This window comes from Hermetia illucens, chromosome 4, assembly GCF_905115235.1.
Source record: "Hermetia illucens chromosome 4, iHerIll2.2.curated.20191125, whole genome shotgun sequence".
Lineage (NCBI taxonomy): Eukaryota > Metazoa > Arthropoda > Insecta > Diptera > Stratiomyidae > Hermetia > Hermetia illucens.
This window is the reverse complement of record NC_051852.1, coordinates 75,330,922-75,475,100: the sequence shown is the minus strand read 5'-3', so window position 1 is coordinate 75,475,100 and position 144,179 is coordinate 75,330,922. Positions and strand designations below refer to the sequence as shown.

Sequence of the window (144,179 nt, the reverse complement as noted above, 5' to 3'; positions counted from 1 at the left end):
TCGTTGTATAATCCGTCCAGTCCGAGGCTCCTCTTGTGGCTTCGTAACAAGTTGTTTTCCGTGTAGGGTTGTCAGCCATACCCAACCCCCAACCTGTAGGAGCAGTGGGTACAATTTGTCCTGGTTTTAGACGCAGGAGACTCGCCTTCATCCTTCTCCGTCTGCAGCTTTTCGTTAAAAAAGAGTTCCCAGCGGTCACCACGTGGAGGTGGAGATAGGGTTTAGTAGTAGAGCTGTTGGTGTTGGTTCAGCAGGCATTTCCCAGGTTTTATGCTCCATCGTGGGTACCAATCCACGTTTCGCCCTGGGACTTATACTACCCTTTGACCACCTTAGTTGATTAGAAAGGAATACTCCGGAAAATATCTATTTCTAAATAGTCTGTAGGGTTTTCTTACTCTTGGAGTGTGTCGCTTGGAACAGAGATAATGTTTAGGAATTTGGAGCGTAGCTTGGCACAAGCTCAACGAATACTTCCTGAATTACTTCAGTGTATTTAAGAACCACGCTCTCAGTTACATCATTCGATACCTGGTGATTTTGAGGAATTTAGATTTGGAATAGCTCGGATCTAAGAGATTAGTTAATGCGCAGCAAGTTATCATTCATTCAGGTGCAATTAGAGACGGTGGTCGCATGGATATCAAGGATATTGACATTGTGGAAGACTCGAGAAATAAAAACGTGCTTTTGAGTTCGGATCTATATTGGTATTGCTACTAATAAGGAAGTGGTCAAGGTAACAATGACAGTTTCTTACATTGTAAGTAAGGAGCGCCGAACTGAAATTGAAGTTATTTCATGCAGTAGGACTTGAAGTCAGCCAGCAGAGAATGGTCGGATTGAAAATTTTATTAAAACAATAGAGACAACAATGACGTAGATGAAGCCACATGTGGTTTCGATAGAAGTGATTGTTTCATCGATAGTTTGAAGGGCATTTGGGTAGTGAGGAATTTGTCGGGAACGGATATTGGAGTCCCTCAGCGAGAAATGATGGCGCATGGTTAGGATGATGTCCGTCGGTTAGGAACAGATTAAAATAGGTGAAGCAGGACCGGCTAGATAGTTGATGTTTAATTCAAGGATCCTAACATCTATGATTAGGTGCCAAGGGGTCCATTGTTATGTAGGATTGTATCATATACTGTCGAGATTGTTGGAGATTCGGGATAGCTAGCTTCACGTGCGTCGTCGTAGGAAACGAGTGCCATGAAGGCGGGCGTTGACATTACGCGTGGTTTGTTGTGTTAGTCCGGGATGGAAGGGTTCGTTCATGGGCATTCCCCCTCGTCATAACATTTGCGATAGTTGGTGGGGTGTTCAGTTGCCATATAGTTCATGCACATGGGACTTTAAGATTTGACGCAACGATTATCAAAGTAGCAATTTGGTATAGCATGTCCGACCCACTGCTCTCTTTCGCGCTGCAGAATTTGTTTCACGTATTTATGAACCGGTCGAAGTGCCCATAGCGGTTTATTGCTTTTGTTATTTTCAGGTGGTCGACCTCAGAAGAGACGCTAAATTTAACAGGACACATGCTTCGTTGAAAAAAACCTTACTAAGGTAGCTTCTTCTGGGGTCGGAGGAGGCTGGGCAGCTGAATACGAAGGGCAGGGTTGTCTTTTTTTCCTTCTCACATTTGCTATATATAGGCGAAAATACGACTCTAATTTTTCCCATGTGATACTTTAAAGAACAGTGTCCTGTTAGAGGCGCTGTAAGGGTTTTCATGCCCAACTTCATAAGGACTACAAATGCTTATGCGAAGACCATTGTGTCCTGCAGAAACCATAGTACCGTGTCCATTACTACCCCCTTCAACCCCTCTTTGGAAAGCCTTTAAGACATCCTGCCTCAATAGAGTTTTGACCGACCTGTATGTGGATTTTTTTCCATTCCATCAGGCTAAAGATCCAAATGATTAACAGCGGATCGATTCTATGCTGTCTTGCCGGGTTACAAATCGCCGCGGATGAGGCATAATTGAGGGCACCTTTGATGTCCATGAATATGATCAACGGATATTTTTTATCGGACATCGCTTTCTCAATTTTTGCTGTTCGCTCATGGAGTGCCGTCTCCGTGGATTTACCTTTCTGGTAGGTTTAATACATACAATGAAGTCGCCACCTAGTCTACTAGTCTTTCCAGTCCTTTTAGCAGAAAGGACGTTAAACTAATCGGTCGGAAGTTTTTCACGTCTGTGTAGGTTTATTTCCCTGGCTTGGGAATAAATATTACCTTCACATCACGCCAATTAAATGAAATATTATATAATAGTGTATTAGGCAAGCATGCATATATTCCGAATATGTAGACAAAGGGCCTCCATTCTTTCTATTATTAGACCAGGAATAATGCCATCCGGACCCGCAGGACTTGTATCTATGGAACGAGTTAAACGCCCATTTCACTCGTTCCGGTGATCTCTTTGTACCGATTCCACCAAGCGGCTGAATCAGATTTTAGAGCTCGGTTGGGAAGCACCTTTGTCGCTCTCCTCTGTTTTGCCAAATCCGAGCCCCACCATGGTCGTTTATTTTCCTTTGGTCCGGCTCTGTCTTGACTGGCCAGTTCTCTTCGAAAGCTCATGCTGGTTTTGATCATTTGTGCGGTTTTCTCAATTCCCGCAATGGATTTGAGGCGTCTCCCAGGGATCGAAACTCAGTTCTGTTTTGTATGTCAACCAATCTGTCTTACAAGGATTCCGAAATGGAGTGGTTCCTACTAGATACTCCAATAGTCTCGATCCTCTCGCGTTGATGTCGCAACTTCCCCAGCACTTTTGGCATATTGGTAAACTCTGATGTCTACGTCAAGGGCATAGAATCTCCTTATTTAACTGTTGACTTTTTATGTTCAGTTTGATCGTTTTGGGGTTACCATAGGTCGTTAAACAAAATAGCTTGGAGGTCTTTTGAAACCACCATGCAATAGCGAGATCTACTTCCATAGGCACACAACAAGCATGTAGGAAGTTTATGCCTCTAATTTCCCCACGAAGAGTCCATGGTTCTTATATGAAGTATATGCATGTCTTGCAACTATTGAGGCACCCTTTGTTTTCAACAGAACGTACTGTTCTCAAAACCGGTTATACCTATTGACACTAAATTCGATGAAAAGGGTGGCATTGTGAACCCCCAGGCCGGTATATTTAACTTATATGTATATTTGTATGTATACAGTACGAGCTACCTATAAATGGAACCATCTTGTACCCAACTATTCTTACATAAAAAATCAACAAAACTCTTCATACCTGAAGCACCGGACTTCCGTCTTTCGACTTATTTTTTTCCGTACATGTGTATTCAGTTATGTCTCCATGGTATATGTCCAATATGTACTCTACGCGTCTTTGCCCCTTCTTTTAGCCTCCCCTTCATTTTTTTTGAGGGCAATATTTTAACTATTTTAAGTGGCACTTTAATTAGCAGATTTATAATTGAAGAAAATCTAGATTTCTTTGAATAAAGTTTGGAAAATATGAAATTTTAAATTTTTACAGCAAACGGTCAAAAGAAGTCAAATTCAACTTTGCGGAAAACTACAGGAAAGACTGAATGTTTGAATGAACTTTCCATTCCAGTCCACCAAGACAAATGCGAAGATGATTCTTAGGCAGTGAAAACAACGAACACTGCATACCTTTATTATCTGCAAGGATTTGGCGATATGCAAATAAATCGGAATGTATGTAAATTAAATAGCGCTGTAGAACTATCCCATTTGTAGTTAGTCCGTTATGTATATGTATTTAGCATGTCTGACTACCCACTTTAGTGTAATACTGATATTCGTTGCCGTAACTTTACACAGTAAAGTCAACTTTGAGCGACTTTGTAAATAATAGTATGATTTTGAGGAAATTTGGGGATAATATGCTTCATACCATATTTTATACTACTACCAACTTTTATAACTCTGGGATAAGTTTTACTCATTTTCCCCAAAAATATGGTAATATACTATTATTAACTTAATTTGAATATACATCGATATAGAGAGTATTTTGAGGCTTGGGCGCCATATAAAGGCAGCTTCGTAATTTTTTTCAGATTTTTCGGTTGTGTAGTTTCTGAGAATGGGTCCGTTAAAGAAATCATCACTTTCCACCCCTCCCACTCCCCGCCTTTTTAACAAATCTCAAAATTAAAACCGTACTAATCGAGGCCTTTCATTTGATACAGATTTTTCAGTTGGATAAGTTCTGAAAACGAGACCTGTTCACTTTTCGGGGCACATATCCTCAGTCCTCGTTCTCCTATATTTCGCCCAATAAAAAAATAAAATCAGTATCGAAAAGTACTAATTGAGCTCTTCCATTTGATATCCCACAGGACTATATTTTGTGAAAAAAAAAATAAACAAGAACTTTCGCATATATAGGGAGCCCCCGCTTAATTTCAACGCTGCAAGTAAAAAGACACCTAGACCACATGTTCTCACCAAATTTCATGGCAATTAATTCAGCTGCTTCGATCGATTTTAATAAGTTTTTTTTTTCACGCAAAACGTTAAAAAGAACAAATCGTAGTGTTCATTGTCTTTTTTAAGAAACAAGCGTTAACTTCAGGCACTATTATTTGAAAATATTATATGGGCTCTTAGATCTACTCTTTCAAATTCCGAAAATTTATTTCTGCGTGAAAAGTTACAGAAATTTACTAGTAATTGAATCTCTCCTCTTAACTCTATTCACTTTTAGATAGATATCGCTCCTTTGCCGAGTGAGAGGCAGCAGATAGGCAAACAGAAAGATCCATATTGAGTAGCGATTTGAACCCGAGGCCCCGAAACCAATTAAAATCGAGAGGTTGACCTTCACCCAACTTAACGATCGGGCCATCTAATCAGGATGTCAAGGTTGCTTTTAAGATGAACATTGAGCCTTGTCAAATGCAGATTCTATTCCTGCTCGAAATATGGAGTCAATTTTCAAAGCTAAGACGGGAAAGCAGGTTAGTCTGCCAAAAAATTTTTATTTCGCAAACAACTTATGATATATTAGACGTCATTTATCTCCTTCTTCAGTGCGAGATCTTGCACCCATAATGCTACCACAAAACGTAAAATATAGTCCGTTGCCTTCAACTTCTACCATTTTAAGCTTCAAATGCCTTCGAATACGTCATACGCGACAAATTGCTCCAGCTGAACTTATGGACAGAAATTGCAACCCCTCAGAGGGCATTCCAAACTCACTTGTTAATATGATAATTCGCAAGTTTCCCTAAAACCACCAAAGAGGTTTTCTTCAAATTTACAGCAAGCAATGATTCAGTTATTATCTACTACTCTACCTTACTCATTGCAAACACATTTCAGAAGTTACTTTGACATTAGAATTCTAAATACCTCCATGTGTAGAACAATCTATTGAACGATAACGAGGTATTGCTTTGATGCTTTTATTTGTATCTAGCACCCTGCCAAAGTAACAATATCGTGTGACTATTATCTTCTGCGATAAACTTCATTACTGCTTCAAATCATCATTTACCTTGTCAGTTAATTTTGAAAAATTCTAGATCATTTCAGGGTAATTGGAGTTTTAAGTACAAAGAATGTTCTCCATTTGTAAAGGTAACTATGGAACATGTAGCCCGCGAAAATTTCAACTTGTAACTCCGAAGGTTGATTAAAACTAACGACCCAAGTCGAAATAAGTTCGAAAGTAGTGACCACCGATGGCTAAGTTGAACGTACTTTTCAAGTCGGACTGTAACTCGACAAAATTTTAACTTGCGTAAGCAAGGATTTTAGAATGAGGACTGCCTGGTCCATTTCGGTTGGTTGAGTTTACTCTGCGATAGGAGTGTAGTTTGAATTCTAGAAAAGTTGCAAAGTCATTAATCAGAATTTAACATACCGGGCATCTAATAAGTAAATAACGTTTACGTTAATTCATTTTTAAGGTTTTGTGCAAAACAAAACCTTATTAAAATCGGTTCACTGTCTGTCTGTCTGTCGGTCGCACATATTTTTCTCGGAAACAGTTATAGCGATTGACACCAAATTTCGTGGAAACTATGAACGCTTACGCATATAGTGAGTTACATCGTTTTAGGTTGAATTTAAGGGAGGCTCCCCATACATGCAAAAGGGGGGTGCACATTTTTTTACCAAATATCATGTGGGGTATCGAATGAAAGGTCCTGGTGAGTACTTTGCGACTGGCTTAGTTTTGACATTTGTTGGAAAGGTGGGGAGTGCGGGGGGTCGAAAATGATCATTTCTTTCACGGATCTATTCTCAGAAACTACCCATCTGAAGAATCTAAAAAATCAGGAGGCTGCCACTTTATGGGACTTAGGCTTCGAAATATCCTCCATACCGATATCTGTTCTAGTAATTGACGGTAAAACCCCTTAAGTTCATCCTAGAACCACAACATTTTGTAGAATTGTAAGCTATAACATGCAGCATGGTCCTACCAAGTTTGATGCAATCGCGCTATTATTAAAATGTTATAATAGGTCAAATTTGTCACTTCTGTGCAAATTCAAGACTTTGACGTGCTAGATACTAATGGGACAAATTTCCACTCAAAGGTTTTTATTAAAAAATACATAAAACCTTACATACCTGAAGCGTCCAGCTTCCGGTTTCCCAACTTGTTAAGGTATTGTTGAAAAGAATTTGGAGATTTCTGCGTCAAGTTTAAGGGAAAAAAAAAATAAAAAATTATTCAGCCTTCAAGATTATCATCGCGAAAACTTTTATAGTTTTTAAAGTATTTTAAAAAATAAAACCTTACGAAAATTGATTCAATGTCTGTGTCCGCACTTGCAGGACTCTTATCGTCTCAGACCTCCAATGTTTCGATCACGTTCTCCCTCCTGACTGTTGCTTGGGGCGGTGTTATTTTCGTCTTCGTTCAGCTTCTGTGCCTTTAGTGTTAATACTTTCGTTTCAAAGTTTCAGTAATCACAGTCGACTATGAATCCCATCTTACTATGTGGCTTAGCCACATTTTCTACTGTTATGCTTATGATTAAGATCTGAGCTTAGTTTCGAGATGGTTTACTTTTGTTTCTTCAAGTGAAGGAAATGTGTTCCGTATTTTCCACTGCCCCTTCGCACAATCAAGACAATCTAGTAATACACCCAAACCAAATTTTCAGAGGTACTTCATGTACCCATCGTGACCATTACGAAATGCGTCAAATCATAGCTCGTCTCCCCGTGATTTCATATACTAATAGTCAAAATACTAGTCTTTGAGGTAAGCTAATGTCTCCGCTGACCATTCTTCGGGTGGTTCCATACTGTTCGCTATGTAGCCTTTATGTTTGTTTGAGAATTGTAGTACTTCGAATTGGCTAGATTAATGCCAAAATCAGCTGCACTTATATATATTGGTTCAGACGATATTGTCCGGTGGACGCAGTATGTTCGTATTCCGCCAAGTCGAAGTGCACTTTGAACCTAGCTGCGGTTTCCTAGGATCTTTAATACTAATCTTTAGACTGGTGCCAGATATATAAAGAACTGAGATGACGAATCCTGAAAGATATAGTCGTCTATATTTAGGAGCCTATGTTTGGTACCATTTTGCCCTGAACTAATAGCTGCTTTCTGCCTAATAAACTTTAAATTTCATTTAAAGTTGTGTTTCGAGTTGAACGCTTATGCTGCTTAATTCTTCCTGAATGTATGGCATGCCAACCATGGCGACGTTCCATCGTTGACAGTTTGTTGAAACGATTCCAGGACTTTCATTAAGCTTACTCCTTCACTGTTGTAGACAAATGTGGAGTGGAGCTTTCGAGTAACAGTGGAGGTCACTGTCAGTATGCTGCATCTCACTCTAGAAACTGAAAGAGCATTTGCACAGGACAGTCTCATATTGATGTCGGTGTTAAGATAACTACGTATCCAAATTAAGTACAAAACAATGAAGCGCTGTTAATGCGTAGAGCGACATTAAGGTGGGTGCCACAGTCGGGAGCAGTGGCACTTTCTAGATATACAATGATTAGAGCCTTCGACACTCTCCGCATTGGTGCAGGTTGGAAAAGCGTGATGTCAGGTCAGAGTTTTGTAAGTATTTATCATTTAGCCCCACTCTAAATGTTTCTTTCATCAAATCCAAAGCCATTTTGCCAAAATCCACGACTCGTCAGATGTCACTTTGATAATAGCTTTTAGTTTTTCCAGAGTGACCCCCCCCCCCCCCCCCCACCAATCTCTCCCCGATATAAGTTGTGGACTCCACACACAATCGCTGTATTCCTTGTACACGTTCTCCAGAGCCTTATCGAAACCGACGAAGAACAGCTGAAGCAAGCAATCCAAACTCCGTAGACTGTTTCCAATGATCCGCAAGGTGTTGATGTGGTCAATGCAGGTGGTCTCAAAATGGAAACCAATCTTCTCTTCGTCGATCAAGCTTTCGAGATATTCCGTGATACGTTCCAGAATTCTTTTAGCGATTCTATTTGCAACAAAAAGGAGCGTTATGGTGGCTTTCCATTTCATCCACGTAAGGTTTATCCTTGCCAAATGTTATTCCTGAGATCTACGCGGTATATGGGATTAAGCACACCACGTTCGCCACCACTTACTCCAGCAATAAAGACCTTCAGTTATAACGCTCGTCAATTTGCATCCATGTTTTAGGAGTCTGCCAGATACCATAATGTGGCGCTCCTTCGGGACGTATACAACATGCTGACCATGACGTTATCAATCTAATTAGATGTACATTAACATCGAACCCAACTGACTTTATAGCAGGCCTATACTTGAACATTGAGGCGGTGGAAGTTGCCGAAAGCCACAGATGTTTTACCATTGTCATTACATGTCTCCAATAGAACGTGTCCTGAGCTACATTGAATTTCTCATAAAAAATTCTTTCTCTGGATCAAAAATAACAGTGTATTGTTGAGGTATTCTCCATTCCAGTCCGGAATTTCGCACTCAATATCCTCTCTAAACCGATTCTCAATACATGGGAGTGCACCTGCGGAAGCTTCAGCATCAATCTGATACCAGATTCACGATTAGTGCTGGCGACCTTACCAAGGTACAACAATATGGAAACATAAAAAAATTCGAGAATTCCAGGTTGATATCCTACAAACCTCTTTCTCTTTGACCGAATTCTCAATTTCCAACTCAGGGAGTAACTACTAGTATAGCACTTCCTAGCTTAACAGTAAATGGGTAGCCTGTGTCAAGTTGCCAGTCTGCCATCAGGGGGTGTCCCCTGGATAAGAGAACACTCGGCAAATCTGTTATAGGAGTGCACAGACACCCGAACATTTGTGTGTATGGGCATATTTATGCAAAAACTGTGGCGGCTGCCTGCCTTTCCAGCGTCCAATCGGGAATTTCTTTATCGTATTGATATAAAAAATTATGGAGCCCTTTGAGTTTATTAAAGAAAGCCGGAATATTCACCAGAATATAAGAGCCATGATAAGAGGTATCAGATTGGTGTACGTCAAGGCCCCGGATGAAAGTGAGATGAAGGCGTTAGGCGAAAAAGTGAACCATAAGTGGCGCTCATTCAAAACACGGGAGAGGTGAAACCGGGGAAAAGGCCGGGTATACGGTTGAACGAATCAACAGGACAGCGAACTCCCAAGAGAAGAAAGGCTCATCTATCAAGAAAATGAAGCAGCCTCAGAAGTAGGATGCGGAAGCTTGGAAAGATTTGACACTTCAAAAAAGGAAAGACCGGAGTGCGTTACCATCATCTCCAAATGATGTGAAGAATTTTACACTGACATTTTCAGGAAAATGGAGGGAAACTTGGAACTCACCAGTGTGGAAGATGATGTTAGGCTGGAGCTCAAGAAATTCAAAAATGTAACAGCGGATAAATTCTTGAGCCAAATTGAGAAGTCCTTAGGACAGGAAGCCGACATAAAAATTAGCAAGCCGGAGATATCTATAATCTGGAAGGATATAAGTGAGATCAATACGAAGGAGGAAATTCGTCGGACCTTGGAAAAGGAGAATTCATAGAACATCAGTAAAGACGCTGCGAAAGCAACTGTTGGCAAAAGGGAACAGGTGGCACTGACACGGTGCTTTAGATGGCTTGGCCCCGGACGCATCAGAATACATGTACCAGACAGCAGGCTGTGCAAAGTGAAGGAGGGTGTGAACCATCGGCACAGGATAGCCCTTAGTGCATACGATATAAATCAACTTCAACCACTGCTAAGTGGAGTAGGACTTACTCTCACGATATCACAGTGGAGGCATGGAGGAGGTCACAGATCGAACGGAACAACGGTGAAAGGAGTTTGCATATACATAAAATTATTATGGCCTACCCAGCGCTATACTTGCTGAGGGTTTTGGAAGCGAGAGGACGTGAGCCGATAACCAGCGAACAGCGAATGGAAAAATACCTGTTCTGCTCGAAGTCTTCGCGGAGCTGTACTTGGTAGTCGCGAATGTTGAAACCTGATGAACTTTCAGAAGAAGCGGCCTTTGCTTGGCAAGTTAGTGAAGACTATACTCATAGTGATCATCAGGCAATCTGCATGGAGATTAAGGGCGAATTGAGGTTGGACTGTGAAAGCTTTTGAGGACACGTTCCACACGGCCCTTAATTCGGATGATGGAAATATACGACATTACTATGTCCAAAAGACAGCTCCTCGCCAGTAGACAACAATCCATATTAGATCAGGGCCTTGTGTGTGTTAGAGCATTTCATTTAAGACCGAAATGGTACACTATAGTATACTGTAGGAGGCAATGTGGTCAGCATTGCGCTCGCCCGAGATTATTACCCTGATTTAACTCAGGTACTCATTCACAGCTGAGTCGACTGGTATCCGAGGTGAAATCACGATACGAATCCCACTGCCGCCAGTGAGATTTGAACCGCGGCCTTCCGTACGATAGCCTTGTGCTCCAACCACTCAGCTATCCGGACACGAAACGAAATATATGGTGACATCAAATTGCACTGATCAAATAAAAACAATAAGGATATGAGTCTACAACTTTAAGACCTTTGATTATTTCTCCTATCTAGGGTCGAAAATCACAGCCGATAACAGCTACGATGATAAAATTTGCGCACGGTTGTTGTCAGCCAACAGAACCTATTTCAGCCTACAAACTCCACTCGAAATGTCTCACCATCGGGTAAAAGCTCTTACTGTACGAGACATGCTTTTACCAGTCTATGTATTTCTCGGAGACCTGGGCTCTTAGCAAGAAAAATTGCGAACTCTTGGCCGCGTTCCAGAGAAGAATCCTCCCAAGAATTTGTGGCCACCTACATGAGGATGGACGATTCCGTAGCCTATGTAATGACGAAATCTATGACCGTCTGGTTGTGGAAAAATTCCGGCTAAAAAGGTTGCGGGACCCTTAATCCGTATCGATGAGGATGATCCATGTAAAAGAGTTTTCAAAATATCCTTCTGTTTTCGATGAGAATAAGACGTTGGATTTACATATCGGTTTATATGGGTTGATTTCCGTCATACGTTTTACGTCAAGCATTGCGTCACACTCCTTAATAGCATGAGAATGATTCAAAATCACACCGTATTATTCCGGATTGTTTATTTGGCTAAAAATTTTCCTAAATAAACATTTATGCAATAACTGGGAGAGGAAGCAGTGACCCCTATAATTTGCGTCAAAAGGCAACTACGGCGCATGTTGCGTTCTTCATCAGATAATCCTAATTCCGAATTCTCTAAGCAGTGGACAGTGTGAGACTATCTACAATCTGTAATCCAACATATCTAACTCATATCTACAAAACTCAATATTACGAGTACAATACAGAAAGCCATAGAATGCTTTCAGTTGCCATTTATGTCCGCAGAAGAACCTGAGTGCTTGCAACGGAAAAGAGCGCTTAAAATGAAGACGGAGGGGTTGTGCTCCATGTAAACAACCTGACTAGCGACAGGCAGCCACGTTTGCAGTTCATCTGTGTAACGAAATGGCAAGAGCCGAAAATCGATCCGACATCGACTCACGTACTACGAAATTCAAATTTAAGATGTCCCGCCTCGAATAATAATTACCAGAATAGATGCAAAGAATTAATTCTATTATCGATTTTATATCTTGGCATGTATGCAAGCGGCGGTAGGTTTACCCGCGCGCTGTTCTTCGCTCGCTTAATGCACGTTAACATAACATACACCGGAAAGATGCTAATCGACGGACAGGTGTAAGGCAGGAATAACCGAACTCACACTGGATAATTTAAAAGTTAGAACAACTGACCATGTTAATCCTGAAATTTCACACCTTAGAAAGTTATGAATACGGTAATCTTCCTGGTTAAACAAGGAAGAATTAGTTCAGCCTATTTGTTCTCCCATCATCAAGTCAGAATGAAAACTTTACTTCATGGCGGGTTTTTTGTGATTATGGAAATCCCGTGTCTGAATATACTTAAAACTTCCATGGTACTAGGCTCATATCTTTTGCTAACTTTCGCAACCAGGGAGTCAGGAAGATATTTTATATGAGAAATTACATTACCTTTGCGGGATGCTGGAAGCTCTGGAGATAGCTGAATATGATGCTTATAAAGTCACAGTAAAACGTCGTCGTCGGCGAAGTGAACTGAGGACGGAATCTCCATCTCCATTCAGTTTCAGAGGGACCTTCATGCATTTCCTCCATTGCCAAGTAGCTTCATTGCGAAAACTGAAAATAATCTTCTTTAACTGACATTAAGAGAGACTCAGTGGAGTCTACTAACGGATGTGGGTACCTTGAATTCAAGGCAACAAGTGTCTTCTTTGTTGGCTGGTAGGAGAAACTTTAATTGACACGCCATTTCAAATTAAAAACATTGAAAGTTTCATTAATATATAGCTCGCATTGTATATACGTTGGACGTGTCCGATATTCAATTCGATGTGGTACTGACATTTTATCCCTTGGGGAGTAAAAACTTGACGCAAAAAAGGCAATTTTGACCCACTGTAACTTTGTTAATAATAGTAGGATTCCCACCAAACTTTTCACTAGGCTGCAACATTTTTTTTGGCGTAGGGTAGGTGAATTCGTTTACGCACAAAGTTTTTGACTCCCGCAACAGTACGCTGTCGGACTACCAACTAAACAGCTCCCCCGCCGATCGAGATCAATCTTCTTCGCAATAAGAAGAGCCCGAACATAATGCGCAATACGATTCCAGCTACCAGCACTCTTCAGCATCTCTCTGACAATGTTATCTGGAGAGATCTCCCTTGTGTCTGCATGAAGCTGCTGATAAAAGGCGTCCCACCTCTCGCAAGAGAAAAAAGTGTGTTCAGCGTCGTCCGCCACTCCATTGCAGAACACACAGTCAGGAGATCGCGCCTTCCCAATCCTGTGCAGGTAAGACTGAAAACCTCCATGCCCGCTTAGAAATTGGGTAAGGAAGTAACCAATCTCACCATGCGTTTGATTCAACCACAGGTCTAAATTGTCGATGAGCCGCACAGTCCATCTGCCCCTTGGCTCATTTTGCCAAGAAAGTTGCCACTCGGCAAGGGTGCGTTGACGTTCTTCACGGGCAACCACCTCTCTTAAGTTCTCGTCCTTACCGCGGTAGATAGCTTTGCGCTCCTTGGCTAGGAGGGCAATGGGGCCGAACCGGGTGATCCCCGTGAGATAAGCAGACGCCACTCCTCCTCTGCATTTGAGCAAGGCGCTTACGATGCACCTCCTTGTCAAAGGCATCAGTCCATAACTCCGCGCCATAAAGCAGAACCGACTGCGTTGCTCCCATGAGAAGACGTCTCCTAGTAGATATAGGGCCCCCGACATTCGCCATTAGCCGGCTCATGGCCGCGACTCCAGCTGCAGCCCTGTCTGCTGCTGCTTTGATTTGCTTGAAGAAGTTCATCTTCAAGTCGAGCATTAAATCAAGGTATTTAACAGCTGGTTTTGACTCTGTAGTCAACTCGCCGATCGATATGGGATGCAGGGTTGGGATTCTCCTTCTGATCAAGACGACTTCTTCGTTTTTTTCCAGCTCAAGGCTGAAACCATGAGCAGTCATTCATCCGCTCACCCGTCGCATTGATATGCCAAGTCTGCTTTGCGCCTGTTCAACTTTGTGTCCGGCAACAAGTGCCGCAACGTCGTCTGCATAATCGACCAGGCGCGACTCTCCGGGTATATCGAGTGTCAGCAGACTATTGTAGGAAGCGTTCCCGAGGTCCAGCCCTAGGATGCATCCCTGTGCTACTTCCGACGTGATTTCCGTCCTTCTTTTCTCGAGCACTTTCCCGGCCGGGTCAAGCATATACAGCAGTCCGTATGCAGACAGGAACTCTGGGTCTCCTTTACCCTTGCTAATCAGCGCAAGTCTGGCCACTTTCCAGCGACAAGGAAAAATGCCCTCCTTCAAACAAGCGTTGAACGCCTCAAGCAGCAATTCTGACAGTTGTTGGAACACCAGTTTGGAAACTTCCGTGAGGATGCCATCAGGACCTGGACCTTCTTGTTTTTCATAGTGAGAACCGCTTTTTTGAGCACTTTCATTTTGAAAAGGGGCAATCCTCGACGCTTTCCGCGCTATTGACATCAACCCGTACAGGATATCTGGGAAACAATACCCGCACAATGCGGCCGATCTGGTCGGTACTTAGTGTGCAGGGCCTCCGCAGAGAAACAATTTTCCGGGTGACAAGCTTATAGCCAAATCCCCACGGGTGCTCAGTCACCTCGTTGACAAGGTTCTGCCGCCTGCGAGCTTTGCTTTTATTTATAGCGCTGCGGAGTCTGCTTTTAGCTGATCTACACTGTACCTTTATGGGGCATGCCTCCTCGTTCTCGTGCAAACGTTGTGCCAAACGGCGGGACTTATGACACTCCTTCTGTAGGTCGCCAATTTCTGCCGTTCACGAATACATAGAAGGCTTGTCGCGCCTGGGGTCCCTCCGGGGCATGGAAGTCTCAAACGCCGTCATTAGCAGGTTCATCACTGAATTTACGACGGTGTCAGCTGTGGCACTACCATCCCCCGGAACGCCCTCTAGCGCGGCCCTGTCTCCCCGATGTTCACTCTCGCGACATTCCACATGCAGTGGGAGCGGAAAGTAGGGTCAACCACTTCGAATGCGATGTATTGCTGATCACTTGCCGAGGCGTCTTCTAGGACTCGCCTCCCATCTACTGATGATCCCAGAAATTTCGACGCAAAAGTGATTTTAGGCATGCTTGTTTCAGAGCCTGGGCATCGAAACGTTGGCGTGGATCCGGTGTAACTGAGGCATCTCCCATTCAAGGGCCCCTGCATTAAAATTCACCGCCTACCAGGACTCGTCCCTCTGTGCTCGAAATGGCGTCCTCCAAAGCATCAAGCCGGCGTTAAAAGTCCGGCATCGTCTCATTCGACGTTAGGTAAACGTATCACTAAACACCGGATCCAGACAAACCCGTTCCTTGGGCTTTCGGCAAGAACACGAAGTCGAACGTCGTCCCGAACCCAGATGGCAGCAGTGCCCGATAAGATGCCATGAGGCCGAGTCTTAGTTTCGGTATTGCACGCTAATTAGCACTAGATCAGCACTTACTTCCGCAGCGAACTGTGCTAGCAACTGGTGAGCGGTTACACTCCGGTGCTTGCTAATTTGTAAAATCTGGATCATGCCGTTCGCACCCTAGCCCTTTCCAATTTCGCCTTAAAGATTGGACAACGTCCCAAACACGCAGTGTGCGCGACACTTTCATCAAATGCGCCACGATCCCTGCAGAGAACGCAACTCTTGATGACCCACTTAGCCGCATCGCCGGCATGCTGTCTTCCTGTCCGTCCTTTGTAAGCTACTGACGTGTGTCCATAATCCAGACACCTGAAGCACTTGGTGGGGACTATCCGCATTCGCACCCTACATACTACTCATCCAATTTTGATTCTCTCGTTGCAAAGGAGTTTCCTCGCATATTGCTCGGGGATTTCCACCACGACGGATTTTTGGCCCCGAGCATTTACAGAGGTGATACCTACCCGGGCATTGGTTACCTCTGGACATTCACGCATTATCGCCTCCTCCACTTCGACTTTTTCTGTGAGGCAGTCAAAGTCCCGGATTTCTAGAGAGCTCATGGGCTCTAGGCTGGAAAAGCCGTGCATAAGACCATCAGTAGCAGCGCACATAGTCGAGGAAGCCCACACCATTCAACGCGAAAATCTTGAACTCTTGCGGCATACAAACCGAACGACAACCTTGGACCCTTTGGAAAGTCTAGAAATTTTAAGAAAAGACGCGACGCGGTTATTAAACACAGATTCCGGTAATTGCCCTCCAAAATTAATAAAACTTGTCGCGGTAATTAATAGATAATTAGGTTAAAGATTTAATGTTTTTTTTTTTTTGTTAAAAAATAATCTAGGTAATTAGTGTTTTTAGTATAAATAGAACCGTAGAATCGCAATTGTTTTCAGTAGCTTTATACTGATGAAGGCAGTAAGTTGCTCCCGCAATATATATATACATAATAAAATAAAATTGTAGTTTGGAGTAAGCTGTTGGTCTATCAATTTTAGACTTAACTACAAATAGAAGACAATATCTAACCTCTAAGAGCCTTCTCCCCCAATAACCCGTCAACGACTTCCTTTTTCCGCCTTCTCTTTTGGGTATGTCAGCTGCCTTTTTCGCTGATCGCTGCGGTGAACGACGCATTTGTGTGCTGCGCCCAAACACACTCAGCTCTTCTTCCTTCCCCGCTGTTTCGTCGATTTTTGCTCTTATTTGCTCTTCACCGAGAGCTTTCTCGAAGCTGGGTGAAACACAGGGGAGTGAAGACTCAAAATGCGTGCTCCGAAAAGTAAAACAAGTTTCATGCGCAGAATGTATCCAAACACAAAATTGACACTCAATGGTGCATCTATATGAAATCTGAGCGTCAAAATCCATCCACTACCGATATTTGCATAAATAAAGTTAATAATAGCATATTATGATCATTTAGGAATTGACACGAAAAAAAAGTTTGAACCCAACCCAGCTATTACTAACAAAGTTATAGAAGATCAAAATTTTTTATTGCACGTGAAATCGTTGCACCCAAGACATGTGTGACGTCTATATCATATAAAGTGGACTCACATGAACGGGGGATGTATTTTGATTTTCCTTTCTTGGTCCCTTTTAGTTATTTATATATCAGTATCAATTACTGGAGGCAAATGTTAATAAACTTTATGGATCGTCTCCTATTCAGATGGGCATATATTTACATTAGTACAAGCGGTATTCAACTTCTGCACTTATATTATAAAACCCCTATATATGCTTTGGCCATGGATTAAAGCGGATATATTCAGACGCGAGCTATCAATTTAGATAGGTATGTGCGTATATACTTTTTTACACACACAATTTTTAGTTATATACGGAAAGAAAAACGTACATAGAGAGTCCCCCACCTAAGACGAATACAAAACGTTTATACCTGAAGCTCCCAGATTCCGGTATTCCTACTTGTTTTTGTATCATCATAGTCAAGTCTGAATTCGATGGGGAAGATATATAGAAGAAGTCACCACACCTTTAAACGTAATGGCTCTACAAGGGGAGGCTATATTCATGTTGAAACACTAGAGTTTAGTTTTAAGCCTCAGTCCTTCCGGGGATGCGATTGAAAATTCAACTTGACAGTGTATAGGTCCTATAACCGTAATGCCTGTACTTTTCAACACGAAAAATGAAAATATTTGCTTTCGAAATATGTGAAAACAAAAAATTCGTTAAAGCAATTTGGGCCAAAGGCGTTATAAACATATTCAGTTGCTAAACATATAAACGTTAACTGTCCAATTTCTCGCGCTATCTGCTGTATAAAGCAGCAACAGCAAATTTATATCCACTGAGGAAGAACTTGTCTAATTGTTAAGCGGATAATTCAATGGCATTAGAGCGACACGTTCTGTATAACAATTAATACTGGGCTACCATGGAGCATTGCGCCCTAAACAGTTAGAATGCACTACGCGGATGCAATAGCTGAACACGATTTTCTAATCGTGTAGATACATTATGTTTGTATTGTAAGAATGTCTGCTTGCATTTGGTAGGTATGCCCAATTCGGAAAACTTGTGGGGTTTATGGCGTTTAGGATATGGTAATTATCCGCTCTTGCAGTAAATTCATTTTGAGCAACGGAAGTTCCGCGTCTGAGGTGATCCAATCATAAAGACAAATAACAGGTTTTTGGCGCTGTGTATTTCAAAGTAACAAAATTTGTTGCAAGAGTGGCATCCATTCTAAATATCTCGCGTAATTCATAAAATGTAAACGATGTATTGGGGTTTGTTCTTAGCATTTCTAGTATGAATGTGAGGCGTGTGCCCGTTGTAACTATCTACAGTGACTCAAAGTCAAAATGATCCACCCGGTATAAAGCAGTTAAAATGTGTTGTACTGATTGAAAATAAGTAAATCATGAACTACTATAAATAAAAAAATGTTGCTTAAGATGAACTCGTTTACTTTTAAGTTTGTAAAAAATAAAAAATTTATTTCATTTATAAATATAATAACATAAACATAAAAATGCATAATTTCTAGTCAAAGTGAAAATGATCCATTAAAATAAAAAAGGCCAAAAAACAAAGTAAATTCAAAATTTTTTTTAGCTAATTAATGTTTAGTATGAAGCCCTTTAGCCACCCTAACAGCTAACAGTCTTCTTGGCATTGACTCAACAAGTTTTTTTGTGAATTCTGATGGAATTTTTGCCCATTCCTCCAAAATAACCTGCTTTAAGTGATTTCGGCTAGATATTCTATGTTGCCTGATTCGATCGTCTAGAAAGTCCCACAAATGCTCGATAACATTCAGATCTGGTGATTGTGGTGGAGTTTCGATAACCTTAGGACAATTGTAGAGCATCCATTCGCGAATGAGAAACGATTTGTGTTTGGGGTCGTTATCTTGGTAAAGCTGGAAATTCCCTTCAAGACCCAAATTTCTGGCACTGGCATGTAAATTGTCCTTTAGAATTTGAAGGTACATAAATTTGTCCATATTGCCGTCTATGACATAAATATTCCCGACCCCATTGGCTGCCATGCAACCCCAAACCATTACTGAACCGCCCCCATGTTTTACGCTCGCTTGTAAATTTTTCAAATTTAACTCTTCATTCTTCTTTCTCCATACTCGAACTTTTCCGTCGGATCCAAAAACATTAAATTTGCTCTCATCTGCAAAGATAACGTTGTTCCAGAATTCTGGACCGTGTGAATAGTAACGATTTGCAAATTCTAGCCGGCGTTGCTTATTTTTTGGACTAATTAACGGCTTTATTCGAGGGGCTCTGTTGTTAAATCCATGATTTCTCAAAACGATTCGGATTGTTTCGTCGCAGACCTTGATACCTAAATGCTTTTCAACTTCTACACGTATTTTTAATGCACTTATTTTAGGATTGTCTCGAACCAAATTTAAAATCCATCGTTCGTCACGCTCGGAAAAAGCCTTTTTAGGACTTATACGAACTTTATTACCGATGCGAATTTCTCTAAATCGCTCAATTATATGTTGTACAGTTGAAGGACTTTTATTAACAATATTCGCTATCGCTCTTTTACTTTTTCCAAGCATAAAATGATGGATCACTACCTCCCGCTCTTCGTACGTCGTGTGTCGACCCATTTCACTAGAAAAACTTGCCGAAATAGAAATGTAACTGATGACTGCACTCAGCGAAGGGCTATAGTCAACTGCACAGTTGCACAGCTACGCATTTTAACAGTACATCACAAAAGTTTAGTACCAAATTCATTGGAATAAGTTGCCTGGATCATTTTCACTTTGACCCCATATTCGGACCAATGACAAATATTAACAAGTAACTGCAAAGAAAATACACTAATTTCAAATATATCTTGAGTATTTATTACTAACATATCAAGAATTATTATTACGTTGAAATAAATTCATTTGTATTAACTATACTTTAATCTAGCTCGACTAAAGTCATTTTCAATGGGTGGATCATTTTCACTTTGAGTGACTGTATGTCGTCGCTGGGAAGGCTAGACATTTAATATACGAACTTCTTTTTTCTAATATAAACTTCAGGGTAATTTTTTATTGATGCGAGTCAGGATTTGAGCCCAGTCCCAGTCCCAGTCCTTTAAGGTTTTGTATGAAACAAGGCTGGGTTTTCCTCACCCAAGCAGAGTAAAAGACCCGACCACCGCGAACTATTCAACAGCATTTTATCCACAACCAAAAGGTCTTGATACCGCTCGTACATTCCGTCGTTATATAGGGTACGGAACCGTTCATCGTTCTATAGGGGCGACCAGTCAATTGCGCCTGAATAGTCCACAGTACATGCAGTACCGGCAAGCCGGATGGCACGTGCGTATGGAATTCTCACTCACTGTCCAAATGGTCTGTGCGGTAACCGCCTTCAGCCAATTGCTCCAATATACCCATACGGTGGAAAATCAAATTCACTCTTTGTCTGGACATCTGTTTTCCTGCTAACTCGGTGTTAAAACGTAGGCTCCTGCTTCCTGTATTTCTCGAGTTCAAAGAACTTTTGGTTCTTCCACGCTTCCCTTTTCTATCTGGGGAGTCACTTGTCCCCCGAAGGAGGTCGTGCTCACTTCCGCTACCAGCTGTCTAGCTGCATTGCCGGCCATGCAGGCATTCAGGTGGTTGTGAAGATTATTTGTCGATGGTTTCTCCCCAAGGCGTGTGGTAGTTACGGCTTTGCCTCTGTAGGTAGTACGGAGGACTTTGTTATGGATGGTATGGATGGTATTACACTCCCCTCATTGTCGGAAGGAATCCGAGGAGGTAGCTTTTCAAGCTGGAAGCATCGTGCCAAAGGTATAGTTATGGTCACTTTGGTTAAAAGTGGTCCCGTCTAGAAAGACCCACTTTCATTTGTGGATCTCTTTACTTTCAACAATAATTTCGTGTGATACTGATTCAAATCCGCAGTCCGTTGTCGTTAATGATTTTATGCAAGCTATGGAAACCATCTTATCGCCTTATTACTTGCCTCTTAAAATCTCCAAATATGATTTTAATATCATACACCTCTTAAAAAGAGTGCTTCTCGGCAAAGCTATGCTCTGATAATGTACCCACTAATTCAATAAACGTATCCTTTTGGACAATATATCACCTTCCCCATAGTCTCTGAAAGTAGATAGGGTGATATGAAGAGAGCACAACGGGGTGGTTTTTGGGGCTTTGGTAGCAAAACAAATCTCAGCGTCTTCACAATCAACTAAATTCAAAATTCCGTCCAATACCGAATTTTTGTTATCTACATTACTCCCGTAGATTTCCCACTGTTCTTCGTCGGTTATCTCAGGGAGGGAGAAAACAGTCAACAGATCTGACGAGGAGACCTTCAAAAAGGTTCTACTGCAAAACACAATGCTAGAAGGAAATGTAAATGATAAGACTTTGGATATGAGCAGCCTCATGAGACCAGGATAAAATTGAATGTGCCGTAGTACAAAGTAAAAAGAAACATTTTAAGCGACTGTATAAGGAAGCTAACTTGAACCGCTGGGGGTGGCGCCTACAGAATAGTAATATCGAAAATCGAAGGCAAATACTATCCACCGATTACTTGCCCTAACTTGCTACGCGGAATAGCGATGTACTTTTTTCTACAAAAGCTGAGTACCGCTAATCTTCCCGTTGTGCAGGTAGATCCATATAAATAAAACAAGATTGTTTGAAAGTTCTCCACGGTGAGCAGTAAAACCTCCTTGGATCACCACCACCACAATCTAGAGGCATAATCTTTTTTTTTTAACTACACAAGTGCAGTAAGTGAAGTACACATATTTATAATTTTTTTTGCAGAACATCAGAGCTTATAATCTACAAGACATAACTTCCAATTACCGAAATGGAAAGCGGCCTCTCTGAGAATCAGTTTCATCATCATCAACGGCGTAACAACGGTATCAGGTCTAGGCCTGCCTTAATAAGGAACTCCAGACATCCCGGTTTGCGCCGAGGTCCACCAATTCGATGTCCCTAAAAGTTGTCTGGCGTCCTGGCCTACGCCATCGCTCCATCTTAGGCAGGGTCTGCCTCGTCTTCTTTTTCTACCATAGATATTGCCCTTACAGACTTTCCGGATGGGAGCAACCTCATCCATACCGATTAAGTGACCCGAGAATCAGTTTGGATTTCGGAAAACGAGGTCTGCGGTCAATACAATTAATCTGGGGGCTTACACAGCTAAAGCCACATTCGAACGGTATGAATACTGTGCAATGATAAAACTCGTTATGAAGAATACCTTGAATCGCGCGAGACTTGGACAGAGGCACTTGGTGCGTACCATTGACAATTTTTTAATTGATAGACTTCTGTGCTGCGATTCAGATGTAGAGCAAAAATCATATTGAACACCAAGCGGGGGGATCCTAGGGCCACTCTTGTGGATAATTCTACACAATGAAGTATTGCCGTATAACCTCCCTGCTGGTCTGATCATCATTGGTTTCGTGGACAACATAGGGCTGACAATTGTTGCACACCTTCTGAGGTCGAGATTTACGTGAAATAATTTAAGACATGAAGTACTGGTTGGAGACGTAGGACATAATACGAAAGTATTATCTATTACTAAACGGAGGAGGTGAACGAAGTTGGAACACAAACAATACATTCCCAGACTGCGGTCCAGTATTTAGGTGTATGGAATGATCGATCAGAGACTAAATTTCAAATTACATATGGAGGGTGTAGCAACCAAGGCATAAAACACCGGAACACTGATTTTGGTACCTAATATATGTCGCCTAAGACCGAATCGCCCACTCCTTATTTCAAAGGTGGTCAGCTTGATTCTTCTATATGCAGCCTCAGTGTGGACAGATGCAATGGAAAAGAAAGTTAATAGAATAAGAATGGGAGCAGCATATCACCTAACTGTTTGCGTGATAGTGGGGAGGATTCTAATCGGTATTTTGACGATTCTGGGGATAATTCTAATTGTTATTTGTGCATATGTCACAGGAGCATCTTTTGCCCACCGGTGGCAGTTCACATGCAGTGAAGAGGGCCCAGAGGATTATATTGTATATTCGGGAGTGGACCGAGCAACCTCACTGTGAAGTACATATGCTCCGACCTAACACAGTTTTTCAGCAAATACGGAGTTTGACGAGCATACGAATAGGGGACACAGACCTTGGGGCTCGCAGTATAAAAGGCCGCATTGGAAGCTACAACTTGGCTTCGAGTTAACGAAAAAATATCACAAAACATATGTTTAAATCGAAGAAGAAAGGAGAAGAAGGTGGTAGTCTTCCATAAAAAGCTTAGGCAAACTAAGACAGTGGAAAGAAGAAACGAGTTAGGAAGGCTAACTTACTAACGACGGTAACTGCGTTTACAATTGTATTTACTTTATCCGTTAAAAGAACTATAAATTGACATTAGTTGTTTAAAAATAGAAATCAGATTAAACGGCAGGCAAAAAATACGTAAAGAAACACCCTCTTACAAGCTTAATGCAAGAATTTGTTTTACTAAATGTTGGTGCAGAAATTTCAAACGATCGCCTCGTTTGACACATCCCAAATTGTTTTCACTTTTTTTTAAATATTTTACTATGATTTGGTAATGACAATCACATGAAATGGAACTGGCAAAAACCGATTGGGAGCCTGCAGTACCGTTGTTATTTCGTCAATCTGCACGCCAAAGATTGGGATTATAATAAAAACCAGTGATTCTCGCATGCGATACATAACTAGATTTGTTCACAACGGATCCACCGTGACTGCTTTACAATCCTGCAAATAGTTTTATACGATTCTGCAGCACATTAGTAACTTTGGAACCCGATAGCTGGTTCCTATTCTCTCTGGGCAGGTCACGGCCGCTTCTTCACATTTAATCTGAGACAGTATTGCATGAGCCGATCATTCCATTTTTGGACAAGTTGCTCGACATCATTTTTGCTATTAGATGTTAGGAAAACATCATCTGCATAAAACAGTGTGTAGGGCGCTGGACGGTGGATGTCCCGTGTGACGGGGTCCATAACAAATACAAAGAAGAGTGGTGAGATGGCGCTTCCTTGATGAACACCAACAGAGACACGAAGCGGTTTCAATATACCCGCCATACTTCGAAATTTACTTCTCGGATCATTGTAGAACAATTGAACCCAGTGCACGAGTTCTTCTGGCACTAAGTGTGGCCGTAAAGCATACCAGATGAGTTCTTGTGGCACACGGTCGAACGCTTTCACTAGATCCAGAAATACAATATAAAGAGGGCCTGATTCCTAAACCTACTTAACATCAATTTTAGAAACCCAACTAAATAGAAAATCTACTAATATTAGCTGTAGTTGCCAGCCTACTGCATTACATACTACAGCATCTAGAAAGCCATATTGAGATTATTCTGCATACTAGGTCTTTACAGAAATACCTTATCTAAACGTTAAAGAAATTCTTCTTGAATGCAGAATGGGGGACGTATTAGGGGAGGAGCCTCTCTGAAGTTTTCGTGCGTATTTTCGTCGGTAAAATTAGAAAGATGAGTGATCTGCACCAAGTGCCCTTGGGGCGATCCACTCATCGACCACTTTGGGAGAGTACATTCCACTACATGGCATAGCCCGCAATGCAATTGTCGACCCATCTTGAAGTGTGACCTATCCACTCCCGTCTTCCGATCACTGTGCGTACGACTGGCATGCCTGTGCGCTGACCAAATCCTTCGTTTAAAATAATGTCAGGCTAACGCACTCCGATGATACGACGTAGACAGGTATTGACGAAAACTTCTGTCCAAGGTCCATAACCCGGTAAAAGAGCAAACATCTGCGTAGTGAAGGTGTTTGATGAAAGGTGTCCATTGATGTCCATTGAAGTCCTCCACGTCCTCCTGACAAGGTAGCATGATGAACGCCATCGATAACAGGAAGGAATAATATCGGTGGCAGGATGCAGTCCTAGCGAACTCGGCTTTGGTCCTCAAAGTCCACCGAGATTTTACCTCGGTGCAGCACGTGACATTTTGCACTATCATATGTCGCCCTGAAAATAGCTATTTGTTTCTCCAGAATACCCCTCCTGGATAGAGCACTCCAGATACACTTCCTGTTCACGCTATGAAAAGCTTTCTCAAAATGCAGATGCAGCGAATATCTAAACTCTACGCACTGCTCCAAAATGATTTACAGGGTATTGTTTTAGTCAATTCAGAAGGATCCCGAGCAGAAACCAGCCTGCTCTTTGCCCATCAATCTTTCGAGATGTTCTTTGATGCGTTCCAGAATTATTTTAGCTATTATCTTTGCGTAGTGTCCGGATAACTGAGTGGTTAGAGCACAAGGCTGTCCTATGGAAGGTCGCGGTTCAAATCTCGCTGGCGGCAGTAGGATTTGACGTCGGATACCAGTCGACTCAGCTGTGAAAAAGTACCTGAGTCAAATCAGGGTAATAATCTCGGGCGAGCGTAATGCTGACCACATTGCCTCCTACAGTGTTCTGTAGTGTACCGTTACGGTCTTGAATGAAGTGCTCTAACACACTTCAAGGCCGTGATCCAATATGGATTGTTGTGCCAACGATTATTATTTTCCGAGTTATCACAATCTCGGCAGATGCCGGATTTTACCTAATACGAGCACTAAGTGCCAAGCATTTAGGCTCGGACGATCCTACCTACTTAAAAACTAAAAGGGGCACTGGTGGTGGTGGCCGGTGGTAGGTCAGTGGGAGAATCCGTCGAGTACTCCCCGCAACATCGAGCACGTATGCAGAATGGTGTACTTCTGCATGGTTTGAACCAGACTGTGCGAAAGTCCCAGGACATCAAGGGAAGCCGTCAGGGATTTAGGTACAATACCTGTAGCTGACAATATTATGGGAACTACAACCACCCGCTCGAGACGCCAAATTTCTTTGATTTCCCGAGCCAATGGCTCATAGTTCACCTTCTTCTCCACGTATTTCCGTTCAATGTTGCTATTATGGGGGATAGCAACATCAATAATATACGCGGAGCGACCCGTCTTGTCAACTAACAGTACGTCAGGCTTATTGTGTGCGGTATGGCGATCAGTCAGAACTTGGCGGTCCCAATACATGCTGTAAGCAGAACTATCAAGTACTGCTTGCGGCTCATATCGGTAAACCGGACATGTTCCCGTGATCAGCCCATGCTTATATGCAAGGTTTTGATGGATAACCTTACATACAGCATTATGCCTGGTGATGTATTGCACCGGTGTCATAACAGTACAGTCAGAAATGAGATGGTCCAACGACTCTAACGCCGAACCACACATTCGGCATGCTGGGCAGGTAACCCCCAAAGTCCACCCCAATACTCCTACGGTTCCGTCACCGAGAACTGTATTGTCTGGGCGCTCTGTTGGGATTCGTTGAGAGATCTGAAAAAACTCCACTGGTTCCTCGCGTATGTTGCATTCTGGACACGTCTGGAATAACTTTCGCCATACGGTCGTAACCGACTGCATATGACAGAAAGTTTCTGTTTTAGTGTGTCCAGAATTTCAACAACGGGTGTCACACAGGGGACGGCATAGTTCCAGTAAACCCTCTGCACTTTATTTCTCACCCATCGGCTGGCATTGCCAGTGCTGATCTGAATCAGTCTAGCAATGTCCTGCCTTAGTGAGTCCCGCCGACGTTCCAGACGAATTTTCCATGGTGGATCTCTTTTGTCACTCAAACCAATAACGCGAAAGCGAATCTTCTGACCGTGCAATCTAATAGCCGCAACTGCACCACAATACACAAGTGATTGTAGTTGCAGCAGCAACATGTCAGCACACAGTCGAGATGCAATCTCATCATTGATTTGAGATAGTATTCCCGGAGTTGCTGGAGATGCATAGAGCCTGGGAATGCCTGGTCTATGCAAAGGAACCATATCCGAGAATTCTATACACGCTCTTTGGAATTCGTCCCGAACCTCAGCGGAAACCTCAGCTGGACGGTGGAGAAGAGTGCTTCGGCGAGTACTGAACCTGTTGCCTGCAGTGCGGCGTGGTGTTGTTGATGCCGCCGCCTCTGCCCCCATCGACTCTCGGTCACCAGTTTCCCCGATGACTTCAAGTCACGCTCCCTGATGGTGGCCGGGATTGTATCGCTGCGAGTAATAAAGCGGTACTGGTCTGCGACTCGCTGAACAGTCACGTGCGCGAATTGCGGGAAACGCTCGACGAATCTCTGGTGCAACAAGGGGCGGTAAGATGTTGTACCCGCCCCCGCCGTTATTTCGTAATAGGAGCGGATGATGAAGAGGTTCATTTCTTCACTCCATTTCATCCGCAGCAGGCGGAGCTGTGCTTCTGGTCGTCGTGGCGCCTAGACGTCGAACCGCCCCACGACTAGCGGTTTCGACGCCGTGCTGTCCATTACGAGAGCCCGACCCAGTCACCAAGTCAGACGACTCCCGCCGGTTATCCGTACCGGACCGCAAATTTCTCCTTCTTCTCATTGTTGGTGGTGCATTTTATCCCTAGCTGCCAGGTATTGAGATAGCTTCCTTAGTAAGTAATCTGCAAGACTGCAAAGTTCCTGCACTTTCCTCACCTACCCCCTGAGACGCTGCGGTGGCGTACAGCCATTCAGACTGAAGCAATCTATCCCTCCTCCTTTCACAACCGGGCTTGGGACCGGCTTCGGCGGAGTTTTATTATCTTTGCGACGGCAGGGAGCACGCAGAAATCCTTTAAATTGTCAAGCTCAAAACGGGTCCCCTTCTTTGGGATCTTAACGATCATCTCCTTCTTCAATTCTCTGGTTTCTTGCAAAGGTTTCGGGTTCACAAGATTTCTGTATGCGTGGAAGCAGCAGATCATTAGTAACTGCAGGTGCAACAATAAATAAATCTGCAGGGAGACCGTCAAGCCCAGCAGCTTTACTTCGTTTGAGTGCATTGATGGCCGAAATGATTTCTCTTCTGCTTGACGAACAGTCCGTATCCTAATGTTACAGTGTCAAGTCATTTCATGCACAAGAGGGGGAATGTTACCGGATGTGATACGTGTGGTGAAGTGTTCTTTTCATCCCTTCATTTGTTCATCATTCGTCGTACAAGGTGTCGATATTGAGCTGAAGGGGTCGCTATTCTACAACCTTGCGAGAAGTCGTGGACGTAACACGCAAGCGAACTTAAGCGGCCATTAGATGGTGATCTCTTTTGAGGCCAATGACCGTCTCTTGTTACGCACATCGAACAGATAACTCCTAAACCTAATGCCAATAGCGAAGTGGTGGACATCATTGCTTGTATGGCGTCGGTCAGTTGAAACCCAGCTGACCTTATGGCCGGCTCTGTGCTCGAACAATGTACCATCCATGACGAGGCAGTGGAAGTTACCCTAATCCACGAACCTCCCACCATTATTGTTGCGGTCGCCAAGAACATGCTTCCCCATCATATGTCCGAGTAAGGTGTTTTTCGATCTCACCTTGGCATTTAGATCAGCGATCACGCTCACAATGTCAGCTCTAGAAATCCTGCAGTTTTCATAATTTATCATTCGTTTTCATCATTTCGCCGAATTTGGCTTTATAAGGTATCAAATGAAAGGTTTCGATTAGTATTTTTCGAAGCAAATGTTACTTTTGATATTGGATGTAAACGGAAGGAAAGCGGGGATCCCAAAAGGGTCAATTAGTTTAAGGACCTTCTCTCAGAAACTACTCAACCGAGAAATTTTGAAAAAATCATGGTGTTCCACATGGCGTCTGGTCCTCAAAATGCTCTCGATTGCGATTGCTCAAATCAAGTTAATAACAATTTGTTATTGTATTTTGAAAATTCCTAGATTCGTAAAATTCAATAATATAGGTTTCAATATGAAGCATCCTACTGGAATATTTTGCGGAAACCCTACTATTATTAACAAAATTGTAGAAGGTCAAAGTTGCTTTTTTCATGTTCTAAGAGATGAAATGTCAGTACCACATTAATGTGGCGGCACATCGGAGGAGCGAACCCCGAATGGCATAGAGAATTGGCCTCCGCCGACGCATTGAATGGCTGCCGAAACAACCTGACAGGAGATTGATGGGGTGTGTACCCATTCCGCATGTCAGACTACTCACTTCAATGTGATATTGACGTTCACTGTTTTGGGTTACAGTACAAAAAGGAGACAATTTCGAGCTACTATAATTTGTCAGTAATAGTAAGATTGTCACCAAACCTGGCAGAATCATAGCCTATACTACTATGAAATTTTATAACTCTAAGATGAACCTCCTTCCACTAAATTTACGAAAAATATACGAATATACTTATTATTAACGTTATTTAGGTAAATATCGGCGGTAAGGTCAGTTCGTAAATTTTTTTTCCGGGTTTTTGGGTAAGTTCTGAGAATGTTTTGTTTTTGATTGCAGGTCATTTTATGCAGAATTTCATGTCGTTTGAAACCTCGTCTTTATTTTCTTTTGTGAGATGTCCCAGTGACCAAATATCACGCAAAAAATTATAGCAAATAGAGAACAGGGTCCAAAAATTATTTTTTCAAATACTTGATTACAATAACATACTAGGTTATTCAATAAGTTTTGCAGTTCAATAAAAAACCCCAATTTTATGGTTTGAAACACACTTTATTCTTCAGTATAGTCTCCGTGAACACTTGTTCCAACGAGATTCCAAATTATGAATTCCATCCCTGAAGTGAGAATCTGAAAGAGCTGCAAAAAACGCTTCCACCACTGTTATGACGTCTTTTTTTATGAAAAACGCTTTCAACGCATGTATTTTTTAGGTTTGGAAACAGATGGAAGTCGCTATTCGAACTTGAATTCATGGATTTTAGCCATTATCAAAATGCTTTTGTGACAGGGTGCATTGTCCTGATGAGAAATAATTTTTTTCTTCTGCTGGCCTGAAAGTTTGTAGTAAAAGTCAGAATTTATTGTTTTATCAGTTTGCAAGTAATCCATCACAAAATTCCTTTCGCATCCTAAAAAAAAATTATGCTGACACCGTCTTGGCCGATTTCTTGAAGTAAACTCGCTTCGGAGCCGAAAAACCAAGTTCACACCACTCTCTAGCCTCTTGTTTTGATTCGAGATCATAGGGATAGACCCAAGTCTCGTCCATAGTGACGAATCGAAATACAAAATCCACTTCATCCTTTCGAAAACACTCTAAATATTGCTGGGAAAGTCGCATTCGAATGTGTTTTTGTTTCATTGTTAACAAATGCGGCACCCATTGTGCACACAGATTTTTGAAACACAATACTTGTTTGCACTGATGAAGGGAACAAGTGGTTCCCGAAATATCGGTATTTGCAAGAATAAATACCCACACCAACGAAAAAGAAACAACAAGTTTTTATTATTTCAATTAATTAATCGTTGGAAACACCGCATAATTTCACTCTGACAATACTTCTGTCAAAACATTGCTTACACTACCCACTGTTTTTCTCGATTTTCCAACACGATATCCTGAATTTTTTCTACGATTTCTGGTGTTATTGCTGTTCGGACGGACTTGACGTGGACACTTTGGGCATGGATCGTCTTCAAGGCTTGTACGACCACGTTAAAATTCAGCAACCCATCTTGCTGTACTAATTGAAGGCGAAGAGTCTTCACACACTTTCAGCATTCGTTCATAAATTTCCTTTGCTCTTCCTTTCAAAAATAAAAATTCAATCACTGAACGATACTTCATTTTTTCCATTGTAAAAAAATACTGTGAATCGTCGATACTAAATGGCTTGTAAACAAAGAATGAATTGACAGATTGCAATGAAATTTCACGTACGTTCATATGAAGAGTATACCAACATAACAAAAACAATTGGCCTACTACCCGCCCACCCTCTCTTATCGAACCGCAAAACTTATTAAACAACCTGGTACATATATGCAAAGTTTCATTAAGGTATAAGCTTCTCAACCACAAACCTCATCATCATGATAAGTGGTTGATAAACGAAGGTTAAATCATAAATATGAATATGTACATCTATATAAATCGTTTGTGCAAAAATGATGGAACGCTTCACGAGCAACATACGCCAATTAGCAAAACGTTATGCGCTTTACACTATTACCCAGTACATATTTATTATGTCTTACGTTATTTAGACCTGGAGCGCGCTTTCCTGCAGTCAAATATTGTCCTAAGTCAGAGTATTCCTGTATTTTACGTCCTTTTTGCGAAATTGAACTGCTCTGCCATTTTCTTATATTTAAATACTAACTGGCAACGATAACGTTTTCAATGAAATTCGGTAAGTCTAATAGCGAGTAGCACCGAACCGAACAAATTGTTAACGAATATTCAACAAGAGAATGAGAACAATACTTATCTGTACGTAAAGATTTACCTTAATAAATCCGTCTGGAAGTGCAATTGCTACGCAGATAAACAAATTTAGTTCATTATCCTTACCGATGGGTTTGCACGGAGCTTTTTATCTCATTATCTTAAAGTAACTTTGCTGCAACGTGGCACACCTTTAGGTGGATTTTCACAGAAAATTGCTGGAGCCAAGGACTTACGAAAGGAATACGTTCACGGAATAGCTCCCGCGTACAGGATGTACATAACTCTTGTCGTGTGAGGAAAACTTTACGTCTCAACCTTAGGTTACACAAAGGAAAGATATTTTCACATTAGTATGCTCCGCACTCCCGTTACAGACGGCGCTGGGAACGGAAGTCATGAAAAGCTTTGTTTCTGTTGCTCACTTTACGAGTCTGTCGGGAGATAAAAGGTTTGCACGATGTCAACAAGCTTGCACTTTTACGTATCTGTGATTGCTTCGAGGATTGCGAGAAATCCTCTTCCCGAATTGTTCTGGATTCTCGGATTCCTGTCTAGCTAAGCAAATCAAATACTTGAAAAGCAGAAATCCGATCCCCTGAAGAACATAGGAAAATGTCGTCTCAGCGAAAACAACTTTATCCTAGTATATACATACATTAGGGGAAATAATGCCACAATTGCCTGCAAGCAACATTTGTTCTTAAATGCATATCTATACCATGGCACATATGAAGGTACATTGGAAAGTGGCTCATTGACTGCAGCTACAATCCCACCACTACCGTTTCGTTTCCTTGCATTTTTCCTAAACCTTGGCATTCAACTTGCCGCTTTTTGCTGCATTTTTTGGTAAATTCAGAAATGATAAATTCACTCTCAACAACAAATCTAAATAAGGTGATTTGTGAACTAAAACAGTCAGATAGCCGGAACAGTAAAGAATATTCACACAGAGTTGGGCAAAATCATCCTCATGATTATAATTACGATTATAATAAAGAAGTTGGTATGATTAAGTAATTACGCGATAATCACAAGCCACGATTACGATTGAAATCATGTAATCGTGCAATCGTAAACACCGTAATCATACTCGTAATCATGCGATCATTATATGATATCATCATAAACTCATGAGCAGTGCCGTCTGTGCTTTACGAATCAACTTTCTTATTGGGTAGTTAATCTTTTAACTAAACAATTTAAGGATTGCTTGCAATGAGCAGAGGAACTAACAGCTGGTATGGTTGTTAGCTGAAGTTATGTTTTGATGCAAATTGACAACTGAAAACAAATGTCTATAGTCATTTCAAACAAACTGTTGTGTCAGACAAAAAACTGTGCTTGTGGTAAACAAATGTCTGTGTCTGTCATAGACATCAGACAGGCAAATTTCTGTCTCTTCCTCGGAAAACAGACAGACAGATGTATATGCCTGAATCGGACAAATCTTCGTATCTAGATTGTACTTCGCGTTTCACATAATACGAACATATACAGTGCTGGCCAGATAAATGTTACAATAGACCCCTGTGGCAAACTCGATTCGAAAAGCCTCGAACATTCCAGCTTTGATTTTTTTACAATTTTTTTAATATCAAGCTGGGTGTGTTTAGAAGTCCCGTCATTGAAATTGAACAAGATTTGGAAGGAAATGCCCGCGAAGTGATTTTTAATAGTGACTGGAGTGTTAAACAGTGAAAATGCGGAAATTAAGAGGGACGAGAATCTGTCATTGATCGCGATTGAGAAGGAGGTAGGATGTATTAATATGGCTGCTTTGAGGTTTTTGCGCAGATATGAAGACAGTAAGCTCCTGGAAGTAAAAAACGAAACCGAATAACGACTGCGCGGCCGGATCGTGTTTTAAAGGAAGTTCGCTTAGGAAAACTATTCCTTACATTCAACCAAATAAGCAGCGAACTTTCGCAGTGTCGCAAAATAGATATCAGGTCGAGAAGTATACGTAGACGTTTACAATAAAAAGGTCTTTAAACAAGGCGACCACGATTGCAAAAACAAAATCCGACTTAATCTTAGCAATAAAAGGAACCTGGAATAACGATATCGCACTCAATTACTACAGAAAATTGATTGATTTATTGGCAGTAAGAATTAAGACAGTATTGACGGAAGCGGATGGGTCCAGCATTCCGTTAATATTTAATATTTTTAATATATTTTCAGCATTTTACCTTAATGAAAGATTAAAGAAAAAAACCATAAAGTTTAGATAACCTTAATGCAAATACATTTTTGGAAAGAAATAATTATTCAGTTAGCTCATTGACAGAAACCCCAAAAAACTGACAATTACATGGTATAAGCTGCTCTGTAACATTTATCTGGCCACGAGTGTATAGAAACAATTGTCTCTTACAAAATACGCATATGTATGTATCTATGTTTCGGAATTTGGAATTGCAGCGTACTGTACACATGTATACATATATCTGCACGCATCTTAATTCATCATTTTTCTTTGCTTCGAACGCATTCGTAGATATGTATGTGCCTACAGATTGTAAACAATCCCTCAGGGTACGCCCAGTTGCCCGTGTCGAAATGGTGAATTGAGATCGACCCAAATACATGTACATATGTGTAATGTGCAATTCCGTTGCATGCTTGTTAGTTGCTTTTCCAACCTTCCTCTCACGTGGCATGGTTTCTGAGAAAAGGACCTGTGATAGATAAGCAGATAGATAGACGTACAGATAGACAGACATTATTGTATTGATGTTAATCCAGTTGCGTTAACAAGCGGCTTCACAGTCAGACTTGAGCATTGTTAGACGCGTATGCGAAAGTCAATTTAAAAATTGTTGTAACTTTTGTTCTCTGTAGGCATGCAAAAATACAGATCTTAATTAAACACGGCTTCTTTCTTTCTACGCACATTGTATGTACGAGTATGTTATATTGGCGCTTTACTATGTAGGGAAAAGCCGATATAAGTACATAGGTCTACACATTTGAACTGAATTTTATATAGCCGCGTAGAGTAAATTTACATATGTACAACAGTAGTACTGAGACTGATCTAAAAGCAATGTTGTCGGAAGCGGAAAAATTAAGGTTTTTAAATAGATAACAAGTCGGGAAACCGGAAGCTAGGCGCTTCAAGTATGAAAGGTTTTGTTTGCTTCTTGTGTGAGTATATTTAAGTGTAGAACTATCCGATTTGTACGTAGCCCGTTAAGAATATGCATTTAGCATATCAGATTTCGTACTTCGGGTTGCAAATTTACACGGTAAAGACAACTTTGAGTTACTGTAACTTTACTACTAATGGTATGATTTTGATCAAACTTGGAGATAATATGCTTCATATTATATTTTATACTACTACCAACTTTTATAACTCTGAGATAAACCTAAGGGGGATTTTACTCAATTTTCCCAAAAATATAGTAATATACTATTATTAACTTAATTTGAATAGATATCGATATGGAGAGTATTTCGAGACCTGTACACTGGACAGAGGCAGCTTCATGATTTTTTTCAGATTTTTCAGTTGGGTAGATTCTGAGAATGGCTCCGTTAAAGAAATCATCACTTTGCACCCCTCCCCCCGCCTTTTTAACAAATCTCAAAACTAAGACCGGCTTCGAAAAGTACTAACCAAGACCTTTCATTTGATACTCCACGTGACTATATTTGGTGAAAGAAATTTTGACACCCCCCTTTTACATGTATGGGGACCCTCCTTAAATCTCAACGTAGGAGGATATCACTCACTGTATGTCTGGGGGTACACAGGTCACAACTTCTCACCAAATTCCGTGTTAATTGGTATAGCCGTTTCTGAGAAAAAGTTCCTGTGACAGACAGACAAACATACAGACAGACAGACAGACACTGAATCGATTTTAATAAGGTTTTGTTTTCCAAACAAAACCTTAACAAGTCGGGAAACCGGAAGCTGGACGCTTCAGGTATGAAAGGTTTTGTGTATTTCTTTTATAAAGAGATTTGGGTGTGCATTTGTCCCATTAGCATGTAGCACGTAAAATATGCATATATTATGTGAAAATAGCCACTTTCAAGTGATATTGACATTCATAGTCTTGAATTTGCAGAGAAGCGACAGCTTTGACCTAGTATTACTTTGTTAGTAATAGTGCGATTTTCATCAAATTTGGCAGGATCATGCTCTATGCTGTAGCCTATATTGTTGCAAAATTTTGTGATTCTAGGGTGAACTTAAGGGGGGTTTTCCTGTCAATTACTAAAAATTATAGTAATGTACTATTATTAACTTTATTTGAACAGGTATCGGTATGAGGGGTATTTCGGAGCCTAGGCACCATATAGTGACAGCCCCCAGATTTTTTTCAGATTTTTCGGTTGGGTAGTTTCCGAGAATGGGTTCGTTAAAAAAATGACCACTTTCAACCCTCCGCACCCCCCACCTTTTCAACAAATGTCAAAAGTAAGACTGGCTTCGAAAAGTACTAATCGAGACCTTTAATTTGATACCCCACATGACTATATTTGATGAAAAAAAAATTTACACCCTCCCTTTGCATGTATGGGGACCCCCTCTTAAATTCGTCGTAAAAGGATGTAACTCACTATATGCGTGAGTGTTCACAGTTCCCACCTTTCTACTAAATTTGGTACCAATCGCTACAACCGTCTACGAGAAAAATGCGTGTGACGGACAGACAGACAGACAGACAGACAGACAGACAGACAGACAGACAGACGGACAGACAGACAGACAGTAAACCGATTTTACTACTAGGAGAAAGAAAATTGAAGAGCACGTATATGCACACGAGACAATACAATAAAAGGAACAAAAATGCACTCCCACATAATACGTATAACAAAAGGAATTCCTCCTCCTGTTATTAAGGTTTTGTGTAAACACAAAACCTTATTAAAATCGGTTTACCGTCTGTCTGTCTGTCTGTCCGTCTGTCTGTCTGTCTGTCTGTCTGTCTGTCTGTCTGTCTGTCCGTCACACGCATTTTTCTCGGAGACGGTTACAGCGATTGACACCAAATTTGGTAGAAAGGTGGGAACTGTGAACGCTCACACATGCAGTGAGTTACATCCTTTTAAGTTGAATTTGAGGTGCGGTCCCCATACATGCAAAAGGGGGATGTAAAATTTTTTTTCATCAAATATAGTCATGTGGGGTATCAAATTAAAGGTCTCGATTAGTACTTTTCGAAGCTGGTCTTAGTTTTGACATTTCTTGGAAACGTGGAGAGTGCGGGGGGTTTAAAGTGATCATTTCTTTAAGGGGGCCATTCTCAGAAACTACCAAACCGAACAATCTGAAAAAAATCAGGAAGCTGCCACTATATGGTGCCTTGGCTCCGAAATACCTTTCATACCGGTATCTGTTCAAAGAAAGTTAATAATAGTATATTATTATAATTTTTTGTAATTGGCTGGAAGCCCCCCTTAAATTAATCATAGCGGCACGAAATTCTGCAGTGATGTAGGCTATAATGTAGAGCATGCTCATACCAAGTTTGATGGAAATCGCACTATTACTAACAAATTTATAATACGTCGAAGTTGTTGCTTCTTTGAAAATTGAAGACTATCAATGTCAATATCACCCGAAAGTGGACATATGCATATTACGTGCTACGTACTAAGAATTACACAAAACCTTTCGTACCTGAAGCGTCCAGCTTCCGGTTTCCCGACTTGTTTACATAGGATACGGTTCTCAAGCCTAAGTAAAGGAAGAGGGTTTGAGCCAACGTACTTTGCACTATCCTCAGTAAAATAAAAATAAAATGCTGAGATCAGGGGAAGGGATAAATAAAGTATAGTTGAAGTTAATTCGTTATGCTCAATCCTAACTTTCTAGGTGACAGGTCCCGCGACAGGGCGACCAAGAAAATGTATTCAGTGTCATTAAAACCAAAATGATCGTGTTGAGTCATAAGCATCGGAAAAATTCTGCAGCCTTCACGTCAGTTGACGGGGCAGAATGGTTCCGCTCCTGTTGAGAAATGGGCAAGGGTTCTTAGCGCATAGACGGCGTCAGAACATAAATATATTCAATCAGTCCGAGCAAATCAAATACGTGTCTGCATGCTAAAAATTGGCACCCTAACTGGAAAGACCTACTAACTCGCAAGAGTCTTTCGGAAAAGGCGCAATGATAACTGCGCTCTACAAGAAACCCGATGTTATAATGCCAAAAGCTGCAACATAGAATGCGAACGCAGCAAACATGGATATAAACTTCTTTATTTTGGTAGACTATTTGGTAGAACTAAATAGGGTGTTGGCATTGCCATCTCAGAGGGTTTCCGTGATGCCATTAAAGAAGTTGAACGATTTGATGACCGGATGATGTATTTCACCATTATATCAACTGATCGCACTATTCACTTCTTTACCGCGTACGCACCACAGACAGGTCACCATTGCAGTCGACCAGATGGTAACATGTGCCATGGGAGAAAACGATTAGGAGCGAGCAATGATTTTGCAAACACCCATGACTTTGCAATTATGAATACATGGTTCATCAAACGATTGCCTCTTGCCACATTTTATAGTGGGAAGAGTAAAACGCAAATAGGATATATTCTCATAAAACGCCGATATTCCACCGCCGTCACTGACTGAAAAGCCGTTCAACATCGCTGTTGATTGCCTTCTTGCGAATCAAGACACCGATAAAAAAACCTGACGAACGCACTGGCCTGCCGTGCATTAGATGGTACTAAATGCCAATCGAGAAACAAAGAAAGCAATCGCTGTTACTCGGGCGTAGCATTACAAAGATATTTATTACAAACGGAATGTTCGAGATAGCAAGAGAGATTTGATTTGATGTGTCAAAACGCACACAGGATATCGACCACTCCTGTTGCGTTAATGACAGGAACGGTACTTTGCTTACCGACCCATGAGCAGCGATGAATAGATGGGGATAATATTTCGAGTAGATTTCAACGGAGGAATTTGTTCATCCTCCTCTTTCTTGGAACAATTCCACTTGTCACTGGCCACTAGTGCTCAAAGGTGGCGGAGAAGAAGATGGGGCGGCAACCCTGTCGGCCGAAACAAAACCAAGTGGCCGAGGAGAAACTCCATAGTGGTGCAATCGGGATACGCTGCATCACATTGGTTTGCCGGCCGTGATGCCGTCGAGCGGAGAAGCGACTTCACAGACAGAAAAAGGAAACCTGGGAGAAGCAACAAGTCTGCGAACTAAAAACGTACAGGGAGCAACCGCACCAGGCGCGAAAGTTTTACCAACAAGTCAGCAAGCCTTATACACCTTGATGGTCATCCTGCCGAAACAAAGAGGGAAATCCGATTCCGAATAAATTGGGCATATTAGAGCGATGGGTTGAGAACTTTGATGAGCTACTGAACCACCAGAACATCGGCGAGTTGGAGGTCCCGCCAACTGAAGACGACGGGCAAATACTGCCACCATCAAGTATAAGAGAAACAGTCTGTGCAATTCATCGACTTCAAAACCATAAGTCGCCAGGAGCCGATGGAATTACAGCCGAATTGGTTAAATATGGAGGCGACCATTTACACCAAGTGCTCAAGGTGTGGGACAGCGAATCAATGCCTGACGATTGGCAACGAGGCATTATCTGTCTCGTACATAAAAAGGGAGATATCACACAGTGCAGCAATTATAGAGGTATCACGTTGCTGAGTACCATCTATAATATATTCTCCGCTATCTTGCTAGGCCGGATTGCCCCTTACGCCCAGAACAGCATTGACCCATACCAAAGAGGCTTCACTCCAGGCAAATCAGCAACAGATCAGATTTTCTCTCTGCGGCAACATCGGCACCGAAAACCAACCAACCAACAACATCAAACGGCACTGGTCAAACGGGAAGAATAAAGATAGAAGACTACAACTTCAAGACCATTGATAATTTCTCCTATCTAGGATCAAAAATCACAACCGATAACAGCTACGATGTTGAAATCCGCGCACGGTTGGCAGACAACAGGGCCTATTTCAGCTTACAGAAACTTTTCCGCTTGAAACGTCTCACCATAGGTTCAAAGCTTTTACAGTACAGTCTTCATGTATTCCTCGGAAACTTGGGTTCTTAGCAAGAAAACTTGCGAACTCTTGGGCGCGTTCGAGAGAAGAATCCTCCCAAGAATTTTTGGCCGCTTACCTGAGGATGGACGATTCCGTAGTCTACATAACGACGGAATTTATGAGCGATACCATGACCGTCCGGTTGTGGATAAAATCCGGCTCAATAGGTTACGGTGGGCGGTCACTTAATCCGTATGGATGAGGATGATCCCACCCGGAAAGTCTACAAGGGCAATATCTATGATAGAAAAAGAAGACGAGGCAGACCCTGCCTAAGATGGAGCGATGGCGTAGGTCAGGACGCCAGACAGCTTTTAGAGATATCGAATTGGTGGACCTCGGCGCAAAACCTGGGTGTCTTGAGTTCCTTATTAAGGCAGGCCTATACCGGATACCGGTTGTTGCGCCGTTGATGATGATGATGATAATGTAGTAGGCGAATGCTCTAAAGACCTAAGAAGGGCGATCAGACCCGAGTCTGCACGGGGAGTCATCTGAAGTGACAATAGGTCACGAAATCATACCAGGGATATACCCCTGAATTCACATAGTTGAGGAGAACTCCTGTTAAGGTCACAAAATCAATCCGTGTCTTGAGAAGACCGTGGGATTAAGTCCCCGAGACGTAACTGTTACTTACCACTGAAGTTGAGGAAGAAATAAAAGGAGTGAAATTGGGGACAGCAACAGGACCTGACGACATGGCATCCATCTGAGCTCTGGAAATTCAGTCGGGTTATTCAGGAAGGTAGAACACCATATGTATGGCAAGAAAGCAGCACCATTCCAAAACGGAAAAAAGGTGGTCCTGATGAACCCTGCAACGACAACGGAATAACAATTTGCGCATTTTCTCATGGAACGTGCGCTCCCTGTACAGAGATGGAAATGCCAAGCAGCTATCCGATATCCGGCCCCAACATAGGGCTGATGTAGTAGCGTTGTAGGAAATGCGTTGGACAGGGACCGGTTTTCTGGAGAAGAGCCACTGCACAATATATTACAGCGGCCATCCAGTAAACCATGTGCTCGAAGTTGGTTTCTTAGTTAGGCAAAAAATGAAACCTGCTGTTATCGGCTTTGAAAATATAAGCAAAAGGCAACGCACTCTGTGTTTGCGAGGCAAATTTAAAAATATAAGCGTGATAAACGTTCACGCTCCTACAGAGGAGGCTGCAGAGCCGGAGAAGGATACCTTCTACGAGGCAGTTGAGCGGACCCTCGAAGCCTGTCCCAAGTATGATATCAAAATCATACCTGGCCGGACGGCGGATTATTCAGTTAGCAATATCGCACGAAATGGTTATTTTAAGTACCTGGTTTGCGCGGAAAGCGGTCCACAAACAATCAAATTGACCACGTGTTGAACGCCGCCATCTCTCAGTTTTGATGAACGTCAGAACATATAAGAGGGCCAATATATACTAGGACCACTATCTCGAATTACAACACCACCTACAATCCCCTCTAACAATCAGGTGAGAGTTAACACTGAAGCCATCCACAAAACAGCAATCCGCAACACCTATAAGAAGGAAATGGATGTCGCAATAACCGCAGCGTACTGATGTCCTGGAGATGAAGCATCCAGAAATGATCTTCAAAATCACTTGAAGGACGTTATCATTGACGCGGCCGTAAAGATACTTTGCCCCAACTGCAAGAAAAGCGGAACGGCTGGTATGTCGATGAATGTAAGCTAGCAAGGGAGCGAGTGAATGCTGCATACCAAATAATGTTACATTCTCAATGAACGGGGGCACGCGAAGAGACCTAGCATCAACTCCGTCGAACGGAGAAGCGGCTTCACAGACGGAAAAAGGAAGCTTGGGAGAACCAACAAGTTTGTGAACTCAAGATGTACAGAGAGCAACCGCACCGGGCGCGGAAGTTTTACCAACAAGCCAGCAGAATGATGTCTTATACACTTCAGTGCTCATGCTGCCGAGACAAAGAGGGAAAACTAACTTCTGACAGAATGGACATATTCGAGCGATAGGGTGAGTATTTTGATGGAATGCTGCTGCTCTATGGTCAAAATCACAGCCGATAACAGCTATGATGATGAAATCCGCGCACGGTTGTTGGCTGCCAACAAAGCCTATGATCTCTGTGAAACAGACACTATCACTGTCAGTGGCAGTAACCTGCTCAGAACTGAGCTATTTAAATATCTTGTGCAGACCGAAACAACTGTGGCTTGATTATTATTATTCTGTTAAGGGAAAGTCGCACCGCGTCCTTGAAGAACTATTGTGCCCCTTTTACTGGTTATAGTGTACCTATTGATCATAGATCTCAATCAGGCATTTGATAGGCCAATGGCGAATCCTATCACGACGAGCCGACCCTGCTTGTGAACTATACAAAGGCTGAAAAAAAAGAAGAATGCTACCAGACAATGAAGAATTGCGTTAGCCACATAGGAAAAAATCTCGTTACTATCTTCCTACAATGCATTATTTTTTGAAAAGATATTCAATGAGATTAAGGTTTAGCAACTGAGGAGGCATATAGAGTCGGCATTGCAGATTACACAGTGACCGTTTTCGAAAACAAAGGTTTGTTCTATGCTTAAGGTGGAGTTTTAAAACAAATAATAGCACAGCACATTAGCGCACACTACTGTTTCACATTCTAGTCAACGAATTCATTGAAATTCTTGAGAATAAAGTACAGCTACTTAGGTGATAAAGGCTTATTTGGAAACAGAAAATCAACCACTTTGAAAATAACTTTGAAGAAGTTTGTTTGATAAAATGAGGCACACTTGGTAAAATATTCCCTGGTTGATCAGAGAACTGCAAAAACTCAGGCAATCAACCAGACCACTACTGAATCATGCTTGTAAAGGCAATAATAATGAAGATTTTTTATACTTCCGGAACTCAGAGCTTGAATATAAGAGGCTCGTAAAAGTTTGGGAGCGAAACGACTTTAGAGCATGCTGTAGGGAACTGGGAAGCGAAAGGGAGGCGAATGGAAGAGCAAGAGGTGTTATACTGTCCTTCAAAGTATTTGACAAGGATGATATCTATCCAGTGATGTTAAAGAAGGGCATAGAACGCCTAAACCACTACCTCTAAGAAATATTTTCTTAGCATGTCTTGCTCTGAGCTATGTGCCTACCTCTCGATAGAAAGATGTCGATTCAGGCCCAAAGAACATCAAACATATCAGCTTCATATCATTCTCGCTGAAATATACGGAGGGAGTTCGTGCGGAACAAACATGCTGGGTCTTCTCACAAAATAGCGGTCCTAAGCACACGTCCAAGTTTGTTCAGTTGCAAGTTGCAAAATTAACCTAAAGTAACCATAAAGTAAAGACCCACTATAAAAAAAAAAAACGAAAAATAAAAATTTTGCAAGTGTTTGATTCATTTTAAACGAAAGTTTTCAAAGTGTTGACCATTACTGTATATTGGGTTATAAAGAAACCTATTCCCACTACAGTTATTTTCATTTTAGTTGTCGCATTTCAAAATATTTTTTTTTTTAATTTGACCTTGCATTTGATTTGTGTATGCAGTTGAAAAAATTTTAATCTAAACCCACACCTTTGCAAAGTTACTTAACGTCTTTTTAAGGGAAACCCTCAGTAGAAACAGTAAGAATAATAACCAGGAAACATATCCCTGAAACATTATTTTGCTTAAGAAATTGTGGGACATAGTTAATAAATACAAAAAGATTTCTGGAAGGACATACAAAAACCCCCGGCGCAAGACGGAATTCTGCCTCTACCATTTTCACACACATGAAGGTAAGATAAGAAAGTTCTCTCCCTTTCATGAATAATATTTATTTTTTTTTTGCCAAATCAAAACAGGCAATGGGGACATCATTCTCATTGATTTTCGTCCTCGGCCTCGGGCTAGTCAAGTAGTACAATCTGAGTGAGCAACCCAGTGGAGTTTAATAAAAAGGCATAGTACAAACACCTGCCCGTCGAACAATATATTTTTTTGTGCTGTCATAGAAAACATATCCATTTCGTCCGAAGATGCTTTTCACGGTCAAGTCTTTTCAAAAACTAAAAAGATTTATTGAGTGATTCACAGGCATGCACTCAAAATTCATATCTCGGTCAATTTCCACTGCAAACTTACTTTCACGAATCGAAAGAAAGCTCCTCTAGGCTAGCCCTACGGGAGAGCACAGTAAATCGAATGTCTTCCCATTCAAAACGCAATCCATTTGGAATTTAAATTTGTTCTCAACTTGTCTGAGTTGAATCCGAAGGAAAAGCTCTGGCTAATAAAGATACTCCGTGGTTCACGACGAATTCCATCCTAGCGCGCTGTCTGGTCTGCCTCAAGCGGGAACTGCTTACGGATGATGACGACCTGTGCCTGGGCTTTTCTAATTCTTATGAAGAGTTTCCTTGAGACTTTCCCGAGGCAGACAATTTTCCCGCCTGCTCGTCAGTCTTGTTTGGGACTCACATTCAGATTCTACGTGCAACTCGTGCGGTGATGACAACTTGTCCAAATAATTTACGTCCGGCCATCAGAATATTATTTTAGTTTACGAAATTCTCGTGGGTGCCAAGTGCATTTCACCTACATATTTTTGTTTATGGAAAAAATATCAAAACAAACGTAATGATTAAAAATATCTTGGTGAAAAACGTCTGAAAAGTTGAATTCTCATAACTAGATGGAAGATACGTTATGGGGCCAAGTGTTTGATTTCGTTCTAATTTTTGCTCCAATTCTCAGTGGATGTGAATTTTCATAATTGAAAAAATATTTATTCCGTGAGAAGTATCAAGTGACGACTGATAAATATAAATATATAAAACAAACACAAATAAATTTTATGTGAGTTGGTTCACTAAAAGTTCGCTTCGTTGGAACTCCTTTGATAAAACAATAAAGAACAACAGCAAAATGATGAAGGCGGTTTTCTATTTTGGATTAATATTCACTGCTGCCAGCATAACATGTAAGTAAATGAAATTGAAAATTCCTCGCTTTAAAAATAGCATGAGGTAATTAGTGAAAATCACCATGCGCGGCATATGGTACAACGGCCGTTCGTAGGTAAACACGGAAGCAACAGGTGCTAGAATACCCCGGAAAATAGTTCTAACGTGGACAAATCGCAAGTTTATAATTTCTTTCTTCTTGATTTCTCGATAACCAAATTTGTATAAAATTTGGAAATGGATTTTCTGCAATTCACGTTTGTGAAAGTTTCTTTCTCTGACACAAAAGTTGACCTCGCACGCAGAAATTATTCGGTGGACATAGAGTAAGGATGAGTAACGAGTAGGGAAGCCGACTGAGTCAGAAAGCCAAAAACCGGAAAAGTTCACTTTTCCCAACTATGAGGGTACAACTTTACCATAACCGGAGAATTGACGAAAAGTAACCATGCAGATCCACGAAGAAATAAGTGCAGTTTGACCAAAGTGGCCGTTTAAGTCCTTTACATGCCGTCATATGTAAAATCATAGCTTTCACCCCATCCTGTGATTACCCTTAAATACTGAAACTGCCGAAACGCAGATTCCTCCTCTTTTTAAGGTTTTGTTTGCAAAACAAATCCTTATTAAAATCGGTTCGGTCCGCCTGTCTGTCTGTCACAGGCACTTTTCTCAGAAACGGCCGTATCGATTGACACGTGGTGAGAAGGTGGGACCTGTGGGCATGCAGTGAGTGATATCCTTCTACGTTGAGATTTAGAGGGGTCCCCATACATGTCAAAAGGGGGTGTAAAATTTTTTTTCACTAAATATAGTCATGTGGGATATCAAATATAAGGTCTTAATTAGTACTTTTCGAGGCCGGTGTTAGTTTTGAGATTTGTTAAAAAGGCGGGGAGTGGGAGGGGGGGAAAGTGATGATTTCTTTAACGGACCCATTCTCAGAAACTACACAACCGAAAAATCTGAAAAAAATCACGAAGCTGCCTCTATATGGTGCCCAGGCCTCAAAATACTCTTCATATCGATATCTGTTCAAATTGAGTTAATAATAGTACATTACCATGTTTTTGGAAAAATTGAGTAAAACCTCCCTTAAGTTTATTTCTGAGCTATAAAGGTTAGGTAGTAGTAGTAGTAGTATAAAATATAATGTGAAGCATATTATCCCCAAGTTTGATCAAAATCATACTATTACTAACAAAGTTACAGTAGCTCAAAGTTGTCTTTACCGTGTAAATTTACAACTCGAAGTACTAAATCTGACGTGCTGAATGCATATTGTTAACGGGCTACGTACAAATGGGATAGATCTGCACTCACATATACTCACACAAGAAGCAAACAAAACCTTTCATACCTGAAGCGCCTAGCTTCCGGTTTCCCGACTTGTTATCAATTTAAAAACCGATTTCCCGACTTGTTTCCTTAATGTTTACCCACCAGGCAGAACCTTTCCGTAGGGCCAAGCGCACATGTAGGTACACTTTTTGAAACAGAGGTTGTTTAAAGAAAGATATGAATACCCCAATGTACTAAATTACAAGATATCGGGACGTAAGAAAAGCTCAATTCTTCACAATCGATGGCTTGTTGTGGATTTTATCGAATTGCCCTTCGGCAAGACGTCTTGCCAGATAGTTAAACAGTATAAGTTGTTTACATTCAAAAGGCAAAACACCCAAAACCCAACCCAAAAACTGGAACCAGACTCTTCAGATTCTTTCTTATATAAAATCATTTGAGTGTCCCATTAGTAACACGTACTGTATGTGCAAATATTATGGCACAATATTCACTTCTCTCGCTTCAAGGTCTAATAATTTGCACTGACAAATTTGACCTAAGATAACTTTGTTAGTAACAGTGTCATTTGTACCAAACTTGAGAGGGTCATGCTTCATATTATAGTTTATGTCTGCAGAGGGTTTTCAATCAATTTCCATAAATTATAGCAGTATATTAATTTTATTTGAACAAATATGGGCATGGAGGATATTTCGTAGCCTAGGCACCATATAGTGTGTGTTTTTTTCAGTTTTTTCGGTTGGGTAGGTTCTGAGAACGGGTCCGTGATATAAATGACAAGTTTTTAACGATGGAAGGTTACTATCGAAACCTTTCATTTGATACCCCGCATGACCATATTTGGTGAAAAAAATGTTAAACCTCGCTTTTGTATGTAACTCACTGTATGCGTGGGAACACACACACAGCTCTCACCTTCGGACCAAATTTGATGTCGATCGGTGCAACCGTTCTTAAGAAAAATGCGTGCAACAGACAGATAGATAGTAAATCGATTTTAATGAGCTTTTGTTTTACACAAAACCTTAAAGAGCCATTTGTTATATCTTTTCTGGTTGAGATTTGTTAATTTTTTTACAGTACTCAGATCTCTAGCTTATGACTTTTATTTTTCAATAATACGTTTTACTACCATCACAATACAAACATATTCACATATACATAACTAGAGAAAAGGATTTTAGCCTTGGGATACCAATACTGGTATTTACTTCATGTAGCACTACTCTGAAAACAGTGTAAAGGGAACAAAAAAGTAATTACTTTTCCAAAGATAATAAATATGTACATGAGGATGCGACTCGAAACCCTTCGATGATATAAATTGTAAATGACGACTTTTCGGTATCAGACCTTCTCTTAAAGTGATAGTGCCTGCTCCATTACGGTTAGCTGCTAAAAACTCTAATTTACTCAAATTATTCAATTCATATTCAGGCGCATACTGTGCTGTGTGTGGCAGTGATTCCAATTCTCGTTGTCCAGATCAGCGTCAGCTTTGTAATGAGACATTAGGGAAACATTATCGGCACTCTTGATGAACATCCCCAGAGCCCCGAAGAATTTTCAATAGCTTGGCCGCACTTGCAACTTTACTTTCAGATCACTCATGACTCGAAAACAGATGAACCCTCTTCAGGAGCAGCAGGAAACTACCTCTCGAATAAAAACGAGAAATCGACTTTTCCCTTGGGACAATATGCAAGGGCCTTTCAGGCTGAAATGTATGCGATCCTAAGGGCGGGAACCTGGACGATAGACGGGCAGTTAAAGGGCAGGCGCATTGCAATCTGTAGCGATAGCCAAGCTGCATTCAGGGCCTGAGCATTCCTTTGATCACTTCAAAACTCGTTTAGAGGTACCCGGTCACTATGATGTAGAAGAAAATGGAATCTCAGATGCCTTAGCAAAAGAGGATTCAATTTACCCATACCTAGACCGCGATTGGGGTGTCAGTAGCATTGGGTAAAAATACCATCCAAAACTAGAAAGAAGCTTCCCATATTGACAGGTGGCATTAATGCTGCTAAACACATCAAATTTGTCTGTCGCATGCATTTTTCTCGGGTTGGTTTATATTCTTCTATGTCAAATTTAAGGGAGGGGGTGTCCTCACACATGCAAAAGGGGGCTGTAAACCAAATGTAGTCATGTGGGACATCAAATGAAAGGTCTCGGTTAGTACTTTCCGGAGCCGGTTTTCGTTTTGACATTTGATTGAAAGGTGAGTAGTGAGGGGGACGAAAGTGATCATTTCGTTAACGGTCCCATTCTCAGAAACTACCTAACCGAATAATCACGAGGCTGCCACTATATGGTGTCTAGGCTCCGAAATACCCTATATACCGATTACTGTTCAAATATTTTAACAACAATTTTTAACAATCGGCAGCAAAACCTCCTAGTTCATCCTAGAACCACGAAAATGTAGGCTATAATATAGAGCATGATCCCACCAAGTTTGATTGAAACTGCGCTATTACTAGCAAAGTTATAATAGGTCAAATTTGTCGATTCTCCGTAAATTCAAGACTTTGAATGCCAATATCACGCGAAAGTGAATATTCTCACATAATATGTGCATATATTACGTGCTAGGTACAAATGGGACAAATGCATACTCAAGTATCTTCACAAAACCTTTCATACTTGAAGCGTCCAGCTTCCAGTTTCCCGACTTTTTTAAATTATATTGTTAATAAAAAGTTGAATATTGATGAGGCTGTAACTATAAATCTAGACACGAAGACACGAACGAGTGGCTCATGCAGTACTGCTCTTCCCTTAACGATGTGTGGGAGGGCGCGCGACTAACCTTGAAAAGGGTCTCTGAGCTTCCATCGTTCAAAAAGCGCTTTCTCTGGCTTCCAGAAGAAAAGCGAAATGGTGGCGGGGTTCTGGAACAACTTGGTGTACAGAACAACCTTAACACTTCCACCTGGTTGCTGCTAGGCAGCAAAACAGGAGAGAGAACCGATAGGCCGGGAACTTTCCTCACTATCGGCGTTCCCGAACCTGATGTTAAGAAGGTTCGGGAAAAATCGGGTTGCCGGCTCTACTATGGGCTGGGGACCGTCACGTTACAAGTGTCGGCTCCTAAAACCATTGAAGGGGACATGCAGCTGAAACGTAAATGAGGTGCCACATTCCCCAAGTAAATTTGCAGCATTGTAAAGCGGCGACTGCACTTATCAGTCGTCGGATCAATAGCTGCAAGACATTTATATACTTCATACAAGAACCGTGGATTGTTGGTGGGGCAGTCAGGGGCCTAAACTTCCAACATACTGACCTATTATATGCCAATGGAAGCGAGCGACCCCGCACCTGCATGGTAGTCTCCAAAGACTTCCAGGCTAACCTGGTTAACGACCTATGTCATGGCGACACCACATCGGGTAAGCTAACCATAAAAAGTCAACAGGGAGATAAAGAGATACTACGGTGCTCTGCATATTTCCCCTACGACGCAGAAGACGTTCCCAGTGGAACATTCATCAGAGCTATCCAATATGCCAAAAGTAGAGGCATGGGGGTAATAGCAGGATGTGAGGTCAACGCTCACCACATATGCTGGGGAAGTTCGAACATCAATGCAAGAGGATCGAGACTACTGGAGTATCTAGTAGGAACCGATTTGCGGATCCTAAATGTGGGTAATGAACCCACTTTCTTCAACGTGGTCAGGCGAGAGGTCATCGACATCACGGTGGCATCTCCTGACATCGCGGCTCTGATCGGAGAGTGGAGAGTATCAAACGATATCACACTCTCGGATCACAGACGCATTGATTTCGTTATGGGCATGGATCTACCTCCACCCACTCCATTTCGGAATCCGAGGAAGACAGATTGGGTAATGTATCAAACAGAATTGAGCGCCCGAGTCACGATCCCTGGGAAGCGCATCAAATACATTGTTGGAATTGAGAAGACAACCCAGATGATCACAACTAGCATGAGAGAAGATGAAAGCTGTCCACTCAAGATGCCAAAGAAGGGTAAAACACCATGGTGGAACTCGGATTTGGCAAAACAGAGGAGAACGACAAGGATGCTCCTTAATCGTGCTCTGAACGGTGAATCAAGCACTAGCTGGAATCGCTATAAAGAGGCGCAGAAGGCTCTAAAGAAGAGCATAAGATCGGCTAAACGATCATCTTGGAGATGCTTTTGCGAAGAGACTAACTCTCTTGAGGCAACCTCCAAGCTGAAGCGGATTCTGGTCAAAGAACGTAGCCAGAAACTGAGTTATTTACGTTTACAGAATGGGAAGTACACAGAAAGCGATGAAGAAACGGCAAATCATTTGCTTGAAGTACACTTCCCAGGCAGCATCCAAAATCTAATCTCGGGGCCAACAGGTGCATACAGCCCTCAACCGAGAGACTGGAATCTGGCATGCAAAGTAGTACCACTGGAGCGAGTTAAATGGGCATTTAACTCGTTCCATAGATACAAGTCAGCAGGTCCGGATGGCATCATCCCTGCGCTAGTAATAGAAGGAATGGATGCCCTGGGTCTACACATTCGGAATATATATCGTGCATGCCTAGCACACGCTTATATTCCAATTAAATGGCGGGATGTGAAGGTGTTGTTCATTCCCAAACCAGGAAAACCCACCTCCACAGACGCAAAAAGCTTTCGACCGATCAGCCTAACGTCCTTTCTGCTAAAAGGACTAGAAAGATTAGTAGATCGGTTTATAAGGGATACACACATTCCTAAATGGCCACTTCACCATAGGCAACACGTCTACCAGAAAGGCAAATCCACGGAGACAGCACTCCATGAACTTACGGCAAAAATTGAAAAGGCGATGTCCGATAAAGAATACGCCTTAGGCGCATTCATGGACATCGAAGGTGCCTTCAATTATGCCTCATTTGCGGTAATTTGTGATGCGGCGGGACAGCATGGAATCGAACCGCTGCTAATCAGTTGGATCCTTCACATGCTGGAGTGGAGAAAAATCCACATATCGGTCAGCCAGAAGTCTATTCAAGCAGGATGTCTCAGGGGCTGCCCACGGGGGGGGGTTCTCTCTCCACTGTTATGGCTCTTGGTGATGGATACTCTGCTGTGGCTCCTGGAGGACAAAAAAGTCTTCGCGCAAGCATTTGCGGACGACCTAGCCGTAATAATTACCGGCAAGTTTGCGGACACAGTATGTGACCGCTTGAATGCAACTCTGCATGTAATCCACAGCTAGTGTCTCCGCAAAAGACTCACGGTGAACGCTAGGAAGACTGGACTAGTTATGTTCACTAAGAACGTCAGGTGGGGCAGCTATACGCTACCCACCTTAGCAGGGGCGGAGATCCAGCTGCCACAAACAGTCAAGTACTTAGGAGTACATTTCGACTCCAAGTTAACGTGGAAGCATCATATCCAGGAACAATACCAGAAATCCTGCTGATTGCTCTGGTGCTGTAGGAATGCGATAGGTAAGACCTGGGGACTTTCACCTAAACGGATATATTGGATGTATACATCCATAATAAAACCCATTTTGATGTATGCATGCATCGTCTGGTAGCCAAGACTGAACTTTGCTAACAGCAGGAAGCTGCTAACGCAAATTCAGAGACTTGGTTGCCTAAGTATTACTACGCCGACTGCGACACTTAAAGCTATCCTAAATTTACCCCCCATTCACTTGGAAGTGAAACGGAAAGCAGCCAACAACGCATATAGGCTTGATACCATTGGGGCGTGGAAAGGCGGCCAATCCAACGGGCATGCGTCTATCTGGAAATTCCTTGAAAAACATCCGGTAGCCCTGATGCCGACCGCTCATATGGTTTCCAGATTCGTCTTTGAAAAGACATACACTGTCGTAATCACCGAAAGAGAAGAATGGTCGACAAGTGGTTATGAATCTTTTCAGATTACAGACCTAATAATCTTCACCGACGGGTCAGTCACGGAGGATGGATCGGGTGCAGGTGTGTTCTCGGAGAATCCGATTATAGAACTGGCCCGACCCCTTGGAAAAATTACGACCATATTCCAGGCGGAGATATATGCCATTTCATTGGCGGCAGAAGAATGTCTGCGACAAAAATGGAGGGGTCGCATCATTCGAATCTGTTCCGACAGTCGGGCGGCATTATCAGCACTAAATGGCAATAACATATCAAGCCAGTCGGTGTGGAGTTGTCATCAGGTGCTGCTGAAACTTGGCCGACTGAACGAAACATTCCTGATGTGGGTGCCGGGGCACTCTAACATCGCCGGTAATGAGGGGGCTGATAGACTGGCTCGCCAAGGGTCTGGATCCACAATGATGGGGCCAGAACCAGCTCTTGGAATCCGACCATCTACTGTCAAGTCTACTCTGAAGGGTGAAATTGCAAGGATTCACGCAACCGAGTGGAGAAATTTGGACTCTTGCCGGCAAGCGAAAATCCTTGTGAAGGAGCCTAGGGCCACTAGAGCGGCATTTTTGTTGTCCCTTAAGAAGAGGGACATGAAAACCCTAGTAGGGCTTTTGACGGGACACTGCCCCTTAAACTACCATATGGAAAAGATTGGGGTAGTGGTTTCGACTGTGTGCGGCCAATGTGAGGAGGAGGAGGAGGAGACAGCCCTGCACTTTTTATGCAGCTGCCCGGCATCCTCAGATCTCAGACGAAGACACCTTGGCAAGGTTTTCTTCAATGAAAAATCTGCCCACTCTCTGCCTCTTGAGAATGTTCTCAGATTCGCTAAAGCCTGCGAACACCGTAGGCGGGAAGCCATTGAATAGTCAACTTACGGGGATAGTACAATGGGCCTAATAATGGCCTGAGTGCTCGGAGCGGCGGCTCCTCCCAGTTAACTAAACTAAACTAAAAACTATAAATCTAAACAACAATCCCTACAAAACTGTTTTCAGAATAGAGTGTGGCCTATCCACTATCACTTCCCCCCTCTAATCAATACATCTACCGATAACTAGCCCATACTGCGACTCAGGTCATCGGCCAAGATGTTCTCAGGCCTTAATATACGGATGACATGGCGGATACAGTTGTTAGTGAAGGCTTGAAGCTGTTGAGTAACAGTAGTGGCCACTTTTCATGTATAGCTCCCATATAAAAGCACAGAGAGAACATTGGAGCGTAACAACCTTGATGGTGATGTTGAGGTATCTGCATTTTCAAATAATTGAAGTCAAACAAAACTTTGTTAATGTGTCGGATGACTTTAAGCTCGATGCCACCATTAGCAGGACCGACACTACCAAGATAGACCAATTGATGCAGATGTATGTACGAAAACCCTTCAGACTTAGAACCGTGGTTTTGTAAGCGTTTACCTTCAATCAGACCCTGCGTGCTAATTCGGTGAGAGAGTAGACAGACGTCATCATCACCGTCGTAATGTTTGAGGAAAGTCGTCTTTGTCCAATGAAGCCTTCCACATCTTCGACCAGGCAACATACTAAAGTAAAAGTAGTAGTCCGCATCCGCATTTACGGTGACTAACCAAGAGGTGGAATTTCCCCATATGTTACAGTTAAGAACTGTGGTGAAATGTTTTCTCTCTTTGTAAAGGCTTTTGATAAAAATGAAGTACGAAAACGGCAATATATAGAAATGTGAATACTTTGGTTCAGCGCGAAAAAACTTTAAGCGGAAATGTTAAGTAATTCACAGATTAGACAACTCAATAAGGATACTGCTATTGTAAATTTGACGAATAAGGACTACCAAGAAACCCGGACTTCATTTGTTACACGTCAAACATTTTCTAAGAAAACACGAATCTAAAAACTATGCTCAACTGGAAAGCAAGACATTTAACAGATTTCCTCCCTTATGGGTGTAATATGAGCATTATTTTTTCAATAAACCTCTTTGTTGGACAAAGCGCGCCAACCATACTTTCACTTCTCTTTTAACTCTCTAACAGTCTATGAAAAATCTCGAATGTCCATAACTCTTGAATAAGTCGAAGTAGCAGCTCTGCAGAAACTTCAGGAGAAGTGAAACTTCACCGCATGTTGTACAATTAATAATCGGCATGAAGTGCTCCTTCCACCTTTTCAACTGCTCATCAATGACCCTGACGGGAGGATAAAGAGCCCTAAGACCTATAGTAGGCATTTTAGTAATACGATATAAGTTAGTAGTTTATAGTTAGTAGTTTTCAAGGAGTTCTTTGATGTGCTCTAGTATTATTGCAGTCTACTACCTTTTTGAATGCAGACAGCATAAGAACTCCTTTCCAATTGTCACCTTCGGAATCTTAAGTATCATTCTCTTTTTCCGCACACTGGGAAACATCAAATTCTGAAGATCTACCAAAAATCGACGCACCAAGGAAGCCAAGCCTGTGATTTTACTCATTTTAAACTCATTGATGAAGTCCGCATATGTGTGGTACGATGTTGCCATATCATTCATAAGAGGAAGAATTGCAATGTTATGAAATTGAGAATGATGATGAAATGCTCCTTCTACCTTTTCAACTGCTCATCGTCGCGACTGAGAAGCCTACTATTAACGTGCCTGGCAGGAACATCGAAAGACTCATGATCCCCTTCAAAGTCTTTCGTAATATCCCACATGGTAGCGCACTTTATAGCGACAATGGAATTCCAATGCGTCACGCTGACCCTCCGTGCGCAGCTATCAATAGAGCTCTCAGCTTTTCTCTTTTCCGTAGTCAACCAGGGCTTGTCACGTCCTCTCGAGGCGTGCTGGACCACTCACTCAGAGATAATATTCTCGGGTGGGTTGCGGAAATTTTGGTGTCGTTCATGTAGCCACAAGTTTTCCACAACTAGGTGACAGACAAAACGGGCCACATTTCATTTGGGCAGTGACGCTTTGCTTCTTCATCAGCTACCATTAGATGGTGGCCTTTTCGACACAAATGTGAGCATCCTTTTTATTACGCACGTTCGAAAAACAACCCTTTTATCTACTGCTGAACGAGATATGGTCGATTTGATCAGATATTCGTAGGCGATCAGTTGAAACCCAAGCAGGCCTTCTACTCGGACAGTGTGGAGCTGATGAGGAGACAGTGAACTTTACACAAATGTGTCAACCTTCCATCGTTGTTGTTACGATGACTAGGATAATGCATCCTCATCATATGCCTGAGCAAAGGGAGAAAGAGAGAGAAAGCCTTGGCGTTCAGACCAATCATCATGATCACAATGTCACATGTAGGGAGACTCGCTTGAATAGCGTATGGGGGCTGATACAAAGTCCTCTTTGTTCTCTATATCACAAACAATTGGACGGTATTTCTGAGACCTTAGAAGATGTCAAAAAAGTACCAGATGAAAGATTTACCTACGGTAGTCAAACTATGGACAACCACTATCAAGGAAGAAAGGAAGCTTATGGTGTAATAGATAGACAGATAGGCACACCACGAATAGACAGACAGTTAACCGATTTTAATAAGATTTTGCTTTACACAAAACCTTAAAAATCAGAAAACCAGTCCCAGAGACTTCTTCTAAATATTTTTCCGTTACATTTTTTTTGCTGAAGAAAAATGTTGATATGTCTAGAAATAACAATCGTTTAATTTCGAGAGAAAGCGCCCACTTTGCGAATGAAAACATTAATTTAGTAATTTTTAGTTTTTATTCGCGGTTTTCTTTGCTTTCCCTATCAACATCTTAGACATACGAGCATGTGTGTATGCAGTGAATGAGTTCATACAAGCTATCTTTTTCGCTATTTTCTTTTTACGCAATGAAACTTGCGAAAAGTTTTGACAAACCATACAAATTGCCCACCTAGACACACAGAAATAGTGCGAAACTTTTTCATTTCTCCTGCGAACTATGAGTATTAAAGAGGATGTATGTACAGCACGCAGGCCAGACAAGAATCAATAAACAAATTTGGGTAGCAGATGGTTAAATTTGTGCTTGATTGCTTTTGTGGAATAGAACCTGATCCATTTTCCATGTAAACACATACATTTAACATTCACATATTGATCGAGGCCAGTGTCCACGTAAAGTTTAAACCGAAACGCAATGTGAAATTTAAAAATGAGTGACGCATGAGGTGCACAATTCTGAAAAGAAGATGTAAAGTAGCGGTGGCGCTACTGGTTTAAAATTTATTGGAAAAGTTGAGAAGTTAAAAGAAAATACTCCCATTTAGGCCCCATTAGAGAACTGTACATCCTAAACGACACTAACCTCGATGATCGGAAAAAAACAGAAAAAAGAGAAACTATTTGAAATAATTAAAATTATTTTTATATCGGTATACCAATGACTTAGTAGTTAGTCGCACCGACGCGTCGGTGATAACTATTATCTTTATAGCTGCAAATTGTTTGTTTTTCTTCAACCTTTGTCTGTTCACAAGCGAGGTCGGCTTGTCGTGATCGCTTTCGCCTTTTGGCTCTATCAAATGCCTGATCTGGATGCAATCTCGAGGCTTTTAAATCCTCATCCAGCGTAGTAAGCCATCGTTTTTTCGGTCAGCCTTTTGGTCGTTACCATCAACGTCGATGTTCAAACAAATCTTGGCAAGTGAATTCTCGTTAGCGCGCAATTTTTCCACGATCGGGGCAACCCATATAGATCGCGGATATCCTCATTTCGAATGTGATCAAAACATGTCACGTCACCAGTCCAACGCAACATCTTCGTCTCTATTACCGCAAGACGGCGTTCATTGTCTTTAATGGTTGGCCAACACTTAGTACCATAGAGAGCGACAGGACGGATAACATTGCGGTAAATTTTCGATTTAAGGCGTTCGTTGATACGTCGATCATCCAGGTTGCGATAATGCGTGAAGCAATCTCATAGCACAATTCTCGACTGGCTGATAGCATTGACCCGAGGTATTTAAATCGCTCAATTCTGGGCAGGTCACGGCCGCTTATTCAGATCCAATCTAAGACAGTGTTGCATGAGCCGATCATTCCATTTTTGGACAAGCTGCTCGAGATCATTTTTGCTATTAGATGCTAGGAAAACATATCTGCATAAAACAGTGTATATGTTGTTGGATGTCACAGCGGGCGACGGTGTTCACAACAAGAACAAGGGGAGTGGTGAGAGACCGCTTCCTTGATGAACTCCGTTGTTTTGATACACCCGCCACACTTCGAACTTCACTTTTCGGATCGTGGTAGAGCAAAAGAACCCAGCGCACGAGTTCTTCTGGCACTAAGTGTTGTCGTAACGCATACCAGATGAGTTCGGGTGGTGCACGGTCAAACGCTTTCTCTAGATCCAAAAAGGCAATGTAAAGAGTGCGATGCTTCTCACGGTGTTTCTCCATGAGTAACCGCGCATCGTGTATTGCGTCAGTAGTTCCGCACTTCTTGAGAAACCTGGCTTGGTTCACGGCTATTTCAACGATTTCGCGAATACGGTTGTCAGGAATGCGTTCAAAAATAAAGTAACCGGATCGGACATTAATTTGAACATTCTCCTGGACTACCTTTCTTTTTCCATATTGGAACTGTAGTTTCGTGCATAAAATATTATATTTACAATAGAACTAATACGAATTGTAAACAAAACAAAATTCAAACTTATCTTATCTATCTTATTAATTAAAATATAATAATCAAGCATTAACTAAACTATAATTGTCTTAACCTAATGTAAACGGTTGGTTAAAGTTGGTTAAAAATCAAAATATATGCACCACAAGTGGAAGAAGACTCGTTTATGATAATGATGCACCTTTGCGAAATATACACCTCCAGATACTTCCTATTCTGATATCTGTCTAGAAGTACGAACATTGACATCAGCAAAAAGAATCTAACAGGGCATAACACAATGATATTAGGATAAAGTTATCTATTTAGTGTGAATTCACTTCCCCCTGCAACATCGTGCATAGAATATACCCTATTTTTCTCCTCCTTTTTCTTTGTCCTGTGCATAAGCGGGGTCCGCTAGAATATATCCTATTTGTATAGTGGTATATATCAGTACCACAATAAATTGAACAGTTTTTGAGATATCACGGACATATACAGGGAACCGCATGGAAACATCTTAGTTTTAATTTATAACCTTTTTAGTTATTTCTATATCAGTCCCCGTTACTCGAGACATGCATATGTATATATGCATACGGAGTTTACGGATAGTGTCTAATTCAGATGCAGATACATATTATACATATATTTCTTCTTTTTTTTTTGTGCGTACACGGAGGTGGAAAACCTTAGAAAGACACGTCGCCGCAGCTCCGCCGCCCGAACGCCGGAACTACAGCGGAAGCGTGTGGGATTCACACCCACTAAAAACCACCCCCGGTCTGTCCAGCCCCAGCCCTGCGGGGCCACCATTGAGGTATTACTTCGCGGGGTAGGTTTGCTCTTAGGCACTCATCCTTCTCCTATTTGCAGCTTCCCTCCTTCTTTGCTCCTTCAGCAACTCCTCCTGCATTTGGATGATTGCGGAGCCAACCGCAAGCCACTTCTCCTCGGACTCCAGCATCTCAGTAACCAAGCTCTCCGGGCTCCCGCTCCTGCCCAGCACCTGGTTTAAGCTCCTTCTCTCCATCGCAAATCGTGGGCAGTGAAACATCACATTCTCTGGATCCTCCGGTATGCCATCGCATCTGGGACAGTTCGGAGAATCATCCAACCCAAAGCGGTGCAGATACTGCCTGTAGCAACTACCGTGTCCGGAACTGGGTAATGTGGTAGTTGGTCTCCCCATGTTTTCGCTCAAGCCACACCCCAATGTTGGGAATCAGCCTGTGCGTCCACCGACCTTTCGCAGACTCGTCCCATCTGCGTTGCCAGAGATCAAGCGACTCTGACCTTGCCGCATTTCTACGTTGTGCATGCCCCTCCATATGTCTTGCATTGTACAGGACACTCATTTCTTTCGCCAAAGTGTCAACCGGGATCATGCCTGCCACCACCAATATTACCTCATCTGATGTGGTTCTAAAAGCACTGCAAACCCTCAAAGCCATCCGCCGGTAAACCGAGTTCACCTGCTTCCGTCTCTGAGAGTTTGCAAGCGCCTCTGCCCACACAGGCGACGAGTAGAGCAGGATGGAGCGCACCACTCCGGCTAGCACCAACCTCCGGCTATACATATATGATCTCAGTACGGATGCCATTGGCTTCTGCGTTCGAAATAAAGCGGAAGTATTTAAATGCTTACTATTACCGCAATGCTAGACTCATAGTACCTAATCCTTGTTTCTCTAGTATGAGCGTAATATTTATGTCTTATATTTATTTGTAAGTAAATACGTATATCTGAGAATATATGAAGGAATATTTTGGAGCTATGTAGGAATGGAAAAACGTTCATGGGAAATTCCTCGCATGAGAAATACGCTGCATGATCAAAAGCGGAAGATCTTCATTCAATGTAAGAATCCAGTCGACGTTAATTCTAGCGCATAAATTTCCACTACTTTAACAGAGCGGTTTAAACTGTAACACTTACAGAGACATCTAATATCAGCCTCAGAAAAGCGTGTGGTGGCGTTGGACCTGAGGGATATCCCTATCGGGTGAGTAGTCTGTCACCCTAGAGAGCAGATGTATTGTCGCGGAACGATACTAAGCACCCGCTTCGCAACCCTGGTACGATCTGACCAACGCAAAAGGTGCAAGAAAAGGGGTCACGTTGCTATGGAAGGTCACATGGACCCTAACTGCCAGGTTTGACGAGGTCGCCGAAGACTTACTCTTATGCTACGCAGATCAAATTGATTTTTAGTTTGGGAAGATTTGGCGTCCGGAGGACTTCCGCAAGTCTCTGGCCTGTGACCATCATTATGATACATCATTAACAATGATGTCCTTAACATTCCAATTGCTAGGAAAGCAAGATTGGGTTATGCGGATGACATACTGATGATTGCAAAACATCTCGAAGATGTTCAATCGTGTTCATCCAAATCAATCACTGCTATAAAGCATGCGCAAAATGAGTGCCGTTTACAGGATGACCGTTTTTAAGACCATTTCGCAATAGTTGAACTGATGCTAAACGACATTCTACATTGACTGTTCCACAATTGATGTGTGAAAATCCCGAAATGAAAGAGCCATTGAACAGGTGACAACAACAATGCGAGTGGAGGAAACATGAAGACTATACACAGGAGGAGCAACTCCAGCAGCAAAGAAGTGCCATTGTGCACCTTTCGGGTAGCGACGAGTTAGGTAAATGGTATTGATGTTTTGATGTCGCCTAGATGGTTTCTAGTGTGTGTTTGTTCATCTTATTCCAGCAAGAAACGGATGCATCCGAAAGATTGATCTTGGATGCATCTACTTATTTCCTCCTCGCTTTCTAGGAGAGCAAATGTAGACCTATTGCCGAGAATGTTGCGCGTGTTTGCTTCCACCAAGCTTCCTATAGAGGATTTTGAGGCATCATTCGCTCAGTGATTTCATTAAGATCCGTTACCATTTATCCAAAATGCATCTTTAAAGAAGCTCTGCCTTTGGTTCCCGTTAGAATGTTTGACTTTTCCGCCTCCATAAAATGTTAAAGACTGTGCTGCGCGTTGAATCTCCTGCGTATAGTCTTTGAGGTTAAAAGGAATCGTAAAACCCCATATATGGAGTCAGCAATGCTACGGAGGATTCTTCTCTCGAACGCGGTTAAGAGTATGAGTTTTTTTTAGTTTCCAAGGGATACAGGGGGACTGGTGAGATCATTATCTAACACAGTAATAGTTTTGAATCTACGGTGAGACATTCCTGGAAGAAACATTTTTGAAGCTGAAATAGGCTTTATTGGCTGGAATCAACCGCATGCGAATTTCGCCGTCACAGCTGTTATTTGTTGTGATTTTTCAGACTAGATAGGAGAAATTATCAAATCTTATACTTATCGTTCCTACTTGACCAGCGCCATTTGGTGTTGCTGCTTCAATGGTTTTTGGTGCTGACGTTGCGACCATGTATTTTATCTTGTTTTCATTAATCAACGAATTTTTTTTTTTTACCATATCAAAGAGGATACATGATAGGACATCTTAGTCTTAGAATCTAGTTTTGAGATCTTCCTCGATGAGTGTCTAGAGAGTGATCCGGCTTATCAAGATTGCGGAGAATATTCTTTGAGATGATACTCAGCAGCGCGATACCTCTATTATCGTTGCATTGCGTGATATCGTCACTTTTGCAAATAGGACAGATAATGTCTGGGCTGTAATTCCACTGACTTAAGGAAAATCTGATTTCCAATCGTATGAAGCACGCCTATCGTCTTCAGTTGGCCAGATCTTCAACGACCTGATTTAAAATCAGAGATCCCATTTTGTCCCGATAGGATAAGCATCGACTGACTTGTTGTGCCTGGTGAATTTGCTAACTGTACGTTTCGAATTCATAGAACTATTGGTTCTCCCGGGCTTGCTTTTGCCATCTGTGAACCTGCTTCTCCACTTGTACATGAGTACATGGAAAGTTTCTGGACGGATCGTACTGGCAGTGGGATTTGTATCATGATTTGACTTCGGATACCAGTCCGATGGCTTAGTTTAGATTTCCGCTTCACCTGTCCTTCATCGACTTCAGGAAAGCTTTCGACAGCGTGAACAGGGAGTGTATCTGATGTTCCTTCTACTTTTGCAGATAATCACCGTCGTGGAAATTTACTTGTGTATGGTTCTTTCATTTTCGTTTCTTTTCTTGAAAAAAGGATAAAATTTCAAAATAAACTCCATTTAATAATAATAATCATCCTGATGAATTTGCGCCAAGACACTGGAGGGTAATGTATATAATCGGCATTTTGTTCCCCCCATATTCACAGCTGGACTGGTATTCGATTTCCCGTCACGATACAAATTTCGCTACCATAAGTGAGATAGCTGAGTGGTTAGAACACAAGGCTGTCATACGGATGGTCGCGGTTTAAATCTCATTGGTGGCAGTGGGATTTATATCATGATTTGACGTCGGATACCAGTCGACTCAGCTGTGAAAGAGTACCCGAGTCAAATCAGGGTAATAATCTCGGGCGAGCCCAATGCTGACCACATTGCCTCCTACAGTGTACTGTAGTGTACCGTTATGGTCTTCAATGAAGTGCTCTAACACACTTCAAAGCCCTGATCCAATATGGATTGTTGCGGCAACAATTATTATTATTATCGTGTATCCAAATATTTTCAACAATTCATATCACCCTTGGTGCAAGTTTAACGCAATATGCAATTACATAGACATACGATTATATTGTTCGTTAAGCAATAGTTGTTGAAATATTCAAGAACCATGGATGACCACCTCGAGTTTAGAACCGTGCTACTGTAGAGGCCCGTAAGCGGATGTCCTTGGAATACTTCATTGAAGGTAAATTTCATTTCCTGCGGCTATAACCATCTTTTCCATCCTCTCCTAGAACGTTCATAACACCACCCCAAATGTTTATAATTTCTACATAAACCCTTATTAAATTTTCGAATCTTTACTTTTCTACATAGTAGCTGTCGTATCTTTTCAATGGACAGTTCATCTTTGCATAAGTTCTCCTTTAAGTACAAAAAAATTAATCCTGAAATTCTTGAAACACCGCCCTTCCTCCAACTCTGAATATTACATATTTCTATTAAAAACATTGTTTGATGAATAAGCTATTAAATTCATCTGAAAACATTCTGCATCACCAAAAACTGAAGCTGTAAACAAACATAATTTTTCTTTTACGCCACCACATCACTGACGAGCAGGAAGCTGTGATTTCTTGCGTAACCAACGAAAAGTCAGAACACCGACTTCACCGGAAGCATTGTTTTTGCTGGGATGAATCCAAAATCATGCAGGTCAAGATCTCCAAGCCAAACAACTGCCCTTATATGTATGTCTGCACGCACTTACAGAGCAAGGATACTAATGTGCAAACATATATGTATATATGTATAATGTCTTTACTCTATGGAGGCGTATAGCATCATCAACCTAATTTTTCGCTCTATTTTCTGTCTATTTCCAGACATATGACTTTCGGTATACATAATACCATACCACACAGCTTTTATCGGCTTACGTCGCGACTTCCATCCAGAACTTGAAAGTTGAAGTTTATTTTTAGAAAACCGTTTTCTGATGATTTACCTAAAAATTTATAAAACATTTCAAAATGTTAATGTTTTATTACCGCAACTGTGTGCTTTCAACTTCAATTAATCAGCGGATAATTCCATAAAATCACTCCATATTACCTAACATTTCAATAATAAGTGCAATTTCTGATTTCTTTCGTTAAGATTCGAATATGGTGCTGATATATATATGTAACTCCCAACCACTATATGACACTGAAATATGTAAATCTATAACTTCAGTCAATATATTGTACCTACAATGACTTCCTTACATTTCAGTCGGCCAAATGTTGCAACTGCTCGATAAGCAACCTAGGTCAATAAATCCCTTATAACACCTGATTTTCGAAGGATGTTCCTAATTGCGGAGGAAACATTGGATATAACTTCATATAAATTCGCTTGCCAATTGAATTTTGTGGAATTAATTTAATTTAATTTATTTATTTTTAATTTAATTAAACCTATTATTAATCATCTTATTAATCATTTCATACGTGCGAATACATGTTTGCTAGGTTGTCAGTTTCGTCTTTGATCTAGTTCTTTGTAGTAAAACGGCGTTGGAGGAACCCGCTGATCCTCAGAGCTGGGCGGGCCTCGTATGACGATAACAGTTTTGCACCATTAAAGTTCACATTCTAATTGCAGTTTAGATCTTTTGCGGGGAAGCCAGTTCACACTCCTCGCTTTCAAATTTAGTTGTGATATTTTCGATACAGTATATTTCTTCCATATCAGCCGTCGCTCCAGATACGTTCCGAAATCTTTCAGCTGGGGAAACAAATCTATCTGACGGATGGGCATTTTGCTGACTTGAGTTCGTCATTATTTGGAAGCTTTTAATTTCACTGGATTATACTCTCCACCTAATCTCAAGTCTTCCAAGATAAACGTGCAGCATTTCTGCTGCCGTTCGTGGGCTGAGATGTAAACTAAGTATGCCGAAGCTATTAAAGCATTAATTGTAGGCAGACACAGCCTGTATTCAGTACGCCCCAACATTCTTTTTTTGAAGCAAGCTCGACACATATGAGGTATAAAGGCTTTGTACTTCTCTCGGAACATGCCCTGAACGGAGGAAAATTCCAGCGGATTTGGTGACTTGAATGCCAATATTTTCCGGAACCGGATGAACCCATTATCACGTAATTTTGCGGAAACGTGTGGCCTGTGAATACCTTTACATGCATTTTCTGTTGTGCTTAAGGGGGGAAATAACATTAGGAAGTTCTCAGAATCGACTTATTTTATTACATAGATCGTTAAAAACGTCAAAGCGAAATGCGTGTTCCTTTAGATTTTATGAACATGAAACCGAGCGTTTATCAGGTACAAGCTCGGGTTCAAGCGCCCAAGATGTAATCGCTTTGTCTTTACATAATCTCAAAGCGCAAGGTAAATTGCGTATTTATAAACCACACTACTACACTACGAGTGCATTTGGATTTGTTGTAACTGTAATTTGTTAGTAATTAAAGGTGAGAAATATCTCCATATTGGCGCGACCTTTCTCGTTTTTCTCAAAATGACTTTTTTCACATTTTCGGGAATTCTAGCTCAAAAAGTGGCAAATCTGAAGTTAGGCACTTCCGGTATAAGGTTTTGTGTTCATCTTATGTGAGGAACAAATTCAAAATATTCCATCATATATACATTTCCAAATTGTTATATATATGTTATATATGTACATATTCCAGCCATAAGTATTATGCTCATTCTAAACAAATATTGTCTATTACCATATGCTGGTGTGTACATATATGTTATATATACGCACTTACATTAAATATTTCTACTTTACTGCATGTACCGAAGCATACATATGTATGAACATATTTAAGTACAAAAGTTGAATAATGGTACTGGTATTAACGTAACTAAATCAATCTGGATGGAAAACTACCCATAAAAATGTTTGCGGCTGGTGGGGTTCGATCGCAAGGTGGAGACGATCTCTTCAGGCGCTGCCTCGCACCTCCAGGCTGAGAAGCACCGTGACCGAAGTCGACTACAAGCGGAATTTTATTCTACTATGTTTAATTCTAAACTAGACAAGGGTATGAATTGTTGTTCGAAAGCGCCAGGTTTGCACTGGTGCAGACTGATTTCAACTAATGAGTGGCCGCGAGCCCACCTTCTGCCAAAGAGCGGAGCGGAGCGAATTGCTTCTCAAATTAGTGCGGCCGTTATTCAATAGATGGCGTGTGTTGTGAGTTCAATTTATATGATGACGACGTTCACACATATCGATGTGCAATGAATTCACGTGGAGTACACAACCTTGCTAGTAAAGTAGTGGTTGGATTGCATTCAACCTTTCCAGAATTGTGTGATTGAATATTATCACTTATACTGTGCTTCTAGAATAAACTTGAAGGGGGTTTCAGGTAAATTTCTAAAAAATGGTAACATGCTATTATTAACTTTTTTTTGAGCAAATATCGGAATGGAATGTTTTTTGAGATTTAGTTTTTGTATAGGTTCATCATTGTGACTTTTCTCAGGTTGTTCGATCCAAGGTTCTGAGAACGAGACTTGTTTCACTTTTTGAGGCACACATTTTGACTCTTCGCTCCCCTGCGTTTCACCCAATGTCATTTTTGAAAAGTACTAATGAGCCTTTCGTTTAATAATGGCAGACAACTCCCCCCTCCCCCGCCCTTCCTTAACCCCACGCAAAATGATACCATTCGTTGCATATAAAGGGATACACAGACCACACGTTCTCACCAAATTTCGTGACAATCGGTTCAGCCGTTTCCGAGTAAATCGGGTGTGATAAATAGGCAGACAGACTGACGGACAGACTGACATTGAATCGATTTTAATAAGTTTTCGGTTCACATAAAACTTTAAAAAGGGTATGGAAATCCTGAAAGCGATTGAAGAGAGGAGGAAACTTCGATATGAAAATAAACTTTAACGGGATGTAAATACTATTCATACTGCATATGCATGCAGGAGAAAAGTAGAGTCATATGATGTTGATTTATAATTTACTAATTTCTTCTAAATATTACTCAAACGCTTGTACTCTACAGCCTGTAACATAATCCATGCGGAAATCAACAAGAAACCGTCGCCAGTCGTTTCATAAAACTAATCTAATTAACGCAACCGTTGATAGACCTCTTGAGTACTTAATCCATCGCCTCAAAACAACTTTTCTTAAAGAAAAAGCGGCTCTAGAATATTCCTCAGACTATAAAGAATGGAAGAGAAGTCTTAAGAAATAAATAGAAAGGATTAATGTCTAACGTTCTGAATAAGATATTTCGATGGGATACTCAAGTGTGAATCTAACTCGTACTCCCGCTGTTGTATGAGAGCGTTGTGCATTTTTTCCTTTTTTCAACGTTAAACTTCCAATAACTACAATTTCCATAAACATGAATGTCAGTATTTGATCTAAATTCCAAAGTTGTTACTTTAGGCAAATGCGATTTCAATTGCTTCCCAAAATATGGTATTAATATTGCTTCTAAGATAACTCCGTCCCAATCTTTTTATAAATTTCTGGTTAGTTTAAGTCAATAGTTGGAATTTTGACTATAAATAAAAGTTTAGAGACTCTTTCGGCAATATATGTAGGTGATAGAAATTCCTGAAACTGCTGAACGTCTCTTAGCTCAGGAGAAAGAAATCTAAATCATCTAACTCAACGAAAAGTTGCTTTCATTCGCAAACCACTCGATACTTTTTAGCAAATTTATCTTGCACATTTTAAATGTGTAATTGCTCCAAATTGCTGTATAAGCGCTTTTCCACTACTGCTCATCCGGCCCTAGAATTATTAGTCTGATCACATAACTGAGTTTAAAACAAGTCGGGAAACCGGAAAATGGACACTTCAGGTATGAAAGGTTCTGTGTAGTCCTTTTATAAAAACATTTGAGTGGCCATTTGTTCCATTTGTACCTAATATAATAATATATACATCCATCGCTGCCAATTACTAAAAATTATAGCAGTATACTATTATTGACTTTATTTGAGGAGATATCGGTATGGAAGGTATTTATTTTTATATAGTGGCAGCCTCTTGATTTTTTTCATATTTTTCGGTTTGGTAGTTTCTGCTAACCGAGATCTTTCATTTGACACATGACATGACCATATTTGGTAGGAAAAAAAATTCAACCCCTTTTTGCATGTATGGGGACCCGCCCTTAAATTCGACGTAGTAGAATGTAACTTATAGTATGTGCGAGCGTTCACAGTTTCCACCTTTCCACCAAATTTGGTGTCAATCGCTATAACCGTCTCCGAGAAAAATTTGTGTGACGGACAGAGAGACAGTAAACGGATTTTAATAAGGCTTGGTTTTACACAAAACCTTAATTAGGTAGGCTGTGTAATATTAATAAAGCTTTTCTGTAAACATCCAAAATAGCACACAAAATAGTACTTATGTAGATCAGCTAACAGTGCCAAAGACAACAGTGTAGCGGAGTGAAAACAATGAAATATTCAAGAGCCGATAGATGAAGAGTGTTAGAATTATGCAATTATGATAAACAAAAAAAAGCAAATCAATAATAAAATTCAGGATGGTATTAATAGATACATTATCGTTACATGTATATTTAGTCCGAAATCAAAAAAAATACAAGAGTGTTTTATGATAACATAAAAGAAGTGAAATGGTGAAATGGTAGCCCAGAGTCTTATGCGGTTAACTTTTCCCTTAACTATACTTTGAACTTCTTTAAGGATGTTTGTAGGTGGCTCGAGTTGGGCTAATAGAGCATCTGACATTTGGGGATCGATTGGTTTGAATACTTTTTCCAGGGGAGCTACGAATGCTCTGGTTTTTCCTCATTACTTTTAGCCAATTCCCTAGGATAGCTCTTAACGGAAACTCCCTGAACGTTGGTCTATTGATCTTTTTGGCTTCTTTCCAGAGAGAATATTCATTAGATGCAGTAGTGGACAGCCCGCCCAAAAATTGTTGTATATCAGACTCCTGCCGCCGACTTAAGCAGTTTTGTTGCTTATATAGGGAGACCTATATAATTTCTATTTTCTCCTAGCTGTTTTTTTATCGAACTCGCATTGAAGATTTTGAAGTTATTGTAATGGCGAGTTCCAGTGTAATTTCGTTGAAAAGTTCAAGCACTCCGTCAATATAAGAAGAAATAACATCGGTGAGAAAATGCAACTCTGGCGAAACCTCCATTAGTGATCTCCAATTCCTTGGAAATTTTTCCTCGATGAAGAACTTGAGATTTCGCGCCATCATATTTTTTAAGTTCCGGAGATTTCGCCCGGTATCTGAGTTCAGTTCAAAATTGGCCGCGTTCGAGAGAAGAACCCTCCGAAGAAGTTCTGCCTCCCTACATGAAGATGGAAGTTCCGTAGCCTACATAACGATGAAATCAATGATACCATGACCGTCAGGTTGAGGATAAAATTCGGCTCAATAGGGCACCGTGGGCGGGTCACTTAATCCGTATGGATGAGGATGATCCAGCCCGGAAAGTTTATAGGGGAAATATCTATGGTACAAAAAGAAGACGAGACAGGCCCTGCCTGCGATGGATCGATGGCGTAGGTCAGAACGCCAGACAGCTTTTAGGCATATCGAATTAATGGACCTCGCGCAAATCCGGGATGTCTGGAGTTCTTTATTAAGGCAGGCCTAGATCAGATACCGGTTGTTGCGCCGTTAATGATGATGATCGGAATTCAAGCGCGTCACGACCGCCATCATTCGTAGCGGTCAATAGAGCCTTCAATTTCTTCCGTTTGTCGTTTCGCTTCCATGATTCCACAGTCAGCCAGATTTTGTGGTGTCCCATCGGGAGGGGGCCGACCTACTGCGTACCACGCGAGAAGAGTACATTTTTATGGCAATTAATGTTTATCGATATTTTCAGGCTACTACTTGATGTATCTGCCGTCAAATCAATACAATAGTTATCCTAATGTTAAGCGACAACTAGATCATATAAGCGATCGATGTTAACGCAAGTGACAATCAGATGGTGATCCTTTTCAGGCCCGATGTTAATTGTTAGTCACATTTAGAAGACAACTCTTAAATCTACTGCTGATCGTAATATCTGTGGTCAATCTGATTGCTCGTACAGTGTCTGTCAGTTGGAACTCAAATGACCTTATGGCAAACTCTGTACTCGAACAGTGTTCCATCAATGACACGGTGGTCTGCTGCTGATCGCAAAGTATTCAATCTGATTGGTCGTACGGTATCTGCCAATTTTAACTGAACTGCTCTTATGGCAAGCACTGTGCTGGAACGATGTTCCATCAATGACAAGGTGGTGGAGATGCAGAAATTCTTTCAACATTATCATTACGGCCTTCAAAACCGTGTTTCCCCATCACACCTCCGCATACTATTATACAACCATGATGCTCCTTAACCTGGACCGGAATCTTGCAATCAGAAGTCTGTCGGAAACCGGCTTCTAAGTCAATCGAGTACGATTTGCATAGCGACAGTAACAATCCGACTCAGGATTCACGTCTGCTACCATTTGACTTGATTGTTAAAGCATATTGTCCCAAGAGAAAAAGGAGCACTCTCCAAATTCGCACCATGTTACTTCGCTTAGACCCAGAATATCGATATGCTCATATCGTTAGAATTTTCGCTCGAGCTAGAGAGGACGTGCAGTTAGAGGACCCTCAACACCGTTGTCGAAGAGCGTGCGCATATTCCAGAAACCAATCATAGTCTGGAACGACGGTGAATGGGGGAAATTGCCACTAATTGACGGATTTGTGAAAAATTTAAACGCCAATCGAAGAAAGCAATCAAAATTATTCCCATTGCGAGTAACTCTACGGTAACCGGACACACCTACTGACGAGTAACTCTACGGTATCTACGGTATCTATGAAGTGATACCATGACCGTCAGGATGTGGATAATAGGTTACGGTGGGCAGATCACTTAATCCGTATGTATGAGGATGATGCAGCCCATTAAATCTATAAAGGCAATATCTATGGTAGAAAAAGAAGACGAGGCAGACCCTGCCTGAGATGGAGCGATGGTGTAGGTCAGGACGCCAGACAGCTTTTAGCGATATCGAATTGGTGGACCTCGGCGCAAAACCGCGACATCTGGAGTTCCTTATTAAGGCAGGACTAGACCGGATACGGGTTGTTGCGCCGTTGTTGATGATGATGAACGACACACAACCTCGAAACTGTCGAATTGTGAAAGAAAACCGAGCAATAATCATTGGAAAAATTTACAATCAACTGTAAGTAAGATAATGAGATTACAGAAGTGAACATGATCTATTTGGCAAGAGACCACAACCGTGAAATTGTCATCAACCAAACCAACCGACCACGACAACTGGACATAAGGGACTAGGCTCCCAACTAATTACGAACTGCACCATGTCATCAATCATTACACCAACAAAAGAATCCTGAATCTAACGCAAAGTTAATCGCCCTGTCGCTTTTTATAGCATTGAGTTCTCGCTGGCTCGAACTGCGTATTTGAAACGTTTTCTCATGTCACTTCATCCAAGTGTTACTGATGCGTGAATCAACTTCATGCCCTAGTTCACCATTGACTGAGGGCATGGGTTCGGGATACTTAGATTGATTAGTTCGAAGCGAGGTGCTCCAAACATTTGCGAAATATATCGTCTAAAGCCAGGCAGCTGTATATGGATTTAGGTCCGTCTCATCCTCTCGTTGGGTACATATAGGTGAGACCAACACACCAATTTTCTACAGGTCGTATTTTAGTAGGCAGCGTTTGGTTCAAATACCGACCAGAATTTTCATGTCTCTCTTCTTAAGCAGCAATGAAAATGCAAATTTAGGGGCCTCCATAGATTTTGTTTTTATAAATTTCTCTATTTGGCTGTGGGAATCCTTGCAACTTCTTCCTTCAGAGTAGACTTGGTAGTAGAGGAGCTCACACCAAATGATGGGTTGGGTCTCACCATTGTGGAACCAGACCCTTGACTAGTCAGTTTGCCATTCACTTAATCGCCAATGATGTTCAAGTACCTCGGCACTCACATCAGAGTCGTTTATTTCAGTCGGCATTGTACTAGTATTTAATATTTATAACGCTGTTTAACTGTCATAACATATTTTAATGCCATTTTTGTCGCCAAGATTCATCTGCTAGAAACATTTAGCACACATTTAGTCATTTCACCGTAAGGCCCGTTCCATAATAGGGTTTTCTAAAAACATCCCTAAATCCAATCCACCTTACACGGCGTGGGTAAAGATTATTATTGTTGTAATTCCAAAAGACTCGTGGCCATTTGTCGACCCTTTTTCTATTTTGGTGATCAGGACAGAGTATGTCTGTACCACTTGAATTTACACCGTCAATAAATTGGTAACGTGTAGTTGTCCCACCTAACGTTATTGTAACTTGTCCAATGCTTCTTGCGTTCAGCCTAACTCCTTTTCTCAAGCACCAGTTGGGTCCAGATCATCAATTACCTCTATTACTAAGAGAAGAATAAATGCTGTATATGGTTATCGTCCCTGAGCTATGATTTTGGATGCTGCTAAGTGCTCTTGAAATCCACTTTAACCTCACGATTTACCATTTCCTTATCGCTTTCTACGCTTCTCCCACTCAGTACAAATAAGTTCTCCAACTGTTGGCTACGTTCTTTCACAAGAATCTATTTGAACTATTTTTTAACTTCGAAGCCGTTTAGCCGACCTTGTCCTGTTTTACAGAGCTTCCAACCTGAAGTTAAATCAGACTTCAAAGCTCGGCTGAGGAGTGCATTTGCCGTTCTTCTTTATTTTCACTCATCCTGTGTGTGATCACATAGGTGTTTTCTGAATTCCGATAATTGATTTGATGGGCCTCTGGAGGATCGTGACTATTGCGTTCATCGTTACTTTGTGTGTCTTCCGCGGAGGTGTTCCCATGCCCATTATCAATTTGAAGCTCCTGAGGTCTGCGCGTTTGGTATCATTCGATACCCCACACTCTCTTACAGAATCCATTTCGCCAGAGAATGCCAAAGCGATGTCGATGACTTTTCAGCTGACCGGTTATACATGTTCGACTAGCAAGTTCGCCCTCTTAGTCAGTGTACCAAAAAATTTCCTGAAGGCAAAGCACACCTTTAGGGCTGTTCTTTAATAGGACGCAACATATTGAAAAGTTTGGTACAAATCCGACTATTATAATATTAACAAAGTAGGTCAAAGTTACCTTTCCCGTCAAATTATTAATCCTTTCGAGATAAAATGTCAGTGTCACATCGAATTGAATATCGGTTATATTCAACGTATATACACTATGAGCTAAATATCTGGAAACACCTTATAATCATATGTTCTTACATAAAAAAACAACAAAGCCCTTTATACTCGAAGCGTGGAAAGTGTGATAATTGTGAAACCACTATCATAAAGATTGCTAACCAAGATATATTTAAAACCATCGCGCAGGATCAAGTCTAACGCTAACTAATACACCGGATATATCGGAAGTTTAAACCACTAATTTTTCTACCAACAAGTCATTGTTTTCGAATCACGTATGTTAGCGTCTCGCAGCAATTGATGCGATGATTATTTAGTATTATACAATCATCATTTTCAATATCGGAGATTTGAGAAATATTACACCCTATCTATGCTCCATAAGAAATTCCAGTTAAGAGAAGGTCGATTTTTGTGTTACTGGTTGGAGAAAATACCCCATACAAGGCAATGGAAGGTTTTAATGCGTTTTTCCGAATATACCCGTTTACTCTACACATGAAATGAAAACTTTCTTCTAATACTTTACGAACCGACATGAACGGTTGCAAAGTTGTAAATGAGAGGTTAAAAAGTACAAAATTGAAATTAGACAGGATTCCGAAATATCCAAAGACGCGTCTTTATAAAATCTTGGCCACGAAATATTGCTCATCATCTTTGTTCAAATAAAGTTAATAAGAGTATACATATTACCATATTTTAGAACTCTACTGAAAAGCTCCTAAGTTGGTCCTAGAATCACCAATATAAGGCGTGATATTGAACATTTTGAAGGAAATCGTATTATTATTAACAAAGCTGTAGCAGGTCAAATTTACTGAATTTACTGTATCTTAAAACAGCAGAGACTACCAATATCCAATTAAGATGAACAGTGTGATATCAATTCTTATCCGCTATAACCTACTAACTACGTATAAATGAAATCGTCGTATAACGAAATATTCTCATATGTGCTCTCACAGCCGAGTTTTCGGTTTATACTTTATTTCCCATTTCTTTAAAAATGTGTTGTTAAAGCTGACTTCATTGGTCGCCTGCAGCGTTCGCCCCTCATGAGGACAGCTTGAACTTTGAACCATGACAGACGCGCAAAGAAATTTGTTTAGCCATGGTTAACCGTTATAATGCGGCTATGTAGCTGGTCGTAGGATGACTTGGTATTTACTACCCATTCATTTGCGTCTTTGTATAATAGTAAGATAGTAAGGTTGTGCAGAATTTAAACGCAAATTTCAAGTTGTAGTTGCCCTAATAAAAATGTTTAGAAACAAGCCCGCGGGAAACTGCTGTAATGGCAAATTAAATGCATTCTGAAGAGAAAACTTCCAAAAGTTCCGCTTCTAAGCTATGGATGGTTGCTGAATTGTTAAATGAGAACTGATATTGGATAATCCCGACTTACAGAAGAGAAACTCAAGACGCGGAGTGCTACTCAGTGCTCGTTGTAAATGAGCCTAAGAACTCCTCAATGGGGATAATTTCTGGGAAATAAAGTAAAATGCTCTTCTGATATGTATATCAGAAGTCTTGCGTATACGCTTTCCTATAATTAGTTGAGAATTGCGAATCAAGTTTCCGAAAGGAAACATTCCATGAATTATCTCCTGCACAAGAGGTCCACCTGATCAGATTTCTATGCAAACGAATTAATGGCAATGAATTTGGTGGCAACTGCGAGTTCTAAGTGCCGATCATGCATACGCTGACGGTTCCTGTGTCAACAACTGATAAGAGGCACTTCCTCTGAAATCAAACAAACACCTCCAAACTCTGTATATTTGTAATCAACACCAACTAGACGCCACCTTGCACATTCTGAGGGCAGAATGGCAACAGAATCGGGTGACAATTGATACAGGCATTGTTTGTAGTATGGTTACTGCAGCACAACTCCGAATTCAACATCTCACACATGTGCATGAGGAAATACCCACTTAAAGAATTCCAGAAATTCCCCAATGGGAAAACTAAGATTTGTTTCCGAACAAATAACCGATAACCGCACTTAGAACGCTTCTAATCATACCTAAATGTACTTCGTAGGAATCCCCTACACATGATTATATGTACATACGATGTGTATTAATGGTTTGTGTAAAACAATTACCGAAAGAGTTTACTGTCCATTCGTCTGTTTGTTTACTACGATGTTACCAGAGAAGGGCTTTTTATTAAGAGGGAATAAGAGTAGAGAGATAGATTTTTTTTAAAAATTTTTTTCTGAAAATGCAATTTATAAGAAATATTGTTAGAAAATTTGATATTATTGAGAGCAAAACTTTTCGAGTTATGGACAACTGAATCTCGTTGACCGAAAGACGAAGACGAAAATCGCATATGAAAGTTAAAGCTGGCTGCTACTCAAGAAGGAGAGAATTCGTCGTAGGATGAAGTAAAAGGATGATTTGGAGCGCTGCAGGCAAATAGTTTTATAGAGCTGGAATCGATTTTTTTTATGTAATTTTTAAGAATTTTTATTCATGGATCAAATATTAATTTTTTTAAGTCTCGAAAACCTCTGGACCTATTTCGTTCAAACTTTGCGCAATTATTTTACATGAGAAAGACTCGATTCTGAACGAAGGATTGATCACAGTTTTGTTGCTTACAGCTTCACCAAAAATTCAACAAGTCGGAATACCGGAAGCTCGCGCTTCAGGTATAAAGGTTTTGTGTTCATCCTATGTAACAAACTTCAACGCACATTTTTCTATCCGTATATAGCTACAAACTCAACATATTCCTTCATATTTTTCCAAACTACGAGACATACGTACAAATTAGAGCAATAGATATTACGCTCACCCTTAACAAACAAACTGCCTATTTCCGAAAACTGTACACATATATGCACGTATATAAATTGATCGTAGACATATTTCCGATTTACTTCTTATATCTATCTGAATTAGGCACTACCCCCAAAGTTCATTAGCACGCATATACTATATACCTACATACACACACGTCTCTTTGCAGTAATTGAAATTCATATACAAATGACTAAAAAACTAAAACAAAATAATTCTTTGTGACCCCATTCATAAGAACTCATTTCGATGTGGTATTGATGAATTGATATGTAATAATGAAGTCAGACACGTTACAGAGTGCACGAAATTCACAAAAAATGGCAAAGTTTCGCACCCTATAACTTTCTTAATAATAGTTTGATTTTCTTCAAACTTCACCTTCGCTATATCCATGTCAAATTTTATAAATCTGAGATGAACATAAGGGGGGTTGGCGGGTGTATTTCTAAAATTTGGAAATATACTATTATTAACTTTATTTGTGCAGATATCGGAACCGGATGTATTTTGAGGCCCAGATTTCGTAGAGATGCACCACTATGGTTTTTTTCTGATTTTTTGGTTGGATAGGTTCTGAGAACGAGACCTGTTACACTTTTTGGGAGTCATATTTTAAACCCTCACTGTCCTGTGTTTCACCCAATATCAAATATTGAACCAGTTTCGAAAAGTACTAATTGAGCCCTTTAGTTTGATACCCCACATGGCCACATTTTATGGAAAAAATTTTGCACCCTCCATTCATATGTATGGGGAGCCCCCCTTAGACTTACCACAAAATGGCGCCACTCCATCATCATCATCATCAACGACGCAACAACCGGTATCCGGTCTAGGCCTGCCTTAATAAGAAACTCCAGACATCCCGGTTTTGCGCTGAGATCCACCAATTCGATATCCCTAAAAGCTGTCTGGCGTCCTGACCAACGCCATCGCTCCATCTTAGGTCTGCCTCGTCTTCTTTTTCTACCATAGATACTGCCCTTATAGACTTTCCGGGTGGGATCATCTTCATCCATACGAATTAAGTGACTCGCCCACCGTAACCTATTGAGCCGGATTTTATCCACAACCGGACGGTCATGGTATCGCTCATAGATTTCGTCATTGTGTAGGCTACGGAATCGTCCAGCCATTGCTGTTGCATAATAGATGTCGCATAACAAAATAGTAGGGCAACCAGCATAATGTTCACTTTGGGTCCGGATTTTCATTTTAAGGCGCTGGTTCTACTAAATGACATAGATTATTAAATAGATGTAAGCTATTCGAAGTTGAACTTTTGAACTAATTTTTCAATTTGGTTACAGTTTCGGGTGCGGTGGACATAACAAATTTCCAAGTTCCCAATTCATATATATTAGACGATGACAAAACAAAGCCCTTAATTTTGGATTGTGCATACGATATCTCACCAAACGAAACTGGGTTAGTAGTTAAATGGCTCTTTAATGGTCTAAATATCTACCAATGGATAATAAATCAAAAACCCTTCGCACTGGTAAGTCGACAGTAAATCAAAACTGTATAGAATTCTGAAAAATTCATTGAAATGTTTTAGGGCGTTATGAAGAAACACATCGACACCACCTACTCGCCTTCTTCCGAAAAGAATGATCAATACCGAGCCATTTCAATTACTAATCCTCAATGGAATATGACCGGTAACTATACATGTTCGGTACAAACATTTCAGGGTGTGTCCAAAAAAACATCCGAATTGAAGATTATAAGTGAGTGCCACGAATTGATGAATAGTACTTCGAAAGTTTTAAGGGTATTTTGGATCATTTCAGAACCTGAAAGTGACTTCAAATTAGCAGCTGAAGTCGACAAAGAATTGGATGATTTGGATGTAACCTGTAGTGTCGAGGATATATTCCCTCCACCACATTTGGCCATACTGTAACAATTTACAATATTCAATAACTTTAAAAATAACAAAAAATGAAGCTCCCTTTCTCAAATTTGATTTCCGCAACTCCTGAACCTTATTAATTCACTTTATCTTCCAGAATAAACGGGGTCCAACTTAGTACCGAAATAAAAGCGGAAAAGGATACCAAGGGTCCCTTTGATGTTACGGCTACCTCGAAAAAAGCCTTGGATGAAATTGAATCTCCCGCTACAGTAACATGTATTCTAACGATCCCTGGCACAGATTATGAAAAGAGAGAAGAAACTGTTTTCAGTGGTGAGTCTATTGAAAATTAAAAATATATTTAATCACAATGCACTTCGAATTACAGCGCCAGCTCCAGTGGAAACTGAGTTCCTTGAGAGAACCGAAATTGACATTGACTTCGAACAACCATTGGCTAACATGGAGTCAACTTCAGAACAATGTAAGTATAATAGGTGAGAACTAGTGGCGAACACAAATTGGGTTTTCGAAGTATGAATGGTTTTGCAGTTTTCCTATGGAGTTTCGAATTTAATATGTGTGAAAACTTTGAGGTGGGTGGTCTCTATTGGATTGACTCCTAAAACTTGGTGGCCGATTTCTAAACCAACTTCTATTCTTATTGTTATGCTTATATTGTCATATTTATATTAAATTATGGGTGACGACTTCAATTGTTGTAAATGCTTTTTTCCAATTATCTTTAAATTCCGATTCTCTTTTTAGTGGAGGGCAACGCGAGTTGTTTGCATCCGTTGACGTTACTCAGCGTTGTATCAATTTTCGCGGCGATATTTTTCTCGTAGTTAAGCGTAAGACTGCATACAATGCAATTCGATTAAGTATCCGATGATTTCAAAACCAAAGTAAAACTAATTAAGTTCCCCATATCAAAATAATTTCCTTGCAATTGACATATATTTATATGTTTTAAATATGCTTGCATTCGCCAGAGAATGTTTTGATTTTGAATGATATTTATTTGCACTATTAATATTTAAACTAAACTGTCATTAGTAGCAATAAAGACTACTGAAAATTGAGTTGCCTTATCTATGAAGAAACCACCAAATTGTATCTTTAAGAAGAGAGAACTAAATTGTTCCGTAATTGTATATACGTACTAGAGTTTTGTACATAACTTGTGAGCAAGTTTGATTTTGACTAATTGCAGAGAGATGTGAATATACGATTGTATAACAGAAATGTTCGTTAGATGAATAAAAAATTCTGCTTTTCAAAACATATCCTGGAGTTTTCATAACTGCACATAGAAATATAAAGAGCGATATATATATATAACGAATATATATAGAACGATCCCTCCAGAAACCAAAAACGCTAGAATCGACTTTTCATTTTAATTATTTATGTCATACAATACCAAAATTTTAATAATTGTCTACTATAGCACATTTGAAATTAAGCGTGCCCGGGAAGCGAACAGACGCAACAAAATGCCCAAAGTCAAGTTCAACGCGATAGCACTTTGTGTGTGCAACCCGAGGTTTTTAGAATGAAGGAAAAATTGGTTTATGTCCATTCAAATTATGCTAGCTTGCACACTCGTGGGAAGAACAATGGGATTGAGGGATGTGTTACAACGTCGAACCAGTAATGATTAGGCTCTTGACCTTGTGTTTCGTATAGACCAGGATAAGGCATTCCCGCAAAGATTCACACAGTCCATGTCAAAATAAGCTTTTAATAAGGCAAGCCAAATTGGCTAAATATCACTTAATTCGCTTGGTCCCTTTGGTTTAAACATCTTTATGTGCTCTCCGTTCGCATTGAAGCTTTTGAACATTGGTAGTAGCTTCAACCAATCAAACGAACATTTTCCAAATGTTAGCACAACGAATACTCGACCACACTTGAGGTGCTGACAGACGGCAGGCGACGACGCTCTATCAACATCTAAATCAACAATGTATCCTGCCACAAATTGCTGACTGCCAAGACATGCACATCTACCGGACAAAGCAGTCAGTCTACCACCTGGTGTGCAATTCATTTCTTTGCTAGCAATAGTACTAAGTTCATTAACGAAATAATATTTAGCGAAATATGATAAAATAAGTCGGGATACCGGAAGCTGGGCGCTTCGATTATAAAGCTTTTCTGTACATCTTATGTGGAAAATCGTGCATATAGGATTTTCCATTCAGACATAGCTAAGAATACAAAATTTTGCCAAACTCAAAGATACGCATACATGTCAACAAACATTGTCTATTATCGCATGACCATGCATACATATATATATGCGCATCTAAATTGATCTAACACATCTTTGGTTGTTCCTATCCCCAAGAAAAACCAAAATCCACTAAATCCCGATAGCTACAGGCCTATCTCAATCCTCTCTTCCTCCGCCAAGATTTTCGAGCGGATCATCAAACTCTCTATCGACGAGCACTGTGACTCCAATCATTCCATCCCACAATTCCAATTCGCTAACCGTCCCAAACATTCAGTCGAGCATGCGCTGCTCGTACTCAAATCGGACGTCCTTCTCGGTCTCAACCGGAACGCTCCGACCATAGCCTGTCTCCTCGACATAAAGAAAGCTTTCGACTCCGTATGGCAATACGGTCTCGCATACAAGCTTTCTGAAGTCCTCCAGTTCCATCCGCACCTCTGTAAGCTAATTCTTAGCTTTTTTGATGGGCGGAAATCCCAAGTCCAACTCCGTGATCACCTCTCCTCCCCATATTCTAGCCCGGCTGGCATCCCTCAGGGGTCAGTCCTCTCCGCTACCCTCTTTTCCCTGTTTACCGCAGACCTTCCCAAACCAACTCCACACCCAAATCCAATCCGAATCCTTCAATACGCGGATGATCTCATCCTCTACACCTCCACCAGAAACATCCCTGCCGGTGAAGCCCGCCTGAATTCCTATTTGGACGAGCTCTACCGGTACTTCACCCGCTGGAAACTGTCCCTGAACCCACAAAAATGCGAAACCATCGTATTCCATGGTACCGCTAAGATGACGCCGAAAATGAGGAACGACATTTCAACCCTATCCCTGAAAATCCACAACGACACCATCCCAACCGTCAAGGAAGTCACCTACCTTGGGGTGACAATCAACTCCCGCCTATCCCACGTCCCACATATCACGAAGGCACTGAACCGTGCAACAGGTGCCTTCAAATCCCTCTACCCAATCCTAAAATACACCAGTCCAACTCCTCAGAAAGTCAAGCTGTTTTGCTATAAACAGCTTATCCGTCCCCTCCTCGTTTTCGGCTTCATCTTCTGGTCCGACACTTCCCCTCACCAAATGGAACGAATCCGCCTCAAAGAGCGCAGAATCCTCCGCCATTGTACCAACATCTACAAGAACGAAGACCGCTCCAAATACATCTCCAACCAGATCCTCTACGACTCCTCTCAAACGCCCCGCATCGACGCAGTCCTAGCCCGTCATGCCCTCAAATTCCTGGAAAAATCCAGATCCCACCCAAATCCACTCATCTCCCAGGCCATGCAGATCGAGATCGTCGAAGGGAATCTTCTACGAACTCATCTATTCCCACAAATCCTCATATCTCTCCAAGCCCGTAACCTTCTTCTTGACCCCGGCGGTAGAGTAATCTTCTACAACGGTAGCTACTCCTCATCCCAGTTTACTAAACCTACCCATCCTTAGCGCCACTCCTAGCTTCCTTTCCCAAACCCCTCCCGCATGCCCCCCATCCCAACCCACATCCTAATTCCTTCCCCGCCCGCCCGCTTTTATAAAAAAGTCAACTAATGGAGGTTTTTTTCGACTTTTCCTCCAGATATCATAACATGTATTTTTTTCCATTTACTCCTTAGCGATAAGTTAGTTTAAGCCATAGATTATACCTTAGATTAAGCTAGGCTGTTAAGGTAGTACTTAAGTTAGGTTAATTTAGCATTGTATTTTTATAGGTTAGAATAAAAATGTTTGCTTTCGTGGATAGCCAGATGCACACATATCTATTATATTGGTTATTACCGACAAGCTTTAATAGTAAATACATATGCATACACATGTCTACCTCGCGTAATTAACACTGATATGCAAATAACTAAAAAAAGCCAAAAAAGAAAAACTAAAGTGTCCACACCTTCTATAACTTTGTTAATAATAGTCAACCTTCAAACCTTTCAGAATTATTATCGCTTATGCTAATATCAAATTTTGTACTTCTTGGATGAACCTAAGGGGGCTTTTGCGGAAAATTTCTAAAACATGGTTATATACTATTATTAAGTTTGTGCAGATATCGGAAGGGGATGTATTTTGAGGCTTAGATTTCATATAGTTGCATTACTGTGATTTTTTTTCAGATTTTTCGGTTGGGTACGTTCTGAGAACGAGACCGGTTTCACTTTTTGGGGCGCACATTTTGAGCCCTATCTCGCCTGTGCTTCGGTCAATAAGAAATAAGATCATTTTCGAAAAGTACTAATCGAGCCCTTGGATTTAATACCACACATGACTATATTCCGTGAAAAAAATGTACATCTCCCTTTCGCATATATGGGGAGTCCCCTTAAAACTCAACACCAAATGGCACCACTCGCTGCATAGAAAGAGACACATATCTCACCAAATTTCGTGACAATCGGTTTAGCCGTTTCGGAGTAAATCGAGTGTGACAGCCAGATAGACAGACAGACAGATAGAAATATTCTTAAGATCAACAAAATCAATCATACTTCAAGCGCCGAGGTTCCAGTTTCCGACTTGTTATTCTTGTTATTGAATCGTTATCAATGCTTTGGGTAAGGATGGACTCATTGGCTATGACCTGCAGCTATCATAAAAGGGCAAGAGTCGGTTTTTGGAATTTGCATATGCTCTTCGACAGCGGTGCAAAGGCACGCAAAACTCTACTTTCTTCAATTTGAGCAGGAGTTCCTGCGCTACAGGCGTGATATTCAGCTACCGTACTTCAGAAAACCTGGCGAAAGTAGACATAAATCCAAAGTTGGACTAACGCTTACTGAGACATAGGGCGTGTCCTCATAACTTGAAGCTGAATTTGGAAATGAACTTAAAGCATTAATATATGGATCAAGGATGTAACAGTAATTCTGGCAATCTGGGCTTACATGTTCACCAGTTGAATTTGAAAGAACCAAAATCAATAGAACGCAGAAATATAATCCGCACGTTCCTTCATAAGAATGAAACAATTCGAATAATCGCTAAACATCTTGCTATACTCGCAAGAGATCGAATCCCGAAAATTATTACTTGGATTTTAAAGCCTGGATCAAAGAAAATAAGGAGTAACCTCCTGTTCGAGGCTTTTTCGCAAAAACAAGCTGTCACATACCCTAGGGAAAAATGTACAAGGTAGTGCTAAAGCAACTAACTAGAGGTATGTAGGGTAGTAATAAAGGAAACTAGGGGACAAGAGTGTCCACAAATGAACTGTACGGGGTTTCTGAAAAAGTCCCTCCTTAAGAAGCAAATGGGTTTCCGGTTCAAATATCGCTCAACGCCTTGATGCTAAGCATGATCTGTGAAAGAGTTGGTGACAGCAAAGCGCTAGTTATGTCCCCATAACGACAATCAACATATATCATATATATAATATCTTACAATTACCTACAATTCATTTTTCGCCTTAGTAAACATAAAATCATAGTAAATTGCACTTTTTCCAAATTCGACATAAAATACATTTTTCCAGCAAGTAAGTTCATTGTATCAAATATCTTTCTAACACATGCCGGATGTGCATTTTCGAGTAAACATGAAATAAAATGTATAAAAGTCAGAATCATAAATTAATAGCAGAAGTTGTAATCGAGAATTTGGCAGAAACGCTGCCCAAATAAATTGTTAAAAAATTTAAACATTTGTTTTTTTAAAAGGGTTAATGCATAACCCATAACTCGCTCGACTGAGACGGCGGTATGAACAGAGCACTTGAGGAGTTATTCTAATGACAAAACTATTTTCTTCGATTTTTTTCTTTTTACATATTTCGATAATGCGTTCAAGAAGAACTAGTTCAAAAACATTGTGTTGATATCTTCGTTTTAATTCTATAAGCATATTTCGAAGTGAGTCTCGAACAGTACAAATCAGTAACAAAGGCTTTTTCTCAAAACAAGATTTTCTGGTGCGCGGGGTAGAACAGAGAAAAATCTAATAAACTTTAATTAACTACTGCACTAACCTAAACTTTACAAATTCTTTTTTATAATAATTTTAAAATGATGCCGTATTTTACACGTTTAACCCTAGAATGATCCCTTAAGTTGAAACCTCCGAAGTAAGGTATGGTTGACGAAACTCTCGCGCCGTGAAAAAGTAGATGTAGGTTCTGCTAACGACCTACCCATTGCCACATCCACCTTCTGATCATATCACCCCCTAGCGTACTCCGTTGATATGTCACAGACAAGTGTTCACGAAGCTTAGACGTTTTGAGCAACAATGGGGGTAACTTTTCATATGTTACTCCCGTATTGCAACACAGAAAAAACATTAGCATAAAACAATCCCAACTTGACTTTGGTGTTGAGATAATTGTATATATTCCCAGATTTCAGACAAAGCAGCGGAGGCGTAAATCCAGAGGTACTCTTATTAAACCCCCAGGGCCTCCCATTATATGGGAAATCTCCGCTGCTCCCAGATCAAGAGAGCGCTCCTTGCGCTAGCTGTCAATAACAATCCGGCACCGCTAGCACTTGGCTTTCCAAAATACAGAAGCATATTGCGTTAGAGGGGAGAAGCACTCTCCAGAGTTCAACCATCTAACTTCACTTAGGCCCAGAATATCCAGCTTATATCGTTGAAATCAGCGCTCAAGTTGAGGAAAGAAAGCATTCTAGGAGCCTTTGATATCGCTGCTGAGGAAGATCCATACATACAAGCCAATCATAACCCATTTTCGATAGCCAAAGGTCGTAGCCGAGGCGTTGTTAACGTAAGGTTTCGAAATTTTCAAGCTGCTAGCCCACGTTTTTCTATCCCTTTTACTCGCCTTTCACGAGTGTATCCTTAAACCCCAATTCAATTCACAGATGACCAGGCCTGTTCCACAAAACTATGAGAATTGCTTTGGTATTTTGGTTTCATGTGTATATCTTTAGATTGGTCTTTACAAGGCGCATATTTGATTTTTCAACGAGCAGTGCTATAGTGCCGGACGAGTGAGGCCTCATTTTGTTTTTATTTTGTTTAGCCCAAGACGACTATATACAGGGGACTCAACTCCCAGCACATTCTCTGAAATTGTATCGGTGACGGAAAATCATATATTCTAACGCACATTTTTTTTTTCAGATCCTTCACTTACAAATTTTGAGGGTCAAATTTTGAGTATTCACTCCCCTACATTTCACCCGAGATCAAATATGGGACCAGTTTCCAAAAGTACTAATTGCGCCCTTTTATTTGATATCTAACATGACCACATTCTGTGAAAAGAAATTTTGCACCCTCCATTCGCATGTATGAGAAGCCCTCTAAATTTAACACAAAATGGCGCCAAAATGCTGTATATAAAGGAAGCAACAGACCACACGTTCTCATCAATTGTCGTGACAATCTGTCCAGCCGTTTCTGAATCGGGTGTGACAGACAGACGGACAGACAGACATCGAGTCCATTCTACAATAAAAAGATTGTGTTTCACACAAAACCTCAAAAAAAGAAGAAACTGTTTTTGGTCGTTCTAAAAAATTAAAAATATATTTGATCACAATACAGTACGAATTACAGCTCCAGTGGCAACTGAGTTGCTAGAAAGAACCAAAATTAACATTAACTTAAACCAATGGCTTCGACGTAGGAGTTGCGCGACAAATATTCCGTGCATAATGGGTGCATTTGTGTGCACCCACGTGATTGCGAGCACATGGTTGTGAGTTGCTACCAGCATTTGGCAGCATCTGTCATAACAAAAGACATTGCACAGTTGTTTATGGCTTGCCACATCCTAACGGGAACCAAGAGCAGGGCTTCCTTAAATATTCTTTTTGAATTAATTGTGATGGTTCTTAACGGAATCATTGAGCAAATGATGTTTCACAATTCCTCTATAGGAAGCTTTGTGGAAGCAAAAACACGGGAAATTCTAAGAAATTGAACCATGTTTGCTCTCCTAGAAAGTAAGGAGCAGATAAGTAGATGCATCCAAGATCAATCTTTCGGATGCATTCCTGTTAGGATAGGACGAAAAACACGAGATGGACGCACGAATACATTAACCACATGGGTCACGGGCCACTTACTTGACTCGTCCCTACCCAAAAGGGACATAGTGACATCCCGTGCCCCTTCCTGCGGGATTTACTCTTCCTGTATATAGTCTTTTTGGTTTAACCATTAAAATCTCAACTTCAACCTTTCGCCACTAGTAAGCATCTCGCAACCCATCACTCCAGAGTTTAATCCCAGATCCCTCCTTCTAAGTTCCAGATATTTTTTGCCTTTTTGTCGGTGTTGTGCGTACATATATGATAAATAATGGGAATTCCGATTGAATCATTCCATGTCTTGTTTGTCCCCATGCAAAGTCGTAAACTTTTGCTCTCGGAAACTCTGAATTTCTAAATGTGGCTAGCACTCAGTAAAACCAGTAAACCAGGTAGGACACCCATAGATGAGATGTGCGAGTATCTCCGTAACATCGACATGCATAACGAACATGAAGGGCAACCCCAACGTGGGGGCAACAAAAAAATTGTCTTACCTGAAATTCAATACGCCGAAAAAAATTAACCCTCTATTTAGACCTAGGAAAGGCGTTTTCGCAAACAACAATTTAAAAAACTTTTTCTTTCTCTTTATATAACTAGGTTTATAATAACATCCGCCAAGGTTCTTTTCAAAATCTGCTTTTTTATCAAGTCGGAATACCGAAAGCTGAACACTTCCATTTTTTGTGCCTCTTATGTGAGGGACTTTCCACGCATGTTTTTCCATACGTATATATATAGCTAAAAATTCAAACTATTCCTGCATATATTTCAAACCTGCGAAATATAAATATAATGTTTACCCTAAGTAAACAAACGTTGTCTATTACCGCAGAATGATGCGTACCTGTATATACGAGTGTTATAACATAACAAAACTGATCACGGACACCTGGAAATTTCCACTTCATTCATAGTTCATTCACCAAATCATACCGCTGCATATACTCGTAGGTCAATTTGATAGATTTAGCGAGTCAAAAGTCCAATTTCAAAAGTGGCCTTAGAAATGTAATAATAATTGCAGAGGTTAAGGACAATCACACAACAACGACAACTACTAACGGCGGGCCACACTAATTTGGGTAACATCTCGCTCCGCTCCGCTCTTCAGTAGATGGCGGGCAGTTCCAGCAATACTGCAAGCTCGAGAAAAATGGGAAGCTACAAAAACATTAAGAGAAATCAGTAGCTCTCTAACTCATGCAGCGAAATACAGAAAAATGTGCAATATTCGTAGAAGCGGATTTAACAAGCGATAATATGAATTTATTACAAATACCAATTAATCCTTTTATCCACCGAGAGATTGTATGAATATCACAGGTACTTTCCCAGATGATTTGATAAGAAACGCTTTGTTCATATATATTATACTTAACGTTACACTAATAGAGCCCATACACTATCAAACAATTGTGCGATGCGCAACGTTGCATGTGCAATTGCATTTTCCATAGACTTAGTAAAATTTCGTTCAAACATTAATTACAAGTTGGAAGTTGTACGAATAAAATGTCATCTAGTGATGTTGTATCTATTGCTACGAAATAATTTTCGTTGACTGCAAAGTGAAGTTGACCGAGATAGCTGAGGCTCTAAAGATATTAAAGGAACTTGTTAGACATATTGGGGATGAATGTTTGTGTACGCGAAAGCTCTGTTTAAAGTGGATGCCGCGCGAACTCAAAATCGATCAAAAACAACTACGAGTTGACGATTCTGAGCAGTGTTTGGAGCTCTTCCTACATAAAAAACACGAATTTTTGCGTCGATATGTGACAATGGACGAAACATGGCTCCATTAATTCACACTAGAATCAGAACTATCGTCATCTGAATGGACTGTACATGGAGAACCGACTCCACAGCGTACAAAGACGAAACACTTGACTGGCAAGGCTATGGCATCAGTATTTTGACATGCGCATGGTATAATATTCATTGACTACCTTGAGAAGAGAAACTATCAACAGCGACTATTACATAGCGTTATTGGAACGCTTGGAGGATGAAATCGCGGAAAATCAGCCCCATGTGAAGAGAAAGAAAGTACTGCTTCGACAAGACAATGTACCGTGTCAAAAATCAGTGAAAACGATCCTAAAATTGCAAGGTCCAGATCTGGCCGTCAGCCACTTTTTCCTGTTCTCAGACCTTAAGAAAACGCTCGCTGGAAAGAAATTAGCGCCGATGAAGAGGTAATCGCTGAAACTGAGGCCTATTTTGGGGCTAAAGACAAATTGTACTATAAAAATGGTATCGAAATCGTATCGTTTTGTGTAAACACAAAACCTTATTAAAATCGGTTTACTGTCTGTCTGTCTGTCTGTCCGTCACACGCATTTTTCTCGGAGACCGTTATAGCGATTGGCACCACATTTGATAGAAAGGTGGGAACTGTGAACGCTCACGCATATAGTGAGGTACATCCTTTTACGACGAATTTAAGGGGGGGTCCCCATACATGCAAAAGAGTCTTAGTTTTGATTTTTGCTGAAAAGGTGGGGAGTGCGTGGGGTTGAAAGTGGTCATTTTTTAACGAACCCATTCTCAGAGACTCCCAAACCGAAAATCTGAAAAAAATCAGAAGGCTGCCACTATATGGTGCCTAGGCTCCGAAATACCCTCCATACCGGTACCTGTTCAAATAAAGTTAATAATAGTACATTACTATAATTTTTAGTAATTGACAGGAAAACCCCCCTTGCGTTCAACCTAGAATCACAAAATTTTGCAGCAATGTAGGCTACAGTATAGGTCACGATCTTGCCAAATTTGGTGAAAATCGCAGTATTACCAACAAAGTTATACTAGGTCAAAACTATCGCTCCTCTGCAAATTCAAGACTATGAATGTTAATATCACTTGAAAGTGGCTGTTTTCACGTAATATACGCATATTTTACGTGCTACATGCTAATGAGACAAATGCACACTCAAATCTCTTTATAAAAGAAATACACAAAACCTTTCATACCTGAAGCGTCTAGCTTCCGGTTTTCCGACTTGTTCCAATTGAAATTTGTACAAATTTTGTTTATTCCCCATTTCACCTTATCACGTGATCGGTTTTACACAAAACCTTAAAATAATCGTTTCGGCATGCACAGTAGAAGATTGTCATACCTACCTACCCGCAATTCTAAAACTATTTTAACTGATTTACTTTTGACATAAATTTGATCAATTTTCGGAATCCAATTTTGTGCTTCCTTACACAAAAGTATAAATTGAACGTACTATTATCAACAACTTTATAGCAGGCCAATAACGGAATGAAATGAACGAATGAAGTGTAATATGTCACAAACACAAAAGCGAATATGAGAAAATTCACATAAACATTGAAAAATATTGGAAGCAGAGCGTCTCGGGTACAAAGATTTTGTGTTCATCTTATGTGAGAAACTCTCTATGCACCATTTTCCATTCGTATATAGCTAAGAATATGAAATATTTCGTCATTTTTTGCCAAATGCAAAGATTCATACATATCAACCACATAAATACTGTATTCATCCTAAATAAATAAACATTGTCTGTTATCGCATGACTATGCATGCATACATGCGCATCTAAATTGATCTAACACATCTTCACGCACTTCCACTACACTCCCTGCACAAAAGCATACAAGTATGTTATGTACGTGGATTAAAACCCGCTGATAGCCAGGTACACACATATTTATTATATTGGTTATTACCCGCAAGATTTAATAGCACATACATATGCATACACATGTCCACCTCGAGTAATTGACACTGATGTGCAAATAACTAAAAAAGCCAAAACAAAAACTAAAGTGTCCCCATGAACCCCGACGTTCACATAAGTTCACTTTATATAATGATCACGTCATACACTATATAACCTTGTTAATACTAGTCGGATTGCCTTCAAACATTCGCCTATGCTAATATTAAATTTTGTACTTCTGGGATGAACCTAAGGGGGTTTTTCCGGGAAATTTCTAAAACATAGTCATATACTATGATTAAATTCATTTGTCAGATATCGGAATGGGATGTATTTTGAGGCCTAGATTTTATATAATTGAATCTTTGTGATTTTCTTCAGATTTTTCGGGTGTCTAGGTTCTGAGAACGAGACCAGTTTCACTTTTTGGGCACACATTTTGAGCCCTATCTCCCCTGTGCTTCGATCAATATCGGAAATAAAATCATTTTCGAAAATCGAGTCTTTTCATTTGATACCCCGCATGACTATATTCCCTGAAAAAAAATGTATATCTTCCTTTCGTATGTATTGGGAGGCTCCTTAAAACACAACACCAAATGGACACAGAGAACACATGTTCTCACCAAATTTCGTGACAATCGGTTCAGCCATTTCCGATTTTAATAAGATTTTAAGTAATACGAAACCTTAAAAATAGTGACCGGTAAACTAGTCAGACGTGCATATGAAATTACATATATAAGAGAACAATAGATCCAGAACCGAATTTTTTATAGCTTCTCCAAACCTTTAATTTCCACGTATTATAAACGAAACAAAATTGGCCAGTCTTCATTTTCATCATGCACCGCGCAGCAACTTCTGAACCCCTCAATAAAGATGTAAACAATATTAATTCGTGATGACTGCAGAAGCGTGGTCCAGATACAACTGTGTACAGGTTGTCTATGCAAACCCAAAGCTCGCAGACTCTCATCTCAAACGTTCTTAGAACTGAACTCGCCTCTATTTTGATTCATTTGCTGGTCTGTTCTTGTAAATGTGCTCCAACTTTTTGTCGCATTTGATCGGGTTCTCATCATAATCAGTTTTCGGAAAAGAGGCATAACAAAAAATTCATCTACAATTCAGCATGGACTTTTCGGCAGGTTCCAACTTTTTGTACATCTACATAATCTGCATAAAGTACATACATATAAGCTGATATTCCTAAGCTTCGTTATATCTAATCTACTTGGGATGAAAACTTTCGCGATAAATTGTAATGAATACAGATACAAATATGTTTTTCGTTCGGTTACATTGTTTCCAGTCAATTAATCGCGAGATCGTTATTGATAAGATTCAGTGAAAAGAGCCTGAAACGCAAACAGACGGAAATCTAGAATCTAATCAAGACTACTCCAACTCTGTCATCGTACAAGATAGATATCGCATCGGAATCGGTGTTGAATTGAAAACCGCCATAACTTGTTTTGCTTCTGAAACTAGAAAGTCTAGACATTTCCACTTAGGGCCCTTTTCTTATAATTCAGTGCGTGCAAAAAATCTCGGAACAGCCGGCATTTTCACAAAGCAAACAGTCTGTTCCGTGATCTCCTAGTTAGCGAATGGTCTGTTTATAATGAATCAGATACGTACGTAGTGTGTAGTTGCATGATACTGCTGCGTTGTTGGAAAGTGTATTATAATAGTTAATTGCAATATTCATCAAAATGAGTAGGTCGTCGGCCGGAAATCGCAATTCAGCAGTAGTCGTCGACCAAGGTAAAGTGAATTTGCGCCCTAGTCAAATCGAATGTTTCGTAAGTGTGAGTAATTGACTGAGAACTTATTTGCAGAAAGTAGCAATCAGTACTATCAAGAAGAGTTCCCAAATGTGATAAGCGTGCTGAAAAATGGGACAAAGTCGGCTTGCTCGAGGTCGGCACTAACAAATCGGCTGCCAATAACCAAGTGGCTTCCAGACTATAAATTAATTTACTTATTAAGAGATTTTATCGCGGGGTTGACCGTTGGACTCACGGCGATACCGCAAGGAATAGCGTATGGAGTTGTGTCCGGGCTTGGGCCCCAGTATGGCCTGTACGCAGCCTTCATGGGAAGCTTTACCTATATTCTATTCGGGTCGTGCAAAGACATCACTATAGGTAATTTACAAATATTCCGGAGATCACCGACATTCGAATGATAACGCCGCCAAATCCCCAGGCCCAACAGCAATTATGGCATTGATGGTGCAGCGCTATGTTGACATCAGCGTCGACTTTGCTATTTTGGCTTGCTTCTTGACTGGAGCAGTGATAACACTCTTTGGCCTTCTACATTTCGGATTCCTGGTGCAATTCATATCAGCCCCGGTAACAAATGGATTCACAACCGCCGCTGCGATTACAATCGCTAGTGGGCAAATTAACGCTCTTCTGGGAATTCCAAGTAAGTTGCATAATGGTACATAAATCTCTTCATTTGCGTGCTTCTGCGTATGAATGCACCTTTAATATATTTTTTTAATAGTGGTCCACAAGCCGAAAGCAAAATGATGATTCGGTTGGCCAGTAACCTCAAAGCACTTACCATAACATAAAGTATATATGTAGATATACAAGCAAGAACTCATTCGTCTTATTCCAAACAAACTCCCTTTCAAGCTTGAATAACTATCCACATTGTTGGTCCAAGCTGAGCTCTCTGATGATGAAAGACATTAAAATAATTTTATACATTATTTTAAGATCCGCATGGACTGTTTTTCACGAGATTACGGCGGAACGGCAGAGGCAATTATGAGTAATGCCATAATTTGTTCTTTTGTTTAAGATTAAGCTCGCCCAACTTGCGAAAGGATTGTGCAAAATTCTTTTCGCCCAATATAATCTCTAAAAACATTGAGCATAATATAGGGCATGATATTGGAAAGTTTGAATCGTATCATTATTACTAAAGTTATAGTAGGTGAAAGTTGTCTCTGCCGATAATGGTAAGAAAAGGTCAAAGGATCGCGAAGAAATTGTAAGTCTTTGTCCGAACAGAGAATTATTTAATTAGCATCTAATTGTATGCTAACTGCACGACAAATCGCGGGCAACGCGGGCATCGATACTAAAGGCCGCAAGCTACGATCAGACCGGCGTATAAGTTATATTTGAACAGTCCGCAGTTACCTGGTGGCTCGGACTATTCAGGCGGCCGGAGATCGATTGAAAAACGGTCGGCCTCCAACGATATAAAGCAAATCAGTACCTGCCCACATTGATGCACCCTGTTGACGGTCATCACACACGCTACTTAGGCGGTGAGCGAGAATTTCAAATGTGCTTAGATCGCCATCTACGGTCAGTTCGGCCTGTCAGTTACGCCTGACTACTGGTCGTCACACACAGGCTGTTTAAGCAGTGAGCGAAAATTTCATATATGTTTAGACAGTTAACGAGAATTTTATGTCCATTTTCATCGCTGGTAAGCATTTTTCATAAATGCTCAAACGCAAAAATATCTCTGACATGCGCCTCAACTCCTTTCACGGTCAAAGTTGAACGGATGGTGTCGTTCGGGTAGGCAGTATCCACCCTAAATTCTCCATATTTGCAAATGTATTGGGGAAGCTTATCCGCTAGATACTGCTAGATTTTTAGAGGCTATGATGTGGATAAGCTTCCCTAATATATTCGCAATTCCAGACCATTTAGTGGGGATACTCCTTATTAGCTATACTGTGCTCCAGGTGGCTGACACGCACATGGTGTTTTCAGTCCAACAGTCGGCCAGATAGACTGTTCATTGGTCAGGCGTAACTGGCAGGCCTGTCTCACCGTGAATGGCCGCCATAAGATTGGAAGAATATTAGAATAGCATAAAATAGCCAGAATGGCATTTCCTGAAACTTGCCTGTATTGGAAGAGAAAAAATCGATCTCGACGGGTCCGTCGTTTTCAGTTCTTATTTAGATGTTTAAAAAAAAAGAAGCAAAAATTTCGAGCAAGAGACAGCATGGTAGAGGAAGTAAAATGGTTTAGGCTGCTACAACAGTAAAAATTCCGTTTTTAGCTTGAACAACCACCGATATGTGGCAATGCTTAACAATAATTTCGCAAAAATTGAGAATTGGCTTTTTTTTCTTCAGCAAGATAATACTGGAATTCACCTTGAAAAAGTAGTTAAGATTTTCAGCAGAAACTTGATTTTCCAGTAAGCAAGTAAGCACTTTGGGTATAAAGGTTTTATGCTCATCTCTCTATGTATGTTTTTCCATTCGAAAAATCTGAAAAAAATCACAATGTGCAGTTACGAGTCTATACCGACTGTTGTTTAAAATAAAAAACACGGGTGATACTCGGAGTGATTAGGTTTTATTTTGCCAATAATTTGCCTAAGACTAAAGACTTAGATCAATTCTAACTTATATTTATAGTTGAGTTGAACAAAGGACGCAAATTGCTGAGTTTGCAAAGTTGCATCTTTTGTAACTCGATATCGCTCAATGTTCGTTTGAGTCATGTTTTTGTTTATATTCAAATGTTGCTTATCTCTTGTGGATAGATTCTAGCTCCTGTTAGAATGACAATGTTTACATTATTTCGCTCGAGTTTAGTAAGATACATTTTATGAAGATAAGATGTTGACGACTCATACGTATTATGGGCATGTGGTGTTTGTGTATAGTGGAGTGACGCATGTTACAGGACATGTAGCCTCCCCCTCCTTTCACTTTACTTTGTCCTCAAAGGAAACAGATTCGTCCTCCTTATTGAATTTTGCCTGGTTTTCTCTAATTTTATTTACCGTTGGGGTAAAATTTTTAATTTTTATTGTTTTATTTTTCAGTTTACAATAAGTGAAAAAAATTAGTGCTAGAATTATTGAGATTATTATGAGAATGGTAGAAGTTGATATCCAGGTCTTTTTGTTTATGTAATGCAATTCTCTGATTTCTTCATTGTTTTGAAAGGTTTTAATTTTAATTTCCGTGAAATTGAACTCAAATTTTATGTCTGATATGTTTGTAATTGGACTTGTTACGAGGTTGTCAATATGGTTTATTACTTTATTTACGTAAGTATTATTGTTAATGGTAACTTCACAGTTTACAAAGGTTATTACATAATTTCCTTGGAGTGTTATTACATTTGTTTGTTTACATTTTTGTTCACAATTTAATTTTTTTGCGTTTACAACGAGTATTTTTCCATTTTCGATTTCTTCTATGTATGAGAAGTTTTCATCTCTTACTTTACAAGATTTACAGTTTATTGGTTTACACAAATTTTTAATGTATTTTTCTAATTTACAATATTTATTATCTGATGTTTTTATAGCAATGGAATTGGTTATGTTTAGATATTCAAAATTTTGATTTACAATTTTTCTTACAAAGAATTGTGGGTACTCAATAATGTTTGGTATTGATATTACAAAGGTTAGTTTATTCTCTTTTTGTAGTACAATTAGTGTTGTTAATTTTAATTGGTTAAGACTAATGTTTTGGGTATTTATTTCGTCTTTTGTTAATAGTGATCTTGTCATTATTCCTATTTTTGCAGAGTTGATATTGTCGATAATTTTTTCTAATTCGTCTTGAATATGACTTAAGGCCTGAGTGATTTTAATTTCAATTAATTCTTCGTTTACTAACTTTTGAAATTCATTTAACTTTTTTATAAATTCTGTGCTAACTTGCTTTTGAATATTATTTATGTTTTTATTGATTTGGTTCATATTTTCTTGCAATATTGAATTTATTTTAATTTGATTATTTAATTTTTTTATAATTTCATGATTGTTCGAATCAATGATCTGCATATGCTCTAGGATCTGGTTGTATTCGTCTCTATCAACTAGTCCGAATAACCAATTATATCCTGTTCCGATGAAATTGAAAAGTCCTCTTTTGTGTATGACATGGTGGGTGTGACAATTTTTGACTATGTCTTTTTTCATGCAATTGAAAAAGTTTATATGCTCTGAGGCGTTATTAAATAGGGGTATACATTGTTCGTTTTTGGGATTATCATTACAATATTGAACGTAAAGTTCCAGGGTAGTCATGTTGACTGAGTGTAAGTGTTTGTAATCTGGGAAGGAGTTTTTAACTTCTAGGCATTTACTCATTTTATCTAATGTTTCGTTATATTTCAGAAAGGTGCATTCATTCCAATGTTCAAATTCTTCTTTCTTTTGTTGACCTAGGGTTTTGTTATTTGTGATTATTTGAGATGTTTTTATATTAATTTTTGAATTAATTAGTGTTAATTCTGATTTTATTAAGTTGAATGTAACTATTATTGATTTTTGTATTTTGGATATTATTTATGGCTTTTACATAGGATTTTAGGTTAATGGTGTGGTAGATTCTGTACCAATCTTTTATTAAAGTTGCCGGTTCGTTCTTGGGGATTAAGATTATTCCTGAGTTTGATTTAATTTTCTCATTTTTAATGTACTGGGGTTCACTAGTTACCATGGATGGTAACATGATAAAGATGATATCATCCGAAAAAGAAAGTTTTTCAAATTATTTTTCCGTTAAGGATATTTTCTTTGATTTGATGTCTATACAAAGGTATGTTTGATTGAGTGAATATTAGGGGTTTATTTTGAGTTATTAGTTCTGCGAATTTAAGAATGTAGACTCCGCAATCATAACTATTGTGCTGATGAAGGATGTCTATTTCGTTAATGGTTATATATTTTTCAGGTAACTCTTTCTTGAGTTTGTCTAGGGATTCAAGATTTAAATAATTCTGTAGTTTTTCTAACGTGTAGTTGTTGTTATTTCCTTTGTTTTGTTGTTAATGAGTATTAATGTCCAATGATTTCCTCTTATGTGGGTTGGTATCAAGATTGTGTCGTAGTTAAATGTGTTGACTTTTTTGGTCCATCTTTTAACAGAGTCGTATCCTTGTTCTAAATATTTGTTTATGAAGAAGGTACTGAATACATATACTTTATTGTTATTTTCTATTATGAGATTTAGATAAAAGTTTATTATATTATCGTTGAGCCAGTTTTGATTATCGAGGGTTTTTAGATCATTTTCGTAAATGGAAATACCGTATTTCTCTATTGGGTATTTTATAGGGTCTTTTTTTATTAGTTCTTTTGTATTAGTTTCTTTATTTTTATAGTATTTGGGTTGACGTTTGATTCTATCAAGGTTCATTTTTTTATTATTCTTTTTCTGTATTATATTTTTATTACTGTCTTTCTCTATTTCTCTTCTTTCGAATAGAGGTCGTTTTTTCTTCTAAAAGTTTTCTTTACGTAGACTTGTTTGTTTTCTATATCGGGTTTTTTTCGCGTTTTTGGTTAATTTTAGAAATCCATATGTTTTTTCTGTTTTTCATTCTTTCTGTTAATTTGTTTTTGTTGATTTTTCCGAATTGAATTTCGAATGGTGTATAGCCCGTTGTGGAATGTACTGTGTTATTGTATGATTCTACAGCTTCTAATATGACAAAGTCTAAATCCTTTTGTCTGTCTATTTCTTGGATTGTTCTAATTCGTTCGGTGAGTGTATTATGATATCTATTAATGTCTGCCGTTCCTGTATGGGATCCTGGGGCTGTTGTGTGGTATTCTATGTCTTTTGACTTTAGAAATTGTGTTATTGATATTACGTCGAAAGCGTTGTCGAATATAACCTTTTTGGGTTTGCCGAATGTCGTTATATATTCTTGTATTAGTTTTATTAGGGTTATAGGGTTTTTATCGAGAGTATATTTTATATGAAGGTATTTCGAAAATTTGTCGAAAGTTGTGAAATAATTTTTGTTTTTAGTCATGTAAATGTCCATTATGACTATTTCGTTAACGTCGTTAGGGGTTTCTGAAATTTCAAATTTGATTTTATACGGCTTTCTGTCGCATTTGGTTTTACCGCATGTTTCGCAATTATCGATGTATTCGTTGATTAGTTTTTCCAGTTTACGGAAGTAGTATTTTCCTTTTAGGTTATCATAGGTTTTACAGGGTGCGGCAGCATAACTTCCTTTTTTTAAAACTCAATAAAAACTATTGTATGCATCGGAAAATATTTATTTATTTTTTATAATGTAGGTACATGTCTAAAGTTTTTATTTATATTGTTTTGAATATGAAATCTGTTAGGTGACGTCCCCCATTCTCCATACATTGCGTAAACCGATTTCTGGCGTTTGTCATGACTCTTGTTAGCATAGCAGGTGTTATGTTGGCAATTTCTTCTTGGATATTGGTCTTCAAATCTTGTAGGGTTCTTGGACGGTTCACATAAACACGGGATTTCAAATAGCCCCATAGAAAAAAATCACAAGGGGACAGATCGGGAGAGCGTGCCGGCCATTCCAAATCGCCTCTAATTGAGATAAGGCGCTCTGGAAAGTGTTCCCTCAAAACAGCCATCGATGCTCTTGAAGTGTGTGCTGTTGCACCGTCTTGTTGGAACCAAATGTCCCCCAAATCCAAATTTTCTAGCCGTGGGAAAAAAAATTCTCTAGCATGTTTACATACCGGTCGGAATTCACTTTTACAAAAATCAGGTTACAGTCACTGTAACCTGATTTTCCTCAAAAAACCAGGGACCAATAATTCCAGCTGAGGAAATTCCACACCACACTGTAACTTTGGGTGAATGCAAAGGCTTTTGATGCAATTCTCGAGGGTTGGTGTCAGCCCAGTAGCGCATGTTTTGTTTGTTAACCGACCCACACAAATGAAAATGGGCTTCATCGCTAAAAAAAACAATAGCACCCTCGGGAACGACATCAAGAAGAAGCTCACACGCGTTCATGCGAGAATTGAAGTCACGTTCTGAAAGTTACTGCACTATCGCCATTTTATAGGGATGAAAATGAAGATCATCACGAACAATTCTTCTTACAGAACGATCGGATAGTCCAAGGGCAGATGCGTGTTTGCGCGCAGAACGCCGTGGTGATCGCAAGATTGACGCTCTCACTGCTTCAATGTTCTCAAGTGATCTAACGGGCCGAGGGACTCCAGTTCTTCCTTTTGTCGCACTTGCAGTTTGTCTGAATGTAGTGACCCATGTAACAATTGATTTGCGGTCTGGGACGGGAGCCAAGGGGGCTAAATTAAACCGATTCCGAAATGCGCGCTGTGTTGCAATAACCGAACATCCGCTTGAAAAGTAAACCTCAACGGCAAAGGCACACTCCTCACTATTCCAACGCATGATGGCGACTGAACCATGTCGGGACAAAACTTTACAGTATCCCCTCTTGAACGAGACCACTAGCGCTCCGCTATCTTCTTCTTTTTCTTCAGCTTTTGTCCCGTTCACAAGCGGGGTCGGCTCGTCGTGATCGGTTTCGCCATTTGGCTCTATCGAATGCCTGATCTGGGTGCAATCTCGAGGCCTTCAAATCCCCATCCAGCGTATCAAGCCACCGTTGCTTAGGTCTGCCTTTTGGTCGTTTACCATCGACTTCGATGTTCAGACCAATCTTTGGAAGTGAATTCTCGTTGGCACGAACACCAACAGAGACACGAAGCGGTTTCAATACACCCGCCATACTTCGAACTTCACTTTTCGGATCGTGGTAGAGCAATTGAACCCAGCGCACGAGTTCTTCTGGCACGAAGTGTTGTCGTAAAACATACCAGATAAGTTCGTGTGGTACACGGTCAAACGCTTTCTCTAGATCCAGAAAGGCAATGTAAAGAGGGCGATGCTTCTCACGGTGTTTCTCCATGAGTAACCGCACAGCGTGTATTGCGTCAGTAGTTCCGCAGTTCTTGACAAATCCGGCTTGATTCACGGTTATTTCAACGATTTCGCGAATACGGTTATCAAGAATGCGTTCAAAAATCTTCATAGTATGGGAAAGTAACCGGATCGGACGGTAATTTGAACATTCTGCTGGGCTACCTTTCTTTTTCCATATTGGAACAGTAGTACTTTCTTGCCAGTCAGATGGTGTTCTTGCTTCCTGAATAACCCGGTTAAAGAATTCACTGAGCCACAGTATTGGGTCCCAGCTCTTCGCTTTCCGGAGCTCAGATGCGATATCGTCAGGTCCTGTTGCTTTCCCCGATTTCATTTGTTTTATTGCCTCCTCGACTTCAGTTGCGCTGACAGATGGAACTGCTCCAAATGTCGGCAATGATTGTGAAAGTGGAGGATGAGCAAACTTTTCAGTTGAAATCTGCTCGAAGTATTCTCGCCATCTATCCGTTGCGGCTCGACGGTTGGTAAGCAAAGTACCGTTCTTGTCATTAACACAACAGAAGTGTTCGATATCCTGTGTGCGTTCATCGCGGCTTTTAGCAAGTCGATACAGATCTCTCTCGCCATTCCGAGTGTCCAGTTTATCGTAAAGATTTTTGAAATGGTTCGCTCGGGTGACAGCGACCGCTTTCTTTGCTTCCCGGTTGGCATTCTTATAAATTTGCCAATTAGCAGGCGTTTTATCGTCGAGAAGTTTGTGGTAGAGGCGTTTCTTTTCACGGACCTTCATTTCAACATCATCATTCCAAAGCCAAGTATCTCGGTTGATGTACCGCTTACCCGGCTTGGTGACCCCGTGGGTTGCAGAGGCTGCTTTGTAGATCGTGTCTTTCATTTCGTTCCATGATTCTTCCACATTCGTAATGGTTGGCAATCGTATGAGTGAGACCGTTTCTTCTTTCTTCTCACCAAATCGCCACCATTTAATGCGCGGCGGGCCAGTGCGTTCCTCACGCCGTTTTATCGGTGGCTTAATTCGCAGGACAGCAATCAACGGCCGATGTTGAGGTGCGATGGTCTCATAGGGAACGACTTTGCAATCAGTGACGGTGGTAAAATGTTGGCGTCTTATGAGAATATAGTCGATTTGCGTTTTATTGTTGCCACTATAAAATGTGGGAAGATGAGACAATCGTTTGATGAACCATGTATTCATAAGTACAAGGCCATGGGTGTCCGCAAAATCGATTATACATTCGCCACCTTCATTGCGCGCTCCGAACCGCTTTCCCCCATGGCACCTGTTACCGTCTGCCTTTTCACCCATATGACCATTAAGGTCGCCGGCAATGATTATGTAATCGTCAGCAGGCACGTGACAAGTCTTTTCATCGAGAAGTTGCCAGAAAGCATCTTTCTTGGCATCAGGTCGGCCTGTCTGTGGTGCATACGCGGTGAAGAAGTGAATAGTGCGATCAGCTGATATAATGGTGACCTTCATCAGCCGATCATCAAATCGTTCAACTTCTTTAATGGCATCACAGAAACCCTCTGAGATGGCAATGCCAACACCATATTGAGTGTGTGGGTTACCAAAATAGAGAAGTTTGTAGCCATTTTTACCGCGTTCGCGTTCAATGACGCAGCTTTTGGAATCAGACCATCGGGTTTCTTGCAGAGCGCAGATGTCAATGCACCTTTTCCGAAGGGCTCTTGCGAGTTCCTTCGTCTTTCCAGTTAGGGTACCAACATTTACCGTGCAGACACGTATTTGTTTTGTTCGTTGTGTGCGGACTAACTTGCTTACGTCCTGACGCCGCCCATGCGTCAAGAACCCTTACCCATTTCTCGACAGGACCGGGGCCCGTCCTGCCGCGTCGACTGAGGTGGACGCCCTAGCATTTCTCCGAGGCCTGTGACTTAATCCGATCATCATGTTTGTAACGACATTCTATGCTTTTTCTTGGTCGACCTGTCGCGGGGCCTGTCACCAAGAGAGATCAGGTAGGATTTAGCATAGTAGAATAACTCCAACTATACTCTATTTATCTCTTTCCCTGATCTCAGCATTTTATTTTTGTTTTACTGAGGATAGTACAGAGTACGTTGCCTCAAACCCTCCTCCTTTACCTGGGCTTGGGACCAGCATACTATGTTAATAGCATGGCGGAGTTCCGCTAGCGCTCCGCTATGACATCAACTAACTGAGTGGCGCGCATTTTAAAAAAGGAAGTTATGCTGCCACACCCTGTATTTGTACATTAAACCAGCGGTATTCAATATACGTACTATACACATGCACATGTATGCTTTTGTGCACGAAGTACACCGAAAATATAGGTACAATCAATTTATATACGTGCATGTGTATGTACAGTATCCGGGAATGGGCAGTTGGTTTAGGGTGAGGATAATATCTACTCCGGATAGCTGGGTGGGTAGAGCACAAAGCTGTCGTACGGAAGCTCGCGGTTCAAATCTCAATGGTGGCAGTGGGATTTGCATCGTGATTTGACGTCGGATGCTAGTCGACTCAGTTGTGAATGACTCGAAATTAGGGTAATAATCTCGAGCGAGCACAATGCTGACCACATTGGCTCCTACAGTGTACTGTAGGGTACCGTTACGATCTTGAATGAAGTGCTCTAACACACTTCAAGGCCCTGATCCAATTGGATTGTTGCACCAACGATTATTATGAGTTGTCATATTCTCGGCAGACGCCCGATTTTACTTAATACTAGCAAGAAGTGCAAGCATTTAGGCTCGGACGATCCTACCTACTTAGAAACTAAAGGGGCTTTTGGTAAGAATCCGTCGAGAAATCCCCGCAACATCGAGTACGTATGCAGAATGGTGTACTTCTGCACAGTTTGAATCAGATTGTGTGAGAGTCCCAGCACATCAAGGGAAGCCGCTCGAGACGCCAAATTTCTTTGATTTCCCGAGTCAGGGCTCATAGTTTACCTTCTTCTCCACCTATTTCCGTTCGATGTTGCTGTTAGGGGGGATAGCAACATCAATAATATACGCGGAGCGACCCGTATTCTCAACTAACAGTACGTCAGGTTTATTGTGTGTAATATGACAATCAATTAGAACTTGCCGGTCCCAATATATGATGCAAACAGAACTACCAAGTACTGCTTGCGGCTCATATCGGTAAACCGGAGATGTTCCCGTGATCAGCCCATGCTTGGATGTAAAGTTTTGATGGATTACCATTATTCCAGGTGGTGTATTGCACCGGTTCCATAACAGTACAGCAAGAAATGAGATGGTCTAATCTTTTTAGCGCCGCTCTTTTTCCATTATGAACTTTTTAAGCTCGGGCGGGGACCACGCCGTCCTCAATGGCACGCATGAATCCCTCCGTTTCAGCAAAAAGCTCCCCAGCACATAGCCATCTGTTCGACAAGTGGCTACCAAAGACAATTCACGTGTTTGCCATGCATTGCCTTCAAGTTCTATTCATCGATTCAATCTTGGTTGGACTTCCCCCCACTCAGAGGATTGAAAGACCGATCCTTCGAATTAAGTGGGATCAGCCCACAGTCTGCCTTACAAACAGCTGCATGCAAGTGACTCGTCTGCCCTACTTCCGATGTCACGAGGCAGGTTCATCCACTCCACGGCATAGTTTGGATGATGCATTCAGACTTTGGATAAAGCTGTACGTATTCGCCGGTGGACGTTTTCCAGATCGTTTTTTTTCCACGGCAATATTTCGAATGCATAAGCCAATGAAGGGATAGACTACATTCAATGCGCTTATTTTATTCTTTTCGGAGAGATGCGATTTCAGTGCCAGGGGGGGATTCAAGGAATCCCTCTGGAAGATGCCTCTCCTTATATGGATGTGGTCTCAGAGGTATTGGCACTCTCAGATGAACGAACTGATAAGGTGGCGGTGGACTGTTGCCAAACATTTTATTAGCTTCGGATCAATGCGATGCAGATCTAGGACATCGGTTAGGAAGGTGTGCGGGATGCTATTGAAAGCCTTGGCATAATCGATGTAGCAACTAAAGAGCTTCCTTTGGCCTCTAATTGCTTATCCTACAACTACCGAGTTGATAACTCGGCAGCGCTTCTGCTCCTCGGAAGGAATGTTGTTACTCTCGAGGGGCACATTGAGTCTTCAACTAATAATGGACGTCATGAATTTGTAGAGGGTTGGTAAGTAATCGGTTTTGGGTCTGCGGAGTATTGCGTCGTGTCCTTTTTAGGGATAACGTGAGGAAAAGTGAAAATTCCTCCGGCTGACTAATCACCTGATTTATGCTGTGTCCCAACCGACCATGTATACTGGTGAACTTTTTGTACCAGAAGTTCTGCACCAGATCCAGACCTGGGCCCATCCAGTTCTTCGAACTGTTTATGGCTCGTCTTCGGTAACATCCGCAAAATCCATGTCAGACGTTGTGGCATGGCGGGTTCCTTCGGCGATGATCCACTCAACATGCTGGGCGGGTAACCCCCTAAGTCCACCGCAATACTATTTCGACGCTCTGTTGGGATTCGTTGAATAATCTGCAAAAACTCCGCTGGTTCCTTGCGTACTTTGCATTCTGGACACGTCTGAAACGACTTTCGCTATATCGCTATAACCAATTGCATACGACAGAAACTTTCTACTTTAGTGTGTCCAGAATTTCAACTACGGGTGTTTCACTAGGAATGACATGGTTCCTGTAAACCCTCTGCACTTAATTCTTCACCGTCTGCTGGCATTGCCAGAGCTGATTTGAATCAGCCTAGCAATGTCCTGTCTTAGTGAGTCCCGCCGACGCCTCAGACGAATTTTCCATGGTGGATCTCTTCGGCCACTCAAACCAATAACACGAAAACGAATCTTCTGACCGTGCAATCTGACAACCGCAACTGCACCACAATACACAAGTGATTGTAGTTGCCGAAGCGACATATTAGCACAACCGAGATGCCGGAGTTGCTGGAGATGCATAGAGCCTGGGAATACCTGGTCTATGCAAAGGATCCATTTCCGAGAATTCTATACACGATCACATCTTTGAAATTCGTCTCGAACCTCAGCGGAAACTTCAGCGACATGATGCTGTTGATGCCGCCGCCTCTGCCCCCATTGACTCTCGATCACCAGTTTCCGCGATGACTTCAAGTCGAACATGCTCCCTAATGATGGCTGGGACTGTGTCGCTGCGAGTTATAAAGCGGTACTGGTGTGCGACTCGCTGCACAGTCACGTGCGCCAATTTCGGATACGCTCGACGAATCACTGGTACAACAAGGGGCGATAAGATGTACCCTCGCCGTTATTTCGTAGTAGGAGCGGACGATGAAGAGGTTCATTTCCTCAGTCCACTACATCCGTTGTCTACGCGAACCTACTGAAGTGGTCGCCACATATTATGGCGAAACAACTGCAATGGGCGGAGCAACGCTTCTGGTCATCGTGCTGTCTAGACGTCGAATCGGCCCACGACTAGCGGTTTCGACGCCGGCTTCTTCATAACAGGAGTTCAACCCAGTCACCAAGTCAGATGACTTCCGCCGGTTATCCGTACCGGACCTCAAATTTCTCCTTCTCATTAGATGGATTTGCATTTTATACCTAACTGCTAAGTGTTGTGATAGCTTGGTCAGTGAGTAATCTGCAAGACTGCAAAACTCCTGTACTTTTCTCACCTACCCCCAGACTGAAGCTATCCATCCCTCCTCCTTCCACAACCGGGCTTGGGAGCAGCTACGGCCGAGATCTTATTATTGTTATATCTATGTCTGTTTTTTCATTCGGTTCGTGGTTTGGTAAAAAATGCGGAAGCAGTTGGAGCAAGTCTCAGACACAAGGACAACTTCAACATCAAACGCAACTCTATGTATAACAGCAACAATCGAATACAGTTTTTATTTTGATTTCATTCATTAAAAATAAAAAAACGCAAACCAATATGTTATTTCATTTCTGAGAAATCACAATCACAAACAGACTACTAATTACGCTCTGATTGTAAAAAGCGCCTTTAATGCTACTAAGCGGAAAGTCATGTTTACCCTCCTCCGATTGTTCTCACACGGTAGTCCTTCCTCCCAGACCGATGCCGCGTATAACAGGAACAGGATCTTGGACCTCCAGTATTGGGCATCATCCACTTTGATGGCACTGATGGTTTCACTGGCATACATTTCAACATCTTGAGGTTGTTTCGCGACGACCCCCACTGCTAGAACACTTGCAACGGGAAGAACAAGGAACCCATGCTACATCAAATTTCACAGAAGAGAACCCAACACTGAACCCTGTGGTACTCCGGCTGTGCCAGTGTATTTCTTAGGTCCCTCATCCGTATCGTACCAGAGGGTCCTTTCCGACAGGTAACTTTCGACGAGCTTAGTCAAATAACTAGGGACACCCACTTTAGGCAGTGAGGTTGTTATCCATTCCCAGCTGACTGAATTGAAAGCATTTTTGGCGTCAAATGCACAACATTTATTAGAGGCCATGGCGTCTCGAGCCTGCTTCACGTCTACGGCATCGATCGTTGTATAAAAACCAAACTTTCGCTCCAATAGGCTATCCCTTTATTCTATGATAAGGAGAAGTCTATTGCAGATGACCCTTTCAAGCATTTTTGGTGCCGTGTCTATAAGGCAAATCGGACGATATGATGATGGATGTTCTGGCTGCTTATTGGGCTTCGTTAACAAAACTAGTTCCTTCTAGGAAGGATGCCTCATATACAATGATAAACCAGTCGGGTCTGGTCCTGACAACGAGTTTCAGGGCTCTATTAGGAATAGCATCAAAACCAAGAGCTGTATTGTCACCGATGCTCCCACAAATCTTCCTCCTTGGTTACCGCAGATATGGTAAAGATATCTTATACTTGGTTATATTTGTTACGCTCCCCTTTATGCGGGGGGAAGAGCGCCATCACTGTTTCTAGAAGAAGATTCGGACAGGTCAGATGTGGTGTTTGCCCTCTTATCTTCTTCATATCAACCATGTGTGCTGTTCCCCGAGGGTTTTGGTCTGCTTCCGCACAAAGTTCCTCCTACTTTAGCCTACTTTTCGTTTTTTATGTTCCTCTAGATCATTGGCAGATCCTTCTTGCTAGAAAGTCTACAGCCTGCAACTCCGCGATCTGGAAGAAAATTGCCTGGTGATGACTATGAGTATAGCGCTCACTGACCAGACCATATTCCTCGCCAATGAGGTACTCACATATATTAAATTGAGCCCGAGCTTGTCCCGCGAAAAGTGTCTACATTTCCGATGTTTGCAAGGACCAAGTCCAGCTCCGCAAAACCGTCGAGCAAAATACGCTTCCTGGCATTCGAAGTTTGACTGCTCCAATCCACAGCTCATGTAATGAAATGTGATGAAGGAGGAACATGGTACCCGAAACAATTGTATGCTAAAGATAATAAAAGATTTACAAAATAAGGAAAAAAACTAGTTCTTTTCTTAATCTGTATATGTAGATGCAGGCTATTTTTACCCTAAGGAATCCAATTTCTGGAAACTGTATCATTTGCCGCCTTGCCGCTTACATCTGTAGCCCCTTATTGTTGCGATAAGGTTCGATGATTCTAGTAGGTCTCGCGCTATCTCGCAATGGGTGAGACTGATTCCTGATGCACTTTTTCCCTTTGAAATCACCGGTACGCTACTATGTGGCCAAATTCGAGGTCTGAGTCGGTGGAGGACTCCACCTACTTTTACTTTACCAGCCGCTAGCAGTTTGAACGCTGCTTCAGCTGGCAAGCTTCTAGTTGCCGTATACCTGCAAGCAAACCGAGTGGTCCGAATTGTTTTTCTAGGGCCTCCCGGAAGTTCTCTTTGGAAGTGGCTTCATCAATGTCTTTACATTGTATCACAATCTCCTGGTTTTTAGCCCGTACTTGTGCCTCTTCTTCTAAAGACCTCTTCGTCTTGCCGAAGCCGTCTTACGAAGCCAAAGCCGTCTTACCCGGAGACTTCTTCAATGCCAGCATCACATCTTCTTTTTGGGAACGTCTGATTCGGCTGACGCTTTCTCTAAGGTCCATCAATTCCAGGTCAGATTTGTCCTTCCTGAGAATATCGGTATATGGCATATCTCCGTTACTTGTAATAATACAACGGTGTCCAATTAATCCCGAGGCCCTGTAGTCTGGGGATATCGATGACTGGGAGTCTGCTTGCCCACTACCCAAAACCGCCGGTACTGGGGTTTCGAGCCCCTCTCAACACCGTAATTTTCACTCTCTTCTATTCCTCCATATCCATATCTGGCTCCGGGTGTCCCATGCCCATTTTTGTCCACGGGTGGGTGTTTGTCTCCCACCTACCCGACCTACGCATAAACATTCACAAAAAAGGAGAGTGTACAATTTTTCACCGAATGTAGTCATGTGGGATATCAAAGGAAAGGTCTCAATCAGTACTTCCCAAAGCTCATCACAGCTTTGAAGGGGGCTGGAAAGTAGTGATTTCTTTCATGGACACATTCTCAGAGCTTACCGAACCGAAAAATCTGGAAGAAATCAAGAAGTTGCCACTATATGATGCCTATACACCAAAATACCATCCATAACGATATCTATTAAAACAAAGTTAATAATAGTACATTACTATAATTTTTAGTAATTGGCTGTAAAACCTCTCATCAAGTTTGGTGGAAATCACTCTATTACTAACAAAGTTGTAGTAGGTCATACTTGTCGCTTCATGCATATACGTGCTAGATACAAATGGAACAATTGTCCACTCATATAAGAAATACACAAAACGACTTGTTTTCAATACCTCCAAAACAACGAAAGGATTTTGAGTCTCTGTCAGATGGGATCATCACGGTAAAACAAAAATAAAATTTCCGGTTGAATGAACAGCGAGGATGTCAGAGGATGAGGTTAGTGATTAAATAATGGGAATTTACAGAAAGATCCATGATTTTTCAGCAGGAAAACGCCGCAATTCATAAGAAAGATTGTTTAGCAGCTTGGCTAAAAGAATATTAGGGGCAGTAAAAAATAAAGGAAGGCAACCCTTTATTGAAAAGTGGTTATTTTTAATTAAATTAAAAGAAAACAAGTCGGGAAATCGGAAGCTTGACGCTTCAGGTATAAAAGGTTTTGTGTTTCCCTATGTGAGGAGCATAACGTAGTTCTCCATTGGCTAATAGCATTGACCCAAGATATTTAAATCGTCAGTTCTGGGTAGGTTGCTGCCATTTCTAGAGCTGAGTGATTTAAATATCTCGAGGAGCAGGTTACTGCCATTGCCAGAACTCAGGGATTTAAATATCTCGAGTCAATGCTATCGGCCAATAGAGAACTGCGTAATGAAATTACTTCACACTGGATGAAGTCGCATTCCACAAATGATGTTCTTTGTGATCGACGTATTAGTGCACGTCCCAAATCTAAAATTTACCACAATGTCGTCCGTCTGCCGCTCTCTACAGTTTTGAGTCTTGGCCGACTATAAAAGGGAATGAACGGCGTCTTGCGGTAACAGAGACGAAGAAGTTGCATTGCACTGGTGTGTGACACGTTTCGATCACATCTGAAATGAGAAAATCCGCGATCGATATGGATTTGCACCGATCGTGGAAAATCTGCGAGAAAGGCGTTTTCGATGGTGTGGTCACGTACTGCATGCCAACGAGAATTCACTTACCAATATTGGTCTGAACATCGAGTCAATGGTAAGCAACCAAAAAGCCGGCCGAAACAACGGTGGTTTCATACGCTGGATGGAGATTTAAAAGCCTCGCGATTATATCCTGATCAGGCACTTGATAAAATAAAATGACGAAACCGATCACGACGAGCCGACCCCGCTTGTGAGCGGGACAAAGGCTGAAAAAAAAGAAAAAGAGGTGAGGAGCGACGACTGCACGACAGCTCCTGTCACATAGCTAAAAATTCCATTACCCTCTATTTTTTAGAAAGCGATTTAAATAAATTATTTGATGGAAACCCCTGTATTGATATTAGTCAACCTGATACACTTCACACTCTGAGTTTAATATTATTAGCAAATGCCAAGAATGTAACCTACATTGGATTCTTCTTGAATGGAATTTTAATGTTTCACTCGAATGCCGATTATTTTCATTAAATATGACGTTAGCATCTTATTTGTATGGCTTAGGATGCTGTTAATTCGCACGAAATTGATAAGTTTGAACTGCTATAACTTTGACACTAATAGTCGGATGAGTCCTCATGCAAAATTTAGTACACCTAGGATGAACTTAAGGGGAGTTTTTTAGTCAATTTCTAATAGTTGCTAATATACTATTAGTAAATTTATTTGAGCAGATACCGGAATGGGACATCTCTCGAAGATTTGATTTCACATAAATGTTTTATACAAATCCTTAAAAAGGGCTGCAGATAAGTAGATTCTTTATAAATGCTACTTTAATATTTCACGCGAGTGTCAATTATTCCGGTTAATTATGACGTCAGCATCTTATTTGCCTGGCTTCGGAAGCAATAAATTCGCGCGAAATTGCTAAGTTAGAACTGCTATAACTTTGGCGTTGATTGCCAGATTTCCAGGAAATTTAGCTGGTATTCGGAAGTCCTAGGATGCACTTAAAGGGGGTTTTTCAGTAAATTTCTAGAAAGTAGTAATATACTATTAGTAAGTTTATTTGAGCAGATATCGGAATGGGACATATTTTGAGGCCTAGATTTCATCTAAGCGCACCACCCTGATTTTTTTCGGATTTTTAGGCTGGGTAGTTTCCAAAAATGAGTCTTGTCTCACTTTAAGTGCGCACATTTTGACTCCTTACTAACGCACTTCGCAATTCACGCCAAAACTAATGTAAGTTTCAGAAAGTACAAATGGAGACCTGATACCCTACACGACTATATCCGGTGAAAAAAATTTTTGAATCCCCTCTTTGCATGTATGGGGAGCTCCCCTTTAAACTCCACCTAAATTTATGCCACTCGCTGTATGCGTGGGATTCCATAGTTTCCATCTGTCCACCAAATTTCGTTGGGATCGGTTTAGCCGTTTTGGAGAAAAGTACGTGTGACAGAGAGACAGACATTGAATCGATTTTAATAAGGTTTTGTTTTACACAAAACCTCAAAAATTAAAAAGAAATTTTAGACACCTGGAACATACATACTTTTGCATACTTGAACTATGACATTTTCTCCTTATTTGGATAGAAAATTGGAGTAGTGAAGTAGATTGGTTTTCCATCAGTTTCCAAACAGTATATAAAGTCTGAGTGAAATTATGCGGCGTTTCCAACGATTAATTAATTGAAATAATGAAAACTTGTTGTTTCAAGAAACTTGTTAGCACTGATGAAGGGAACAAGTGGTTCCCGAAATATCGGTATTTGCAAGAATAAATATCCACACCAACGAAAAAGAAACAACAAGTTTTTATTATTTCAAGTATATAAAGTGTTTTGTTGTATTTGAATTTTATTTATGGCTGCATACACATCTCTTTGATCTCGTATACAAATACTTGCATCTACGATGGAGTCCAACAGGTAACGAATTCGAATCGTCTCTACGGCAATTCCTCATATGTAGGCCAGGTATTCTGGGATCTAGGATCGGAAATTGGAGGCAATGAAAATATAAAAACTCAAATCCAATTACTATTCAATGTTAAAACTTAAAATTATTTAATTATTCAATAAATTTGATTGAAATAATTCAGGATCATTCTTTACCGTAGGTAAATCAAACGACTTCGTTGCAATCTGGGTAAATGTTTTCACGAAAATAGATCAAACCCGATTCACAGATTTAGGGTTAGGTCTGGGAACAATTGTATTTTTAATATTGTTGCGAGTAAGTATTCTCATATAGTATATATAGAACACTATTGCTTCTACTACTCCAATCTGTTTGCACTTTCAGAAATGCACACAGTTGACCGGAAAATTAAAATTATTCGGGAAGTACCTGTCGTTGTCTCGAAATGCCTTAGCTGTGATAATCGGTGGAACACTAGCTTATATATTTAGCATTTATGATCTCTATCCATTCAGGTTGACTGGTAAACTTCAAGCAGGCCTTCCACCTTTCCAATTGCCACCGTTTTCAACGGTTACCAAAAACGGGACGGATCTCGATTTTGCTGATATGGTCAACACTCTCGGATCATCGATTATTGCAATCCCGATTGTATCAATTTTGGATACAGTCGCTATAGCAAATGCTTTCTGTAATTTTTTCCATTATTCCTGCCTCACAATTCATTAGAATCTTTATATCCAATTTCAGCCAAAGGAAAAACGGTCGACGCTTCGCAAGAAATGGTCGCCTTAGGAATATGCAATATTGGCGCCTCATTTTTCTCATCAATGCCGATAACTGGGTCTTTTACTAGAACAGCAGTCAACAGTGCCAGTGGGGTTATGACACCCCTAGGCGGGTTGTTTACGGGTGTTCTTGTTCTGCTTGGCCTTGGATTCCTTACCGAAACGTTTTATTTTATTCCAAAGTCCGTTCTAGCTGGCATTATAATATTGGCTATGTACTACATGGTTCACTTCGATAAAATAGCCGATATATGGCGTGCAAAACGTAAGATGATTTCTAACTGTAGTTTTCATGTCTAGATTTTCCACGAAGTTGCTTTCAATTTTCACTTTTGGTGGAGCAAAATTAAAGAAAGTAGAGTAGATTCAAATATTCTCTGAGTTGTCGACTTGTGATCTGTTTATATCACGTTATTGTTAGCTAGATCCCACCTTTAGAAATAAAACGGATCATTTTTTACTTGATATATCTCTACAGGAATCGACATCTTGCCGTTTATTGTGACAGTTCTGGCATGCCTTTACCTTGGCTTGGAGATTGGGATTTTGTGTGGAGTAGCGCTGAGCGTCCTGTTCATATTGTACGACACAGCACGTCCAGAAGTCTTTATTGAAGCTAGGAAGGTAACAAAAAAACTTTAATTTTGATTATAAACAAATTAATTAATTATTAGCTTTTAACATTAATGTGAATATCTACTGCAAAAGAGGTATTATATAAGTAATGGGCCCTTCAAAATAATCAAAACTTAGAAAGAGAGACACAAAATAGTAATATGAAGGTGTCTTCCGTAAGATAACCACCGACCATGGATTGCAAAGAGACCAACTAATGGCGATTCTAAATACTTAGTTTGCTTGGAATAATGGCCTTGTGTTAGGATACCTCCTTATATGGTTATTTATATTTCAACGTACTGAAACAAAGTTTCTAGCTGAAAACCAAGAAAGACTAATTTTCCTGTAGTGCCGAAAAAGATTTTCAGGCATATCGATATTTGAAAGACCTGTCCTCTTCCTCAATGAATTCTAGTCAGAGTAAAACAACTGGTCCTCGAAAGATCGATAATTATCGGTATAATTTTCTAACCATAATCAAGCCAGGCAAAACGACATACACAGTAGTAGAATTAACAAAATTTATACTCTAGTCATATTATAAAACAACGCAACACGTTCGATTGCGTACCGGCACACGCCTCCACTAGAACCAGTGCAAAACTTGTTTGAGAAGGGAGGAGGATAATTCACTGTAGTCCAGATCCTTGTAGCACCCAAGTGTCTCAGGAAGTAATTGAGGCGATATTGACAGTATTCATTATTAACGTAACGAATTTTTAGGAGGATGTAACGCCCCCTTGAATTGCGTTTGAAAATTCATTCAAAGGATTCCGTAACTGTTGTAAGAGGCCACTTAAAGGTGTAGAAACTCGTTGACTAGCAATCTACATATTCCGATTTGCTTTTGTGCTAATGAAACATTATTCATCCTTCTGATAAGAACATTTTCATCGGCAATCGCAGAAGGACACGAGTAAAGTTTTAAAAAATACGTACTCTCCGCGGCAACTGTATGGAAAACTCCCAGAATGCTCGCTTTCTATAACTTAGGCGAGAGAGGGTGAAGTAGTACATGATGAAAATATGGAATGCACTCCTTTGCCTCTTGCAGCACTATACTATTATACTGTATTATTCAACAATTTGACGGAAGGAAGCGTTAATCTGGTGGATGTGATAACCACAAGTCAGGTTCGGACAGTACTGGGAATACCTCAATAGTGCAGACTTTTTTTCTTTAGCCTTTGTCCCGTTCACAAATGGGGTGAGTTCGTCGCGATCGGTTATGCCACTTTTTTCTATCAAAGGCCTGGTCTGCATGCAGTCGCGAGGCTTTCAAATCCCCATCCTACCTATCTAGTCACCATTGTTTCGGGCGCCCTTTTGGTCGTTTGCCATGGACTTCGATATTTAAACCAATCTTGGCAAGTGAATTCTTGTTAGCGCGAACTACGTGCCAATACCATTGAAGACACCTTTTTTCACGTTCGGTGCAACGGAGGTTTATAGTACAGAGTAGAAGAAGGCTTTCCATTGGCAACTGATGATGATGATGAGGGAGATGCTTCCTGAAGATGACATTGAAAACGTGATAGGAAACCTGAATGGAAAAGTGTTCTCTGACAGAATTTTGCTCGTACATGTGACGGGGAAACATGATCTTGGTGATCGTAATAATAACGAAAAGAAATTTGTGGGCTTTTTCAGGGTGGTAAATAGGGGGTAATGCCCTCCGTGAAGAAAATAGATTTATTGTTGGCCCGAAAAAAGTCTTTAACGCTAGGCTTCTCATTCACATTGATGAGAAACCAAAGAGATGGAAGGAGTACTTCACACATGTAACATCCGGCGAAATTTAAACTCTTTCAGATGAAATAGCTAGTATCGATATGGAATACTCCTCCAAACAAAGGTGAAATCATCTCTGCCGTCAATGTGCTCAAAAGAAGTAACATAAAGATGGCAGTTTTTGCAGAGTTGCACTTCCAATTATACGGGAATCTTTGCCAGAAGGTGAAAGGCGATAATCGTCAAGATTCCGAGAAAGGATTTTAAGTGTGATAATTTGAGAAGTATTTACGTGCTTCCTGCAGTTGTAGAGATACTAACTAAAATTATCCTTGAGCATATGAAGGACCAGTTTGAAAACTTGATCGACAGAGAGAAGATTTGTTTCTGCTTTGGATCCTTCTGCACTGATCCCACGTCATGTTTGCACTTTATCACTAGATCATGATATCTTTCCTCAAACACATCAACTACGCTAACAACATCCGCTTCCTATTTCATCATCATAACAGATAACAAAGAAATTCTTCAAGAGCCCAAGTCCCCGCGGAATATCTGAGAACTTCCAAGATCATTGTCTACTGTACAAGAGCTTAATCCTATGGTGAGAAGTTCCGAGCGGAACAGTTTTTGTAAGCTAAATTAGTCTCTGTTGGTTTCCAACAACCTTGCGCGCATTTCGTCAACACAGATATTATCGCTCGTGATTTCGACCCAAGATAGGAGATATTATCAACGGTTTCAAAGTTGTGTTCTCCAATTTTTAATATTCTCAGTAGACCAGTGCTATTTGATTTCGTTGTTGTGTAGAATACGTAAAATAACTAAACAAAACCACACTTAAAACTAATTTTACACAAAACCTTAAAGTACTCTTTACAAACCCGTACATATGGTAATTCCCAGATTATATAACAAATTACATGTTATCAAAATTATACTGGTCTAGAGAAACATAAACCAGATGATTCATAGCACCAAACATACAGCAAAAAATATCTTTAAACTTGAGTCACCTAGCGCACAACTAAAAATTTAGAAATTGCCTGCCGACAAACAGCATATCAAATTTCACTTGTGCAAATAACTTACTTAAAGATATTGGAAGTACAGAATATTACAACCTGTGGAGGGGAAAAAGTGAATGTGACAAAATTACTAAATGTGGAAATTTGACAAAAGTTTGTGTAAGAAAAACTCCATGTGAAAATAGTGATAAAAAATTAGATCAGGTAAGCAAATCAGTTGTGTATATTAGGCTAAGAAATTAGAAAAATATACACAGAAAAATTTAGGCTTCAGAAGGGAACACGTTATTTTACTGATCCTAAGCGTAAGGCAGAGGTACAGCTTTCGAGCTCCTTCTCTACTTTTCGGTGCAGGCCAGAGGTACAGCTCTAGAGCTCCTCTGGCGCGGTTTCTTTCTATATTTCTCGAGTTCACTGACCTGTTGGTTTTTGTAGGCTTATTTTTTTCATCTCCCCTATGAGTTAAGGTTTAAAAGTACACTTAATTCCCTGCGTGTCGCAAAAGGCGACTAAAAAGAGTAGACATTTGTGGATTAAAAAGCTGTATTCCTTCCTCTTTTGTGGTATGACGCTTTCGTACTCTGGAAAATGGTAGCATCTTTACCCTAATACTGTGGTCCAGTTTAAATTTACATCGCTTCACACCAACAGAGATTACCGATATAGTGGAGAAGAATGCTTTCTATGAGCAATTACACGCAGTTCGCGAGAAGCTTCTTAAAGGTGACATTGTCATTGTGCTGGGTGATGTGAATACCTAGGTGGGCTTTGGCAACATCTTTCTTGGACATGTAAAGGGGAAAGTCACGGTACTGCTAATGGTGGGAGGTTTGTGGATTTCTGTAGCTTCCACTGCGACATCGTTGGTCTGTGGCGCGGCAGGATTCGCAGCATTCGAAATTTATTTCGAATGTTGCGAGCGAATAGATGGCGCGGATCTATCCACTTTGCGTGGCACACCAAGGGAGTGGAAGATCGCAGTAATTATGTTTTTCAGACCTGTCACTGAATTTAATTATTAAGTTGAAAATTGCTAAAGAAGATGGAAGTCCTTTTTGAAAATAGAATTTGAGTTGAGTTTACTGTATAGAATTCGCGTTGAGTTTGCTGTATAAAATTCGCATTGAGTTCGCTTAAATATTTCAATAAAAATAATAAGTAATCATAATTATTTAATTGGATTACTTAATTGGTGACCCCGGAACTCGCACCAACAGCATCAACAACTAGGATCCCGAATTCCCAGAACCTGCAAAATTGAAAAACTCAAGCACATCATCATCCCCATCAACAAATCGCAGTCTGCGCAAGCACAATCGCCCAGCAGGCAGCCGCAACAACCGATTGGAGATAAGTAAGAGTTCCGCAGCCGCAGCCGCCATCGCTGCCGCAGCCACTTTCGCCGCCGCACTCAACTCCACCATCGCCGACATTGGTGAAGTTCTATTAACGACAAAAATTCGTCCGAACAACACGGCAGAAATAGAACTTCCAAGGACTGAGAAATCCTTCCAAAACATCAGTAGACCGTACGGCAAGCGATTTTCACGCGTTCGCATCTACAGTTGAGTGTGGAGTGCCGTGGTAAACATCACGAAAACGTGTCACATCTCCACATCCCGAGTCGGAGCAGAGGCAAGAAAGAAAAACGCGAGAAAACCTTCTCTACACAGTGTACTGCGCGACACACGTCGGACCCTCACCAGAAGTGGATTTTCACGCGACTTCCCGTACGCACGCCCTCCTGCACAACACCTTTCACGCACCGGACTAGTCATCATTGCCACAACGATCAACAACGGCAACAAACGGACGTCCCCAGCACCGCCAACGCCGCAGCTACAGCCGACAAACAACGAGGAGTTATTCTTAAGAGAAATTATTATTCATTTATATATAATATTTATTTATTTATTCAGTTAAAAAAAAAAAAAAAAATAGTAATAAAAAAATTGAAATCGCTGCAAGAGACGGCGTGCAGGTGTTTAGCATCGCGAGTCCTCCATTCTCATTGGTGGTGTTTTTGGTCTGCGCTGGATAGCGTCCGCTTCGTTTTTTCTCGTTTCGTGCGTGCATTTGTGGGTGCGGCCTGCCGTGTCGGTGTAAAGTTCACCGCGTTTCAGAATAAACTCACCGCGTTAGCATTTCAATCTCGTACTTTTCGTGAAACAAGATGTCTTTTGACAATAAAGACGCAGCAGGCCCATCGAACCCGCAAGTGACCGCCCTCGCCGTACGCGTTCCTCCGTTTTGGCGGCGGAACCCCGAACTGTGGTTCGTGCATCTGGAAGCACAGTTCCAAATGTCCGGCATCACATCGGACGCGACCCGTTTCAACTACGCGGTGATCGGCCTGGACGAAGAGTCCATACTTCTGGTGTCCGATGTGGTGAAGTCGACATCGTATGTGCAGCTCAAGAGCGAGTTGATCAGGCGCCTGTCGGCAAGCGAGTCGGCAAAATTAGACCACTTGCTGGCAGGTTTAACCTTAGGTGATCGAACTCCCAGCCAATTGCTTCGTGAAATGAGACAATTGAGTGGGAGTAAGATCGGCGAAGACCTGATCAAGTCGCTCTGGCTGCGTCGGCTCCCGGAGGGCACCCAGGCGATCCTCGCTTGCGTCTCCGGTTCCTTGGAGGAACTGGCAGCGACGGCCGACCAGGTTCAGGAGGTGTACGTACGCCCAACCTTGGCGGCCGTTCAACCACCGTCGGATGAGGTAGGTGAATTGAGGCGCGAGATTGCTGCATTAACAGCCAGTATGGCCGAGATGCGGGCGACGTTGGACGCTCAGCGTTCGGGCGCCAGATCGCGAGCACGCTCGCGGTCTGCCATCCGAAAAGGGCGATCAGGTAGCAGGTCGTCAAGACAGTCCACGGACCCAGGGATTTGCTGGTACCACCGCAGATTCGGGGATAAAGCGACAAGATGTACGCTACCGTGTAGATTCTCTTCTACCGCAAAAAACTAGGTCCGCGGGGGGTTTTGGCGGCGGCCACCCAGAACGCAGCACCACGTCGCCTAACTATTTTTGACCCCCTCAGCAGGTGCAACTACCTCATCGACACGGGTGCGGAGGTTTCGGTTCTTCCCGTACCCCAGCATCATCAACTTTTCCCTCAACCGCTCAAACTTGCGGCAGCAAATTCCTCCCGCATAAACACGTACGGGTATAGGCAAGTGGACGTGAGTCTTGGCTTGCGTAGGACGTTTTCGTGGCGTTTCATCCTGGCGGATGTCAGCTTCCCCATACTAGGCGCAGACTTCCTGTGTCACTATGGATTGCTGGTGGACTTGCAAAACAAGTCTCTTATAGATTCCACGACCAACCTTAATACGTCGGGACATATGGTATCTCACCCAGGCAATAATCTTTCCGTTCTTTTAGAAGACATTACCGACTCTCGTGTTCGGGCACTTCTCCAAAAGTTCAGCCAGATTACTACCAACTGTAGTCTCTCCAAACCAGTGAAGCACAATGTGCAGCACCACATTATCACTACTGGTTCCCCGATCTTCTCGAAGGTGCGTCCTCTACCATCTCAGAAACTGGCAATTGCACGGAAAGAGTTTGAACAACTCGTTCAACAGGGTATCTGCAGGCCCTCAAACAGCTGTTGGTCTTCCCCACTGCATATGGTCCCTAAGCCAAACGGCGAATGGCGCCCATGTGGGGATTACAGAAGGCTAAATGCACAGACTGTTCCTGACCGATATCCAATTCCACTCATCCACGACTTTGCGCATCACCTCGCGAATTGCCGCATCTTTTCGACCTTGGACTTAACCAAGGCTTATCACCAAATTCCAGTAGCTCCTGAAGACATTCCAAAGACGGCAATATGCACACCCTTTGGACTCTTCGAGTTCACCCGGATGACTTTCGGATTGTGCAACGCGGCGCAAACCTTTCAAAGGTTCATTCACTCAGTCCTGCGAAACCTCGAATTCTGTTTCGTATATTTGGATGATGTTTTGGTCGCTTCTTCCACTGAGTCTGAGCACTTAGCCCATCTCGAGTGCATTTTTCAACGTCTCCTTGAGGCCGGTTTAGTCCTAAACGTTGAGAAATGCAAATTCCTTCAACAACAGGTGAGATTCCTCGGCCATTTCATTTCCCCTGAAGGAATACAGCCCGACCCAGACAAGGTGCAAGCAATCACAAGCTTCCCGCGTCCAAAGACAGTGAGGGAGTTGAGGAGGTTCTTGGGCATGCTAAACTTCTACCGTCGTTTCCTGCCCAAGGCCGCCCATCTCCAGTCCATTTTGAACGCGTACTTGTCTGGCCCCAAAACTAAGGACACACGAGAGATCGTGTGGTCTGAAGAGGCTATCTGCGCGTTTGACAAATCTCGTCAACAACTGGCTGACGCTACACTCTTGGCATTCCCTCTGCAAGATGCACCCCTAGCCGTTTTTGTTGATGCCTCTGACATCGCAGTAGGTGCTGCCCTTCACCAAAAGGTGGACCAAGTTTGGCAGCCGTTGAGCTTCTTCTCGAAGCAGTTGAATCCCGCTCAACGGAACTACAGCACCTACGATCGCGAACTGCTCGCCGCATACCTGTCCATCAAATACTTCCGTTTCTCCCTAGAAGGCAGGCCGTTCACAGTGTTCACGGACCATAAGCCTCTCACGTTCGCTTTGAAACAGAAGCCCGACAAAGCGTCCCCTCGTCAGCTTCGACACCTGAGCTTCATAAGCCAGTTTACGTCGGACATCCAGCACGTGTCCGGGAAGGACAACATTGTTGCTGACGCTTTGTCTCGTGTCTCCGAAGTTAACATCCCCGCCTCACTCGATTTCTCGGCTATTGCCAAGGCGCAAGTGGATGACGCAGCACTTCAGAGCCTCAAGTCCAACCCCAAATACAAATTTCGGGAGTTGCCCATCTTCGGCTCAAACCTCTCGCTCTGCTGCGAAGACTCGGAAAAGGGACCTCGGCCATACATTCCGGCCACATTTCGCAAGGAAGTGTTCCACGCAGTTCACGACTTGGCGCACCCCGGCATCAGGACAACAAACCGGTTAGTCACCGGAAAATACTTCTGGCCCTCCATGAACAAGGATATTAATTCCTGGGCTAGAGAGTGCATCGCATGCCAAAAATGTAAGGTCTCCAGGCATGTTAGGAAAGAAGTGGGCTCATTCCCCCGCACTACCAAGCGTTTCCACACCATACACCTCGACATTATAGGGCCTTTGCGAGACTCGCATGGTTATAAGTATTGCCTCACAATCATCGACAGGTTCACGCGGTGGCCTGAGGCAATACCTCTGAAAGACATTACGGCGCAATCATGTGCTGAAGCCCTCTGTCGAGAGTGGATACCTCGCTTTGGCGTCCCTGCAGTGGTCATCACTGACCAGGGAATGCAATTTGAGTCCACCCTTTTCTCCGAGTTAGGCAAACTCCTTGGTTTTAAACGCCAGCGGACTACGGCATACCACCCACAATCCAATGGGATGTTGGAACGTTGGCACCGGACGCTGAAAGCCGCCATTATGGCACGCGACGACCCGTCCTGGACGCAAGTCTTGCCTCTCGTCCTACTCGGCCTTCGTACAACCCGCCGAGAGGAATTTGCTGCCAGCCCCGCGGAGCTGGTTTACGGGGAGAACCCAAGACTCCCAAGCGATCCGGTCTTCGACAAGAGATCGGGTCTCACGGAGTCGGGGTTGGTGCGTCTGCTGAGGGACAATCTCCGGCGCATCAAGGCGACACCACCCACTCGACACTCGTCCATACCTGCTTGTTCGCCCAAGGAACTGGACACATGCACGCATGTGCTGATCAGAACGGATGCCGTCCGGAAGCCGCTGCAGCCTCCATATGAGGGCCCGTACCGCGTTCTCGAGCGGGGAGAACATTTCTTCCAGCTCGAGATCGGTGGTCACAAAAAGGCGGTCTCTTTGTCCAGGCTGAAACCCGCGTGCGCCCCGAAGCAACGTCGTGTCCGCTTTGTGGATTAACGGCGAACGAAGTTCGGGGATCAGTCGCTGAAACCCCCTAGGTTTCATCTGGGGGCGGAGTGATGTGGCGCGGCAGGATTCGCAGCATTCGAAATTTATTTCGAATGTTGCGAGCGAATAGATGGCGCGGATCTATCCACTTTGCGTGGCACACCAAGGGAGTGGAAGATCGCAGTAATTATGTTTTTCAGACCTGTCACTGAATTTAATTATTAAGTTGAAAATTGCTAAAGAAGATGGAAGTCCTTTTTGAAAATAGAATTTGAGTTGAGTTTACTGTATAGAATTCGCGTTGAGTTTGCTGTATAAAATTCGCATTGAGTTCGCTTAAATATTTCAATAAAAATAATAAGTAATCATAATTATTTAATTGGATTACTTAAGGTCCGTACGAGCAATCAGATTGGCCACTTTGCGGGCAGGCAGGGCAGGGAGGCATTGACATCGGCCTCGAGGAGGATCACCATCTAATGTTCGCTTGCTTTCACTTATGTGTTGCGTCCGGCGCTTCTCGTAAGGTTAGGGAGCTACGATCTCGCAAGTTCAACAATGATCGCTTATTTGATCCACCTGTCATTCGACAGTGGAGGAGCTATTTTACTGATCGGACAGCAAATACCTTAAATAACCCGCCTAAGAATATTGATGCGCTTGAGCCGCCATTAAAAATGCTCCTTTATCAGGCGCTACACAGAGTGTCGGCACGACCCAAAGAGACGTCATAAGATCTGCCTGACTGAGAAATTATGGAAGTGGTTCAAGGATGGAAGAAATTGAAGCTTGAAGGCCCTGTTGATCGCCGCGAACAATGATGAGAGTGATGCGCTCGAATGCCGGAAATTTCAACGTAGTGTGTGTCCTGACAAAAAGTATTTTGTTATTCCGCTGGTCAAGGAAACCGAAGATGCACAGACAGCAATGATATCTAAAGTGTGTATAATATCATAAAATAATTTGCATGTGATCGAAAATCCTTCGATGGTTCTGTGACGTCGGTCGACTCCTCATTCACAACGGCGAGCAGCTGAAGAGGTTGAAAGAACACTTCACACGGATTCTGGACCGAATGTCAGGTGAGTTCCACCTCTTATGGATGAAATGGCTAGTCACCGTAACATGCGGATACGGACTGCTCCACCTAAATCCAAAGGAGAGCATCTCTGCCATCAGTGCGCTCATACGGGGTTTAACCGTCTCATCAATCGCTGCCTCACCTTTGTTCGAGGGGCAGCGTGACCGAAGAGGCTCAATTTAAAAACACGACATGTGTATGAATTATACCCAGAACGAAAACCGTCTAGTAAAATTCAGGCCTAAGCCCTCCGAAACTAACCTAGAATTAACTTTTCGAATTAACGGAGTCCTGGTTAAAATTCACACATGTTTGCAAAACAAAACCTTATTGAAATCGGTTCAATGTCTGTCTGCTTGTCTGTCTGTCACACGCACTTTTCTCAGACACGGCTATACCGATTGACACGCAATTTGGTGAGAGGGTGGGAACTGTGAATGCCCAGATATAATGTGAGTGATATCCTTCTACTTTGAAATTTAGGGGGGGTCCCTTTACATGTAAAGGGTAAGTTTAAAAATTTTTTTCACCGAAAATAGTCATATAGGATATCAAATAAAAGATCTCGATTAGTACTTTTCGAAGCCGGCCAACCGAAAAATTTTAATTTTTAATTTTTTTAATTCATGAAGCTGCCTCTATATGGTGCCCAGTCCTCAAAATACTCTCCATATTGATATCCGTTCAAATTAAGTTAATAATAGTATATTACCGTATTTTTGGGGAAATTGAGTAAAACCCACCTTAAGTTTATGCCAGAGTTATAAAAATTGGTAGTGGTATAAAATATAATATGAAGCATATTACCGCCAAGTTTGATCAAAACCATACTATTACTAACAAAGTTACGGTAGCTCAAAATTGACTTTACCGTGTAAATTTACTGCAACTAAATATCAATATCACACTAAAGTGGGTAGTCAGACATGCTAAATGCATATACATAACGAGCTACGTACAAATGGGATAGTTCTACACTCAAATATACTCACAGAAGAAGCAAACAAAACCTTTCATACCTGAAATCGCCAGCTTCCGGTTTCCCGACTTGTCGAATTTATAAAAACGGTAAGTTATATAATTTTTGCAACCTGAGTACTCAAACAAGAATGAGGGGTCCGTAGACCACTACCGTGAAAGTATGCTGCTTCCCAACTGGATGGCGGACTTAGCACTTTCGTTTCCAGTTTTCTACAAAGCTTTCCGGAAATCATCTTCATCTGAGGAGATGTGCTGTTTATGGACCTAGAGCTTAAGCAAATGTTACAGATTGATGAGGTATATATAGTTAGCGTGGTACATTATGCAACAAATATTATCGGGCCAAGAAGGAAGTATACTTTGTTATATGCTTAAGATGGCGTTTTGAAACAAATTAAGGCATAGCACGTTAAAGTATACTTCCTTTTCATGTTCTAGTCAGTAAATACCAATCTATTTACTGTGGCCGGGTCGAACTGACACCCGCCCCCATGCTTGACGATTGCTTGTATGTCGCGAGTTTTAAATTCCATAACTACTTGCTGCTTTCTATTAAACCCCAATAGATTGTATTTACCTTTGCCAGACAAATGAACTGAATACCAACAATTTGAAGCCCGCCATATTCGTTCAGTTCGGTCTGTCAGTTGCGCCGGAAGAACCCGTAATGCACAGTTGAATTCAAAGCATCATTCACGTACTGACAAGCGACAGCATCATTAGTGCATCTCTGGACGTGGAAGGCGTTGACACGACAATTTGAGATATTTAGGTGTGTGTGCATTTATTAAAAATGATCACCAGCGATAAAGATGCCCATAGAATTCTCACTCACAGCCTAAACGGACATTCCTGACCGGTTGGTCGAATTGTTTTTCATTCGTTCACCGGCCGCTTGAACACACCAACTGTATCCCATCCAACTGCGGACTATTCAGGCGTAACTGAGAGGTTGAAAGGTACGTGCATGTCGAGCTTAAGATTTGTATAGCACACTTTTTCACAAAGGAAAACAGCCTTCCTGGTTATTTTCGGAGATGAACAGTTTTTGTTCTAAAAAATATATTATTTCCGAGTAGACGCCCAAATCATACGAAACGTATAAACGTGTTTCTCGACCGCAATGGCCATTATTTCAAATCCTACTTTTAATATCTCTTAAATATATACGTGAAGGAAAAATTAAGTGAAACTTATCTTACACTGACCTTTTTCTTTTTCAGATCGAGGGAAACGATATTCTTTTGGTGAAACCATCTCAGAATTTAGTGTTTTCCTCCGCCGAATATTTGAAAAGCCGAATAATTGGGACAGTTTCGGATCTCCGGTCGAATTCTATTTTCATAATTATCGATGGCGAACTGGTAAAGGACCTAGATTCAACTGTCGCGATGGTGATTTTTAACAAAGAAAATATTAAATTAAAATATATTGTATTTTAAATTTTACAGCATGTGAAAACTATGTGTGACGATTTGAAATTATTGAACTGCGAAGTCGTCTTTTGGAATTGGAAAAGAAAAACCGCTGGCGTCCTATGGCGTCTATCTCAAGATTTCGAAAAACATTTTAGTTCCGGTAGCAGCTATAATGAAATTATCAAGAAAATGGTTCAGGGCAAAAGTGGGGACGAAGCGCACACCCAGACATTTTACTTTCCCAACTAGGCTAGTCGTATTTATGAAATATAAAATGAATTTATAAATTACATATGTAAAAACTCGGCCATGGTTTCATTTTAATGTTGCTCAATTTTCAAATTTATCCCAATTTATTTTTCAAGAAGAAAAATTAGGTCTTTCTCTGAGGAAAAGTTGAGAGTAGTCATTTCGCAAGGAGAAATCAATGTCCGGCATGCTACTCACTCGGAGATGATCAACTCAATTCGTATTTCCCTCAGAGAAAGGATGCGGGTGTGTACAGACAGTATACCTGAAACAAAAACAATACGGTTAGGTAAAGGTTAAAAGTTTTGTGTAAAAAGAATAATAATAATAATAATCGTTGGTGCAACAATCCATATTGGATCAGGGCCTTGAAGTGTGTTAGAGCACTTCATTCAAGACCGTAACGGTACACTACAGTACACTGTAGGAGACATTGTGGTCAGCATTGCGCTCGCCCGAGGTTATTACTCTGATTTCACTCAGGTACTCATTCACAGCTGAGTCGACTGGTATCCGACGTCAAATCACGATACAAATCCCACTACCACCAATGAGATTTGAACCGCGACCTTCCGTATGACAGCCTTGTGCTCTAATCACTCAGCTATCCGGACGTAAAAAGAATGTAAGAAGAAATGCTAATTTCAGTTAAAATCAATAATAGTGGGTTACCCCACAAACGTGCAATTGAAACTATTGTTCGCTCAAATGTCCTTAAGGAGCCAACCAACCGTTAAACCTTTCAAAGTCTATTTAAGGAATCTAACATCTCTCAGTATCCGATGCAACACATGAGCAAAGAATTATGTACTTGCAAATCAACCTCCGCGTTCAGTGTCACCGTCAATAATGTTTATGTTTACCATTTTCATACGTCCAAGCCGGCAATGGGTGAGCAACACTGAACATGGCTTCCCCAATAGATGCGAATTTACATAATTTTAATCAGGTTTTGTTTTATACAAAACCTGAAAATCGGAATTGGGTACATGTTTGAACATTATTAAAATCGATTCAATGTCTGTCTGTCTATCTGTAACACGCCCTTTTCTCTAAATCTAAAATTTGGGGGACATCTAGAAAATCCAACGCGTACAGTGACTGGTATAAATTTACATGTCGTTTAAGGGAGGGCTCCCCATCCATGCAAATGGAAGATGTAAATTTTATTACCTAATATACCCGTGGGAGTATCAAATGAAAGGTCTCGGTTAGTACTTTCCGAAAAAGATTTTAGTTTTGACATTGGAAGGAGAAGAGTACGGAGGTCCAAAGTGGTCAATTACTTCAAGAACCCGTTCTCAGAAATTACCTTACCCAATATACTTATAATATAAACGTAAATAATATTTTTTGTTGAGGATGCTGGGATCTTGAGTCCGCACCCACTTAATGACGGACCGAACCATTTGGGAAGCAACTTACTCCCTCTTTTGTAGCTCACGGACTCATCGTTTTTGAGTTAAACCCAAGTTTACAAAAAAAGCAACAAAAAAGTTGATTGTCGGTTTCGTCCAGCGCAGAGGCAACTTATTAAACGCTGCCTCACCTCTGCCCTGGGAGCAGCGGGACCGAGAGTGACGACAGATGGTAATTGCTGCACTTAAATATAATTGCAAACACGTAATGGGTACGAATTATATTTAAGTGAAATCCGTCATCAGTCTAGACCTAAACCAGGCCGAAGCCAACATAGGTGCAACAATCCATATTGGATCAGGGCCTTGAAGTGTGTTAGAGCACTTCATTCAAGACTGTAACGGTACACTACAGTACACTGTAGGAAGCAATGTGGTAGGCATTGCACTCGCCCGAGATTATTACCCTGATCTGACTCAGATACTTTAACAGCTGAGTGGACTGGTATCCGACATCCAGTCACGGTAACAAATCCCATTGCGAACAGTGAGATTTGAACCGCGACCTTCCGCTACGACAGCCCAGCACTCTAACCAGTTGAACCATCTGGACGCATTACTTACTAAGTACTTTATTGTGGAAGAGTTTAGATGCTTAAAATTCCGTTTCCGGTGCAGGAGAATTAACAGTTCCATTTTTGCTGTACTGTGTACAGTTCGCAGGTGGTACTGTAACTTCAAACTTTCCAATATTGTACTTGATACTGTGCTTTACGTTTTTAAAATTTTAAAATCCTATTGAAACTAGGGGTCCTTGCGTATTTTATCCCTTTTCAAACATGCTGCCTTATTTAAGTTTAAGTTTGTACTTTTTGCCTCTTCACTCCCCTACCTTGTAACCGCTGCCAAATCTAAGTTCTACCTATTTTAGTAAAATAGCAAAGTACTAACCGATAGCATTGGTTTCATACCCCATACGCTACATTCGTAGAAAAAAGCTTAAACTAAGCTAAGTAATTTTCAGAAGTAGAAATTCAAATTGAAAATAAGACAAGTCGGAATACCGGGAGCTTGCGATTCAGGTATAAAGGTTTTCCCAATTACTTCGCGCACAAAAGGATACATATGTACATATATAGTACGTATATTGAATAGCGCTAGTTTAATGTACAAATATATCTATCTTAATTAGACACTACACGCAAACTTCATTAGCAGCTATATATACTTTCATACATATGTCTGCCTGAAGTAATTGATATTGATATACAAATGACTAAAAACTAAAACAAAATATTTCTTTACTACTCCCCATTCATATCAACTCATTTTGTTGTGGTACTAACGGATTGATATGTGATGATGACGTCATAAACGTTGTAGAAAGCACGAAATTTACAAAAAATTGCAGTGTCGCTCTCTATAACTTTATAATAATAGTTGCCTGCAAATTTCCTACTTCTAGGATGAGGGTAAGGGGGGTTGGGGGATAAACTTCTAAAATAGGGAAATGTCATACTATTAACTTCATTTGTGGAGTTACCGGAACCTGATGTATTTTGAGGCCTAGATTTCGTAGAGATGCACCACTGCGGTTTTTTCTTAGATTTTCGGTTGAATAGGTTCTGAGAACGAGACTTGCTTCTCTTTTTGGATACACATTTTGAGTCCTTTCACATGCATGGCAAGTTCATATTCCAACAGTTTTTCCATCGCTTGCCGCATTGAGAAAATCTGATCTGTTGATGATTGGCCTGGAGTGAAGCGTTTTTGGTGTGAACCAATGATGTTCTAGCCTAACATGATAGCTGAGAATATTTTTTAAATGGTCTCTATAATTACTCTATAATTACTGCACTGTGTGATATCTCCCTTTTTATGTATGGTGGTTGAGCAGTTCACCGAACTGCTGATTTGTTGGTAAAACTTCGGCGCCTGGTGCGGTTGCTCTCTGTACTTTTCGAGTTCACAGACCTGTTGGTTTTCCCAGGCTTCCTTTTTCCGTCTGTGAAGTCGGTACTCCGTTCGCCAGAGTTCGTGGTAAGTCACGGCGCGCGCCCGCGTTCGTTGAAAATGCAACATTACTCGGAATGTGGCATTCTTCCGTTCTGTTGCTAGCTTACATTCATCGTCTAACCAGCCGTTCCGACTCTTTTTGCGGCTGGGGTCAGGTGTGTTTGTAGCCGTATTTATGGTGACATTCTTCAGGTAATTGTGAAGATTATTTGATGATGATTCATCTCCAAGACCTCTGTTAACTGCGGTTATTGCAGTACCCATGTCCCCTTATAGGTGTTACGGAGGGCTGTGCTGTGGATGCCTTCTATGAAAACTCTCACCTGGTTGTCAGAGGGGATTCTGGGCGGTGTTGTTATTCGAGCTCGGAGTGCCATGCCAACGAGATAGTGATCCAAGTCTATATTGGCTCAGTTATATGTTCTGACATTCATCAAGGCTAAAAAGTGGCGGCGTTCGATCAACAAGTGGTAAATTTGACTGAAAATGGTCCCGTCTGGAGAGGCCCACGTTTATTTGTGGACTACTTTTCGCGCAAATTAGGTACTGCCAACAACCATTTCGTGTGACACTACTAATTGAATAATCCGCAGTCTGTTATCATGTGTATTTTTATGTAAGCTATGGGAGCCAAGCCAGCCTGAAAAAGGGGACCGTTCCTACTTGACGGTTTTTAAAATCCCAAGTATGATTTTGATATAGTGCCTGGGACAGGCTTCGAGGGTTCGTTCTATTGCCTCGTAAAAGGTATCTTTCTTCGACTTTGCAGTCTCCTCTGTAGGGGCGTGGACGTTAATGAGGCTTATATTTCTAAATTTACTTCGCAAGCGAGGAGTGCACAGCCATTCGCTTATTTTATCAAAACCGATAACAGTAGGTTTTATTTTTTGACTGACTAAGAAACCTACTCCTACATGGTGTGGTGGCTCTTTTCCAGGAAACATTTGCACCTAGCTGGTAATGCTTATGTATTTAGTATATCTGACTATTCAGTTTAGTGTGATACTGATATTCTGTCTTAGATTACAGTAAATTTATGCGAAAGAAACAACCTTGATCTAAAATAGTTTAGTAATAATGCCGATTCAAACAAAACTTGATAGTATCATGGCTTATGTCGTAGCTTGTATTATTGAAAAGCTTGGTTATTTTAGGAGAAATATAAGAGGGGTTCGTGGTCAATTTTTTCGTTCAACATCGCACACAGTGCTATTTCTTTACTTTCTGTTGCATTCTGTAATACATTCGTCTGCTAATACAAGGCAGCTTCAGTTGACCGTCCTGCCAGGTAAGAGTGTTGACGTGGATGTATTGGATTTCGCATTAAACTTTAATTTTAATATAGTTGTCTATAACGTCCTCCGTCCTTTTGAGCACGAAAAATGTTAGGCAAACTGATCTGAATAATTTGAGGTGAAAAGGATCCTTTTCTCGTCTCTCGTCTCCATGACATGGTACATATCTTGAGGCTATGCTGCCCCTTAGCACCGTAAGAAGAGATCTTAAGATGGTTCCTAGGTCTCTTCAGAGTATTGCTGGGAAAATACCATCTACTCGGTGATTTCAGTGGTTTAGAGTTTCCCACTGCCTATCTTAATCTCTCTTTTGAGCATACCTCCTTTGCTAGCTTCCAATTCTGTCCGCTGTCGGGGTGTCAGGAAAAATGTTGTTATCTTCCGTTGTGGGGCAGAATTTCAGGAAATGAGGTTTGAGAAGCAGATGCATCCTGTCCTCCTCATTCTCAGTAAATGCCCCATGTTTCTTCTTCACAGCGACCGAAGATATTGGCCGATGACTTTAGCTTAGCCTGGATGCTTTTGTAGTTTGTTCGATCGTCATTGCTCCCTGATCGCTTTGCTATACGTCGTCAATACGGTTTGTCCCGAAACGGTGAAGAGTTTTCGGGTCTCTGTTCTTATTCTGGTTAGGTTTTGGTTGCACCAGGGTGCGTCTCTTGATTACATGGCAGTCTTAGCCGAACAGCTGTCCTCATATGCATCAATGAAGGCTTTGCTGTGATCTTGCACCACCGTTTCCAGTTTCAGCTCGTTCCTAACATCACTGCCCTCCCATTGATTATGCCTTGTATAGGAGTCTTCTGAGATTTCGGACTATTCTTTTTGCTTCACATTTGCCCTCAATGTCGAATCTGATCATTCTCTGATACAATATTTGGGGGTCATTCTACACCCTATAATTTCTGACCAGCCCGTTCAGCAGGTTATTTCCTATGCCAGTACCTCTTGTCTAGTGCTAGCCACAAATGTTGGCGTGTTCTCTATATTATACATTTCTAACTTAACTAGCAACACTAAGGTTAAATTCAAGAAGGTATTCACCTCTTTGATCTATATCACTGCTTCCCCAGATTTCATATTGGGCGTTGGCACCGCAGCCAGAAAGAAGTGGTAGCGTCTCGCAGAATTTAACAGTACAACGGGTAACTCCGTTGTGATCTAGGTGTTGCTTCTTGGGAAGTAGCTCGAAGCCACAACTGCCTTCTAAGTTCTCCCCCAGGAACTTGGACAAGGTCTCCATTCAGGAATTCTGATAAACATATATATTTTTGAAATTTCGTTTAAGAATGATGCGAGCTCTTGAGTTTTCGCAAGACGAATCGCAAATTATCTGCAGGTTTCCTCCTTGCAAACCACGAATCTACCCTCGATAGACCTAGGGCTCTTGAGCCAGCATTATTCCAATGTTATCCTTGGAAATTACCAATGCAATTACTGCAGATGCAGCTTTTGCATGACGGAGGTTTGTATTAGCACTGAAGTGCTATCCATTGGCTTCATTATTGTTTGGAGCTCTTCCCCCTGTCAGAGTGTCATCCTCCTCCTACGACGTGGCACTTTCCTGCGTATCATTGTCTGCCTTCAGCAAGTTTCCTTGCTCGGCGTTACCTTTTTAGCCTCTATGACTTCCGCGATTTCTTTAGAAATGTCGTTGTTTATAAGATAATCGCGTATGAATATGTTTATTTTCAGCAGCTTCATTTTCAGACCTTGGGAAGGTGCACTGTAACCATGTATACCCCAGGTATATCACCTCAGCGCGTCTCAACAACCCTGCTCCTTTCCAGTCGGGCACATTCCACTGTGACCTTCATCACGCAGCCGGTTGTTCCGCTTTTTCTCGGTTCCATTTTTGAAGGCTTAGGCATATCCTGAGGCTTTTTAATAACTTCCTTTGGTTGCAAGACTTCCTTCAGTCAGCGTTGATATCGTCATTTGCGTCACTGAGATATATCTCCTTCCTGACCTCTGATGCACTGACCGCAGACGTACTTTTACTAGTTTTCCCGGTTGGCCAATCTTGAGCTTGGTTCCACTGCTTGACACCCCAATTTCTGCCCGCTTGGGGGAGCACCTGGTTTTCAGTATTGCGTATTATTGTTGTACTGATTCGATTCCCACATGTATGGAGGTTAGGAGGTCCGCAGTGTCATAGGCCCCCGTAGGACGGTAAGATTAAGCTTACTCACTGAGGCGACCTGATATCAATGAATCTCTGTTCGAATACTTTATAGTCAATTACCTGCGACTGCAAACTATTCCATGAGAACGGTTCGAATGACATCTTGCATTGGGGAAGGTGTTTTTCCTCAGTCTAGATGCATAGCATTCCGTATAAAACGTAGCTAGTCTATAGAAAAACAATCTTATATAATCTTCCGTCCATTTCTGTAATATGCAGAATAAAATAAAAACAGAAGAAAACTAAAATCATCTTGCGTTGCTTTGCGAACGCAGTCTACTAAAAATCAAAAATAGAAATCGTCAAGACCAATTATGTGTATAATTATCATATATTATGATTATGCATTACAAATTGCAGGCCAATTCAAAATATCTAAACGGATTTGAGCATGGAAGAGCGCCCCCTATTGGTGGTTGTTGTCGATGTCAGTCATATTTATCTATTACAAAAAACTATATCATATATCACGCCCATCCATAAACAGTGAACTTAATGCGGAGAATTCACAATGGTAAGAGACATAGTAAAAATACATACATCTATCGGTCCATAGATAATGATTAGAACGGATTATTGATTAAAATTTATTTAATAAATCGCCTCCATTTCAGGCATAAACCTATACTCAAGCATTTTGAATACCACCGCGGATAACGTGTTATCGTTTTGATGTTTGCAGAAAAGAACAAGACAAATGTCATAATTGCCACTATTGTTTTTGTTTTTTCCTCTCATTAAGTTTTCGAAAATGTCGCTGTCGGCTGATAAAAGGGAGTTGTTGGCTGTTTTAAAGCTTATAAGAAGATATAATTTGAAGGTGAGATGGATTTATTTCAAATTTGCGCTTTGAAGCATTAACTAGTCTACGTTGAAAAGCCCCTTACCATTACATTTGTTTACAGGGCACAGAAGAGCTCCTACGACAGGAAGCGAACCTCGCGGAAGATGCCGACGATAGTGCCGGAACTGATGTTGATTGCGTTTTGTCCGCCTATGAAGGAGAAGGCGATCCCGAAATCTTCGAGAATGCCTACGCCGAGCTCAGAAACTTCGTCGAAGAATCGCTGGATATCTACAAACATGAACTTGCCTTGGTTTTGTACCCAATCTTGGCCCACATCTATATTAAACTCATGCAGAACGGCCATTGCGATGCTGCCAAGCGAATCCTGGAGAAGTTCGGACCCGAGCAGGAGCACTATTTCCAAGAAGATATTCAGAATTTGTTGCAAATTACAAACCGGCAGCAGCTAGAGGGTAGTGACCTGGTCAATGCTCTGGAAAACGAAAAGTTTATAATCCGCATGTCGCGGGATACTTTGTCGTTACTAAAGCGGCACATTCAAGACAAAAAGACTGACACCATTTCGCAAATCGTGAACAAGCATCTATACTTTGACTTGTACGAGGGAGTGGCGAGAAGCAAAGGACAGTGCGAAGCCTCAGCTGGCGCGATGACGGGTGAAGCGAAGCGGCAAGACAATAAAGTGCGCGTCTACTATGGTTTGCTAAAAGAGGTGAGTGGATTGTCCTTCGAAGCTCCACCTTGAGTCATGTTTCTGATTGCAGGTAGATTTCCAAACTTTGACCACCCCTCCGGAAGAGGAGGACGACCTAGATCCTGACGCCCCAGACAAACCTAAGAAAAAGAAGTCAAAGAAAGATCCCCTTTTCTCGAAAAAGTCGAAATCGGATCCGAATGCTCCACCCCACGACCGGATCCCACTGCCAGAGCTCAAAGACGCCGACAAATTGGAGAAAATGAAAGCGTTACGAGAAGCCTCGAAAAGAGTAAATTTGGGGAAGGACAGCCTCCCATCAGTATGCTTCTATACGGTTCTAAATGCAGCGAACGCAGTGACATGGTAAACACATTTAATTCCGCTTCAGAAAATTCATTGGGTTATTTGTCAGTTCATGCTTTAGTCCCATTGCCTTACCAATTAATGCTGAAGGGGAACAAATGCAAGACAAGGCTAGAGTTTTTAGAGAGTAGCTAAAATGATTTAGATTGCGAGAAAAACATCATGAAAGGGCAAATAATAAAGAGTTAACAGTCAGAACAATTTGGGGCAACATTCGACCACTTGCCAATATTCGAAGGGGAAACATTTCAGAGTTGGCGAAAATCGTATGATGACAAATAAAATCATATAATCGTAATCACTGTAATCATAATTACAATCACGAACAGCGCCGTTTCTGCTTTACCCAGCCGCTCAATTCTTGACTAGTTAATATTTTACCTAAAAAGAAATTGGTGAATTTTTTGCAATGATCATAGTTGAAATTGTGTTTGTGGCCGCCAAACAAGGCGGTTTTATTCGCTGCAATAGCAGCCGAGCAATACAACTTGGCGTCTAGAAACATTGTTATGAGTGGACACTGCTAAACGTAACGGGGCCGTTAGGCATGTACGGCACATGAACGTACATACTTATGTATACTTTCATTCGGTACAATTCCGTCCCGGCAAATCACTATTGCAGTCTTCTTCAGAAAAGTTGCCCAGCGAAAATAGTCTACTCCACCTTCAATCAAACTGGCTGCATTTAACGTAATCATTATAAATAACTACGTTGTAAGGGCAATGATAACTAAGTTGCAAGAACATTTTGCAAGCACTACCCCTCCGCCTTATAAAAGAACCAAGATGGGATCAACGCCAAATCAGTTACATAAAAAACGATACTTATTCAACTATTGGTTCGCTCGTTGCGTTTTGTTTTTCAAAGAATTCTGTTTGAACAGAAGACAATTTTTGTTTTTCGGTAGGGAGGAGAAATTCATTTACGCACATAGTGCTGGACTCCTGTCAAAGACAGACTACCGGCTAAAACACTCCTCTGGAGCGTCTAGGACACATCATTTCAAGCCAGGCCTATTCAGCAGCTGGGTTAGGTATAGTCAATCTCACTGCGTTTTCGATTGAACCACTCACATTGTTTATGAGATGCGAGGTCTAACTAGATCTCGGTTCTCTTTACCAAAATTGATGCTACGCGGAGAGAGAACGGGCTCTCTCTTCACAAGCGAAAGCTTCTTTATTTCCCTCGCTTTTTCTGAGGTATATAAGCCTTCACTCGGCAGCATGGAGAGCGAACAGAATAACTCCCACTATCACCATTACTGTTGGCGCCCACAACTCGCAAAGCCCCTTGTCTTAAAGGAGGACGGACTGAACTGCGCTTATCAGTAAGCGACTCCTGCTGGATAAGAGAGCTCTGACATTGGACATCAGCCGCAAATCGCAAACATTTTAACGTCAGCCTTGTCTGCGGTGCTGCGAAACTGTTCGAAGAAGCTTATCTTCGTGTCTATCATGATGCCGAGGTATTTCACCGTCGGCTTCCACAAGAGACCATGGTTTCACCAACGTGAATAGGGAGAACTGTGGGAACCTTCTCCTTGGTTATCACAACGCCGTTGGTTTTTTCCAGAGCTAAGTTCAGCCCTCCATCTGCTTATTCGCTGCATCATCTTCCCAGTGTGCCCTGAGCTTGCTTAACCATTCGTGCAGTAACAAGTGCCGCAACACCATCCGCATATCATCAGGCATTTCGAGTCGCAAAAGAGTATCGTATAAGGCGTTCCAAACGTCCGAACTAAGAACAGGTCCCTGAGTCGCTCGCGATGTTTCCTTCATTCTGCGCTGTCCTTCCCGAGTCTCGTAAAATAGGGCACGGTGCTTTAAATAGTCCCTCAACATCCGCAATGAGTAGCCTGGTGTATGGAAATAATTTTCTAGTGATTCAAGCAAGCAACACCTCTCAGAATTGAAGGCGTTTCTTACGTCTAGGGTCACAAGAAGCACCACTCGCCGACAGTGGCGATTGTGTGCTTGAGCCAGTTTTATCGCTTGGAGCACCCCTCAATTGTGAATCACCCTGCTCTAAAACCATATTGTGCTGGTGAGTAGTCTCTCGCAGCACATAATGCGTCAGTCAGTCGTGGCTTGAAGAGCTTTTCAAGCAGCTGTGTCCAATATACTGAGCGAACAGCACACAAAACCTTTAAAAGGCTTGGTAAACAGCGTTAACGACAGAGGTTCGGTCCGTTAGGGGCTAGGGTGCTTTGAGACGTTCTACGTCGAATTCTGAAGATTGTCCGATACGAAATCAAAGAAGCTATTTGTGGATTTTGAGAGCCATTTCCGTACGGTTAACACGCTCTTGATGCCATCTCCGCAAACGTCGTAAATGTTTCGAGCAGCTGCATCAACATTTTGGTCTCAATGAAAGGTGAACAGCAGTCTTGGTCACAAAATCATGCAAAAATTTCGTCTGAAAACATCACACTTTTGTGTAGATAGAAAAAGTTCCTTCAAATGACTGTAAACATATTGCCATGCAACAAGACAATCATTAAGGACAATTTAGGACAATCCCGAAACTTACAACACTTACACACTTCCGTATCATAACCGTGTGTGACAAGACTGTAATTGATAGTCCGCGAGACTTATCATTCCGCACGACAACTTTTCCACTCCGTTGCAAAAATGCGTTCGCATCCTTCAACTTGATTCTTACTAACGAATGTTGTTTACGTTACATAGTAGTTTTCTTAGGGAGTTGGCAGTTAATAAAGTTAAAATCTACTTTCATCTCTTAGTTAAGAAAACTTCAATAAATATAAATAAATCAAAACAATCATGATTTATTTGATTTTGGTTAAACAATCTGTTGTTAGTCGAAATGATTCGGATATTTAAATGCATTCGACAATAACTCTCTGTCGTCTTATTTATACCAAACACATCAGTCCACGAGTTTCTCGTCAGTCAATTTTTGATTGACTAATGACAGACTGTTGAAAAACTCACCGTGTAACATGGGTCATAAGGAAAACGGTTGTTGGGAGAAACACTAAATATTTCCAAATATTTGGGAATTATATGATCATCGTAAACACCAACATGGGGCATAGCGTGTGAACCGTGTTTGCTTCAACTTCTTCATAATTTCTTGGGAAGCCTGCATTTTCATCCACTATTCTCGACCAAGTAGTCTAAGGGCAACTCAATTGATTGATACAGACAGTACCAATTTGATTGCCCGTCGGGCTAAAAAAATTAATTTTGTTAGCATTGATCTTCAGTCTAACTATTCTTCCTTCCTAATCGGCGTGTGTGTGTGGTGTCAAGCCTGTTCCTTGTTGACTTTTGTGTGCTGTTGAGTTATAGACCTTTGTCTAGGGATGCACTCCGTATTCGCAAGTTGCAGTGGATGGATGAAAGTACATTATATCGGATTACTTCATTGGAAGGCTGAACAAATAATGTACTAAATGAAGCTGATCGAGCTCTTCTTCAAGGTTTGTTTTTCCGGAGATGGTATATTTCCAATGACTTTTGTCATTGTCTTCAATATAGAGTTTGTATTTTGAGTTTTGATTATAGATCCGCATCGGGTGCAGATATTTCTATAGCCGTGTCGGCTATTAGAGTTTCATCGTTTTTATTTTAAGTTAATTTAGTTAATCCTATTTTATAAGTATGCTATGCCTACGATCCGGTTCCGTCCATTTACAAGCTAGTTGCTTAAGCTCCATGTCTTATATGGTCCACACAACCACCATTTTGCCAAAGTGCAGGTTACAAATGGTGTTTAGGATCTTTTTCTTACAATTAAACCGCCCTTTCATTGCGGCGTTCAGAACAATGCACCACAATTGTTCAATTGACTCCAAAAACTCACCAGTTTTCAAACTAATATTTGTTGCCGACAACAACCAAATAAACCCCAGAAATAGGCGGAAACGTCGAAACCAATTCTAACCTCCGTTGAGTTCTCTCCAGCTGCCAAATTCCTATTGAATAGCAATGGTGTTGCCATTACCGCCCCGCAGAAGGGAATGCTTCAAAATTGCGTACATGCAAAAGCCGCGAAAATATTTGCACTTCTCGGGTAACAAAGATTTGCAAACTCGGAGGTTAACATTACGGCTAAGGCGATAGCAATAGCACGAATGAATTTAATAATAATAATCGTTGGCGCAACAACCCATATTGGATCAGGGCCTTGAAGTGTGTTAGAGCACTTCATTCAAGACCGAAACGGTACTACAGTATTCTGTAGGAGGCAACGTGGTCAGCATTGGGCTCGCCCGAGATTATTACCCTGATTTGACTCAGGTACTCATTCACAGCTGAGTCGACTGGTATCCGATGTCAAATCACGATACAAATCCCACCGCCACCAGTGAGATTTGAACCGCGACCTTCCGTACGAATGAATATGGATACTGTAAACATTAGTGTTGTCGAGTAGCAAAATACTCGTTTCGCCAGCGTCGCCAAAAGTCCTGTTGAATTCGTCGAAACTCATACTATTGTTTGAGCTGATTGGGACCGCAAGAAGAGTTTTTGTCGTCTGGGTCATCTAGTATAGGGGGATCGGCCTATAGTTAAGAGATGCGATGCTTGCGTGTGGTCCTTAGGTCCGCCAATGTCTGCTGATTCTAGTCAGATCCAAAAACAGCCAAATCCTGCTGCGGAATCGCATTGGCGCCGGGGTAAGGCATGACATTGCCACTGTACAGGTCGGCGGATGGCTTCGAACTCTATTGAAACGTGTGAAAGCGTCGAGAAAGTCCTTCTCAACTATTTCGATGTACACGGCATGCATAGTCATACATACGAAGACCGTCAAATATACTTTCTGAGTAGTGTCTACAATAACCGATCCCCGTAGCCAAGAAACTGAGAAACGTGCAAGTGGCCATCTGCTATTTGATAAGTGATGAATGCAAATGTTTGCTGCCTACCACCCTTGCAATACTCAATACCACGTACGTAGTGTATGTAGCATGGCTGCACCTCATCGTGAATGAGATGTTGAGCTATAGCGCGGATTTGCCATTTCGTCCAAATATGAAATGAGGGGGAGTAGAGGACTAGAACTCGCCAACATAGTGTTGCCCTGGACTGCCTGTACCTCTACTGTGAAGACAGTTCCTTATTCAATGCGAAGCACAAGGGTGTTCCAATTTATGAGTGGTGGTTGTAGAAATGCCTAGGAAATGTCGTCGAGAAGGAATCCAGCCCCGAATATAAGCTACGGCTCCTACCAGCGCCGAAGTTGGATAAACCGATCCAAAAGAGAAATTGTTGCCTTGGTGATTGCTCGGTATGTAGAAGCGGTCGTGCAAAATGAGAGACTGCTGAACATCGGTTAACGGCAGTGCTGAACCCACCTTGTATGGGCTTGAATCGATTTCATATCACTTGGTAATGTCCAAGGGATTCATCCGGATGCCCTCGCCAAATGATGCGCTGATAATCGGAATCGCCTGATTCGAAAAAGAATGTGAAACCGAGGGGGCTCAATAGGGAATGTATTGCAGAAGATGGTTTTGGGAGAATATCGAGCCGAAGATTATGACCTAATTCCCCATAATCCCTTATGAAGGCGACGTATTTCTCTCATAGATCGGGAATAAATCCGAAACTCCATTCAAAACGATCAAACTGTCTTGCTTGTCAGTAATCGGCAAAGTCTAGAACCTTTGCTCGAAATGATGCCTGGGAGCCAAAATGGTTGAACGAGGTCATCCAAGGGTAGCTTGTCATCGTCAAAGTACACAGCGCCTGTCAGAGCAGCATCACAAAAGTTGAACACAAATCAACCAAATGAAGTTGTCTGCGCGCAGGGCTCTCCAAGTTGTCTACTGCTCCAAGAAGGACGTCAATGCTAGCTGATGCTCTAATGTCCGTTTTGTCAGGATCCCTATCGAATATTGCATCTGCTTGTGCCAAAGTAGGTCGCCTCAATTTGGTGCTCAATTGATGTTACGCCAGCTTCGAAAATTTTGGAGATTGCAGGTCTCCAAAAGGGAACGCTGCCATTCTCCAAGCACACTGGGTCGAGCATGGCGTCTTCCTCACGATAATCAGTAAACAGGGAGCTTCATGGTCCTCACAATGCGAAATGAAGCTTGCACCGCGTCAAAAATAGACAATAACATCTAGGGGCACGGGTCGGGGAAATCTTTGAACGCCAACCAATTGATTTCGTCAGAGGAAAGTGTAGCCAAAGGACCCAACTTAATGTTCTAAATACCAGTACCTTCTGCAAGCGCCTCTGGGTGCCGAGGAGTACTTCGAACGTGAGTCTCCAATGCACGGCGAAGTATAACCCATAACGACACATATTATGGCTCGACGCGGTTTAAAACGCCCTGTGAGCTTCTATTTCCACCTTATCCAACCCTTCAGAAGTGCTGTTTGCTCCGTAAATAGACCCTGCTAATGGTCATCTACGTTGATCAGCAACTCCTCCAATTCAATGTGGCCCATCTTCTAACCCATGTTGGTCCGTACGGAGAATTTACATCCGTTCGGTCATTCGGATATAAGGTGAGCCATCACAAAATTCCGTACTTAAAACGATTAATACGACGCCTGGCCGACGATGGTCGAACTGCTAGCGAATTAATCGCCGATTCCGGCTAGAATGTTTACTTGCGACCGGAAAATGAAAATGTAAGACGCCTCGAAGATGGCAAACTTCTTCTAAAAGTAGGCGTTGTTACGGCGCACAATTTCAAAGTGTCCCAGTGCGCCGATAACGGTCCCAAATTTGGAAATATCAGCCAAATCGGTAACTAGGTAGCATTCATTCCTCACACAGATAGTCTATACCATTTCCACCATATCAAAGCTCACTCTTACATTCCCTTACACCACATTATTAGACGCACTATAAATTTATGTAATTTCGTGATTTAGTGCTACCAAAATTAACTTTCCGAATATTCAATTACAATAAATTTAATCAGAATGTAGAATTTGCTTCTTTAGTAGGATTTTACCAGAAATAGCAAGTTACATTCCTCTAGAAACTATTTATGTATATTGTTATAAAGCAAGTCATAAGCTCCGTGCTTTGATTGTGATAACATCTTTAGCTGCTTCCCTCTTTATCAGCTCCCAAACGGTTTCCACTGGGAGGAAGGGTCATATGAGGGCTATTATGTGACCTATCCAACACAGGGACATTTTCTTGTAAATATGTATTTACAGAACTGGCTGTGTGGCAAAAAGCTCCGTCCCCATTCGGAAACCATTCTTTGATCTGTGGCAGCAGTCGATTTTGCAACACCTGTTTTTTATTAATTCTATTTTATTATGTCTTCTACAAAGTAAAGGCGTCTAGTGCCGTTCCTACTGTTGAGAGATCAAATGATTATCTTCCTCACATGACTATATTCGGTGGAAAAATCATTTTGTACCCATCTTTTGCGTGTATGAGGACTGTCCTTATGTGTGGGCATTCTCAGTTTCAATAGTGTCAATAGGAAACCGTTTCTAAAAAAAACGATTTTAATAACAGTAACAATAAGTGGAAATGGGATTTCAGACTAAATATGCTAAAAAATCCTAGTATGTGTATTTTTTAATTAGACTATATTTCTTATAAATATTGTAATGATTAAGATAAAGTGCAAAACAATAGTGCGTCTAACAATTTGGCCAGGGACTTACTACGTACAGTCCATTCTGTAGCCATGAAAGAGAGTTTATTGCCATAGAAAACCAAAGAGACTCAATGAATTTCCCTGGAAAAAGTGCCTCTGTATGCAGAGGGGCCGTAACGCGTTGGTATTCTCAGTCAAACCCACCGAAAAAGAGGCTGCTTTCTGTTACTGTCGTTAAGAAACTCTGAAAAAATCTGCTGGTTTCCTCGCGTACGTTGCATTCTGAACACGCCTGGAGTAACTTTCGCTATGCCATCGCAATTCGACCGAAAAATTCTTATTTATTTATGGGCCGGCAATTGCCAGATTTTACCTAACACTAGTAGTAAGTGCCAAGCAGGTAGGCTCCGATGATCCGAACAAGACAAAGACTAAAGAAATAAAAGAAAACTAAATTTCCTGTTTCAAACTTTCAAGCTCTCGCCTGATTTCATAGTCAATTGTGAAGTAATGCGACGTTGGTTCTTTGCCCCCATAATATATTAGTCTGAGTAGAAGCTTACATCCCAAAGAGAACTCTTGTCTAAAATACAGCCAGTCATTTTGACAATTAATAACGGTTTATTTCGTTAAACGTATTACCCACGTCACATTATGTATACCGCGATTTGAGAAACTTGTCGAGCATATGACATTTGCCGCGAGTTGACCAACCGTTGGCCATTGTCATTATTAGTTTTAAGATGGCTGTGCTCCCGTGCAGATCCAGGAGTCTCTCTTTTTAACTTTGACGTTGAATTCATTTATTCATTGACGATGATTGACTTAAATATCTTGTTTACAATGAAGGCGACTTCAAATTTTTCACTTCCGGCATTTCACTAGTGAAAACAGTGAGCAATCATAAGTATGTAACATCATAGGCAAGTCATTCCGCAGCAATTGGGAAATCACTACCGTCTGGTTTAACACCAGCATTGCGGTAAAAGGGTAGGTAGCGAGTTGAAAGTAAATGCCAAAAATATCAAAGTGATCTATTTGGCGACTCGTACTCTTCCGAAATCAGCTTGGTTTGTCGAAATTGCAAATAGAATTTACGTTGCGGCATTGGCAGCCTCTTAGGCCTTAAAACCGGTTCGCGGTGGAAATCCCGCCAACAAATTCTGACTAATAATGCAATGACCTACAATGTAGGTCCTACACAAATAAAATACTCGAAGGAAGAGAAAAAAATCTCTTGAAAATATGACTTTATCGAAAAATCTTAATAACCAAAGTGGATTCAGGCCGACCAAGCAAATGCGTCCAATGTCGTTAGAAGCAAAATTGTCGTCACAAGCATCGGAAAAATGCTAGGGCGCTCACCTCATTCGACGCGGCAGATCAGGCCCCGGTACTGTCGATAAATGGGCAAGGGTTCTTGGTGCATGGACGGCGTCAGGACGTAAGTAAATTAGTCCAAGCAAATCAAATACGTGTCTGCATGGTAAATATTGGCACCCTCACAGGGACGACCGAGCAACTCGCAAACGCTCTTCGGAAAAGGCGCATTGTTGTCTACGCTCTACAAGATGGTTTGGCGCCAAAAACTGCGACATAGAACGCGAACATTCGCACACACACACATTCAATATGGTGTTGGCATTGCTAACTCAGAGAGTTTCCGTGACGCCATTAAAGAACTGGAACGATTTGACGACCGGTTGCTGAAGCTCACCATTATATCAGTTGACCGTACTATTCACTTCTTCACCTCGTAAGCACCACTAACAGGTCGCCCTGATGCCGAGGAGGATGTCTTCTGGCAACTTCGGGTGTATCAACACCGCTTCGCGTCTCTGTCGGCGTTCATCAAGGAAACGCCCTCTCACAACTTCTTTTCGTTTTTGTTATAGACATCCAACGTCCAGCGCCCTATACACTGCTTTATGCAGATGATGTTTTCCTGACATCTCATAGCAAAAATGATCTCGAACCACTTGTCCAAAAATGGAAATCTCGCCTCATGCAACGCGGTCTCAGATTGAATCTGAATAAAACTGAATTTTTGACGACCAATCCCTATGAAACAGACATTATGACTATCAATGGCAGCGACCTGCCCAGAACTGAGCGATTTAAATACCTCGGGTCAATACTATCAGCCAATGGGGAACTAATAATAATAATAATCGTTGGCGCAACAATCCATGTTGGATCAGGGCCTTGAAGTGTGTTAGAGCACTTCATTCAAGACCGTAACTACTGTACACTACAGTATATTGTAGGAGGCAATGTGGTCAGCATTGCGCTCGCCCGAGATTATTACCCTGATTTGACTCCGGTACTCATTCACAGCTGAGTCGACTGGTATCCGACGTCAAATCACGATACAAATTCCACTGCCACCAGTGAGATTTGAACCGCGACCTTCCGTACGACAGCCTTGCGCTCTAACCACTCAGCTATCCGGACACAATGGGGAACTGCGCTATTCTTTTTGATCGAACGCCTCAAATCTAAAATTTACTACGTCATCCGCCCTGTCGCCCTTTATTGTTTTGAGTGTTGGCTGGTTGTAACAGACAGGACAGGACATGCGCGATTGATATGAGGTTGCACTGATCGTGAAAAAATTGTAAGAGAGTCATCTTCGATGATATGGACATATAATTCGCGCTAAAAAGAATTCACTCGCCAACAGTGATTTGAACATCGTAGTCGATTGTATGCAACCAAAAGGCCGGCCGAACGGTGGGTTGATGCGCTGAATGGAAATTTAACAACCTAGCGATTGCGTCCGGATCAGGCTTTTGATAGAACAAAGTGGCGCAAATGATCACGACGAGCAGTCCCCGCATGTGATAAGCCTGAGAGCATAATCTGAACGATTTCAATGGTTCATGCTTAATAGTATATTTATACAAACAAACAAGCTTCGATTTGAAATGTAGTCAAATTTGATAGCTGGAGCTGTACTTATTACATTTTATCAATCCGTTCCAAAGGAACACAATTTACATAAATGTCAAGAATTCCTCTTATACCCCTTCTATTCTGCAAATAATGATTACTTTTTGTGCTCTCCAGCACGGAAATTTCAGACGATTCAAGTATGATGGCAGTTGGTTTCGCCGATGCGACTATAAAAGTTTGGTCCTTAACGCCATCTAAATTGCGGGAAATGAAGCCAGCCGACCAACTGAAGGAGATTGATCGTGATGCAGATGACGTGCTAGTTCGCATGATGGATGACCGCACCGCAGAAACATGTCGGATGCTCCTCGGACATAGTGGTCCTATTTATCGATGCGCCTTTTCGCCAGACCGGACTCTCCTACTTTCCTGCTCCGAAGATGCTACGATTCGACTTTGGTCGTTTAATACGTGGACCTGTGTAGTAAGTTGATCGCCGAATGTTGAATTGGTGAAGGTCGAAAATTTAACCAGAGTTATTTTGCAGGTGGTTTACAAAGGACATCAGTTCCCAATTTGGGATGTCAGATTCTCGCCACATGGTTACTACTTTGCTTCATGCTCGCATGATAAAACCGCACGACTGTGGGCAACCGATTCCCATCAACCGTTACGAATATTCGCGGGTCATTTATCAGATGTTGATGTAAGTCTAAACAATGTATTCCGAGCAACCTATTCCGATTATTACACGAAATTCGTTGCAGGTCGTTCAATTTCATCCTAATTCGAACTACATTGCCACAGGATCGAGCGATAGGACAGTTAGACTCTGGGATGTATTGACTGGTAATTACGTGAGGCTTATGACAGGTCATAAGGTAAGTGATGTGTTGGAGAAAGAACTAGATGGTGTCTAACCGCAGTGTTTCAGGCGTGTGTTTACAGTCTTGCCTTCTCTATGTGCGGGAGATATTTAGCGTCGGGCTCATCAGACCATCGCGTTCTCATCTGGGATCTATCTCATGGTCAATTGATCGCGTCTTTGGCCAACCATTCGGACTCGATCCACTGCTTATGTTTTAGTAGAGATGGGACTATCTTAGCATCAGGTACTTGTTGCTTCAGACTATTCTCTGCATCATATATTCTGATCTGATATTATTGTACATAGGTTCTCTGGATTGCACTCTAAAATTATGGGATTTCAGCAAACTGTCCGAAGATTACGCCTCACAAACGGCGAATGCATCGCATAATCCTGATGTGAAAGATGGCGATGTATACTTACTAAGATCTTTCCCCACTAAATCATCTCCTTTCATTAGTCTTCATTTCACTCGAAGAAATCTGCTTTTAGCTGTAGGAATGTTCAAAAGTTAAATACATCAGAGCTTAAATATACGAGAAGAACCCAATAAAATCATTGCAAAGTCTACGACGTTCACTTATGTAGAAGTCGTTTTTACATTTTCAAATAAATTACTAGAATCAGTCATCCTGTGGCACTGA

At 41.3% G+C, this 144,179-nt stretch overlaps 3 protein-coding genes and 1 long non-coding RNA gene across 6 annotated transcripts; 3 read left to right on the top strand and 1 right to left on the bottom strand.

Moving 5' to 3' along the window:
* Window positions 1-43,690: 43,690 nt before the first annotated feature.
* LOC119654392 lies at window positions 43,691-77,816 on the top strand. Its single transcript, XM_038059766.1, has 7 exons — window positions 43,691-44,279; window positions 75,979-76,169; window positions 76,230-76,401; window positions 76,465-76,573; window positions 76,684-76,862; window positions 76,918-77,013; window positions 77,298-77,816. The coding sequence occupies exons 1-7, from the start codon at window positions 44,225-44,227 to the stop codon at window positions 77,375-77,377; spliced, it is 882 nt and encodes a 293-aa protein (XP_037915694.1). The 5' UTR covers window positions 43,691-44,224; the 3' UTR covers window positions 77,378-77,816.
* LOC119656044 lies at window positions 62,306-89,391 on the bottom strand. Its single transcript, XR_005249983.1, has 4 exons — window positions 89,268-89,391; window positions 62,879-62,964; window positions 62,724-62,819; window positions 62,306-62,616 (listed from the first exon to the last, which is right to left on the bottom strand). It is a non-coding gene; the product is annotated as an uncharacterized LOC119656044 (long non-coding RNA).
* A 369-nt stretch (window positions 89,392-89,760) lies between these two features.
* On the top strand, window positions 89,761-123,551 carry LOC119655037 (sodium-independent sulfate anion transporter-like). Of its 3 annotated transcripts, XR_005249871.1 has the most exons (10): window positions 89,761-90,247; window positions 90,322-90,630; window positions 90,692-90,916; window positions 109,837-109,952; window positions 110,022-110,328; window positions 110,388-110,690; window positions 110,904-111,049; window positions 122,415-122,600; window positions 122,651-122,787; window positions 123,052-123,188. XR_005249871.1 is itself a non-coding variant. In XM_038060713.1 (9 exons), exons 1-9 carry the CDS (start codon window positions 90,196-90,198, stop codon window positions 123,493-123,495), a joined length of 1,845 nt encoding a protein of 614 aa, XP_037916641.1. In that variant the 5' UTR covers window positions 89,770-90,195; the 3' UTR covers window positions 123,496-123,551. The 3 variants fall into 3 exon arrangements, 1 of the variants encoding a protein (XP_037916641.1); XR_005249870.1 differs by having other exon boundaries at window positions 122,415-122,787; XM_038060713.1 differs by lacking the exons at window positions 122,415-122,600; window positions 122,651-122,787 and adding an exon at window positions 123,280-123,551 and having other exon boundaries at window positions 89,770-90,247; window positions 123,052-123,222.
* A 7,399-nt stretch (window positions 123,552-130,950) lies between these two features.
* LOC119655551 (transcription initiation factor TFIID subunit 5) lies at window positions 130,951-144,163 on the top strand. The gene is made up of 8 exons (XM_038061470.1): window positions 130,951-131,169; window positions 131,255-131,869; window positions 131,922-132,217; window positions 142,842-143,151; window positions 143,215-143,373; window positions 143,435-143,548; window positions 143,602-143,779; window positions 143,842-144,163. The coding sequence occupies exons 1-8, from the start codon at window positions 131,101-131,103 to the stop codon at window positions 144,048-144,050; spliced, it is 1,950 nt and encodes a 649-aa protein (XP_037917398.1). The 5' UTR covers window positions 130,951-131,100; the 3' UTR covers window positions 144,051-144,163.
* The last annotated feature ends 16 nt before the right edge of the window (window positions 144,164-144,179 follow it).

Bases quoted from the DNA above. Each gene is read 5' to 3' on its own strand.
- LOC119654392 (XM_038059766.1), top strand. From the start codon at position 44,225: ATGATGAAGGCGGTTTTCTATTTTGGATTAATATTCACTGCTGCCAGC. The intron at 44,280-75,978 runs GTAAGTAAATGA...ATTTGGTTACAG, and splicing joins CACTGCTGCCAGCATAACAT to TTTCGGGTGCGGTGGACATA. The intron at 76,863-76,917 runs GTGAGTCTATTG...TTCGAATTACAG, and splicing joins AGAAGAAACTGTTTTCAGTG to CGCCAGCTCCAGTGGAAACT.
- LOC119655037 (XM_038060713.1), top strand. From the start codon at position 90,196: ATGAGTAGGTCGTCGGCCGGAAATCGCAATTCAGCAGTAGTCGTCGAC. The intron at 111,050-123,051 runs GTAACAAAAAAA...TTTCTTTTTCAG, and splicing joins TCTTTATTGAAGCTAGGAAG to ATCGAGGGAAACGATATTCT. The intron at 123,223-123,279 runs GTGATTTTTAAC...TAAATTTTACAG, and splicing joins TAGATTCAACTGTCGCGATG to CATGTGAAAACTATGTGTGA.
- LOC119655551 (XM_038061470.1), top strand. From the start codon at position 131,101: ATGTCGCTGTCGGCTGATAAAAGGGAGTTGTTGGCTGTTTTAAAGCTT. The intron at 132,218-142,841 runs GTAAACACATTT...TGTGCTCTCCAG, and splicing joins GCAGCGAACGCAGTGACATG to CACGGAAATTTCAGACGATT. The intron at 143,549-143,601 runs GTAAGTGATGTG...GCAGTGTTTCAG, and splicing joins GGCTTATGACAGGTCATAAG to GCGTGTGTTTACAGTCTTGC.